The 126,639-nt window shown below is 31.5% G+C and overlaps 9 protein-coding genes and 1 pseudogene across 11 annotated transcripts; 5 read left to right on the top strand and 5 right to left on the bottom strand.

The window, feature by feature from the left end:
• Positions 1–6,619: 6,619 nt before the first annotated feature.
• Positions 6,620–7,573, top strand: LOC132938469 (uncharacterized). Its single transcript, XM_061005325.1, has 4 exons — positions 6,620–6,662; positions 6,875–7,014; positions 7,103–7,305; positions 7,417–7,573. The coding sequence occupies exons 1-4, from the start codon at positions 6,620–6,622 to the stop codon at positions 7,571–7,573; spliced, it is 543 nt and encodes a 180-aa protein (XP_060861308.1).
• Positions 7,574–27,798: 20,225 nt separating this feature from the next.
• Positions 27,799–30,813, bottom strand: LOC132938455 (uncharacterized). The gene has a single exon (XM_061005300.1). The coding sequence runs from the start codon at positions 30,811–30,813 to the stop codon at positions 27,799–27,801; it is 3,015 nt and encodes a 1,004-aa protein (XP_060861283.1).
• A 267-nt stretch (positions 30,814–31,080) lies between these two features.
• Positions 31,081–33,437, bottom strand: LOC132936568 (uncharacterized). Its single transcript, XM_061003311.1, has 2 exons — positions 31,849–33,437; positions 31,081–31,717 (listed from the first exon to the last, which is right to left on the bottom strand). Exons 1-2 carry the CDS (start codon positions 32,326–32,328, stop codon positions 31,193–31,195), a joined length of 1,005 nt encoding a protein of 334 aa, XP_060859294.1. The 5' UTR covers positions 32,329–33,437; the 3' UTR covers positions 31,081–31,192.
• A 373-nt stretch (positions 33,438–33,810) lies between these two features.
• Positions 33,811–35,448, top strand: LOC132938448 (uncharacterized). The gene is made up of 5 exons (XM_061005288.1): positions 33,811–33,849; positions 34,080–34,202; positions 34,297–34,499; positions 34,611–34,761; positions 35,395–35,448. The coding sequence occupies exons 1-5, from the start codon at positions 33,811–33,813 to the stop codon at positions 35,446–35,448; spliced, it is 570 nt and encodes a 189-aa protein (XP_060861271.1).
• A 6,089-nt stretch (positions 35,449–41,537) lies between these two features.
• LOC132936811 (uncharacterized) lies at positions 41,538–46,203 on the top strand (annotated as a pseudogene).
• Positions 46,204–56,755: 10,552 nt separating this feature from the next.
• Positions 56,756–57,665, top strand: LOC132938440 (E3 SUMO-protein ligase ZBED1-like). The gene is made up of 3 exons (XM_061005277.1): positions 56,756–56,912; positions 56,972–57,178; positions 57,307–57,665. The coding sequence occupies exons 1-3, from the start codon at positions 56,756–56,758 to the stop codon at positions 57,663–57,665; spliced, it is 723 nt and encodes a 240-aa protein (XP_060861260.1).
• A 2,881-nt stretch (positions 57,666–60,546) lies between these two features.
• LOC132936682 (uncharacterized) lies at positions 60,547–64,275 on the bottom strand. The gene is made up of 3 exons (XM_061003448.1): positions 61,114–64,275; positions 60,859–61,055; positions 60,547–60,753 (listed from the first exon to the last, which is right to left on the bottom strand). Exons 1-3 carry the CDS (start codon positions 61,252–61,254, stop codon positions 60,705–60,707), a joined length of 387 nt encoding a protein of 128 aa, XP_060859431.1. The 5' UTR covers positions 61,255–64,275; the 3' UTR covers positions 60,547–60,704.
• Positions 64,276–80,530: 16,255 nt separating this feature from the next.
• LOC132934277 (uncharacterized) lies at positions 80,531–87,380 on the bottom strand. The gene is made up of 3 exons (XM_061000599.1): positions 81,098–87,380; positions 80,843–81,039; positions 80,531–80,737 (listed from the first exon to the last, which is right to left on the bottom strand). The coding sequence occupies exons 1-3, from the start codon at positions 81,236–81,238 to the stop codon at positions 80,689–80,691; spliced, it is 387 nt and encodes a 128-aa protein (XP_060856582.1). The 5' UTR covers positions 81,239–87,380; the 3' UTR covers positions 80,531–80,688.
• Positions 87,381–95,840: 8,460 nt separating this feature from the next.
• On the bottom strand, positions 95,841–125,824 carry LOC132934130 (putative inhibitor of apoptosis). Of its 3 annotated transcripts, none has more exons than XM_061000433.1 (4): positions 125,658–125,824; positions 125,066–125,459; positions 124,781–124,926; positions 95,841–97,290 (listed from the first exon to the last, which is right to left on the bottom strand). In XM_061000433.1, the coding sequence occupies exons 2-4, from the start codon at positions 125,071–125,073 to the stop codon at positions 96,932–96,934; spliced, it is 513 nt and encodes a 170-aa protein (XP_060856416.1). In that variant the 5' UTR covers positions 125,074–125,459; positions 125,658–125,824; the 3' UTR covers positions 95,841–96,931. The 3 variants fall into 3 exon arrangements, 1 of the variants encoding a protein (XP_060856416.1); XR_009663001.1 differs by lacking the exon at positions 95,841–97,290 and adding an exon at positions 110,781–113,592 and having other exon boundaries at positions 124,781–124,931; positions 125,658–125,821; XR_009662999.1 differs by lacking the exon at positions 95,841–97,290 and having other exon boundaries at positions 113,599–124,931; positions 125,658–125,821.
• On the top strand, positions 107,558–110,709 carry LOC132934035 (E3 SUMO-protein ligase ZBED1-like). Its single transcript, XM_061000345.1, has one exon. It carries the CDS (start codon positions 109,301–109,303, stop codon positions 110,186–110,188), a length of 888 nt encoding a protein of 295 aa, XP_060856328.1. The 5' UTR covers positions 107,558–109,300; the 3' UTR covers positions 110,189–110,709.
• Positions 125,825–126,639: the final 815 nt, after the last annotated feature.

Below are 126,639 nucleotides of genomic sequence, written 5' to 3'. Positions count from 1 at the left end.
TCAATAAAGTAAATTTAAAAATTAATTATTTTTTTTAATTATTTTACTTATAATATTCTTAATTTTATAGGAAAGATGAACCCGAGGACAAATGGTCAGAGCTTGAAGATGAGGTAGATGATGGAGGACTGAAATGGAACGATGAGGAAAAAGATTTTATGAGATTACTTCTCCATCATATTGTAAATTAATTTTGATTTTAAATGTATATATTTCTAATTTGTTTATACTATGTATATTTGTATAGTTTGGTTGTATATTGTAAATATTATTCTATTAATTGTTATATATTGTAAATACTTGATATAGATTATATATTACATACCTTGTCTGAGTTTGGTAAAGCTTTCTCAGGTTCAATAACTTGCTCATTTTCATAGAACGTAAATAATTGTATACCACTCGATTACCACTACCGCGATAAATAACCGGAGAAGTCGGTATATTGAATTTTTCAATAAGCTCCAACGGTACGTCTTCAGATACCTTTACTACAAAACCGTAACTCATAGGTTTATGCCTATGTATTATTGTCGTATTCTCACCCCTGCGCTCATCGGTCTTTATTAGTAACGCCTCAAAATCTGCATACATTGCGAAAGGGTGACGTTGTGCATTTCCCCACGCTTTAAATTCAAGCGTTGTGTCAACTTCGGGCATAATGGGGAGAATAGGTTTATGTGACCCGCAAATAAGTTTATGCTGTTGGAGAGCTAGCTGTCCGCTTAACTTATATTTTAAATTTTGGTTATCAAATGACGTGAAGCACCGTTTACAATAATATACCGAATGACCGTGTAAGGTAGTTTGTGAACGAATAAGGCGTGAAAAATTTGAAATATATATATAGTGACTTTTTTCATCATCACCGAATAAAATTATATCGAAATGGTTTGTTTTTGCATCATCTACTACTTTTATTGGATATACATGACTACGTTGTAAAGATATTTTTTTAACTCCGTAAATATTTACAGACACCCCCGGGTTATTTTTTTCGAAAATTTTAACTTCACACCACGGTGTTGGGAATGATAACCCTGTGAAATTATATTTGTGCTCATGCTGGTAATAATTTTCGCCTACTCGGTGTTTATTTGGACCTGTCACGTGCTTTGCCAAAATTGCCCATTTAAAACAATATTGATCATTGTTTTGAGGGTTAATTGTAGCCCGTTTATTAATTAAAGAAGGTGGAAGCTTAATGTAGGATGAGCCAGCTACAGCGTAATTATCAGGTTGTTCGTTAAAAGAACTATTATCTTGTGTATTATTATTGTTATCGGAATTATTATTGTTATCGGTATTATTATCGTTATCGGAATTATTATTGTTATCGGTATTATTATTGTTATCGGAATTATTATTGTTATCGGTATTATTTCCGTTGTCAATATTTCTAATCGGGATTTGAATATTTGGAGTATCGCCCATGGGTGTGTATTTGTAAACTGTTAATAAAAGTCCATCGATAGATTCCAAAACATAACCACTACCCTTTGCTACATAAATTTCCTCCTCGTGTAATAATGTAGTGAACGCCTCATCTATTAATACAGTTATATCTGAATCAATAAAGTTTGGCCTAGCCGATGTCTTGAAAGACCTGTTTTGTGAAGAGTTTTCTACATTAGGCTGACTGTACGATGCTTCTAGTTTTAAATTAAATTTAATTGGTGATATGGCAACAATTGATTTTAATAAATCACAAAGTTCTTTTTTTAACGATTGGAAAAAAGAAATATAATTTTCGAAATTGTTTAAATTTCTAGCGTAATACCAAACGATTTTTCGACCGTGTGCGGATTTAACTTCAACAAAGCCTAGTTTATTAGCTATATCCATTCGAGCCTTTTTCGATTTAATGCAGGATGCTGTGTTTTCAACGTGTACACGCTTTCCCCCTACCATAGCCATATAAGAATCTACTTAAAAATAAATAGAAATAAATAGAAATCTAGCGCCAATAATTATAAAATAATCTTACTTCTCGTATTGCATAGTCCAGCACTTTCAGCATTCTCCAACACTTCTACACACATTTCATCATTCCCGTCGTTAAAATCATCGGACGGTATATTATTCACATACTGCCAAGAGGGACCTGCTGGTAAGTTAGGGACATATATTCCAGGAGCTATTTCTTTTTCACCAGGTGTCCGGACGCGAACATTGTCTACATAATTAATAAAACGTAAATTAAATATTGAGGAAAATAAATAAATAAATAAATAAATCTTACTTGTCGTATTGCATAGTCCAGCACTTTCAGCATTCTCCAACACTTCTACACACATTTCATCATTCCCGTCGTTAAAGTCATCGGACGATATATTATTCATATCTTTAGGCTGTAATCCTGATGACTGATCTGTTCTAATCGGGGCGATCTCTACTTCACCTCGTTGTACATCTTGTACTTGTGGAGCAATTACTGTATTATCACGTCGTGCACTGTTGTGAGTGTTTTTCATATGGCGAGCAAGGTTCGACTGGTAACTAAATGATTTAGTACATTGGAAGCATGGAAAGCAGACTTTATCGTGCGTTTTTTCATGTCTCTTCAAATTGTCCTTACGCGTAAACGTAGACACACACTTTATACATTTAAACATAATGAAAAGTAAAAACAAAGACGTTTCGAGAAATAGGTGCACGGCGGTTTAAGGCTGTAGACGTACTGAAAGACTGATATCTCTCAGAGCCAGAAGTCTTAAAATTTTAAAGTCGATGCGAGCGAACGAGAACGATAAATGTGTCGGGGCAGACTAAACCGATTCAGCTACACTCGGTGATATATATAAGCAGAGGTACGCTATGAAGAACTAATGCTTCTTGTGGTAGATACTTGTATTATTAGTGTATATTAAAATATAATTAAGTAATTGATTATTATAATAAATAACTAATGTTTCCTTGTGTATGAATAGAAAAAATATTGAATACGAATAATATCTAATGGCATGAAATATACGACGATAGCGCCATTGTGGCTTAATGTTAAGACGGATGCATACGATAGAGGTGGCTATTAAGAAACTGCGACATCCTGGTGACTAAAGAATATTCTAAAGGTAATTTTACTATCGTTAAAATGGGCATTTAATTGAACCAGGATACCTATTGTCTCTTAATTGATCTATTCCTAATATCGAGACAGCGCCAAAATATACCTACTTAATGTCTCTTATTGTCAATCAATATAAATGGTTTTGCAGTATATTTAATTGAATAAAGATACCTATTGTCCAAAGTGTCTTTTAATATAAATGCCCATTGTGGCTATTAAAAGTGTTCTATATATGTTATTTAAATATTTTAAAGGTATAATGACCGAGTAGACGTCAGTTGTTTTTATTACTAAAATGCATGTCTTAAATGGGTGAAAATAACATCTAGTACTCAAGTGGTCGGGGTGGCCTAGTGGTAATTAATTCGCTTTGGAGCTGGTGGGTCCGGGTTCGAATCCCGGGCGGTTGTTTTGCAGTTTTTTTCACGATAACGGAAAATTAAATGATATCAGTGATAATAATCGTTAACATGTGATAAAATATGATAACGTGTGATAACAATAATATAAGTAACGCACTTACGCAAGCAGCGGGATGAGGATAAGGGTGCGGGCGGTGGGATGAGTGATGAGAGATGAGGGATGAGTGATGAGAGATGAGGGATGAGGGATGAGTGATGAGAGATGAGGGATGAGGTTTTAGAATCGGCTAAAATATACTTATTGATAAAACAACTTATATCTGTAGTGGTGGTAAATGCTGTAGAAGTTGTACGATCTTTATTTTTTTTGTACACACTATTTTTAATTTCTGTTTCGTATTTTATATTTCTTACAATATTTTTGGACGATTCCACAGCTTCTAAAGTTTGCGAACGCTCGTTCAAAAATATAATTAACTCTTTGACCTTTGCGATGGCATTTTTTGGAGCCTTCATCTTCCACTTCGTTAACGTATTCGTGTCTAGTTTCGTGCATATAATATGTATGAGTAGAGGGCCCCAATCTTTTGGACGTTGTTTTAAAGCTTCAAGAGCTGCTATATGACCGCTTAAAGTGTTTGAAAAATTTCGTAAGCTATCTGATGAATTTTCTTTTACTTCGTTTAATTCACATATATCTTTTACATGAGATTGAATTAATAATTTTTCGTTATTATAACGCGCGTTCACCGTTGCCCAAGCATGTTCGTAATTTATAGCTGTGGTTTCGAAATGTTTTATGCAATTCGCTGCATCTCCAGTAAGCGATGACCGTAAGTGAAAAATTTTTTTAATTGGCGTTAATCTATCGTTTGTATGAACACATGCTATGAACATGTCCTTAAATGGTGCCCAATCGGTGAACTTACCATCGAACACCGGTATGTGTAACGGTGCCAGTTTTATGTCCGACGACGTTGAGTTAACGCTCTCTCCACGATCTGAGCTTCGGACTGACGTATCATTCTGGTTCACTCGGATAGAGCTTGTCTTTTGCTCAGCTTCCGCAACTGTCTCAAAAAATAAATTTTCGAAATCGATTCTATATTGCGAGCGATCCGATGTAATATCTACTTCTTCGATCGCAGTTTGAACTAACTCAAAATTTTTCCATGCTTCTTCTACTTTGATCTGACGAGGAGGTATTTGTTTTAAATCGCATTCCGATGACCTTATGAAATTTTGAAATCGCGTTACTATTGCTTTAATTTGACCGCGTCGCGCAATCAACGTATTTATATCGGGATCAACCATTTTAATCTAAACTATGATGGTTACTTTACAGGTATGTATGAAGTGCTATTTAGCTGGCGGGGTGCTCGAGGTTATGTGATAGATAAGTACGATACGGTTATTCTATTGTACCTATACGCTGCTATCGATAATTGCCTTTTCACTGTGACAATTTTATTACCTTTGATACTGTAACTGTACTCTACTCTTTAGCCTGACCGGGAATTACTATATTTATTTTAGTAACTAGACAGGAATACTTTTAAATAATATGGAAAAGGAAAATATGAAAGTGACTCTCTTACCTTGACAGTTGACTTTTCTTCTTTTTTTCGATGGTGAACTGCCTTATTGTATCGTTACGCTTGACTTTAGGACTCAGCAACTGCACTTTACTTTAACAACCGATTTTTCTTTTTTCGATGGTGAATTAGTTTACTGTATCCTCACGCTTGACTTTAGGACATCAGCAACTACACTCTTACGCAGTGATGATACTTGAGACAGGGAACGATATGCCGCTATATCTACTTCAGTATCCGATTGTTAAGACGATCGATGTAACTATATTTCGCATTTAATCGAACGAGCACGCGCGTGGTTATTAATCCGGACGAAAGGACCAAATGTAGCCATGAAGGCCACGATTGTATGGTGACGTTAGTGGACTGTATATTTCGACATTTAAAATATTACGCTCGATTTTATTATCATTTATATTTTATTATAATTAAACACTTTTAATAATTAATATAAACCTTTAAGTTATAATATACATTTTGTGTTTATAAAGCGTAGGGGTATTTAGTTACGACGATCGACTAGCGACGACTGTCGTGCACAAGAAAAAAAAAACAATTACTACGTTCACTCATGTGAACGACGATATCTTATCTTTATACAAATAACATTACTGGACTCAACGGAGCACCATACGCGGTGGGGACACAACAAGGGATATACTTTGAACTGAAAGCGTTTTTACTTTGCAAGCGTATTATATACAAAACCTGATAGATAAAAATGTAAAATAAAAAAAAAAAATGCAAAAAATGTGAACGTATAGCATAGTCGGCTACTGCATGTAGTAGAGGGGAGAATTACATATACTTACCTGTTACCTGAAAACATTTAAATTATTGCTACACGCGCTAACCCACTAGGCTATACGTTCACGAGATATTAAATCAAATATTAACACATATAAGTTGTTTTTTAAAAAATCAGCATTTATTTTCATTTACTATAACATAATATAATAAAAAAACATGATTAAAAAACGGTATCGTATGACCCAGTTTCACAATTACAAATATGTTCGGTTTTAAAATATTTACTTAATATGTTTTGAACATATTGATTACCTTTCATTAATAACACATATAAACACCTTGGGCTGAATCTGCAATGTTCAATCCATGGATCGTCCAGCCTTTCCCAGTTATGAAGAATAAGTCCGCAACAAAAGCATTCTACGACATCATCCACTCCTGAATATTTTAAACCACATTCAGACAATGTATATTTATTTTGAAAAGTATTTTTTGGGAATAATTTGAATGTTTTAAATCTTGATGAAAACGAAGAAAATTCTGGATGAACCACAGTCGGATTAGTTCATATACGATAAAATAATGATTGAAAATCATTTGAGCATTTTTGAAAGTTCATTTTTGAAATAAATAGATAAATTGTAAAACAATTTAATGAAACTTTGAGAAAATAAAGTAAAATGAGACACAACTTGAGTAAACGGTGGATCATTAGTGACTGAATATAAAAAATGATTAGCTTATAACATTACAGTATATAAGGCTAGCGTATTAACAGCAATATTACAGTCAACATTCAGCAACTAGAACTTCTTCATCATCTATAACAATTCAGCTTCAAGATGTCTTACAGAACTTCGATCATCGATTCCGGATCAGAGGTTAGTAATTGAATCACTTTAATAACTAAAGCAAATTGGAGGTCAGTCGTAAAACTACTCAACGCTATGGTTATAATAAATTCGTGGTTGCTTATAACTTTATTTTAAACATAATATTAAAATTAAATAATAATTAGAGTGTGACTGTAACGTTGCTCAATATTGTTTTAGAGATCGGCTGTAAGCCACTCATACATTTATAGTTATTCACCTTAGTTTATGTTTTATTGAACGAATTTGAGTCCCTGGACACAAAAATGAAGCCTTCTACTTCAAAGCAGGTCAAAACATCGTTAAAAAGAGGGGCTGAAAAAACAGTAGACAAAAAAAAACAAAAAAAAAAACAAATGAAAACCGTAAGATAAATGATAATTTATCATATTAATACTTTATCTAATATTCTAAGGTTATGAATTATGGCATGAATTTATTTATTTGTTTTAGAGTTCATCATACAGAGAAATAATTGAGGAAAAATTGCGGGCGGAAGAATTTGATGAAGACATTTTTAATTCTGTCACTTTTCGTCAGGGAGATGGTTTGGCTACCATCAAAAGCCAATTTAATCCTGACGAAAAGCCAACGGAATATTGGACGATAACACATTACAAGTGTGCGAATATACACAACGTCCCAACAAAGGAAAGGTAAAGACTAGACTTTGGTTTATTTTTTAATTAAAAAACTATTGCTAAATGAAAAAAATCATTAGTTTTTATTCACTGCTTAGCTGATTGAATAATTAATTGATGTTGCAGGTGGCGACACTCTGAGGCATCTGTCAAGGTGACGACATCGGACAAGTCGAAAGATCAGACTCTAAATAACAGTTTAAACGAGACCATCCAGGTTATATTTGATGTAATTTTGAAAGACCCTGAACGTCGTACAATTAGAAATAAATTAGCCGCATGAAAAAAAAAATGTAGTATAAAAATATTTTTATTTTATTATTTGGTGTGTACACGGTAAATATTTTTGGGTATTTGGAGAATTCGTGGATAAAAAATGTGAAATCTCCCTGTAAAATGCTATATGGTAAATATTTTTGTGTGAGGGGGAAATAGGTGGACAACGAGTGTGAAATCTCTCCGTGATTTTTATCACGGTAAAATCATTGTGTTCAAGGGGGACATCCTCGCTTGAACGTTGCGAAATTACCTCGGTGAAAAAAAAAAAAGACTGTGAACATAAAAATGTATATTACTTAGTCTCAACAATAGGTAAAGCAAAAATAGATTTAATAATAGATAAAAAAAAGCATTCGAAACAGAATTGTATGTAGTAAACAAAACATTTCCAATAACAGGAGAAGGCATATTAGGACATAAGTTTTTAATGGATAATCATGCGGTTATAGATATTGCTAACAAGTAACAATACGATAACAATAAATGAAAATAAAGTAGAAAACGAAAATAGTGTATGCTTTATTTTAAAACCACGTTCGGAAACAGTAGTCGAAATAGATATCGTAAATAAAGCAATGAATAATAAAAATATATTAATTGATAAACAAGAATTATCACCAGATGTATATTGCGCGAATATTTATAATACGGTCAGAAACGGAAAAATAACGATAAGTGTGTTGAATATATCGGAAGTAACACAAAGTATAAGTGTAGGTCAAGTTCGTAAAATATCATACGAGGATGACATAGTAGCACACATCGATAACGCGGCATATGACAACAAAATTGGCATTGACCGCGCGAGCAAAATAAAAACATTGATTAGGACGGAGCATTTGAATATTGATGAACGAAAATCAATAATAAGAATTTGTGAAAATTACGCAGATATTTTTCATATAGAGGGGGATAATCTTACGTGTACAACGGCAGCAGAACACTTAATAAAAGTACCTAAGGATTTAAAACCAATTTACAAAAAACCGTACCGTTTACTGTTTTCACAACATGACGAAATAGAACGACAAATAGGTCAAATGATGAAATACAAAATTATAGAGAGATCAATGAGTCCTTTTAATGCACCCCTAATACTAGTTAAAAAGAAGGAGGATGCCTCGGGAAAACAAAAGTTCAGAATAGTTATAGACTTTAGAGCACTTAATGACGTAACTTTAATTGAATTTCACCCATTACCCAATATTACGGAAATCTTAGACCAGTTGGGGCAATGCCAACTGTTTAGTCCATTAGATTTAAAGGCAGGTTATTTTCAAGTTCCGTTATCAAAAGATTCGAGGGAGCTTACATTTTTCTCCACGGGACAGGTCATTATCAATTTAAACGTTTAGTTATGGGTTTAAGCTCAGCTCCGGCAACATTTCAAAAAATGATGACGAATGTGTTGGCAGGGTTAATAGGAATTAAATGTCTAGTTTATTTGGATGACATAAAAGTATATGCGAAAAACTTACTAGATCATAATGATAAATTAATTTACGTATTTGAACGATTACGTATTCATAATCTAAAAATAGAACCAGATAAATGTAGCTTTTTTCAGCGGAAATGTTTATTTCTAGGTCATGTTATTACAGATGAGGGTAGAAAACCAGATAAAAAAAAAATCGAAGCTGTTATGAATTTTCCAGTACCTAAGACCGTTAAGCAAATAAAAAGTTTTTTAGGTCTTAGTGGATTGAAAAAATGATTGAATATACCACGAATAATTAGTTATATAGTATAATAATAAATAAATAATAAAACGGTAGAATAATAATAGGAAACAGTATATAGATATAATGTATAAATAATTAAATTTAGTAATAATCGAATTATATAGCAAAATACGGATAATAAAAGTCGACGTGGGATGTGAACTTCGTAGCATATTGAAATGATATCTAGTATATATATATATATATTATGGGTTGTGTGGGTTATGGACCACAGTTCAAGGAGTATCAGATAGTTTCAATGACAATATACCAGAATACGAAGGGATATCAGAAATAAAAATCTATTTTAAGGACAAAATCGGAGTTAAAAGAGGAATGGCGGGTGTATCAAATCAACAAAATGATAGAATAGCTGTACGACAATTTCAGAATGGAGGGTGTAATATTTTTTTTTTTAGTCATATTTGTTTTTATTTGCACAATCTGTATAAAAATAAAATTACAATAAGCACAATGGAGGGGTAATACAATTATAGGGCATTGGTCATGGTTGGCTTGAAGAAGAAGCTATTCATTAATAGCACTTCATAGGGTGTAATATAAAATCATTACAGTATATATGTAATACACCATATCAAAAAACTAATAATATTGGTTATTTGGAAGAATATTCATATCTTTTGGAGAAATCATGTACCATACATATTGTGAAAACTCCCAATTGGAAATTTATGTCTTACGCCGACATTGACAAAGAGTGTAGTACTGCGCCTGCATTGGCTAGCCAATAGTTGGCAGGCCCTTACGGGCACAGTATTGGCCACAGAATTATCCAGTACTACACTAGTGCTGGAAAACTAGTACTGTCAGCCAGTAATGACTCAATACTGGCATATTACGGGTACTGGATGAATTGTGAGTAAAGGCCAGCCAGTGTTTCTTATAGTTATGCCGTGCGTTGGTGGAATAATGGCATACTACGGGCCCAACATAAACTATTAGTAATGGTTAGCCAGTGCTTCCCGCAGTTATGCCAGTAATGACTCAATACTGGCATATTATGGATACTGTATGAATTGTGAGTAAAGGCCAGCCAGTGTATTTTATAGTTGTGCCGAGCGTGAGTGGAATACTAGCATAATATTTTGGGCCCCCTACGGCCAAGACTTTACCGCCGCCGTTTTTAATATTTTGTTATTATACTTTTTAGATTTTAGTATAAAATATATTGTAATAGTATATTTTGTAGGAACAATTTTCAGGGTTGTGCTGTGCGTAAACAATAATTCGGTACTGCCTACGTGTAACACTAACTTAAATGCTCTTTTCACTTTTGAATGACTTAATTAAATGAGTAGTTTAATTTCGAGCAAAATTAAATCTTGATAAAATAAATCATAAGATTAATATTATGTTGCAAGTGTGTAAGGCGAGTCGCAGAGACGACAAAATAATGTTATTTCTTATTTTCGTATTCACTCGCGGTTAAGGTAATTAATTGTTTGCAGAGAATACCAAATTACCGAATATAACGCAATAACAATCAATAATCATCCATGGGCCCGCCGTCCAAGACCGTCACACTCCCCACCATGCGTCGTCATTTATCCATGCGTTATTATGTCTAGCGTCGATGGTCCGTAATTTATTACTTTTGTTTATAACTTAACCGTCTTTTAACCGTATTACAACGAACAACAACGTAACGTGCGATACTGTGACTATCATATTTTTACTATTTCATTATTAATTGTATACAGACTGTTCGTGCCAATATGGCCCTCCTTTTTATATGTGTTTATTATCAATGTTTTGTATCGATCTTATCGCGTGTATTGCGGCGCAGTCGATGATAGCAACAGCTGTCATGGGCTGACCGCTTCGGTGCGCGCGAGGGATCGTTATTTTCCATGATAAGTGTAAAAGTGATAAGTGTCTTCCGTAAAATTTGTTATGTAAATTGTACTTGTGAGTTGTGAATAGTTTAAATCATGCTTTCAGTGTCACAAAGGTTCTTAAAGTTTTGGTTGTGTATTTTGTTGTGGTAACACTGAAAGGTAATCTTGTTGACCGGCTAACGAAGCCTTCGTGTAACGTTTGTCGGCCACCCTTTTTCTCTCTCGTTTAGTTGGTTGGTGTGAAAGCACCTATGTACCTTTTTCTTGTTCCCGCTGCAGCTGTCAAACCACGTTTTCCTTGTGTGTGTTTGTGAATACTTCTTTTTGGTAACTATCGTTAGCGCATTTATTTGCCCATCATTGAATTGTTTTCCCCTAGTTTAGGGCGGTCATTGAATGTTTTAAATCTTGATGAAAACGAAGAAAATTCTGGATGAACCGCAGTCGGATTATTTCGTATATGATAAACTAATGATTGAAAATCATTTAAACATTTTTGAAAGTTCATTTTTGAAAAAAATTTATAAATTGTACAACAATTTAATGAAATTTCAAGAAAATAAAGTAAAATGAGACACAACTTGAGTAAACGGCGGATCATTGACGACTGAATATAAAAAATGATTAGCTACTCAAAAGTATATAAATTAAAAAAAAAAATACAGACATTCATTAATTAGATAAATTACAGTGAAACCAACCTAAATGAAAAAAAAAATGTGAATATATAGTAATATTTAGTAATTATAATTTCAGTTTTATAATAAGGTTTGTTGGGAAAAAATAAAATTTGGTGTGTGCACGGTAAATATTTTTGATTAAGGGGCAAAACCGATTTTTAGTGTGCAAACTCCCTGTAATTTTAAAATACAGTAAATATTTTGTGTAAGGGGAGAATTCTTGGATAAAAAATGTGAAATCTCCCTGTAAAATGCTATACGGTAAATATTTTTGTGTGAGGGGCAAATAGGTGGACAACGACTGTGAAATCTCCCGTGATTTTTATCACGGTAAAATCATTGTGTTCAAGTGGGACATCCTCCCTTGAACGTTGCAAAATTACCGCGGTGAAAAAAAAAAAGACTGTGAACATACAAATGTATACTACTCAGACAGTAAACATTATTGAATATTTTTAATATAATAAAAAAACTTTTTTTATATTAAAACATTTTACGTAAGATAATATTACACGTATAATACAACAATCACATTATCAATAGCAAATATTTATAATCAGTTATAGTATTTGATCATTGATAAAACGAGGTATCATACAACAACTACTAGATAACCGTATCTATAGCCATTACCATGAAAGAGATTGACTATTAAAGATATTTGAGGTTAGGTAATAATTATCAATATTATTGATGGATAATAAGCCCGATGTTCTATCTTATCTGTGTTAAGAACCCCTGATTAGTACATATTTTATTTTTTATATATCTATATTTGTTAACAACATATATAGACAATCATAATGCAGAGTGTGTGTCGTAAGGAGTTCGATTTTATGCTCCGCGCAGGTATTTGCCGTCCATCGGACAGCGCGTGGGCCAGCCCTTTGCTACTTGTCGGCAAGAAAGATGGATCGTTTCGCCCTTGTGGTGACTACCGAAGGCTGAATGCAATCACCAAGGCGGACCGGTACCCTTTACCACACATTCACGATTTCACCAGCAATCTTCACAGTAAGACTATTTTTTCGAAACTCGATCTGGTGCGCGCGTATCATCAGGTCCCCGTCGCACGCGACGACATCGCTAAAACCGCTGTAACAACACCTTTCGGGCTGTATGAATTTCCGGTAATGTGTTTCGGGTTGAAGAACGCCGCCCAAACTTTTCAGCGTTTCGTTAATGACATTCTCCGCGGTTTAGATTTCGTGTTCGCATACATAGACGACGTTTTGATCGCGTCACAGTCCGAGTCCGAACACGAAACGCACTTACGATCTGTACTTGAGCGTTTTCAAAAGTTCGGCGTCGCAATTAACGTCAGCAAATGCGTACTAGGTGTACCACAACTAGTTTTTCTCGGACATGTCGTCAACGGCGATGGTTGTAGCCCGCCACCCGAGCGAATAGATCAGATACGAAACTGGCCACTTCCGGTTTCTAAAAAAGCACTGCAACGTTTCCTTGGTTCTGTCAATTACTACCACAGGTTTATACCAAACGCGGCACAACTGCAGTCTCCGTTATTCGAGCTCGCTTCGTCGGTCAAGCAGAAGGACGGCATATTGTGTTGGTCACCAGAAACGCGACTCGCTTTTGACAAGTCCCGCAACGCTCTTGCGGACACGTTATTCCTTTGTCACCCGAGTATAGACGCTGATCTCCGATTGTGTACAGACGCATCGAATACAGCCATAGGCGCAGTCCTCGAGCAGTTCATCGATGACACCTGGAAACCACTCAGCTTTTTCTCTAGGAAGCTCACGTCCACTCAAGCTCGTTACAGCACCTTCGACCGAGAATTGCTCGCCGCCTATTTAGCTACACGTCATTTTCTTCACCTCATCGAGGGCCGACACGTTGTACTGCTGACCGACCACAAGCCAATAACGCACATGTTTTCCGTAAAAACAGACAAATACAGCGACAGACAATTACGACACATCAGCTTCATCGCACAATTCGTCCAACAAATTGAACATATCCACGGGGACAAGAACGTCGTCCCGGACGCTCTCTCCCGACTCGAAACCGTCACGCTGCACGCGCAGCTCTCGGATTATATAAATCTAATAATTATAGCGATTATTTATAAAACAACACTGAATATACGTATAGGTACATAATACACGCACCTGCTGTTCTACTTCTAGAATTCTGCTTTCAACTACGTTTATTTCTGAGTTCATGATTCTGAAAATTACATAGAATTTCAAAAATAACTGTTAATTGATACGTTTTTTTAAATCTAAACCACTTTTCCTAACATTTTTATTGCATTAGTTTTATTTGAACGATTATCAAACTTATCCAGAATTGATGATATAAAACATTTATTATCCTTCAACAGATATTATATACACAGGAATGATATATTTTATAATTTATTACAATATCATTCAATATATTTTTATAATATAAAATAATAAATAATAACAAAATAATTTATTTGTAAAAACAAATTTTATTTCTTGAAAAACTGAATATTATCAATATTTTTTTTATCAATATTTGTCTAATTGTTGATATAACTCACTAAGACCCTTCTGTATATTACTTTCACAAAGAAACGCTGTATAACTCGAATTTTTATAATCATTTATCATTATTTGTTTTTCTTCTTCTAATTTTGCTCTTGTCGTTTTCAATCTCGCTTTCAGAATCTTTATATTTATACCTCTCAAGTTTTTTCTGAAAGTGACTTTGATTGCATCCATGCCGAGGTTGTTTTCGTTACGTTGTTGTAATATGGAGTTGATTTTTTCCCAGATAAGTGACGACTCCATTTTTTTTTTTTTTTTTTAGACATTATCTAATTTACTATATAACTCATTTAGCCCTTTTTGAATATTTTTCTCACATAAATAACTTATATAGATTAAATGTTTATATTCGTCTATTAAATTCTGTTTTTCTTCGATCAGTCTTTTTCTGGTTTCTTTCAGCACCGCTTTTTGTATTTTTATTTTAATATTTTTAATATTACAATGGAACATTTTTTCATCGATATCTTGAGCATGATAATTTTCTTTCTGCTGTTTCAATATTTGCCTGATTTGTTCGTGAATTAGTGATTTGGCTTCCATTTTTTTTTCTATTTTTTTTTAAAAAAATTCTGGAAAAATTATATAGAATTTGTAAACTATCTACTAGATAAAAAAAAATAATGCATATTAATGACAATAATTTATTTCCAACATATTCCTACTTTTTTATGTTTTTTAACTCTTTTATATTAAAAATTCGTATGTATTAATCATAATTTATTAATACTTAAGAACTACAGTTTTCATTAGGGATATCATTTTCGGTTATCTCTGTTTTTACAACATATTTCCAAGTTAAGACTACTCTTTCAGCTAATTTCCCTACAATTGTTCGTTGTTACAGGCCTCATCAGCTCTTACGATTTTTCTGGCGTAGTGATTAATCACTAAGACTGACCTATATAGATATATATATATATTTATATAAATGTTTCTTTATTAGGTTACTTCACATATAAATGCTTATATTATTTTATGAAACCAAGTATAATATAAGCATTTATATCAAAATAAAAATTAACTATGATGGTAGATCGTGTATAAATTATAGTTTTCAATGATTATAATATTTAGTTTGCAGAAATTAACGAATAATTTAATAATAACGTAAAAGAAAAAAACAATACTATATTATAAACTATAAAAAAAGAAAATTACATTGAATACCTATATACATAAATATAAACTTATAAGATTATTACTAATTATTCATAACAAATTTAAAAAAAAATTTTAACCTGATCTAAATCTTTCGCGCTTAGATTCTGCTGTTGTTATAAAATCTAACCCTTTACCGAAACAGTGTTCTCGCTTACGAAAATTTGTAACATATAAATCACTATATCTTTTAAATATATCCATTTTTTCTTCTCTTAATAAAACTAATTATGCGTTTAAATCTTTTATATAAGAAAAATTTGGGTTAGAGTTTGTTCTACTTAAATAAATAATGAATTTCAGGTTTTTAATTTTTTTTTTGAGATCTTTATATTCATATCTTTCTTTAATCTTATTTTCATCAATCATCTTCGTTAAGGTTACAATCTGTTCTCCATAATATTGAATTTGTTCATTACAAAAATCATATGAATGCCAAAAATTCATTATCTGTAATTTTTGCCTAAATACATTGGTATACAATATAAAATATTATATAAATCTAATTACTAAAGCGATTATTTATAAAACAACGAATGTACGTATATACGTATATATAATAATAACTAATTATATTATTCAAAGCTATTTAAAAAAACTTTAAAAAATAGACAATATAGCATTTATAACATAAAAAAATAAACTTTTAGTTGCTAGTGAAGCTACGTCACACGATAATAGAAAAAACGTGATAGTTTATATGTTAGTTAATTGTAGATAGGGCGATTGTAACTATCGTAGAGTTCGTACGGTAACATTACGTTGTCACGAAAGCAACTACGTGTTTACTATCAACGTGTGACAGCGGCTTTCGAATAATCTTAGCGTAAAAGAAATAAAAAAAACATTATAGAAAAAATAATTTAAATTTATATATGTATATAATATACGTTTTAGGATATATTTTATACAGTCATTAAACATTATTGAATATTTTAATATAATAAAAAAACTTTTTTATATTAAAACATTTTACGTAAGATAATATTACACGTATAATACAACAATCACGTTATCTATAACAAATATTTATAATCAGCTATAGTATTTTAACATTGATAAAAACAAGGTATCGTGCAACAACTAATAGATAACGGCATCTATAGTTATAACCATGAAAGAGATTGACTATTAAAGATTTTTGAGGTTAGGTAATAATTATCAATATTATTGATGGATAATAAGCCCGATGTTCTATCTTATCTGTGTTAAGAACCCCTGATTAGTACATATTTTATTTTTTATATATCTATATATGTTAACAACATATATAGACAATCATAATGCAGAGTGTGTGTCGTAAGACGCTGCTACCGTGGGAACCGCTGAATAAGGGTTTTTTATGTGAGACGGGGCACCGTCACGACAACACACAGGGAGTCAGTCAGTCGTAGAATTACGAGTGTTCGATTAACAGTTTGTAGCTATACTTAAGATTTTTACTACCAATTTTAATAAAAAATACATTAATTATTTTAATCTTAAATTGGTGCGTACGTTTATTTTGTGTTGTGCGTAAAATCCATAACATCTGTGTAAATCTATGATAGTATGGTAGATCAGTTATCTTCTATACTGTGGACGCGGTGTAATTATAACGTATTATTGTAACTTGATCATAACTTAACAAAAAAAGAAAGCAGCTTATATTATAGTAGTGACTAAAAGTGAGAGTTGAGAAACCGTCTTTCAGCTACTTCTATTTTAATGTTTTTATTTTAAATAATTTATGAAAAAAAAATCTTTAAGTCTAAACACTCAATACCCATAGTAATATTATAAAACTGTATTATCATTACAACAATAAATTGTTATTATTCTATTTTATTTTTTTTTAATTTTTTTTTAAAAAAAAAATAAGTATGATAGTAGTATACATTTGTATGTTCACAGTCTTTTTTTTTTTCACCGCGGTAATTTTGCAACGTTCAAGGCAGGATGTCCCCCTTGAACACAATGATTTTACCGTGATAAAAATCACGGGGAGATTTCACACTCGTTGTCCACCTATTTGCCCCTCACACAAAAATATTTACCGTATAGCATTTTACAGAGAGATTTCATATTTTTTGTCCACGAATTCTCCCTTACACAAAATATTTACCGTATTTTAAAATTACAGGGAGTTTGCACACTAAAAATCGGTTTTGCCCCTTACTCAAAAATATTTACCGTGCACACACCAAATTTTATTTTTTCCCAACAAACCTTATTATAAAACTGAATTATAATTTTGTACACAGAACAGAACATAAATTATGTAATTATAAATTTTTTTTATTGTTATAAATTAATTCTTAATATATTTACACAAGTTTTCTTACTTCTCTAGTAAAAGGTACATATTCTACAATACGATCATGAATTAACAAGCAATAAGCAGTTACACCTGCAAGCGAATCTGAAGCTTCAATTTCCAATTGAACATCTACTGCTGAGGCTGTGGCTGAATCGTTCTGTTTTGAAGTGTCGATAACTATAATTGGTGCGTTTGCTAGAAAAGTAGAAGGACTCAATATCGGGTTACGAATACTTTTTTCATAGTACGATTCTTGAAACGATGTATACATATTATATAATATAGTAAAATTATTTTTCGAAAAATCTAAATTCAAATTATCGTATGGGTAAGCTATTGAGTTCAGAAATACTTTGACGTTTGTAAGATTACAATGATCAAATATACTACAATCTTTTGATAACATATTTTTACGTCCTTTTTGTAAACCAATTATGATAAATCGTGGTTTTTCTAATTTTGAAGCAGTTTTCAAATTCCATAAAACTTTTTTAGTGGTTCCGAGTTCAGGGTATTCAAAAGTTTCAAAAGATCTAAAAGGAATAAACAAACTTTTTTCTTTTTCTATAAGTTTCAATAATTTTAACCTTTCTTCATCGTCGACCGTTATATGTGGGACCTTCCAAACTATTTTGTTTATAACGACTTTACCTTCAGAAGCAATTACTCCAGTTTTTAAACTTAAAGCATTTAAATCGCTATGACTTCGAGTTAATATTAATTCCAATCTAGAATTAACTAATATTCTTTTATAGTCTTCAAACAAACCTAACCAATATTTCAATGGTGTGCAAGCACTAAATTCGCCTTTCTCATTTTCTGATTGCGTTGCGTTTTGAAAATTCCAACCAGAATTTTCATAACAATTATAGTTGTCTGGTGTACCAGATAAGTATCCTTTCAACGAGCTAGTAATTCCTAGGACACGTGTGCTATCTACTTCTATCCCATTGATTTCCAATCGTATTTGCTCGAAGAGGTAAGAGTAACCGTTATTAGATAGTTTCACTTTGGTAGCATCAGTAACTATCCCTTCCAAAAAAATAAAGCTTTCATGTAGATATGGATAAACATCCGTTTGCTGGATTGATATACGTATTTCATCATTATTATTAAATGATGTTGTATACGGTGTATATGAATGATATTCAATTTTCGTAATTTTAGAATCCGTTTCGTACTGTGAAGTTATATCTAAAATATCACTTTCAGGCATTCTGATTTAATTGATAACCAAGAGATTGCAAAATTTTTTTATTTTTCACCGTCAATTTTTTTTTTTTATTTGATGTTGCTGCTAGCACATTAGTCTTATGACTAGTTAAACTGATTCGAAGTAGCGGGTTTATATTGAATTTTAATCCCATCTCAAGACCCATAACGTTTAATATGTAACACAATTGTCAATGTCTCACCAAAATTAAATTTGGTGGTGACTGTACTACTATCGATCCTGACCTTTCACTCGGAAAAAACTCATAAATCGAATGACTTTGAAGATGGTTGCTGAATGATCCTTGAGCTATATTGCACATTACTTTTATAGAATTAATTGTGTTTAAATTCACAGCTTTTTCTGATCTATGAAATTCATACTCTGGCTTATATTCTCGTTTTTCAAAACCCAATACAGGTGCTATGCTATGTAAAATTTCAAAGTGAAGTATTCCATAACATTTTATATATGATCTGAAATCGTTTGGATCAACCGAAATGTCAAATGTTAACTTGGCTTTGAATTTCTCATTGTAAATATTTATTTGATCCATAACCCGTTGCTTAATATCTTTAATTTCATAACATCAATGAACAAAGAAAAAGAATTGTTGGAAAATTTAATAACATCAAAAAAAATATTAAACGGAAAATAATGGAAATGAAACGTGGTGTTATAGATTCTGAAAACTATTTCCGTGAAGCATTTAAACCGTTAATTGAACCATTGAGTACACATGGAAAACAAAATACAATATATGACACACAGTCAACTGTACTAAAAAATAAATCAAAAACCTCATGCACTAGTGATGAAGACGATGACAACGAATTAAATTCACCATTTGAAAATTTTCTAAATAACCGTCCTAAATCAACACGTTATGATAAATCCTATGGTATGCATTATGATAAAGATAGTAATTCATATAAAATAGGAAAACATTCTATAACTTTTAGCCACGGTAAATTACTGTTGCTTAATAAATACTATCAATTTACACCAGGACTATGGTCTTTATTATGTGAGAAGGAACCAAAAAATACAACTATAGCAGATATAGAATCTTATTACAATATTTTGAAAACTTCCGGAGTTCATTTAAAAGCAGATGGAAAACCTAAAACCTCGAGGTATCATAAATGGATGACTGTTGTAAAACCATTGTATGATCGAATGAAAATGGAGGAAAAACAGTTTAACGAAGAAATAGCTAAAATTAATGAGATTACAACTCCTCGAATAAATCTAAAATCATTTAACAATACTTTACCTTCTACTCCTTCCGGCTTATTTAATGCTAAACGTAGAAAAATAACGCAAGAAAATGAATCATTTGATTTTAATCAATCAGCAAACAGTTTTTCACCTACAGATCGCATGTCTACAAATTTGATTAATTTTACTTCATCACCTGAACCTAAGATAGGTAGTGGTTTATATAAAGATGTATTACCTCAAACACAATTAGTTTATTATGACGATCCGAATGAGCTGGTAACTAGATTAAATCTTTTGACATCATCACAAAGTGTTGGCAATACTGGTGTTAATAATGAAATTATATCTATTTTAGAAGAATTTCGGGAGATAAATATTATAGTATAATTACAACCTTAGAGAGTATAGCTAATGAGCTACATCGACCAGCGAGAAAAATATTTCCTAGACGCAGTGTGGTAACACGGTTTATTGACGACCTCTGGCAAGCTGATTTAATGGATATGCAATCTCATTCTAAAAAAAATTATGGTTTTAAATTTATATTAGTTGTTATAGATACATATAGCAAATATGTATTTGTGGAACCGCTGAAAAATAAATCAGCAAAAGAATGTACAAAAGGAATGGTTAATATATTGAAAAAAGCTAATCCAAAATTTTTACAGACAGATAATGGTACAGAATTTTATAATACTCAATTTCAAGATTTAATGAAAAAATATAAAATTAAACATTACAGTTCATACAGTGTTATTAAATGTTCAATCGCAGAACGTGTGATACAAACACTTAAAAATAATATATATAAACATTTCACTGCAACAGGTACATGGAATTGGTATAATACAATATCAAAAATTATACATAACTATAATAATACAAAACATAGAACAATCAAATGCACACCAAGTGAAGCTCGAATGGATACAAACAAAAATAAATTAAATACATATAAAAATTCTGAAAAATTGTATAAACCAAAATTTAAAGTTAGCGATAAAGTACGAATATCTAAGTATAAACATATATTTAGTAAAGGATATACCCCGAATTGGACAACGGAAATATTTACAGTTTCAAAAGTTTTACAGACAAATCCAGTAACTTATCAACTAAAGGATGAATCAAACAATATAATCTTAGGTGGTTTTTATGAACAGGAAATTAAATTAACTGATTTTCCAAACACCTTTCTCATTGAACGTATTGTGAAAAAAGTTGGGAATAAAATGTTTGTTAAATGGTTGGGTTTTGATTCAAGTCAAAATTCATGGATAACATCATCAGATATTTTTAAATAATAATTTTTTATGTATAACATGTAATACTTTTATAATAAATGTCAGAAAAATGTTGAAATAATTATTTGTTTTCAGTTTGTAATTTTTTTTAAAAACAAAAAAAAAAAATTTTACTTCACTACTGTTTGATAGCGCTTTCTTTTTATACCGATTGGAGATTTATCAAGTCTTTTTTTCTTTTTTTTCTTTAATTATATAATTTATCTAGTTTGTAGTGACCATAAGCCAAAGTATTTATCCCGTCGTCATTTATATAACGTTTATCGTCATTAGCGCTTAGAACAAGTTTGTTCATTGTTTTCGATTGAACAACATGTTTGTTTGATTGGATAAAATTCATGACCCTGTGAGTTAATTTATCCTTAACAGATAAATGGTTTATAAAAGCGTGTAGTATATCCTTATAATTTTCGAATTGCATATGTTTTTTAATAATATATTTCTTTACACCTTTTGCTTTTTTTTCCTCAGTACCGTCTACAGTTTTGTACGCATATAATTTCGGTCTTAATGAAACGAATTCTTTAAGTATAATTCCTTTCAATTCATCCTTGAAAAAGCCTGGCTGACTTTTATGTAATTCGCTAAAACAATAATGGTCTTTGGAATAGTTAGATGTATCAAAATATGGTAATAAATCATTTTTTAAATCATTGAAAAAATTTGTAGTTTGAATAGCGTATATCAAGGAATCAGTATCCGAATATAAAGAACTAATTTTAGTACCATACCTTTTCTTCATGACATTATAGTGGAAATCGTACATTAATGTTTTCGAAACGTCTAAAATTGCAAATCCTACATAAATTGCCTTATCGAATTTAATAGTTTCCTTATGTTGGTGAATAGCCATGAGGTTCTTAGAGTATATAGTTCTGTCCTTAAAACTAGTTTTTGTCATTAGTTTATTCGCTTTTTTTTCTGATGAAACCAGTTTTATAGAAGTTCTTGCTCGGACATTCTCCATACATTTACCAAAAACGCTATTAATTAACAACTTCCAGAAATTTTTTTCAAACTCATTTTTTGCTTCTGCTCTCATTTTTGTGCAGAACTCAATGTATGATGCCATCCATTTTTTTTGTGAAAAGCGGATAGCTCGATGAATTTTTACTAATTTAAGACTGTGAGAAATCGCTTATTTAAATTTTTGTAATGTACAATATAGTTTTTTTTCGGTGATAGAGTAGTTAACAATTTCTCAACTTTCGAATTTGGTGGGCATTCGTTAAACGGTAAAAACGGAAAATCATTATGGGTTTTATGTAAATGTTTAGGGTACTCGATATCAACTTCTAATATATATCCTACTTCAGAATCTTCAGAAATTTTAGTTACATCTATGTCGAGATCATCAACCCATTCAAAATCATTAAAAGGTAGTTCTGTCAACATAGACTTTCCATATAAATTTACAGAGTCGAGATATGTAATCCAAGTAATCGGTTCATTCGAATTATAGTCCAATCCTTCAATATTTGGTATGTTTGCTTTAGCATATCTTTTAGTTGATTGACAAATACCGCCTCGGATTGATTTTTCGAAGTAGAGTAACATATTATAATCCTTTAACCTCTCTAATTTAACCTTTGTATACTTAAGCATACAATCAAAAGCAAATCCAGGGGCAGTCATATAATGAGCAGGATCTAACATTTTCGAACACGTCAGCTAGTATGGTAACATCAGTTTTTAAATAAAGATCGCTATATTCACCCAAAGTCTTTACGTTAAATGTATTCCATACATTTTTTGCATGTCTATAATCTTCATCACTAATTTGTTCATCTGTTAACGAGTTATAAAATTCAAGCTTTGATGGTAAAAAAGCATTGTCTAATTTACTCCAACTATCAACATATTCGTAAGGGAAGACTCCTTTCCGTGTAACTAAATCTAATGATTTGATTGAAAATACTTTTAGGGTTTCTCTAAACCTCAACTTATCTTCAGATAAATTGGCTGCAAGTTTACTTAGCGACTCACTCATAAAACGGAATGTATCGACAAATTTAATACTAAATCTAGGTGCGATTTCCTTGCTAAAGGATATATATTTTTCTGATGAATTAGGAATAATATGAATATCTTTATCATCGCAACCTAGTTCCCGAATTATGAAGTGACTATCATAAGATAAATTATGAAAGAATATTGGAACAAACGATGGACTAGTTATTTCGAAATTACATTGAAGACAGAGACATTGCCTATATTTGCCAGTAAAATGACAGTCACCTCGAACTTTAACCAAATTATAGTTTTTAAAATGTTTTGAACATTTGTGACAAAACTTGGTTCTTTGAAAACGTTGTTCCTCTTTATCAGTTAATTTGTCCATCGGTGTATTCATTTGATAAATTTTATTAATTTCATTTCCAATATCGATCATATTTTTCATAAATTTTTTTGCAGCCTTCTCACCTCTATAAATAATTACTTTCGTCGGAATTTCAAACTGTTTTACCAGCTCTTTCGATATAATACTATAGTCAACTTTTACATAAAACCCATAACTCATAATTTCATGTAAATGTGTAACATGAGTTTTCTGATTTTTTTGTTTTTTACGTCTATTAATGAATTTATTAGGTTGTTTAGGAGTTAATATACATTCGAAATCTGCAAAAATGACAAATGGAATCCTCTGCGTTTTTTTATAACCTTTGAAATAGATGAAATCATCATCCCCCTCTTCAAACATTATAGGCCTCCCCAATGGATTCTTTCCACAATTGCGTCGATGTTCATTTAATCCTTCTACACCCCAAAGCTTACTTTTGCACGGTTGAGTACTGTAACGAACCCAATAATACACATAATATATTATTGTGATCGTTCCGCCTTCGGCTACATCAGGCAACACAAAGATTAGATAAATATTAGCACATAGAAATTCGACTAAATAAATCAAAGTCATATATCCTATTAGAAAACCTATGGGAATATAACGAGAGGGCAATGTGATCTTGAACCCGCATTTCAATAGGTCCTACAACCTCGCCTGAATCATAAATCATAAATTTATGAATATAATATTTAGATATTGCTTATGAAATATACATATATATATATATATATATATAGTGCACAGTATCTAAATATTGACGGATGGCGTATAACATATATTGCAAACACGATAACAGGACACGATTCTTGTAATAACCAGGCGTGGGAATGTATCAATAATTAATTGAACAACGTCCTGTGAAATCCGCAGATAAGTCGATAGGCTAGGGGGGAAGTAGGAGAGAAAGAGGCCCTATAAAACCAGACCCGAAACGGCCTGTAGATTAGACGTGTTTCACCATAGTACAGACGAGCACCTTCGCGAGAGACAACATAACAACTTGTCAAATTGGACCTAGAATATTTTATGCAGAAGAAATTTAATAAACAACTTAACTTTTCAACAAGTCTAATTATTTAGTCAAACCTACCTGAGAAATCCTTTACCAAAGGGTCTTGCTACCTGCAACTTATGAACTAAGCAGTTAGCTCAATTGTTAGATCATAACAGTACCAACAGTTGTGAAACATCTCTTACAAATAATTAGCTTCGAACAATTTTTTGTTTTCTGACTTCTGATTAATCTTGAAAAATTATGAATATAACAATAATGTGATGTTTCATCATTATTATACAAAAATAGGTCAAAATGATCATTTCTTTCGGTATTACGTACATACAAGGGAAAAATAGTTTTTTTGTCATTCAAACTATAAATGTTTATTGAAATATTGTTTATACGTTCAAATTTAGGTATCTGACTGATTGGTGTTGGAAAATCAATACATTTAAAATTTAAACTACTTTTTAACTCTAACATCTTAAAATATTTTTTATGAAAATTAGTTTTATTAGAGCGATTATCAAACTTGGATAATAATGCATATTTAAAACATTTATTATCACTATTTTTCACATTGATAATCTCTCTTTTATCTTTAATATGCTTAGGTAAATCAATATATGTTCCACCTTTAAGAGGATTCACTATATTGATTCTCAACTGTAATGTTTCGATTAAGCGTCCATCCAGAACCTTTCTGTGTAAAATCTGCCTCTTCCCGCAACAATTTATTGAACATATCGTTTAGTATTTTTTTAAAATTAGATGAATTACATGCAAGAACATTAAAAGTTTTGAATGCAATATCCTGTACTTCTTGTGTAATAATTCTTTCGTAAACACTATCCACGACTAAATTGAATTTTATAGATGTATTTTTACACGATTCTTTTAACTTAAAAATTAATTTCTCTGAAATATAGTTAAAAAAAAGTGTGTAATCTATAAAATCCAATGTATTTTTAATGATAAAAGTTTTCGAGCATTTTTAAATCGTTCAATTTCGAATAATTCCTTATCAGTAGAAATTGTCCGCTGGAATTTTCTCACCGTTTGTCTTTTCATGATGAAACTGTAATAGAATATATAAAAAAAAAAAAAAAAATATAATAATGTAGAAAGATCATTTTATTTAAGATATCATTCAAATAAATTAATACATTTAGAATATATTTACAAGACATAAAAATAAAAAAAGCTGTTTTGAGGTGAAAAAGTAATAAATGAAAACAAGAAAATTATGAATTACTATTAACCATTGTTCATATAATTGTACTGTGCATATACTATAGATAATTCTTTTCGAATATTTTTTTCACGTATCTTATCTGTATGTAGCAAATGTAAATAATCATTTGCAATCTTTTTTTTTTCATTCATTATTTTTTTTTGTTTTAAACCCGCTTTTTTTATTTTTATATCAATAATTTTAATTTTTTTTTTAAATTCTACTGCTGCCTCATCCATTGCTTGATCAATTTTCTCGGCCTTTCGGATAACATCGTTAATTTCATCCATAATAAATGATTTTGATTCCATTATTTTTTTTTTTTTTTTTTTTTTTTTTTATTCTGAAAATTTCATAGTTTTTTTTATACACTAACTGATAGTAATAAAAAAATAAAATAGTGTATATTAATTAGTGAATAATACTTATAATAATAGACTAGCTTATGTATTCACAGATATGTATAAATACTATCAACAAATTAAAATAAATTATACATCATCTATAAACATTAGTTTGTGATTATTATGTCATGTTTACTTCAATTAATAAATAAAACATTTTTTTGTATGGTTGGTATATTTAGCTTATTTACAATTAAATAATTGAATAAGAAAGTGAACAAAAAACTTTTAGTTTAGAATGTTTATTTATTTACATGTGTCTATCATCAAATTATTTTTTAAACATAAACATAATAAATACAATACTTTATATTAAAAAAAATATAATCTTATTTTGTTTTTAACAGATTGTACCCAATTCCTGTAACTGATAATTAAGATTTTGTATCTGCATATTAAAATTATTTATACATTGCTAATAGTCGGTACATCTAGAACGATAAAATATAAGGATCTTTTCTTTCTCTTCTTTTAAAAAAAGCAATTTTTCTTTTAATACACATGTATGTATATAATATTCGTTAATATAAGTTACATCGAGAGAAGGAGAAGGACTTATTTTAGTTAAAAACAATTGATATTTTATATTTTTAATATTTTTTTTATTCTGTTTAAGTCTCCATCTTCTCATGAAATGGTCTTTTTCATCCGTTTCTGTATAACTTTCAATCATTTGTTTATAATAGTCTATTTCGTTTAAAATATCATTGTAAGAATTCATTATCTAAAATGGTTAAAAAAATGTTAGAACTAATATATATAAAGAAATATGTTTAAAAAAAATCTGATAATTAGAAACTGGTTCCTATATCAACTAGCATTGCGTATAATTTAAAGTTAGCTGATAATCAAGTTTTACATCATGTTATTCAATAAATATAATCATTTACATACTGTATACGGAATACAAACTTGTTTTTAAACGTATCCCTACTTTTTAGCATTTTTTAATCATTAAATATACATTATGGTAGTTAAAATGACTATAATATATCAGTCAGCATAGTGAATAATTTAATGTAAGCTAATATGTCTATATTTTATATATTATAACTAGCAGACCCGGCGAACTCCGTTTCGCCACCAGATTCGTTTTATGTAACATTTCGTTTGGTGATTTAAAGATAAAGAAAAAAATTTTTTTTTGTTATATATTTGAAAAGGAAAATATTTATTTCATTTCACAACAGTAATAAATTCATTTCAATTACCTACTAAAATGAAGTGTTATTTAATTGTTTCATTGTAGTGCTTTTTGGTAAACCACATTTTTTGTTTTTTGGTCTGACGTTAACACAAACAAAGCGGATGGTTTCCCAACTCGTGAACACGCAACGTATAACTGTCCATGTGAAAAACAATGATTTTCCAAATTTATCCCGCAAACACTAAGCGATTGGCCTTGCGATTTATTAATTGTCATTGCGAACGCAAGGCGAACTGGGAATTGCAATCGTTTGAAGTCAAACGGAAGATCAGTCGGAATCATTGGTATTCGAGGAATACATACATTTTCACCTGCGTACTTTCCGTTAATAATGGTTGCCTCAATTAAATTCGGCATAAGTCTCTTTACCGAAAGTCGAGTACCGTTGCAAAGTCGCGGTGGATTCAAATTACGCAGTATCAAAATAACTGTACCAACTTTCAGTTGCAAGTTATGTGGTGGAAATCCTGGTATCTCCAGAGAGTTCAAAAACTCCGTTGGATAATTTACTACATCATCGGGATTTGTTATTGAATCAACGGATTTGTATGTCACCAAATCGCCAGCAATTTTTGATTGAATGGTGAAATTCAGTGCGTGGACATCATTATTCTTTGCTGCAAGAATTGCTCGTTGACTTAACCAAGCATAATTCTTATAATTCTCACTAATGTTTGGGAAAACATTTTCAATAAGAACTAATTGAGTGTCTACAAATCGGCAAAAGTCGTTGGTAAGAGTAATTAATCCAGATGTCGCATCAACTGGGACTTTTCCATTTCCAAGATCTAACAATTGTTTGGAAAATTGTGCAGCACTTTGATCATTTTGAAGTTGAACTCTCATATTAGTGGTTAGCGATAATGTTTTTACGTTATTCCATAAAGGTGATGCCTTTAGGCAAGCATTCAATTCATCTGCAGGCGTTCCACGGGGAACTACTGGCAACGTCTGCCTGAAATCGCCTGCCAACAATATCATCAAGCCGCCAAAGATGTTGTTATTTCTCCGAAGATCCTTCAGTGTGAAGTTAAGTGCTTCAAGTGATTTCTTATGTGCCATTGTGCACTCATCCCAAACAATGAGCTTGCATTGCATTAACAATTTTCCCATTGCACTGGATCGGGAAATATTGCACGTTGGAGTATCAATTGTGTTTAAATTGAGTGGCAACTTAAGCGCAGAATGTGCAGTACGACCGCCATCTAGAAGAGTCGCCGCAATTCCAGATGATGCTAACGCCAAAGCTATGTCACATCTTGATCGAATAGTGGCCAAAATCAATGAAATGACAAATGTTTTCCCTGTTCCTCCAGGTGCATCCAGGAAGAATAGACCACCAGTATTATTGTCCACCGCTTGCATTAATGTTTTGTATACTTGTTTTTGCTGTTCATTCAGCAACGGAACATTATTTCTAACGAATTCCTGCAATGTATCAACATTGTATTGCAGCTCTCGATTTAATTCTTGGTTGAATGCATCGTGCATCGATCGATTTGGCGCAATCATTCCTACTTCAATCAGTAGCTTGTTTGCAATAGTCAAGCATTGATCCTCAATCAGAATCAATCCTTCATTGTAGATTTCATCGGTTATTTGGATGTCAGGATTATTCGTTTGAATACGCAAGCGATGCAAGATATCTTCACATATGGCGTCTTTGTATTTGTTCCATAACTGAATTGGTTGTGAAGGAAAACATGTGGTGATGATAATTGCGAACAGCGTTCGTATTTGGTACGCATTTGATGAAACAACTGAATCTGCAAGTGTTAAATCCCAATGAGAATCGTTCTCCAGCAAACCCAATAGTTGACATGCTTCTCGATATGTTTGGCATTGGTGGCCATTCACAGTTTTCAAATGCGCAAATGATTTCGGTCCACGTACATTTACTAACAGCAGTCGCAAATAAAAACATTCATCGTTTCTAGGATGAACAGTGTACATACGACCTAGTGCATCAGTTGAAAACACCTGTGGCCAGTCTGGAACTGGGGTTCCTTGTTTGTGACGTTGGAATTTCTTTGTTGATTGATTCCAAGTGTAATACTTGGGCATTTCAACGTACATCAGCGTCGCTGCGAATGGATCTGCTTCACACATTGCAAAGAAGCTAGTCAATGTTGTCGATGGTGGTCTCTCAACTCGTTGTGCCGCATTAGCCTCAGTGAAGTAAACTCTTTGGCCATTTTCCAAATGCACTGGTAAATGTACAACTGTGGGATATCTTTCATGAATTTGAAATGACAATAATCGCCACAGTGCTTCATTAGTACTGACGTATCTGCCCATTTGGAAGTTGCTGATTTCGTCATTCACATTTTCCGACGCAATACCAAACACAGCCATGTCGCTGCCTTTTGTGACGTACTTGCACAAATATTTGATTGATTTGGCCGAATGACAACTCTCAACGTTTGCATGTGTTTCGAAAATTCGTGATAGCAGCGGGCAATATGGTACAATGAATTCATTTCCGATCTCAATCTCTTGATTTTGAACTTTAACTTTGATAGTTCGACCGTTATCTTCTTTTGAACGCCGACGATAAACTGGATATCCATCGTTCCCTGTGACTGTTTCAGCAACTAACGGTCGCGGATATCGTTTTGTGCACTTTCCATCAGCCATGCAAGGCGATAATGGATTTAATGCACCGCACGGTCCATGCACCATCTGTGTCGTCACAATGTCGTGTAGACGGGGATCAGTGACTGGATCAGGAATTTCAGCTGATATGATGTCATCCACTTCATTTGAATGTAATTTGTTCAGCAACCAAATTAGGATATGAGCATGCGGTAGTCCACGCTTCTGCCATTCCACCGAGTACATATAACAACGTGTGTCACCAAAAACTCGATACTTAGTAAGCACATCCATCATAACCTTGAGTTTTTGCTGAAATACTCTGGCGATTATGTCATGGCGATCTTGCGGTTTTTGACCCGGTTCCAACTCGCGTTCAATTTCCGTCCACTTCGGATTGCATGTGACCGTAATAAATAAATCCGGAGTTCCATAATTTCGCACGTACGTCATAGCGTCTTGAGCGTATTCGTGCATGTGGCGTGGGCTTCCGATATAAGTTGATGGGAACCGTCAGTCGTCCAATATTCTGAACATCACAATCTGAATGAATAGCATCACGCAAGTGTATATAGTCCTCAGATCGTAGCTTTGGCTGATTGAATCTGATGAACGCTAAACGTTCGGTCTCGACTTTGACATACATGTTGACAGCGAATTGCTGGAATAGCCGACCGCACTTCAGAATGACATTCTCCTCATGTGTACGAATCATCATACGATACGCATAGTAATTCATTGCGCTTAGATTTTTATTATTCGTTGATACTCCTGAAAATGCAAAATTAAATGAATTGTTAATGGAAACCAATAAAAGTAATAATGGAAATAATTAGTGTGTGAATATTGTACCTGTAATTGGATCGACCATCTTCAACGTGATGTCGTATCCGTCTTGCCCTTGCCAATAAATGATTGGATATTGTAACGCATCGTACAAACGATGTGTCTCGTTTACAAGATGCATGATATTGCTTCTTCGCTGAACGACAATGTCTCGTGATTTAGTTGGATCGCCAACAATAATTGCAGCAACATCATTAACGGTGGGTGCATTGAATCTTCGCACATGTTCACCTGTTGGAGTACAATCCGCTCTTATGACAAATTTGTGCGTATCCGATGGCATTCGTTCCAATGCTGTTTTGAACATATTAACCACAGCATTATTAGCGTGAAAAAATGCTTGCAACTGTTCAATAATTCGTCTCTTCAACTGTTGTGCTCCCTGTATATTGCACCGCACGTTCAGCTGATCCACCATCGACGAAATGAAATATATTTGCAGAAATTGATGCGGTTCATCTGGTGTGGTTGGCACCATTGAACCATGCAAATGATATATTTGACCTTGTATCTGTAATTGCAAATAATCATTAAAATTTGTTCATGAATACATTGTAAATCGTGTGATGGTGTAGTGTGTGGTGTATATGAAGTTGTTATGTGTTGCAATTATGTGTTGGTTATGTGTGTTGTATCTTTTACCTTGCAAGTCGGCATGAAGCCGCCTTCTCGAATGATATTAGCTCCAAAGGAAGTCATGCGAAAGCAGTTATTGTATTCAAGGATGTGTTGAAGAAAATGGCTGGAATCGGGATCACTTCCATCAAACAATGTTTTCAGTGGCTGTGGTGGTGTAAGTAATGGATCCAGTTTGACTTTTCCACTTGCGCAGCACAATCCAACCGTTTCTCTTTTGAACTTAAACGCATTGCAATATCGGCATATAGTCGTCATTCGTCCAATATCCAAATTTTCATCATCACTGTAGTTCGCAGTGGGATCATATTGGAATGCCAAGCGATTGTATGATGCCAATGATCTTCGTGTGCTCACGCGATGTCTCAATCGGTCATTTTCTCTTATTATATTTTGTCTTTCTTCTCTTAAGTTCCTTGAATAGACTTGTTGCTGGCTTGCATGTCTTGTGCGGCGGCCGATGTTCGCACGTCGTTCTCTAGGCATTTTGGACTATGGACAGAGTGTTGATTTTAACTTCAAATGCACGCTCCACAAAATTTACACTGAGCTTAAATGAAATTAACTGAGCAGAGAATAATGACTATCTGTCAAACACTTTATCACGCACCGTTGCTATTGGTTTGAAGTACATGCTATGTATAATAGATGGCGCTGTATGTGAAAAACGATTTCCCCACTTTTCTGTTGAATTTTTCCTGAATTTTCCAGAATTTTCTTTGCTATAAACCTCACGGAGCCCAAGACCTTTCCAACGAATGCAAAACCGTGGAAATCGGTTCGTGCGTTCTGGAGTTATAGCGTCAGGGAGGAAAACCGGACTTATTTTTATATAATAGATAATCAAGTTTTTATATTATGTTATTCATATAATTATAATCATATACATACTGTATACACTTGTTTTTTTTTTCAACTTATTTCAACTTTCTAACATTTTTTTAACCATTTAATATACAACATGATAAACATAGATATTTTAATTAATCAATCTTTTAAATTTTAAAAAAGACCATTTTTTTTAAAAAAAAAAAATTAATTATAAAAACCTTATACATTTAATATTAAAATTACTGATAAAACTATTGAATATCGGTTCATTATAACCACTTCCCTAAACGCTTATGTTATGTTATGTTTTTTGCTATCGTGTATTATTTTTTCGTTTAAAAACTGGTAAAGATGTGGAGTTTTAGATTCGATAAGATGATTTTTTTTAAAAAAAATATATAAATAATGAAATAAATAGGTACTTACATTAAAGTATTTTCTAATATTTAGAGACGAATGACTGTTGATGATGCCGGTGTTGGACTGGTAAACTGTGTAGGTTTGAAGTATTTTCCAATGTTGAGTGATGAATCCTTATTGATGATGTCGATGCTGGACTGGTAAACTTGGTAGGATTGAAGTATTTTCAATGTTCGATGGTGAATGACTGCCGCTTGTTGTTGCTGGTAGAGAACACAAGCTGGACTGATATCGTTTGACTATCAAATGCTGCGTTATATAGTCGAGAATCATCTCCTACTTTCCTAGTTATCGTTTAAAACTTACATTCTATTCGAAGAAATCGTATGACCTGTTCATGTAATATTAATTTTAAAAACAACTAAGTTATTTTGTAGTAATAGTAATTATAATATATAATGTTTGTATTGGTGTTGACCGTAGTCCGGAATATTCATTTAAAAATAGCTAGGTCAAATTTTGGGGCGTTGTCCGAATAAAAACTAGTATCGATAGGAGGTCGTATAAGACCGTTGGTGGAATAAAACTAATATTAATAAGAGGTCAAATTAAGGGCGTTGGCTGGTTTAATGAACATTGCTATGAATATTCCACATTTCAAAGTTGCTATGGTAGTGGAAACATTACAGTATATAAGGCTAGCGTATTAACAGCAATATTACAGTCAACATTCAACAACTAGAACTTCTTCATCATCTATAACAATTCAGCTTCAAGATGTCTTACAGAACTTCGATCATCGATTCCGGATCAGAGGTTAGTAATTGAATCACTTTAATAACTAAAGCAAATTGGAGGTCAGTCGTAAAACTACTCAACGCTATGGTTATAATAAATTCGTGGTTGATTATAACTTTATTTTAAACATAATATTAAAATTAAATAATAATTAGAGTGTGACTGTAACGTTGCTCAATATTGTTTTAGAGATCGGCTGTAAGCCACTCATACATTTATAGTTATTCACCTTAGTTTATGTTTTATAGAACGAATTTGAGTCCCTGGACACAAAAATGAAGCCTTCTACTTCAAAGCAGGTCAAAACATCGTTAAAAAGAGGGGCTGAAAAAACAGTAGACAAAAAAAACAGAAAAAAACAGATGAAAACAGTAAGATAAATAATAATTTATCATATTAATACTTTATCTAATATTCTAAGGTTATGAATTATGGCATGAATTTATTTATTTGTTTTTTTTTTAGAGTTCATCATACAGAGAAATTCTCGAAGAGAAATTGCGGGCGGAAGAATTTGATGAAGAGATTTTTAATTCTGTCACTTTTCGTCAGGGAGATGGTTTGGCTACCATCAAAAGCCAATTTAATCCTGACGAAAAGCCAACGGATTATTGGACGATAACACATTACAAGTGTGCGAATATACACAACGTCCCAACAAAGGAAAGGTATAGACTAGACTTTGGTTTATTTTTTAAATAAAAAACTATTGCTAAATGAAAAAAATCATTAGTTTTTATTCACTGCTTAACTGATTGAATAATTAATTTATGTTGCAGGTGGCGACACTCTGAGGCATCTGTCAAGGTGACGACATCGGACAAGTCGAAAGATCAAACTCTCAATATCAGTTTAAACGAGACCATGCAGGTTATATTTGATGTAATTTTGAAAGACCCTGAACGTCGAACAATAAGAAATAAATTAGCTGCATGAAAAAAAAAAATGTAGTATAAAAATATTTTTATTTATTTAATAAAAAAAACAATACATAAATATAAATGAATTTGTATTATATCATACTATTAAGTCCTGTAAAATCATGTCAGACATTACATTAAAATGAAATTGTAAAATCTCATACAAAAATGAAGTGTCATCGTTTTGTAGATGAGAATAATAACTAAAATTATAGTTCTGTATATACTGGTTTGTGAATTCGTTTCTCTGGCAACTGATGGGTAAACCACGGACATTGTTTTTAATCAGTTCGTAAGCTGCATCGAATGTTGCTTGAAAACTCGGTAGACGTTTCTGTTTTTCTGCGATATAAAGGTCGACACAATGTTGAAGTTGTTTTAGTCTGCAGAAATCTATATGCGAGAGTGTAATATAATCATCATTTATATGCAAGGTTATTGAACTCTGCTTCACATTAATTGAATATGTGAAGTTCTCAGTAATTCTTACACGTCTACATCTGGTATGTAAGTTGTTAGTAATTGAAATGTAATTAGATTCAGACATGAGCGTACACCATTGCTCTAAATTTAATGTAATAATTTTTTTCGTTAACTTACACTCTAATAACACAATAATTGAAATTTGTTTGCTGATTAATAGTCCAACCGTAACACTTCTCTTACCAAATGGACGTATGTCAAATACCGATTTTGACACAATTACCGGTAGACCCATAACAAATTAAAGTTCTTTTCTTTTTAATAATTAAAAAACCTTTAAACTATAAACGTAATTATTTTTTTTAAAAATTTGATATAATATAACCGATGAGGGATATACTTTGAACTGAAAGCGTTTTTACTTTGCAAGCGTATTATATACTAAACTTGATAGATAAAAAAAAAAAAAAAAATGCAAAAAATGTGAACGTATAGCATAGTCGGCTACTGCATGTAGTAGAGCGGAGAATTACATATACTTACCTGTTACCTGAAAACATTTAAATTATTGCTACACGCGCTAACCCACTAGGCTATACGTTCACGAGATATTAAATCAAATATTAACACATATAAGTTGTTTTTTAAAAAATCAGCATTTATTTTAATTTACTATAACATAATATAATAAAAAAACATGATTAACAAACGGTATCGTATGACCCAGTTTCACAATTACAAATATGTTCGGTTTTACAATATTTACTTAATATGTTTTGAACATATTGATTACCTTTCATTAATAACACATATAAACACCTTGGGCTGAATCTGCAATGTTCAATCCATGGATCGTCCAGCCTTTCCCAGTTATGAAGAATAAGTCCACAACAAAAGCATTCTACGACATCATCCACTCCTGATGGTCTTATAACTCCCCGTCACACAGTGGTTAGTAATGGCTCTTGAAGATATCTAGCGAAACCACAGCCAAGGAGGTGGGGCCTGTGTGTTTCGCTGGGCGTCGCGGGGTTGACGGACCGCGGTGCTTGCCGATGGCAGGGGCGTCCACGTCGCCGGTGGATGGATACTGACTTAGAAAGTTTGCTAACACCGAGCCAATCGTCCCATTTACGGTCGATTACGTGAATCAACCAGTGACACGAGATCCAATCATGGCGTCTCTGACGAACGTCTCGCTGAAGTGCGTGAGATGAGAATCACAGAAGGCCGACGCTAGCTCCTATACGCTTAAGGCGTCGCGTCGGGTGATTACTTCTCCGAACATCCCTCATAAGTACCTTGACCGATAGATGGTTCGCATCAGCTATGAGCAAAGATGCGTCCCTGGCGGGAGAGATCAAACCGAGTGGATGGGAAAGCGCACTGGCGACTCGGTCGGCGGAGGGGCGGTGATTTGGATTCAGTCAATCGTTTACAAATGACCCAGCTCTGGAGGGAGGACTCCGGTGTAGTGCGCCGGAACCAACCTCGATGGCTGGGTGCCACCAGTGGCAAAACCTTGAACGCACCAGCCCGAGGGCCGGCAAACACAGTTTGTCGTCAAAATAAGCACAATTTGTAACCGTAAGACTGAAATCACCGAAGAGTGGGTGGAGTCAGGAACCACATGCCTGACCTACGGGCAGGTAACATCTTAGTAACGTTAGGCGAAAGCGAGGAAGCGGGGGCTAAGGCCCATCGCTGCCGTAAGAACGGCTAAAGAAACTGCGGTGACGACGGCGACGGTGGGCTCGGATCCCCCGCTGCTGAGCGGAAACCGACCGATACAAACAACACGAGGCCACCAGAACTCTGAAGGCGGCAGAGCGAGGGCAGGTCTGGGGGACCGCCGGCTACACCGGGCCGGTGTTCCCGCGCCCCCACGGGTGAAGCGCCCGCTGGTTGGGGAGGGGCTGGCGGGCCCCCTGAGAAGTTTGACCTAGGTTGCTGAAAGTGCATCGAGGTAACCCCGTGAAGACTTACTGGCGCTCACCCACCTGGCAAGGACGGCCCAACCAGGTCACGACGAGCCAGGCGTGTAGACTGACCAGTACAAGTACACACCTGCTACCGGCCGCACCAAGACGAGTCACGTTGAGAAACTGGCTGACTAATCTGGTCCGGGAAAGGGGCAGGCGGGTGTTGTACCCTGTATATACTAGACACCCTGTATGCGATATGTGCGTTCGCTGGATAACGCAATGGCCTACCTGACTGTGGGAAGTGCGTTGGTCAGCGAATTTGCCGTGCAAGGACCCATACGGTTCCCACGGACGGGGCCGTGTCGGCAGTCGGAGTACGGACTCGAGTTAGACAGAACCTCTATAGTGTAGACAGAAAATCTTAGTTATAAGTTAAATCGTGTTTGAGTAGAAATAATAAAATTAGTGAACGTGAAGTAATTTAACTAGTATTTTTATTTATAAATCATTAATTCCTGATTTCAACGATAATACGGCGTTAGCACACATCATTTGGTGGCAGCGGTGGGATGTCCAAAAGAGAAAAACTGTTGTACTTTATTCTACGGCAGTGCAATTTTGGAGATCACTAACGAATCTACGTAAGCTATCGTCGTCGAAATTTAATTTCAATATCAAGGAATCGGAATAAACACTCGTAAGTGTTGTCATAATTGTCACGTAATATAATATTCGTATTATACGCGTCATCGATACGTAGTAGCACAGACGAGGAGAGTTCGGTCGTCTTCGTCGTTGACGTCGTCACCGCCGCCGGGACAACACGTTGCCACATTATTATACGCGTTGTCGCCGCCGCCGATACGTAGTAGCACAGACAAGGAGAGTTCGGTCGTCTTCGTCGTCGACGTCATCACCGCCGCCGGGACAACACTTTACCACATCATTATACGAGACAGCGCTGCGTGCACATTTACAAGGGGAGTTCGGTCGCCGCCGTCATCGTCGTCGTCGTTGCCGCCGCCGTGTGGACAGTGCCACCGCCCAGTTCCTGTACGCGTTGCCGCAAGGGAGTAGGGCAAGGTCAACGCCGCCGCGTCAGTGGGTCAGTATATGAACACCGTGCCATTATCAGCAGCAGCGTTATCAAGTTAAACAACAACAGTCGACATCAATCATAATGCAACAATATTTTTATGTCATCGTTTTGTAAGTTTTAATAAATATTATTATAATAATATTAGTAATATAATATATAGTATAATATTTAGTAATATAGCTTATAGTAATACTATTATTGTTGTACTCTTGTCTCTCATTAATGCATGTCGAATCCGGGGGCAAGCGATAGTGATAATTCAGATTTAATAGATTTATCTAGTCCGGCTAGTGATACCTCTAGTGGGGAATTATACATACCATACAAAGTTTTAAATAGGGAAAGGGACTGTTTAGATCCAACAGGGGAGATTGTAGGTACATCTAGGTATCCATTACGAAGTCAAATTAGTTCAGAACATCTAGCAGGTACAGAGCATCTTTGCAAATCAGAGCATCCAACTAAACCAGAGCATCCAAATAATTCTGAGCATCCATCAACCCATTCACAGAATCCGAATCAACGACAGACTTTAAAAAACATACAACAATCGAACACTATTTTACACGAAGTTCAAGCGACACTAGGTAACGTAGATATTGCAATCGAGCAGTCAACACAAGTACTCCAATCAAATATAAAACCGACGTCAAATCAAGTAGTAAAAATGTCTAAACACATGTCTATAGAACAAGCACTAAAATTAATCCCAATGTTCGACGGGGAAAGTTCAGATTCTAATCATGCGTTCCAAAATTCCTACGATTTTGCACTGCAAAATATTGACCCGAGTGAAAAAGAGAATTTTGTTAAAGGAATTACAACAAGACTTACTGGTAAGGCATATCGTGCAATACGATATAAAGACATTAAGAAATATGAAGACTTGAAAACAATATTAAACTCAATGATTGAAAAAAAATTCACTTTATCACACTTACACACGAAATTATCGATGTTCAGATTAGCATACGGAGAAACGATACAACAATACGCAGATAGATCAGAACCCCGTGAAGACTTACTGGCGCACACCCGCCTGGTAAAGACGGCCCAACCAGGTCACGACGAGCCAGGCGTGTAGACTGACCAGTACAAGTACACACCTGCTACCGGCCGCACCAAGACGAGTCACGTTGAGAAACTGGCTGACTAATCTGGTCCGGGAAAGGGGCAGGCGGGGTACGGTCTTAACGAAGCTAGCCCTAGAGCTTCAATTTAACTGAACTGTAATCACAAGGACTCGGGGCAGGTCAAGCTTGGTGCTAGTAATATGACCAAGGACCTCCGAGTTCCCTGGGTCACCTGTACCTTCCAGGGTGGTAACCCGGTGGTTTAGAACACGCTAAGCCACAAAAGGTTTGAAATGGGTAGGAAGGCGGGGGGCGCTCGAACAAGGCTACACCCTCGAGCGCCCTCACGAAAAGCTCACTCATGATTGTGCAGAATCGTGCGGCGCAAAAAGAGCCGCGGGATTGAGGCCACGGCTGACGATGTCCTGCCCGGGTACAGGACTGGGCGGATGACGAACGGCCGGAAGGCGTCTTCGCACCCCCAGGCCACTTGAGGGCCCCATCCCGATTTCAACGCCAGTGGAGGGCGCATCTCCAAACCGAGCTTCCCGGGGTAATAGGAAGCACCTGGAGGTGGTCTCAGAGACTTACCGGTGGCGACGGGGAAGGGTCATCAATGAAGGAAAAGAGGACTGGCTAGGCAGTTTTCAGCAGACCAGCCATTCCAACAGTATACCCCGGAGATGGGCAGCTTGCCAAATGCAGGTCCTCAAGGATCGCAGAGCATCTGCTTACACATACGACTGCCCGACCGTCAGCTACGAAAAAGCTCCGTGCTCAAGGTGCAAGCGATCGGAGCGGACCGAAACGCAGAGCGCGGACTCACGGGAAAAACCAATAACCGTGTTCCAGGCGTATCAACGCACTGAGGAAGGGAAGACCTGATAGGCACGTCAAAAGACCCCGACGTGGGTCCCCGTATAAGGGCAACCGAGGTGATGGAGGGCACCTTCCTTTTCCGTACGGGAACCATCTACCCAAGTGGGGGAATCATACCACCTGCGACAAACCAGTGGGCATGGGCGGGAAGCGCCAGAGCATGACGAGGAAAGCAGACGCGGACCTCCGTCAGCGCGCTGGTGCTTCTAGCACGAACCTGGCTGAGAGCACACGGGCCCGACCAACTCGTGTGCGAACACGTGCAAGGTGGAAGTCCGGCTGGGGGACACCCACCGCCAATCACTCAAACCCGAGCATTCGGTACGGACACAGCACCCGGCAAAAGAAAACCGTACCACTCAAAAAAGGTCGCATCGTGTCAGCGTAAGAACTGCCCCGGTGTCGATGCTAGTGGGAAAAGAGTCGTTATGAGTACTCTGGATAACGGATCCTTCAATCTCATCCCGTGGGCGACGAGGACAGCCCCACTGAAAACCCGACCTAGCTAACGCCCGAACGGTAACAGTGCCCGTCGAGCTGTGTGGCGTGCGTCCGGCTGACGCGCGCGTGCACCTCGCGTGCTCGCGCTCGCCGGCCGCGCGTTCGCGACATATGTGGATGGCCTCGCGGGGGCTGTCGGGAGTAACGCCTTAGTAGAAGGGGAGGAATTTGCCTGGGTCGAATCCAGCGCTCGCCGACGCGGATCAGCAAGACCCAACGTTCTACCTCGTACGGGAGTAGCCGGCGGGGGACCGTCAGCCTGGCGCCGGGGCGCCCTGAACCGAACCTGTCGGAGGGATGCGACCGCGTCACAAAGGCGTGAAGTAGCCGCCCTCGAGAAATATGGCTAAAGGTGTAACAACCCCCGAGGGTCTTATACTCCCCGTCACACAGTGGTTTACAATGGCTGTTGAAGATATGGTGTAAAAAGGTGTAAAGGTGTAAAAACCCCCGAGGGAATGGTCTTATAACTCCCCGTCACACAGTGGTTAGTAATGGCTGTTGAAGATGTTTGGTAAACTGCTGGCTGGCTGTTGTTTTGACGAAGAAGACTGTTCTGCTGCTGGCTGCTCTTGGAACTGCTGTTGCTTGAACTGATAACGATAAGCTAAGAAATTCTGGGTTTTATACTCGAAAATAACCCTCTCTTCTCTCATTAGAATTTTTTTGTGATGGATTTAAACATTTTAACTTATTTTACATCCTGTTTTAATATTATAATGGCATTGACATTTAGTAAATGTGAAAACATTTAGCTGGGCAGGTTATATTAGCAGCAATTTAGATTCATATAATATAATTAGTTTTTGAGAATGAATGTATACATTCTAATTTATTTTAAATCCTGTTTGTAATAATTTAAATTCATTTAATGTAATTTGCTGTTGTATATGAACATGTTTCAGCACCCATCTAAGGTAAGGTTATTGTAGAAATTTATTCAAGGAGGGTATTGACTATGGTAAAAGGTGAATGTCATAAACATTTGCCTGGGATAGGTTATGTTAGTGTCAATTCAAATTCAAGATTACTGGGAATGTACTTAGTCTGGCGGCGATGTAGAGTGCGCGGACTCTACGACCAGGTAAGTACTACATGTAGGGCTATGGGACTAATTCTAATTCTGCTATGGATGGAGACTCGTATATATACCAAGTCTCCCTTAACGATTAGGTACACTGTATCGACTTAGGAGGTGGATCGGAAGAGCTCCGGCGAAGGAGTAACGAGTACCGACGCAGGTGTGAATGTTGTTGCCAAATCCTTGAGTTGGATAGGTACCGGATTATTTGTGATTCTCAGAATCTGGAGACTTGCAACAACAACCAGGCGTTATACGAGGTTTAATTTATAGTGAAGTGACAAATAGTTGAATAATAAAAATAATAGTAAACTGTCGTCGGTTTACTACACTATCAATTCTGTACTATCAAAATTTAATCTACTTATTTACTGAAAACATGTGATAAGAATAAAACATAAAGTTTGACGCACTGTCGTCGGTTTACTACAATGCTCTCGCCTGCGAAAATTCGTAACATATAAATAACTATATTTTCTACATATATCTATTTTGTTCTTCTCTTAATAAAACTAATTTCACGTTTAACTCTTTTATATAAGAAAAATTTGGGTTGGAGTTTGTTCTACTTAAATAAATAGTGAATTTCAGGTTTCTAATTTTTTTTTTTTTGATATCTTTATATTAATATTTTTCTTTGATTTTATTTTCATCAATCATCTTTGTTAAGGTTACAATCGGTTCTTCATAATATTGAATTTGTTCGCAACAATAATCATATGAATGCCAAAAATTCATTATCTGTAATTTTTACCTAAATACATTAGTATAAAATATAAAATATTATATAAATCTAATAATTATAGCGATTATTTATAAAACAACACTGAATATACGTATAGGTACATAATACACGCACCTGCTGTTCTACTTCTAGAATTCTGCTTTTAACTACGTTTATTTCTGAGTTCATGATTCTGAAAATTACATAGAATTTCAAAACTAACTGTTAATTGATACGTTTTTTTAAATCTAAACCACTTTTCCTAACATTTTTATTGCATTAGTTTTATTTGAACGATTATCAAACTTATCCAGAATTGATGATATAAAACATTTATTATCCTTCAACAGATTTTATTACAATATCATTCGATATATTTTTATAATATAAAATAATAAATAATAACAAAATGATTTATTTGTAAAAACAAATTTTATTTCTTGAAAAACTGAATATTATCAATATTTGTCTAATTGTTCATATAACTCACTAAGACCCTTCTGTATATTACTTTCACAAAGAAACGCTGTATAACTCGAATTTTTATAATCATTTATCATTATTTGTTTTTCTTCTTCTAATTTTGCTCTTGTCGTTTTCAATCTCGCTTTCAGAATCTTTATATTTATATCTCTCAAGTTTTTTCTGAAAGTGACTTTGATTGCATCCATGCCGAGGTTGTTTTCGTTACGTTGTTGTAATATGGAGTTGATTTTTTCCCAGATAAGTGACGACTCCATTTTTTTTTTTTTTTTTTTTAGACATTATCTAATTTACTATATAACTCATTTAGCCCTTTTTGAATATTTTTCTCACATAAATAACTTATATAGATTAAATGTTTATATTCGTCTATTAAATTCTGTTTTTCTGCGATCAGTCTTCTTCTGGTTTCTTTCAGCACCGCTTTTTGTATTTTTATTTTAATATTTTTAATATTACAATGGAACATTTTTTCATCGATATCTTGAGCATGATAATTTTCTTTCTGCTGTTTCAATATTTGCCTGATTTGTTCGTGAATTAGTGATTTGGCTTCCATTTTTTTTTCATTTTTTTTTTTAAAAAATTCTGGAAAAATTATATAGAATTTGTAAACTATCTACTAGATAAAAAAAAATAATGCATATTAATGACAATAATTTATTTCCAACATATTCCTACTTTTTTATGTTTTTTAACTCTTTTATATTAAAAATTTGTATGTATTAATCATAATTTATTAAAACTTAAGTTTTTTCTGAAAGTGACTTTGATTGCATCCATGCCGAGGTTGTTTTCGTTACGTTGTTGTAATATGGAGTTGATTTTTTCCCAGATAAGTGACGACTCCATTTTTTTTTTTTTTTTTTTAGACATTATCTAATTTACTATATAACTCATTTAGCCCTTTTTGAATATTTTTCTCACATAAATAACTTATATAGATTAAATGTTTATATTCGTCTATTAAATTCTGTTTTTCTGCGATCAGTCTTTTTCTGGTTTCTTTCAGCACCGCTTTTTGTATTTTTATTTTAATATTTTTAATATTACAATGGAACATTTTTTCATCGATATCTTGAGCATGATAATTTTCTTTCTGCTGTTTCAATATTTGCCTGATTTGTTCGTGAATTAGTGATTTGGCTTCCATTTTTTTTGCATTTTTTTTTTTAAAAAATTCTGGAAAAATTATATAGAATTTGTAAACTATCTACTAGATAAAAAAAAATAATGCATATTAATGACAATAATTTATTTCCAACATATTCCTACTTTTTTATGTTTTTTAACTCTTTTATATTAAAAATTTGTATGTATTAATCATAATTTATTAATACTTAAGTTTTTTCTGAAAGTGACTTTGATTGCATCCATGCCGAGGTTGTTTTCGTTACGTTGTTGTAATATGGAGTTGATTTTTTCCCAGATAAGTGACGACTCCATTTTTTTTTTTTTTTTTTTTTTTTCTATTCTAGAAAAATTGAATAGAAATAAAATAATGTACAGTAATAATAATAATTTATTATTTTATTTTATATTTAACTCTTTTATATAAGAAAAAACTGTGTTAATCATAATTTACTAACATGTTTAACACTTAAAAGCTATGGTTCTCCTTGGAAAAATAATAATATCTCTGTTTTTACAACATATTTCCAATTAAGGACTACTCTTTCAGCTAATTTCCCTACGACTCCGCCTCTACTTCTTAATTTGTTGACCACTAGACCAATTCCAGTGGCTTCTAAAAGTTCTATAGTCATCGGTAGTTTCGAAAGTTTGTATACGCATTCATATAATTGTTCGTTGTTACAGGCCTCATCAGCTCTTACGATTTTTCTGGCGTAGTGATTAATCACTCTGACTGAATGAATGTATACATTCTAATTTATTTTAAATCCTGTTTGTAATAATTTAAATTCATGTAATGTAATTTGCTGTTGTATATGAACATGTTTCAGCACCCATCTAAGGTAAGGTTATTGTAGAAATTTATTCAAGGAGGGTATTGACTATGGTAAAAGGTGAATGTCATAAACATTTGGCTGAGATAGGTTATGTTAGCGTCAATTTAAATGCATGTAATGCGATTTTGCTGTTGTACCTGTATGTTCATGTTTTAGCAGTTTTCTATAATGTAAGGTTATGGCACCAGGCCATTGCTATGGCCATTTGTATACTTAATTATTGAAGTAGTGGTAAAAATCTGTGTATAAAAGACAGAGGGAATTCTCTAATATTCACCAGTCTTCAAGATTTCATCCCAGGACAAGAAGCTCAGTTCAACAGAAATACTACCAAAATAAAATGTCGTAGCAAATTACCATAGCAAATTGGAGGCCGGTCGTAACACCACTCAACGCTATGGTTATAATTCTTGAAATAATATTAAATGACTGATTATAACATAGTTTTTTTAAAAAAAAAAAAAATAAATATTTAGTAACTAAAGTATATTGGAAGTGCGTCGTAACATTACTCAACGCTTTGGGTATAATTCTTGGGACATAGAAAAAATATATAATGAAAAAAAAACAGTAAAAATAATATACTATGTTTTATGTTTCACAGAATGAACATTTTAGCAAATCAATTGATATGAGACCGTCCTTTTTAAAAACAAAACCTGGAACAAAACGTTCTGCAGAAAAAACAAGTGTTAAAAAACCTATGAAAAAGAAGCAGAATAAAATGGTAATAAAAATAATATTTTTTCCTAATGATAGCATAAATAATTTAATTTTTTTTATAGAATGCATCATACAGAGATAATATCGGCGAACGCTTGAGATCAGAAGATTTTGATGTTGAAGTATTTAATTCGCTAACATTCAGACAAGGAGATGGCGTTGTGACAATAAAGACGCCTTTTGAAGAAAAAGGAAAGGATCTTTGGGTGCTAAGTCATTATAAGGTTACTAACATCGAGAATGTACCAGTAAAGGACAGGTAAATACATTGGTTTAAATTTAAAAAACTATTGCTGAATCTGTTTTTTTTTTACTGATTTTATTTACTTCTTTTGTTTTTAAATAAAATAATTTGTTGTAATAGATGGAAGTTCAGTGAAGCTACTGTTAGATTGTACACGACCGACGAATAAAAAGATCAAACACTTAATACTGGTCTTAATGAGACAATGCAAATTATATTTGATAAATTACTAACCGATCCAAAGCGTCAAACTATTAAAAGCAAGACGGTTGTTTGATTATTATACGGAAAAATGAGTTTCATTTAATAAAACAAAATATTATTATACATGTATGTTTTTATTTGTTCAATACTCAAAGGTCTTGGAAAATATAAACCTATAAACTATATAGTATGCCTGAGAAAAAAATTTCTAATTGAAACATTGCTATCAATTCTGTACTATCAAAATTTAATCTACTTATTTACTGAAAACATGTGATAAGAATAAAACATAAAGTTTGAAACTAAAACGCATTAAAACTATTCTTTATGATTAAAGGCGACATGTAATTTAAAAAAAAAGCAAGTTTATTATTGAATAAAAAAGTTTTTATTTTTTAAATAAATAATTATTAAACATATTTATATATTTTATATTATTAGATCTTGTAAAATCATATCGGACAATGTGTTAAAATGAAATTGTAATATTTCATATAAAAATGATGTGTCATCGTTCTGTAAATGATTATAATAATTAAAATCATAGTTTTGAATATATTGGTTGGTAAATTCGTTCCTTTGGCAAGTGGACGGCAGACCACGGACATCATTTTTAATTAGGTCATATGCAGTGTTGAAAGTAATTTGGTAATTTGCAAAACGTTTTTGCTTGTCTACCACATACAAATCAATCAAATTCTGTAATTGACGAAGCCGGTACAAATCTACGTGTGTCAAGGTAATGTATTCCTCGTTTAGATGTAGGGTAATTGAACTCTGTTTGACATTAATTGAATATGAAAAGGAATCGGTAATCTTTACACGCCTCACCCTGGTATTTAGGTTATTAATAATTGAATTGTAATTAGATTCAGACATCAGCGTAAACCATTCTTCTAAACTTAATGTAATAATTTTCTTTGAAGGTTTACATTCTAATAATAAAATAATTGAAATCTGCTTATTAATTAGTAATCCAACTGTAATACTTTTCTTGTTAAAAGCTCGGATGTCGAATGTAGACTTACAGACAATTATTGGTGGACTCATAATGAAGTTTTTTTTTGCTAAATTTTTTAAAAAAGTACACAATAAAAAGTAGGATATAACTGTTAGGAGTTATACATTGGACTGTTAGTTTTTTCCTTTGCAGTCATATTATATACTAAAAACTCGGATAAAAAAAAAATGCAAAAATGTGAACGTACAGATAGCCAATTAGTGCATACTAGAGAGGGAATTTACATATACTTACTAACCTGTTACCTGAAAAACATTTTAAATTATTATATACGCACTAACCCGCTAGGCTATACGTCCACGAGATATTAAATCGAATAATAAAACATTCAATTTTTTTTATTTTTTTTTTTTTATTGAATACGGCAAATATTATAAACAGTATAATATATAAAAAAACATGATTTAACAAATGGTGTCGTACGAACTGGTTTCACAATTACAAATAAATTCGGTTTTACAATATTTACTTAAGACTTTTTGAACAAACTGATTTCCTTTCATTAACAATACAAATAAACATTTCGATGAAAATCGAGTGTGTTCTATAAAACAACTATCATCGATTTCAAAACTATACAGAATTATTCCACACCAATGGCATTGAACTGCATCATCGAGATTGATATAGTAAAATCCGCATTCCGAGAGTTTGTACTTTTTCTGACCGGTATTGAAACATAGACATTTTATGCGGACAAAATTACACATTGACAAAGTGCGCCTTCATAATAAACCGACAATTTAAAAGTTTCAAGCCATTTAATCTGAAATGTACGTTGATATTTTCCCTAGTATTCTCATATGGGGAATCTAACTTAAAATTGTAATGGTGACCAATGATCACACGTCTTGTATTAAAAATATCAAAATCTTATGTACATTTCAGACGAGATTAAAATAATTATAAATCAATTATTGATAATCTACGAAGCCAATTATAATGATAAATTAGAAGAAGAAAAAACATACGAAGAAAAAATTAGATTTATAAATGAAAAAATTAAAAGACTAAAAGACCAAAAAGAACAACTAAAAAAAGTATTTAAACAATCGCAATATATATCGTATCAATGTGAAATTAATATACGCAATTCCTTAAAATTTAATTGAGCACACAAAAAAGGGTAAGATATCTTTTGTAAATAAGAGCGGAAAGAAGCCAAATTCGCATGCAAATAAATAAAAATACCAAGAAGAAACCAATTATATTACACGTGATACAATTCCCAAGATAAGAATCTCGTACTAAAAACAATAAACAATCTTTCATATCCCAGATCTTAATATTTCGAGAACTTCACATAATTAATTAATGTGAAGCAGAGTTCAATAACCTTACATATAAATTATGATTATATTACATTCTCGCATATAGATTTCTGCAGACTTAGACAACTTCAGCATTGTGTAGACCTCTATATCGCAGAAAAATAGAAACGACTACTGAGTTTTCAAGCAACATTTGATGCAGCTTACGAACTGATTAAAAACGATGTCCGAGGTTTGCCCATCAGTTACTTGAGGAACGAAATCACAAACCAGTATATACAAAACTATGATTTTTATTATTATTCTCATCTACAAAACGATGACACTTCATTTTTGTATGAGATATTACAATTTCATTTTAACGCAATATCTGACATGATTTTATAGGACTTAATAGTATGATATAATACAAATCCATTCATATTTATATATTATTTTTATATTAAATAAAAAATTATTTTTATATTACACTCATCATGCGGCTAATTTATTTCTTATCGTTCGACGTTTAGGATCTTTCAAAATTACATCGAAGATGACCATGCAGGTCTCGTTAAAACTGATGTTTGATGTCTGGTCTTTCGACTTATCTGTCGTCGTCACCGTGACGGATGCCTCAAAATGACGCCACCTGCAACATAAATTAATTATTCAATCAGCTGAGCCGTGAATAGAAACAGATGGTTTTTTTTTTCATTCAGCAATAGTTTTTTAATTAAAAAGTAAACCAAAGTCTATTATTTACCTCTCCTGTGTAGGAACATGGTGAGTGTAATATAAAAACAATATATAAATATAAATTAATAAGAAGTCAGAAAACGAAAAATTGTTCGAAGTTAATTATTTGAAAGAGATGTTTCACAACTTTTGGTACTCAACCATGCAAAAGTAAGTCTAATAAATTCATTGAAAAACGTAAAAACTAAAAAAAAAACAGAAAACTCTTGTTACACATCTGCATGAAATTATGAGCCGTGGGTTTTATTTTACATAAAACGAATACTCACTCAAGAAGTTCGGGACATAGCATTCAAAACTTCTAATACACTTGCATGTAATTCATCTGATTTCAATAAATTACTAAATGGAATGTTCAATAAATTATTATCTGAGCAAAACCAATTTTTAGCGAAAGGATCTGGGTGGTCCTTTAAAACTATAGTTGTATTACAATTGAGAATTAATATAGTGAATCCTCTCAGGGGAGGAACGTATTTAGATCTACCTGAATATATACAAAATAAAACAGCAATAATAAATATAAAAAATAACGATGCTAAATGTTTTAAATATTCAATACGATCTAAGTTTGATAATCGATCGAATAAAACTTATTTAAATAAAAAATATTTTAATATGTTAGAAAAAAAAAGTGGTTTAGATTTTAAATGTATTGACTCTCTACACCAATCAGTCAGATGAAAAAAATTTGGACGTACAAACGATGTATCAATTAACATTTATAGTTTAAATGATAAAAAAACATATATTTCCTTTGTATATTTGTGATACTGAAAGAAAAAACATTTCGATCTATTTTTGTTCAATAATGATGAAACATCATATAACTGTTATATAAAAATTTATCAAGATTCGTTTGAAGTCAGAAAACTAAAAATTGTTCTAAGCTAATTATCTGTAAAAGATGTTTTACTACTTTTGGGAATAAACCGTGAAAGAGCAAACTTTGGGGCATGAAAGGATTGATTGAACATCAATATAATTGTAGAAAGAACCAATTAGGGAGGCCTATAATGTTGGAAGAGGGAGATGATGATTTTATTTATTTTGAAAGTTATAAAAAAATTCAAAGGATACCAATTGTTAATTATGCAGACTTCGAATGTATTTTAACTACTAAAAAACCTAATGAATTAATTCAGAATTGTAAAAAAAAACACTTGTTACACATTTACATGAAAATATGAGCTATGTGATTTATGTAAAAGTCGACTATGATATTATACCAAAAAAGCTAGTAAAACAGTTTAAAATTCTGAGGAAGGTGGTTTATAGAGGTGTGAAGCTTGCACAAAAGTTTATTTAAAATATGATTGATATAATAAATAATATCAATAAAATTTATCAAATTAATACACCAATGAATAAATTAACTGAAAAAGAAGAGAAACATTTTAAAATTTAATAAGGGTTCGAGATAACTGTCATTTTACTGGTAAATATATGCAATGTCTCTGTCTTCAATGTAATTTTGAAATAACTAGTCCATCGTTTATTCCAATATTCTTTCATAAGTTATCGAAGGATAGTCACTTCATAATTCGAGAACTAGGTTGTGATGATAAAGATATTCACATTCTTCCTAATTCATCAGAAAAATATATATCCTTTAGCAAGGATATCGCCCCTAGATTTAGTATAAAATTTGTTGATACATTCCGTTTTATGAGTGAGTCGTTAAGTAAACTTGCAGGCAATTTATTTGAAGATAAGTCAAAGTTTAAAGAAACTCTTAAAATATTTTCAATGAAATCATTAGATCTAGTTACACGGAAAGGAGTCTTCCCTTATGAATATGTTGATAGTTGGAGTAAATTGGATAATGTTTTTTTATTATCAAAGCTTGAATTCTATAACTCCTTAACAGATGAGAAAATGAGTGATAAGGATTATATACATGCAAAAAATATACGGAATACATTTGATATAAAGACTTTGGGTGAATATAGATGGTTGATTGATTAAAATATCTATGTTTATCATAATGTTTATTAAATGGTTAAAAAATGTTAGAAAAATGAAATAAGTTGAAAAAAGAAGTTTTTATTCCGTATATACAGGGTGATTTATTAAGCGAATAACACTCATTATCTCAAAAAGTATTAATGTTTTTGAAAATATTTTTTTACATAGTTTCAAGTTGTTAGATATTTATGAATCAAAATACTTAAAAAATATTCTGCTTTGGAATATGAATTTAAAACTCTATGCTGTCATTCAAAAAAGTAAAAACATACAAAATTATATAGATAAAAATATAATTTTAAATATAATATAAATATAATTTTTTTATAAAAACATATTTTTTTTAACAACTTGAAACTATATAAAAAAATATTTTCAAAAACATTAATACTTTTTGAGATAATGAGTGTTTTACGCTTTATGAACTTTCCAAGTTAGGAATACTCTTTCGGCTAATTTCCCTACGACTCCGTCTCTACTTCTTAATTTGTTGACCACTGGACCAAATCCAGTGGCTCCTAAAAGTTCCAGTCATCAGTAGTTTTGAAAGTTTGTATACACATTCATATATTTGTTCGTTGTCACGGGCCTCAACAGCTCTCACGATTTTTCTGGTGTAGTGATTAATCACTCTGACTGACCTTTATATATAAATGTTTCTTTATTAGGTTAGTTCATACATAAATGCTTATATTATTTTATGAAACCAAATATAATATAAGCATTTATATCAAAATAAAAATTAACTATGATAACAGATCAGGTAAACTATAGTTTTCAATGATTATATTTAATTTGCAGATATTAACGAATAATTTAAAAATAACGTTAAAGAAAAAAAACAATACTATATTAAAAACTATAAAAAAAAAATTACATTGAATACCTATATACATAAATATAAACTTAAAATATATTTAATAATTATTCATAATAAATTAAAAAAAAAAAAAATTTTAACCTGATCTAAACCTTTTGCGCTTAGATTCTGCTGTTGTAATAAAATCTAACCTTTTACCGAAACAATGTTCTCGCCTACGAAAATTCGTAACATATAAATCACTATATTTTCGGCATATATCCATTTTTTTTCTCTTAATAAAACTAATTTCGCATTTAACTCTTTTATATAAGAATAATTCAGCTTAGAGTTTGTTCTACTTAAATAAATAGTAAATTTGAGGTTTCAAATTTTTTTTTTAAGATCCTTATATTCGTATCTCTCTTTAATTTTATTTACATCTATCATCTTCGTTCATGTAACAATCTGTTCTTCATAATATTGAATATGATCACAACAATAATCATATGAATGCCAAAAATTAATTTTCTGTAATTTTACCTGAATACATTAGTATAAAATATATAATATATAAATCTAATAATTAAAACGATTATTTATCAACATTGAATATACATATATATATATATATATAAATATATCACTAATAATATAATAATTACTTATTATATAATTCAAAGCTAAATAAATTCAAAGCTAAGGACATTCACTGAACAATTAAGTAATGTGGACGATAAAGTGTACTCTGCTTTAAATGTAGTAGAAAATACTATTCATAATAACAAATCTCAAATTTTTAGTCAAAGTAAAATAACAAATTATCTATTATAAAGTTGCAACACATATTTTGTTATATTTTTTTAAAACTTTGATTTGGAAAGAAATTAATTCCATTTTAAGGCAACTTTAAGAAAACAACCACGGCATGGACGTAGACAAAGAAACTTTCTCAAAAAAATGAAAGACATCAACATCAAAATGTAGAAAGCGTCTTTGAAAGCTACAAGGAAAAAGTTGAAAGAAGAAAAACAATTATTTAAGTTAATTATATACCACATATCTCTGTGAGAAAAATATTCAGAAAGGACTCAATGTGTTGTACAGTAAAATAATATGGTATATAATATAGTCGTTTACAATATTCTGTTTTTCTAAAATAAAATAATAAATTATTACCATAAATATGCATTATTTTTTATCTAGTAAATAGTTAACGAATTCTATTTGATTTTTCTAGAATTAAGAAAAAAAATGGGGTCATCAAAATCATTAATTATTCAAGAAATTAGATTTTAACACTATACTTAAAGAGCAGGAAGTAATGGCGCTTAAAGGCAGCGGATTTTCGTTAGATAGCATAGACGGTATAATATTATTAAATATAATCCTACACAAGCCTATTGGAGGAGCGTTATATATACCATGACCGGAATTTATTGAAAACAAAAAAGCAACCATTAATGTTCAAAACGACGACAATATATGTTTTAAATACAGGAAGAAGCCCTTAGCCCACAGTCTATCAACATAAAGCAAATAATTAACTTTTTAAAATTAACGGGATTATTTCACTTAATATAACCTAGATATTTCTCAAACATACTGTTCATTATTATGTACTCATTTTTCTATTTATCTTTGTATCTATCTATTGTTATTTTCATATTCTATTGCTCTGTACATATCACTATTAATGTTTCTTTTTGTTAAAAAATATTAATGTTTTAATGCCAATAACCTTTGCTGTTGCGGCTTATGTAAATAAAAAAAAAAAAAAAAAATGTTTTAAACACAGTAGTGATGGACAGAAACGACTATTTGATACTACCGACTATTAGTCGGTTTTCATCACGTACTACCGACTATTATTCGACTAATAATTTGCACGACCAGCTATATACAAATCATAGAAATTAGTCGAATAATTAGTCGACTATTTTTTTCCAACCAACTAATATGAATAAATGAAATTAGTCGACTAATTATTCGACTACTTTTTTCAACCAACTAATATGAATAAATGAAATTAGTCGACTAATTATTCGACTAAAATAACTGATAAATCGGTAATTCTAAGAAATTTAAATTGTAGTCGTAATTCTATTTACAACTAGTCAAAACAATAATACCGGTAATGACACGCACGACGCACGTCGTACGACGCACACACTACAAAGGTTTACATAGGAGACCATTGTTGTGCTAGCCGCTAGGTTTTTACAAATGGGTAATTCTAAGAAATTGTATGGTCTATTGTTCAGTGTTCTGCATTGATTTTATTTAGATAGGTAAATATTTAATACCCAAAGTACCTTAGTAGTTAGTTATCATTCGACAGTCATACGCGGTATAAACTATAGGCTATTGAGTTTAAACTGTTATACATAAACTCGTATAAAATGTTGAGTAAAAAAAATTCATCAAACGTGTGGTGCTATTTCACTAAAAATGTAAATAAACCTGACGAAGCTAAGTGTAATTTATGTCATACTGTGTACAAACATGGTCACGGTACCTACATCAAATCTGCACGAACATTTGCGCCGTAAATATCAGTCAAAACTTGACGCAGATAAGTCTAAATTTGAATTGGACAAAGATTTAGATTTGCGATTTCAACAAGGTAAGTGATAGTATACTTTTTTAATTGATATTTTAATTCAATTTCAATTTTGTATTTTATTTAGGAGAGGCATCAACATCAACATCCAAACGTAGTTTTAGGAAAACAAGTGAAACAACTATAATGACAAACAATTCAATTAATGACGTTCAAGTGCCTGTATTAAAAAAACAAACAAAACAATTACTTCTTTCAAAAAGGTAATTTTATTTGATTTATTTACATATTTTAGTACAAAAAAATAAGCGGGTAAATGGATGTCACTCTGTTGTACATTAGGGGGTGGGATGGACCTCAGTCATAGAGTACCTAGGTGACTAAAATGTGTTTGTTAAATTTGAATACAATGATAGGTAATAGGTATCATTGTATACGAAAAATGATTCTGAACGGAGATGATTTGTCAGTCTAGGATAATATATTATATTTAAATATTGTTATTATTTTATTTTAACGAGTGAATTTTGATTTCGTGAAAATTTAAACACTCGTAAAATTTTTTTAATTGAATAATCATCAATTTTTTTTATAATTATTCTAAGCTAAACTTATGGACAACCTAGTATTAAATTTTCAATTCTTAGCTTTTAATAAAAAATTGTTTATACATTTTTAACTACATAATAATTAGCAAATATTCATGATTTTGACAATTTTCGTCAATATTAGCACTTATAAACGCTTATAAAAAAAAAATTGTATTTTTATAATTTTTGAATGGGAGTTAGAACAACTCATGTGGACCCTTCTATTAAATTTTCAAGTATTTTGTCCCAGCTAAATTTTTTTTATCAAAATTTATAAAAAAAATCAAAAAAAATCGATTATTTCAAATGCCTATAAATAGATTAAAAATTAGTGAAATATTTTGAAAATAAAACTATATAAAGGAAATGTCAATTTAAACAACTGGTAAAATTTTCAAGTTTTTACGACTTATACTTTTTGAATAATAACAAATATCAAAAATCGTTTGAGGCTAAACCGTTATAAACGCGGTTTTGTAAAAATTTAAATTTCAAACACTCCTAAAAATTTTTTTGTCTTAGTCCGGTAGAATTTTTTTTACAGATATTTAAAGAAAAACTTATGGAGAACCTTGTACCAAATTTTAAAAACTTAGTTATAAAAGAAAAAAATTTTACGATTTTCAACCACAAAATTACTTGCAAATTTTCGCAATTTTGACATATTTCGTACCTATAAATTTGAACTTAAAGCACTTATAAAAAAAATTGTAACTAACAATTTTGGATTTTTTTTTATCACTATGTGAACAACTTATAAGAAACCTTGTATTACATTTTTTAATCTTTTTCGTGACATTTATATCTCAGTAATTTGATGAAATAAAAAAATAAAAAAATTCACAAATATCAGTCAAAGATTCTTTATATCTTGCCCATTTTAATTAATATTATTTTTATAGATTTGGTATTCCATCAGAAAAACAAAAGACAGACTTTGTGAGATCGATTGTTGAAATGATAACTGATGATTTGCAACCACTATCGTTTGTTGAAAATAGTGGATTTCAAAACGTTATTCGATTGCTTGATTCAAGGTACTTAGAGCTTTTACCAAGTCGCCGAACACTAACAAGAAGCATCTTACCTGAACTATACTCTACTACCAAAAACAAACTACAAGATATTTTGAACAAATCAAGCTATATTTCCATTACTTCGGATATTTGGACATCATTCAATACAGATTCGTTTATGACTATTACTGTCCACACGTTTGATAGTGCTTTCGTTCTTAAAACATTTGTATTATGCACTTTAAAATTGGAAAATAGTCATACAGGAGAATATCTTAGTCAAACGTTGGAAAATATATTTAATGAATGGGGAATTAGACACAAAATTGTAGCAATTGTAACAGATTCGGGGGCTAATATTAAATCTGCCGTAAACAAATTAAGAATACCACACATACCTTGTACAGCGCACATATTAAATTTAATTGTTACCCAAGCTTTAGTATTTATAAGTCCATATGGTGACAATACTGACAATAATACTTTAGAACCTAATGAATGTCAAAATCTAAATGATTTATTAAAGAAGTATCGTTCCATTGTGACATAATTTAAAAGAAGTGAAGTTGCAAATAGGAAATTAGCCGAAAAATTAACACAGTTAGGAGCTTTAAAATTAAAACTTAAACAAGACGTGTCAACTAGATGGAACAGTAGCCTATTGATGTTGGAAAGACTGGTCGAATTAAAAGAACCATTGACCTATGCTATGCTTACCTTAAAGGATGGACCTGTAATGTTAAATGCGCAAGAATGGGAAGTAATAGAAGATGTTATCCCCATATTAAAATCATTTGAAGTAATGACTACTGAGTTATCAGGAGAGAACTATCCGACATTGGCAATGGTTATTCCATTAGTAAGAAGTAAGTAAGAAATTCAAAAAAAATAAATAAATAATAAATAATTAAACAAATATTTTTAGGTTTACACATTTCTCTAGTATCAAAACAAATGAGAACATACTTAGGTCAGCTACTCAAGCAAAAATTGTTGGGAAATTTAAACAGTCGTTTTAAACCCATTGAAGAGCAAAATCCTAAACCTGAATTTTCAAGAGCGAATCTACTTGACCCTCGTTTTAAAAAATTGGCATTTCAGCATACAATTAATGCTGAAAACGTAGAAAAGAGTATTACAGATAAACTATCTTTACTTATCAGTGAAATTTGAATGGTAAGGAATTAATAATATTAATACATTTTTTTTACATAAAAAATTTTGATTAATTATAAAAATGTATGTTTTTTAACATTACAGAACAAAATTCTAATATTTCTGAAACTCCTGAAATTCAAACCATCTCTAATAATGAAGCCGTCGATTTATGGAGTTTCTTGGATGATAAACTGAATACAGAACGAACTCAAATTACATCAGTAAGCACTGCGGATAACATTTTAAAACAATATTTCAGTCTACCACACTCCAATAGGAAATCAAAGCCAATCGATTTTTGGATCAAACACAAAATACTGTTGGGCGAATTATTCAACTTAGCATTGAAGTATTTAGTGATCCCTGCTACCTCAGTACCTTCAGAGAGAATTTTTTCAAAAGCAGGTGAAATCATGTCAGCAAAAAGAAATAGAACACATCCAAAAAATTTAGATATGTGAATATTTTTAAACAAAAATTTAAAACAGTTGTAAATTTGTATTTATTTTTCCTAGTAATGTTTATGTTTCTTGTTATATAATTATTATTTTTGTTATATTGTTGAATTAAAGTAATTCATGCTAGTTTGCAACCAGTCCAAAAATCAGTTGAATAATAAAAAAAAGTCGAATTGAATAACGATAATAAGTTAAATAATAAAAATCGAATAATAATAATTAGTCGAATAATAAAAATGAGTCGAATAATAATAATAATTAGTCGAATAATAAAAATGTTCGAGTAACTAAATTAGTCATATGGTACTACCGACTAAGTGGTAGTAATTAGTCACTTTTGCCCATCACTAAAATACAGTATATTAGCGAAACATGTAAACCCAGTACATGCTGAAAGAATTGGTCGTAATTATACAGCGGTAGAGCACATCTATGATTTTTCCAATATAAATTTCCCAGAACATTTAATATTAAATGCTTTAAAACAGAAAATCAATTATTCTGGTTTCTTACGTTCGATGCGAAATCTGTTGAAGAATATGAAATTTTCTTATATAAGTGTAATGACGGCCGAACATTTTTAATGGAGAGAAATTACATCGTTGCACTTCGATGTAAATTTCTTCGAGAAATTTGTACGCTGCGCAAGGTAAAAGATGATCGCCCTATCGTTTATATTGACGAAACATGGGTCAACTAAAATCATTCTGGGATATGAAAGATTGTTTATTGTTTTTAGTACGAGATTCTTATCTTGGGAATTGTATCACGTGTAATATAATTGGTTTCTTCTTGGTATTTTTATTTATTTGCATGCGAATTTGGCTTCTTTCCGCTCTTATTTACAAAAGATATCTTACCCTTTTTTGTGTGCTCAATTAAATTTTAAGGAATTGCGTATATTAATTTCACATTGATACGATATATATTGCGATTGTTTAAATACTTTTTTTAGTTGTTCTTTTTGGTCTTTTAGTCTTTTAATTTTTTCATTTATAAATCTAATTTTTTCTTCGTATGTTTTTTCTTCTTCTAATTTATCATTATAATTGGCTTCGTAGATTATCAATAATTGATTTATAATTATTTTAATCTCGTCTGAAATGTACATAAGATTTTGATATTTTTAATACAAGACGTGTGATCATTGGTCACCATTACAATTTTAAGTTAGATTCCCCATATGAGAATACTAGGGAAAATATCAACGTACATTTCAGATTAAATGGCTTGAAACTTTTAAATTGTCGGTTTATTATGAAGGCGCACTTTGTCAATGTGTAATTTTGTCCGCATAAAATGTCTATGTTTCAATACCGGTCAGAAAAAGTACAAACTCTCGGAATGCGGATTTTACTATATCAATCTCGATGATGCAGTTCAATGCCATTGGTGTGGAATAATTCTGTATAGTTTTGAAATCGATGATAGTTGTTTTATAGAACACACTCGATTTTCATCGAAATGTTTATTTGTATTGTTAATGAAAGGAAATCAGTTTGTTCAAAAAGTCTTAAGTAAATATTGTAAAACCGAATTTATTTGTAATTGTGAAACCAGTTCGTACGACACCATTTGTTAAATCATGTTTTTTTATATATTATACTGTTTATAATATTTGCCGTATTCAATAAAAAAAAAAAAATAAAAAAAATTGAATGTTTTATTATTCGATTTAATATCTCGTGGACGTATAGCCTAGCGGGTTAGTGCGTATATAATAATTTAAAATGTTTTTCAGGTAACAGGTTAGTAAGTATATGTAAATTCCCTCTCTAGTATGCACTAATTGGCTATCTGTACGTTCACATTTTTGCATTTTTTTTTTATCCGAGTTTTTAGTATATAATATGACTGCAAAGGAAAAAACTAACAGTCCAATGTATAACTCCTAACAGTTATATCCTACTTTTTATTGTGTACTTTTTTAAAAAATTTAGCAAAAAAAAACTTCATTATGAGTCCACCAATAATTGTCTGTAAGTCTACATTCGACATCCGAGCTTTTAACAAGAAAAGTATTACAGTTGGATTACTAATTAATAAGCAGATTTCAATTATTTTATTATTAGAATGTAAACCTTCAAAGAAAATTATTACATTAAGTTTAGAAGAATGGTTTACGCTGATGTCTGAATCTAATTACAATTCAATTATTAATAACCTAAATACCAGGGTGAGGCGTGTAAAGATTACCGATTCCTTTTCATATTCAATTAATGTCAAACAGAGTTCAATTACCCTACATCTAAACGAGGAATACATTACCTTGACACACGTAGATTTGTACCGGCTTCGTCAATTACAGAATTTGATTGATTTGTATGTGGTAGACAAGCAAAAACGTTTTGCAAATTACCAAATTACTTTCAACACTGCATATGACCTAATTAAAAATGATGTCCGTGGTCTGCCGTCCACTTGCCAAAGGAACGAATTTACCAACCAATATATTCAAAACTATGATTTTAATTATTATAATCATTTACAGAACGATGACACATCATTTTTATATGAAATATTACAATTTCATTTTAACACATTGTCCGATATGATTTTACAAGATCTAATAATATAAAATATATAAATATGTTTAATAATTATTTATTTAAAAAATAAAAACTTTTTTATTCAATAATAAACTTGCTTTTTTTTTAAATTACATGTCGCCTTTAATCATAAAGAATAGTTTTAATGCGTTTTAGTTTCAAACTTTATGTTTTATTCTTATCACATGTTTTCAGTAAATAAGTAGATTAAATTTTGATAGTACAGAATTGATAGCAATGTTTCAATTAGAAATTTTTTTCTCAGGCATACTATATAGTTTATAGGTTTATATTTTCCAAGACCTTTGAGTATTGAACAAATAAAAACATACATGTATAATAATATTTTGTTTTATTAAATGAAACTCATTTTTCCGTATAATAATCAAACAACCGTCTTGCTTTTAATAGTTTGACGCTTTGGATCGGTTAGTAATTTATCAAATATAATTTGCATTGTCTCATTAAGACCAGTATTAAGTGTTTGATCTTTTTATTCGTCGGTCGTGTACAATCTAACAGTAGCTTCACTGAACTTCCATCTATTACAACAAATTATTTTATTTAAAAACAAAAGAAGTAAATAAAATCAGTAAAAAAAAAACAGATTCAGCAATAGTTTTTTAAATTTAAACCAATGTATTTACCTGTCCTTTACTGGTACATTCTCGATGTTAGTAACCTTATAATGACTTAGCACCCAAAGATCCTTTCCTTTTTCTTCAAAAGGCGTCTTTATTGTCACAACGCCATCTCCTTGTCTGAATGTTAGCGAATTAAATACTTCAACATCAAAATCTTCTGATCTCAAGCGTTCGCCGATATTATCTCTGTATGATGCATTCTATAAAAAAAATTAAATTATTTATGCTATCATTAGGAAAAAATATTATTTTTATTACCATTTTATTCTGCTTCTTTTTCATAGGTTTTTTAACACTTGTTTTTTCTGCAGAACGTTTTGTTCCAGGTTTTGTTTTTAAAAAGGACGGTCTCATATCAATTGATTTGCTAAAATGTTCATTCTGTGAAACATAAAACATAGTATATTATTTTTACTGTTTTTTTTTCATTATATATTTTTTCTATGTCCCAAGAATTATACCCAAAGCGTTGAGTAATGTTACGACGCACTTCCAATATACTTTAGTTACTAAATATTTATTTTTTTTTTTTTTAAAAAAACTATGTTATAATCAGTCATTTAATATTATTTCAAGAATTATAACCATAGCGTTGAGTGGTGTTACGACCGGCCTCCAATTTGCTATGGTAATTTGCTACGACATTTTATTTTGGTAGTATTTCTGTTGAACTGAGCTTCTTGTCCTGGGATGAAATCTTGAAGACTGGTGAATATTAGAGAATTCCCTCTGTCTTTTATACACAGATTTTTACCACTACTTCAATAATTAAGTATACAAATGGCCATAGCAATGGCCTGGTGCCATAACCTTACATTATAGAAAACTGCTAAAACATGAACATACAGGTACAACAGCAAAATCGCATTACATGCATTTAAATTGACGCTAACATAACCTATCTCAGCCAAATGTTTATGACATTCACCTTTTACCATAGTCAATACCCTCCTTGAATAAATTTCTACAATAACCTTACCTTAGATGGGTGCTGAAACATGTTCATATACAACAGCAAATTACATTACATGAATTTAAATTATTACAAACAGGATTTAAAATAAATTAGAATGTATACATTCATTCAGTCAGAGTGATTAATCACTACGCCAGAAAAATCGTAAGAGCTGATGAGGCCTGTAACAACGAACAATTATATGAATGCGTATACAAACTTTCGAAACTACCGATGACTATAGAACTTTTAGAAGCCACTGGAATTGGTCTAGTGGTCAACAAATTAAGAAGTAGAGGCGGAGTCGTAGGGAAATTAGCTGAAAGAGTAGTCCTTAATTGGAAATATGTTGTAAAAACAGAGATATTATTATTTTTCCAAGGAGAACCATAGCTTTTAAGTGTTAAACATGTTAGTAAATTATGATTAACACAGTTTTTTCTTATATAAAAGAGTTAAATATAAAATAAAATAATAAATTATTATTATTACTGTACATTATTTTATTTCTATTCAATTTTTCTAGAATAGAAAAAAAAAAAAAAAAAAAAAAAATGGAGTCGTCACTTATCTGGGAAAAAATCAACTCCATATTACAACAACGTAACGAAAACAACCTCGGCATGGATGCAATCAAAGTCACTTTCAGAAAAAACTTAAGTATTAATAAATTATGATTAATACATACAAATTTTTAATATAAAAGAGTTAAAAAACATAAAAAAGTAGGAATATGTTGGAAATAAATTATTGTCATTAATATGCATTATTTTTTTTTATCTAGTAGATAGTTTACAAATTCTATATAATTTTTCCAGAATTTTTTAAAAAAAAAAATGCAAAAAAAATGGAAGCCAAATCACTAATTCACGAACAAATCAGGCAAATATTGAAACAGCAGAAAGAAAATTATCATGCTCAAGATATCGATGAAAAAATGTTCCATTGTAATATTAAAAATATTAAAATAAAAATACAAAAAGCGGTGCTGAAAGAAACCAGAAAAAGACTGATCGCAGAAAAACAGAATTTAATAGACGAATATAAACATTTAATCTATATAAGTTATTTATGTGAGAAAAATATTCAAAAAGGGCTAAATGAGTTATATAGTAAATTAGATAATGTCTAAAAAAAAAAAAAAAAAAATGGAGTCGTCACTTATCTGGGAAAAAATCAACTCCATATTACAACAACGTAACGAAAACAACCTCGGCATGGATGCAATCAAAGTCACTTTCAGAAAAAACTTAAGTATTAATAAATTATGATTAATACATACAAATTTTTAATATAAAAGAGTTAAAAAACATAAAAAAGTAGGAATATGTTGGAAATAAATTATTGTCATTAATATGCATTATTTTTTTTTATCTAGTAGATAGTTTACAAATTCTATATAATTTTTCCAGAATTTTTTAAAAAAAAAAATGCAAAAAAAATGGAAGCCAAATCACTAATTCACGAACAAATCAGGCAAATATTGAAACAGCAGAAAGAAAATTATCATGCTCAAGATATCGATGAAAAAATGTTCCATTGTAATATTAAAAATATTAAAATAAAAATACAAAAAGCGGTGCTGAAAGAAACCAGAAAAAGACTGATCGCAGAAAAACAGAATTTAATAGACGAATATAAACATTTAATCTATATAAGTTATTTATGTGAGAAAAATATTCAAAAAGGGCTAAATGAGTTATATAGTAAATTAGATAATGTCTAAAAAAAAAAAAAAAAAAATGGAGTCGTCACTTATCTGGGAAAAAATCAACTCCATATTACAACAACGTAACGAAAACAACCTCGGCATGGATGCAATCAAAGTCACTTTCAGAAAAAACTTAAGTATTAATAAATTATGATTAATACATACAAATTTTTAATATAAAAGAGTTAAAAAACATAAAAAAGTAGGAATATGTTGGAAATAAATTATTGTCATTAATATGCATTATTTTTTTTTATCTAGTAGATAGTTTACAAATTCTATATAATTTTTCCAGAATTTTTTAAAAAAAAAAATGAAAAAAAAATGGAAGCCAAATCACTAATTCACGAACAAATCAGGCAAATATTGAAACAGCAGAAAGAAAATTATCATGCTCAAGATATCGATGAAAAAATGTTCCATTGTAATATTAAAAATATTAAAATAAAAATACAAAAAGCGGTGCTGAAAGAAACCAGAAAAAGACTGATCGCAGAAAAACAGAATTTAATAGACGAATATAAACATTTAATCTATATAAGTTATTTATGTGAGAAAAATATTCAAAAAGGGCTAAATGAGTTATATAGTAAATTAGATAATGTCTAAAAAAAAAAAAAAAAAAATGGAGTCGTCACTTATCTGGGAAAAAATCAACTCCATATTACAACAACGTAACGAAAACAACCTCGGCATGGATGCAATCAAAGTCACTTTCAGAAAAAACTTGAGAGATATAAATATAAAGATTCTGAAAGCGAGATTGAAAACGACAAGAGCAAAATTAGAAGAAGAAAAACAAATAATGATAAATGATTATAAAAATTCGAGTTATACAGCGTTTCTTTGTGAAAGTAATATACAGAAGGGTCTTAGTGAGTTATATGAACAATTAGACAAATATTGATAATATTCAGTTTTTCAAGAAATAAAATTTGTTTTTACAAATAAATCATTTTGTTATTATTTATTATTTTATATTATAAAAATATATCGAATGATATTGTAATAAAATCTGTTGAAGGATAATAAATGTTTTATATCATCAATTCTGGATAAGTTTGATAATCGTTCAAATAAAACTAATGCAATAAAAATGTTAGGAAAAGTGGTTTAGATTTAAAAAAACGTATCAATTAACAGTTAGTTTTGAAATTCTATGTAATTTTCAGAATCATGAACTCAGAAATAAACGTAGTTAAAAGCAGAATTCTAGAAGTAGAACAGCAGGTGCGTGTATTATGTACCTATACGTATATTCAGTGTTGTTTTATAAATAATCGCTATAATTATTAGATTTATATAATATTTTATATTTTATACTAATGTATTTAGGTAAAAATTACAGATAATGAATTTTTGGCATTCATATGATTATTGTTGCGAACAAATTCAATATTATGAAGAACCGATTGTAACCTTAACAAAGATGATTGATGAAAATAAAATCAAAGAAAAATATTAATATAAAGATATCAAAAAAAAAAAAATTAGAAACCTGAAATTCACTATTTATTTAAGTAGAACAAACTCCAACCCAAATTTTTCTTATATAAAAGAGTTAAACGTGAAATTAGTTTTATTAAGAGAAGAACAAAATAGATATATGTAGAAAATATAGTTATTTATATGTTACGAATTTTCGCAGGCGAGAGCATTGTAGTAAACCGACGACAGTTTACTATTATTTTTATTATTCAACTATTTGTCACTTCACTATAAATTAAACCTCGTATAACGCCTGGTTGTTGTTGCAAGTGTAGTAAACCTGCGTTTCTACGAATATATTAAGTACCTTTCCGCGGTAGGACAACAACAACAAGGAGATTAACTTTCAACTATTCGATTCCAAGAATCGCGTACATGTACGTACCTAGAGTTTTACGACGTTATTAAAACTTCGACATCAAATATCTGCAAAACAAACCTATAATAATTTAAGTGCCAATAAAGAAGAGTGCCAATCGTACATTCGGGTTGTTTTGCAATAACAACGTCCAGCTCCGGTTCCCTTTCAGATATCCACCTCCTGGGCTCTACCGTGTACATTTTTTTATACATATAGATTTTATATAAATATAAGATAGAGTCTATAGCAAATTAGGATTTAGTACAGAGTCTGCACTACGCAGTCACTAACTTCTCGGGCAGATGTTTTTCGCTCTGTCCTCAAATTTATCTAATTTCTTTATAAATGTTTAATTATTATTTTTTTGTCTTAACAATAAAGTACTATAAATAACTTATACAACTTGTCTCTCTCCAACCTTCTCTCCTACATTAACCATCAACGTCGACGAACTCAAAATATAAGCGAGCAGTGAGGGATCACTACACGTCTTTTGGTGTCAGGTGTGGGGTCACCTGAAGGAAGAATTTTGGTATCCAACCCAGAATCGAGTACATCAGCGGACCTCGAGTTCAACTACGTTGCTGAAACCTAGGAAGGAAGGAACGACCGAGCCAAGCCACCAACTACACTCAACATAGCCAAGCGGAGCATCAACGACGAGCCAGCAGAGCCGCCAGCACGCAGAGCAGACAGGACCAGACAAAAATCGCAATGAATTCTACATTGTAAGTTGTTATTTAAGCAGATTATTTAGTATATGTCTGAGAGTCCAAATAGGTGTTGGGAAGTAGTTAAATATAACCCGCGAACCTTACATACTTCCATAATGAGTGTAACATTAGGAATAGACACCGCCTTGCGCGGCATACCTAATTTTAACGGGGGAACTGAGGCAGATTTGTCCTCATATATAACCGAATGTAACTATGTAATGGACAATATCCATGACAATATTAAACCGGTAGTATTCCAAAATATTTTAGCTAAATTAAAGGGAGACGCATATCAGGCTACACGTTACCGCAACTTCACAGACTGGACAGAGCTTAAAAACCACCTTCGTAACGTTTTTGGGGCACCACATTCAATTAATTATTTACAGTCCCAACTTAGTAACATTAGGCAACGTACCGACGAAGACGTACGTAGCTTCGCCGGACGAACCGAAAAATGCTATCACGAATTGGTAGGAGCGTTAACATTAGGACTAGAGCCAGCCTCAGCCGCCGCGGTAGCCGCATCCCATAAAACAGGAGCACTTACTGCGTTCGTTAACGGAGCAAAACCAGCAATCAGGTCATTTTTAAGGGCGCGTGACGTAGATTCTCTCGAAAAAGCAATTACTATCGCGATTGAGGAGGAACAAGACCTCCAACACATTAACCGTCGTTTTAACACAGATAAAAATTATGTAAAAAACAATGCAAACCATAAAAAAAACATTAAATGCAATAAATGTAGTAAATTAGGACATTACGCAAATGAATGCCGCAGTAACACCGGTACTTCGTCCAACACATTTTTTAGAAATCCCATAAATAACCGCGATGACAAAACTAGTATGGTCAAACGCGAATATCAGGGTCAAGTTCGATTTTGCGCGTACTGTAAAAAAACTAACCACAACATTAAAGATTGTAGGAAGCGCATGTATAACGAAAGTAAAAAAACAAGTAGTAAGGACGGTGAAGGTCCTAGCACCAGCCGTACCGTAGCCGAAATTAATCAGAATCACGAACGAGTGGTAACGGACTTTCAAGAGGAACACATAATATGTGGGTCTCACAATTTCGAACCGCATAACATTAAATTATTAATTGACTCCGGGGCAGAAATGAATCTTATTAAGATTTCTGCACTCAACGGGCAGGTAGTCGTAAATGAACACGAAAAACGCACAATTAAAGGTATAAACGAAATACCTATATTTACAATAGGAACTATAGTGACGACGATGCAAATTAACGCAGTAGACGTTCTCATAAAATTCGACGTCGTTTTTGGCGACTTTCCAATAACAGAATCAGGTATTATAGGACGTAACTTCTTGAAACAAAACAAGGTCATTATGGACTATAGTCGAAATTTATTGACCATACCCGAACAAACCAGTTCGAGGGAAATTATATTACCGCCTCGTACCTAACCTAACCTACGAGTGGTCACAGACTTTAAAGAAGAACACATAATGTGCGGATCACATAATTTCAATCCGCATAACATTAAATTATTAATTGACTCCGGGGCAGAAATGAATCTTATTAAAATGTCGGCACTGGACGGACAGGTAGTCATAAAGGAATACGAAAAACGTACCATTAAAGGTATAAATGAAATACCTATATTTACTATAGGAACGGTGGTCACGACTATGCAAATTAACTCAGTCGACGTTCTTATAAAATTCGACGTCGTGTTCAACGACTTTCCAATTACAGAATCAGGAATCATAGGGCGTAATTTTTTAAAACAAAATAAAGTCATTATGGACTATAGCCAAAACTTATTGACCATACCCGAACAAACCTGTTCGAAAGAAATTATATTACCGCCTCGCAGTAACTGTGTATTATTAATCAAAAATGACGAACACATCACGTGTAAAAATATAACTATAAAAAAACAAGACGTGAACGAAAACGTCATTATCGCTAACAGTATTAGCCCTGTTAATAGCAATACAATTATAAGCAGCATAATAAATATTTCCGAGGAACCTTTTGTCATTGACGAGTTAACCACTCAACATATCGAGTGGGAACCATACCTTGAAACAGCTTTAACAGCTTCTTTTGTAGACACGAAAATTAACAATCGCATAACCATATTAACAAACGAAATTAACACGGACAATTTAAATCACGAAGAGCGCGAACGCATTCTAGAATTATGTTGTTGTTACGCGGACTTATTTTATTTACCGGGGGACTATTTGAGTGCCACCGACGTTGTGACACACGAAATTAATACACCGCGTTGCACTAAACCAATTAATATACGACCATATCGTTTACCTTGGGCTTACCAGGAAGAGATTGAAAAACAAATTAAAGAAATGAAACGAAATAATATTATACGCGATTCCAAATCACCTTTTAACTTTCCACTCGTAGTAGTCAAAAAGAAAAATTTAGACGCGACAGGGAAACCGAAATTACGAGTTTGCGTAGATTTCCGTAAACTTAATGAAGTAACGGAAAATGAAGCCTATGGACTTCCAAATATACTTGAAATACTAGAATCCCTAGGGTCATCCAAATACTTTACTACCCTAGATTTAGCAAATGGATATCATCAGTTACATGTGAATCCAGCCGATACCCACAAAACCGCCTTTTCTACAAAATCCGGTCATTACGAATATTTACGTATGCCATTTGGGCTGAGTTCAGCCCCAGCAACATTTACACGCGCTATGAAATCTGTTCTTATGGGTCTTGAGGAAATGTGCACCGCATATTTAGATGATATAGCGGTACACGGTTCCAGTTTAAATGACCATCAGAAAAAACTAGAACAGTTATTCAATAGGTTACGCGTACATAAACTAAAATTACAACCCCAAAAGTGCTCTTTCTTACGGAAAGAGGTCACATATTTGGGACATGTTATTAACGAAAACGGGGTATCACCGGATCCTAGTAAATTAAAATGCATTCGGGAATACCCAAAACCGAAAAACGCAAAAGATATTAAATCATTTCTAGGACTTCTTAATTATTACAGACGTTTTGTCGACAACTTTGCAAAAACGGCGAAACCACTAACTTACTTACTTAAAAAAGACGTACCATTTAACTGGACCGATAACTGTGAACATAGCTTTGAGGAACTTAAAAAAGCTTTAATGAACCCGCCATTACTAGTCTATCCGGATTGGAAAAACGGGGAGTTTAACTTGATGACCGACGCGAGTCAATACGCAATAGGGGCCGTTTTATCACAGGGAGCAGTCCCCAAAGACCAACCTATCGCATACGCAAGTAGGACGTTAAATAAAGCTGAATGTAACTATAGCGTGGTTCAAAAAGAGTTATTAGCCATTGTATGGGCCGTGAAATATTTTAGACCATATTTGTATGGACGTCATTTCAATATTATTACCGATCATCGACCTCTAACATACCTGTTTGGTATAAAGGACGCGTCGTCGCAACTGATGCGCTGGCGTCTGCAACTCGCTGATTACGATTATATTATTACCTATAGGGCGGGACCCGAACATTCGAACGCCGACTGTTTATCGCGTATACGAGTAGTACAAACGGATCCAACTAAGGTCAACGCTGAGTTCAATGAATTCTGTGCCGCAGAAAGTAAACCGATATTCAATTCTAAAATTCTCGAAACTACGGGCGACATTAGCAAGGTTACGGAAAGCGAAAATATTATCGTCACGATTTCCGAAGACAAAATAATTACACAACCGTTAGTGCGCGAAATCATAAAAAACATTGACCTTAGTAAAATTCAATTTTCGGACGATAACCAGTTCTATACGCACGCCGATGGACCGAAATTAATAGTGTTATATGGCATCACCAAAACACATACAACATCGCTCAAGGCGGAAACCATTTATCTAGCGTTACAAAATATACGCGACTATTGTATGACAAATCGAATTAAATCTTTTTCCACGGTCAAAATAGACGGACCTACCTCATTAACAAACTACTTGAGAATTCGAACAATGTTTCGGTACGTGTTTCGATCGACCGAAATCGTGATAAAAATATATACAGGTGAACGTTTTACCGACGAAGAAAAACAACAAATTATTTATGAGCACCACAATTCACCTCTGGGCGGACACTCCGGTATATCGCGCACATTGAAACGATTAAAACTTAATCACGACTGGCGAATATTAAAAAAGACGTTAAACGTTATATTAAAAACTGCGAACTATGTCAGAAAAATAAATCACATGTTAAGACAAAACAACCTATGATGATTACCAGTACAGTAGTCAAACCTTTCGAATGGATTTGTCTTGATATTGTCGGGCCACTACCTAAAACTCTAATGGAAAACATGTATATACTAACACTACAGGACGAGTTATCTCGTTATATACTCGCTATCGCACTCTCTTCAACTGACGCTCCAACCGTGGCACAAGCTTTTGTCGAATGTTTCGTATGTACCTACGGAATTCCAAAATCCATTTTAACCAATTGCGGAACCAATTTTTTATCCGACATTTTTAAAAGCATGTGTAAACTGTTAGACGTTAAAAAGATTCAGACGACTGCATGGCACCCACAAGGAAACGGTTTTTTAGAGCGTTCCCATAAAACATTGAAAGCGTACCTACGTAGTTTTGTGGACAAGGACAGTAATTGGGATAAACTTCTATGTTACGCAACTTTTTGTTATAACACGACAGTGCATACGTCTACAAACTTTACACCATACGAATTAGTATTTGGAAACAAACCTACAATTCCGTCAGCATTTCATAAGGAACCTGAACCACAATATAATTACGATAATTATGTTTTCGACCTTAAATGCCTTATGCAGGAAGCACACAAAATAGCGAGGGATAACCTAATCAAGAAAAAAGAATCTAATAAAACTTACTATGACCGAACTTTAAATGTCGTCAATTTACACGTAGGAGATAAAGTACTCATTAGAGAGCACAATAAGAAAAATGCGCTTAGCTTAAATTGGCAAGGACCTTTTGAGGTACTATTAGTACACGATAACGAAAATATTACAATTCAAAAAGGAAATCGCGAGTATACATAAAAATAACGTAAAACGTTATTACGACGATAACGACAGCGAATAATAAAAAAAAAAAAAAAAATTTATTACGATTTCATTTATTTTCAACTTGCCTACTTACTCATAATGTCATTTCCTACCAAATTCTTTTCTTATTATTTTAGAGACAAAAGACGAAATTTCATGACTACATTTCGTACAACATTAAAATCACAACAACACGATCACACCGTGTTATATCCCGACGAACTTCCGCGATGCATGATAATACATATAGACACAGCAAATAGGAACTTACTTCAACCTTATACGCCGGTGGAGCTGTTGGAACTCACGCGTGCGATTAATCATTTTTCTCATGACCTAACAAAAACGCTGAGACCTCTACGAAAACCACTTTGCTTATATTTAAGAGAATTTTTAGAGACAACAGAAGACCCAACGGATATACTTGACTATATACGACTCTATTAACACGTATTCTATTAACGTTGCAAGTTTGATTTTCTATAACCGCAATAACCATTTTTTCTTTCTAAATTACTCGCACACGCACGTACTATTTTATACACCCTTCATTTTATATAGTCATATACATATATATATATATGATACTAAATATATATATATTGTTTGTTTTTAGTGAAACGCCAATATTCACGATCGTAGATTTTGAGTTCGCTCAATTAGGAAAAGAAAATTTAATTTTAATATCTGGCGCTGTCTGTGGTCGCCACGAACCCATAGTTACAAAACTCGAAGGGCGAGCATTGAAACTCAAAACCCACGAACCGGTAACCACTGGCGAATGGAAAGCTATGGTACGCCACCTCGTGACCATTTTTAAAGGAAAGCCAAAAAAACTAATCCCTATACTCGCCCAAATCTATGACTCCGATCACACGTTGCGACCAAATTTAACACGTCCAGCCATACAGAACATTCTACATAAATATGATGCTCTGATTCTGTGGGAGGGCTCCACGGACGTAAAAATACTGGAGGCTCTACATATCTATTGTAGAATGTTCACCATGCGTGGGTGGGACACTAATAACAACGGAGAGTTCGACCTACAACTAATAGATACGGACACAAAAAAATTAATATGCTCCCTACATTTGGGAATTTTCGGAAAAAAAGGGCGGGCTTTAAAGCTTTAGGAAGCACATGCGCTCGTCTGCGACGGCGATCACGGTTTTCCGGAAGCCCACGACCCTAGAACTGACGTAATATGGACACGTTGTTTATTCAACAAATTAAAATTTCATTACCGTGGTATAATCGAAAACGCGGTTACCGGCTAAATTAAAAAAAACAAATTGTAGGATACATTAAGTCATACAATTATATTCATTTTATTTTGGAGACGGGTTATTATTACATTATAATTATTATTAATATTATTATTGTTATTATATATATATTAATCGGGTTGATTATTCGTATTTTTTTTTATTATTAATGGGGACAAGATTATTATTATTATTATTTATCTTGTATACATAGGAATAGGTTATTTACTATAAAACTATATTTAACTAATAAGCTGAAACGATTTTCAGACTTATGCTTCTGATAATACCATTCACGTCGGGAACTTTTCGATACACCGACGAACAACTAACACGACACTCTGGCCTATACTACGAGAACCGGGGACCTTTGAAACTTATTACGTCTCAATGGGACCTAACTGCATATATTAATCTTGCTAAGTATAAGGAACGGTTTGTTTATATTGACGATATTATGAACCAAACTGAAACACTATGTATAACCATCGCACACAATGTCGATAACAATTGTAAAAACTTAGTGTACACAGCTAATACTATAGTAAGGGAACTACGTAAAAGAAGGGAACTAGTGATAGAATCCATAGAACATAAACTTTCCAAAAGAAGTACAACGTTAGGAACAATAGCAAAGGCAGCCAGATTAATATACGGAATATGTAATCTGGAATGTATAAAAAGATTTACTTTTAATATAGGACAAACACACGACGCGACACAAACAAAATTCGTTAAAGAACAAATAAAAATAGTTAAATTACAAACCAAGTTTGACGAATACGAAAACTATAATACAACTTTTGTATGTAACGAATCTATTAATATATCTAGGGAACAACAAACAAAAAATTACTTGTTAAAACACTTCGTAATTGTAAATTTGTTAATAACAAAACATATGTTAGAAACCAATACATTACTCGAAATAATACAACAAGCATAAATAGGAATAATTCATACCAGTTTAATATCTCCACGCGAACTTTTAGAAAACATTAAAGACATTAAAGTGCCATTACCTGGGGGCACCGATTTACCTACTGATTTAGACATACAAAATATTTACGAATTAGTAAAGCTCTCAGACATTACTATATACTATGCAAATGACAACTTAGTGTTTATACTTACTTTACCTCTAATCTATCAAAATGATTTTATTTTGTATAATTTAATACCTGTGCCAGTGTGCACCGAAAACGATTGTTATTATATAAAACCTAGTAATAAGTATCTAGCTATAAGTAAGACGAAAGAACACTATGCTCTTTATGACGAATTTTATTACACACATTGTAAACACGCTAGAGACTTCCTTTTGTGTCCTGAAGGTAATCCATTACATCCACGTACTAGTAGACCAGCGTGCGAAGTACAATTACTCCAAGATCCTATAAAAGTTCCAACAAGCTGCGAAATCATGCACGTACAAATGGGTACATCCATCTTTCACAAAAAACGATTCAAAAACGAGTGGATCTACGTCACCAACTATGACATAGTATTCATTACCTGCGACGAAGATAAAGAATCCACCAGCCATACACTAAGAGGTGTAGGTATCTTAAGTTTAAACGAAACTTGTAAAGCGTACGCCGCTAGAGACGTACTCATACCAGGGAAAGTCGATTACAAATCTGAATATATGGATTTCAACCCGAAATCAGTTTTAGAACACATAAAGGATATGCCGTTCACCGACAACAACAACTTAATGAAAGATTACCATGTTAAAACAAATAACATGGAGGACCTACATAAAGTGTCAGGGTCAAACAAACAATTAGAAAAACAACGGAAAGTCGACAACAAAATTGACGAGTTAAAGGACGCGCAAGAACGCAACGATTATATATTATATGTAATAACAAGTAGTATTTTTATGACAGTAATCATATTAATAATAAATATGGTTAAAGCAAAAACAGTAACAAATCACACGGAAGTAGCACAGTCACAGGAAGAGACAGAAGAACTAAACGCAAACCAAATGATGTCGTCAAGAGGAATCGACATGGTCGAGTTTCCACTCGCACCAAGAAACAGCCCTACCGGCTACCCAACACTTCGGACATTCTTGAACTAGCGGAAGTCAGGGACTTCCATCTTCGAGGGGAGGAATGTAGTAAACCGACGGTATTACTAATATTCTAAGTACATTCCCACGATAGGACAACAACAACGAGAAGGTTAACTACGTCAACCATAGGACAACAACAACAAGAAGGTTAACTACATCAACGATTCCCGGAACCATGTACAATGTACGTACCTAGAGTTGACAGCGCGATTAAAAAACATTTTGCATTTCCACGAAAATACGAAAACAACCTATGAAAATAATCCGTGAGTGACAGCGCAATTTGAGGATTAAGTAAACGGATTATAAATATCTGCAAAACTTAAATAACGTGGCACCAATAAGTACCAATCATTCGCTCGGGTTGTTTTTGCAATAACAACGTCCAGCCCGGTTCCTTTCAAATATCCACCTCCTGGACTCTACCGTGTACATTTGTATCCGTATAGATTTTATATAAATATAAGATAGAATCTATAGTAAGATTAGATTTAGTCCAGAGTCTGCACTACGCACACGCTGAGTCTCGGGCAGATGCTTTTCGCTCTGTCCTCAAATTTATATATGAAATTAATTACTTTTTAAATAAATTACTTATAACTAACTTGTGCAACTTGTCTCTCTACAACCTTCTCTCCTACATTAAACATCAACGTCAACGAACTCAAAAATATAAGCGAGCAGTGAGGGATCACTACACCATCAACTACATTCAACATTTATACTGCAATCAACAGTTCAACTACATTCAACATTTCACCTTCACTCAACTAGCCAAGCAGAGCATCAGCGACGAGTCAGCAGAACCGTCAGCACGCAACCATTTAGGACCGGACAAAAGAGCAATGAATTTCGCACTGTAAGTTGTTATTTAAGCAATTATATAGTATATGTCTGAGAGTCCAAATAGGTGTTGGTCAGTAGTTAGATATAACCCGCAAACTTTACACACGACAATTATGAGCGTAACATTAGGAATTGACTCCGCCTTGCGCGGCATACCTAACTTTAGCGGGGGCACTGAGGCAGATTTAGCCTCATACATAATCGAATGTGACTATGTAATGAACAATATTCACGAAAATCTTAAAACGGTAGTTTTTAACAATATAGTAGCTAAATTAAAGGGGACCGCTTTCCAGTCTGCCCGATACCGAAATTTTGCACACTGCGCCGAACTTAAAGCCCACCTTCGAGCTGTTTTTGGAACAACGCATTCCATTAGTTATTTACAATCGCAAATGAGCAATATTAAACAACGTTCCGACGAAGACATACGTAGCTTCGGCGGGCGTACGGAAAAATGTTTTCATGAATTAGTAGGAGCACTAACTGTAGGACTAGAGCCAGCATCAGCCACAGCAGTAGCTGCATCTTATAAAACGGGAGCGCTTACCGCATTTGTTAACGGGACGCGACCCGAAATCAGAGCATTATTAAAAGCACGCGACGTATCCTCTTTCGAAAAAGCCGTTTCTATAGCAACCGAAGAAGAACAGGATTTACAACACATTAATCGCCGTTTTAACACTAACAAAAATTACGGGAAAAATAACGCGAATAAAAAGAATATTAAATGCAATAAATGCAGTAAGATGGGCTACTATGCAAACGAGTGCCGTAGTAATACAGGTACTTCATACAGCGCGAATTTTAGGAATCCCATTAACAGTCGCGACGATAAAACCAGTATAGTAAAACACGAGTATCAAGGGCAGGTCAGGTTCTGCGCGTACTGTAAGAAAACAAATCACAATATAAAGGATTGTAGGAAACGCATTTACAATGAAAGTAAAAAAACCACTAGTAAGGAAACCGAAAGTCCTAGCACTAGCCGTACCGTAAACGAAATCAACCAAAATCATGTAAGAGTTGTAGCCAATTTCGAAGAGGAACACATAATGTGTGGATCAAATAATTTCCAACCTAATATTAAATTATTAATCGACTCCGGCGCGGAGATGAATCTCATTAAAATAACCGCGCTAGAAGGACAAGTTGTCATAGACGAATTCGAAAAACGTACGATAAAAGGCATTAACGAAATTCCGATATTTACCGTAAGCACTATGGTAACCACTATGCAAATTAACAACGTCGATGTGCTCATCAAATTCGACGTCGTTTTTGGCGATTTTCCAATAAACGAGTCGGGCATCATCGGTCGTAACTTCTTAAAACAAAACAAGGTTATCATGGACTATAGCCAAAATCTATTAACAATACCAGAAGAAACTGGTTTTAAAAAAATTATATTACCACCGCGTAGCAATTGCGTACTTCTCATAAAAAACGACGAAAACATAGGTCACGAGAATATAACTATAAAAAAACAAGACGTGAACGAAAACGTAATAATCGCGAACAGTATCAGTCCGGTTAACAAAAATAACATTATTAGTAATATAATAAATATTTCAGAAGAACCCTTCGTGATAGACGAGCTTACCACACAACATATCGAGTGGGAGCCATATAATGAAACCGTATTAACAGCATCTTTTATAGATGACAAACAAACCGATCGTATAACACAGATCAAACGCGAAATTAAAATCGACGATTTGAATAAAGAAGAACGGGAAAACATTTTAGAACTCTGTTGTAATTACGCGGACCTGTTTTATTTACCAGGTGACTATCTTAGCGCCACGGAAATCGTAACTCACACAATAAACACACCGCGTTGCACAAAACCAATTAACATACGCCCGTATCGTTTACCTTGGGCATACCAAGAAGAAATCGAAAAACAAATTAAAGAAATGAAACCAGGGGCGGGTTTAAGGGGGTGGCTAAGAGGGCAGTAGCCCCCCCCCCCCCCTTGGGACTAAGCTAACTATTTTGCGAAGCCAAATATTATGATATATTGATTATTGATATAATAATAATTTGTTTTTCGTTCGACGACTGACGTCTGACATGATGTGTAATATTATTATGAAAATATATATGGCTCCACGTGGAGCCCAGTTTAATAATATTACTTATTAGTAATAATTATATATATATAATATATATGTATTATTTATAAAGAATTGGTTATCTTCCTTTATTACGAGAATCGAGCAAATGGTAGAAAAATAGCCAGAATTTTCAAACGACAGTCTGCAGAAGTGCAGATAACGATTACGATTAGTATTATTAGATAGATTGAATTTAAGAAGTTCGTTTAGTGTTTACTGTTTAGTTTTAGTCCGATTTTCGATCGGTAACGACGTGTTTGAGTGTTTCCGATAATCGAAAAAACATCACTATCACAATGAGCAATTCTGATGGAGATCAAACTACAACTGCAAAAAGAAAACAAGTAAATATTTCTAAATTTTTTAACAAAAAACATATTTTATCAGAACCGACAGAACCAATTACTAAAATAGAAAACATAAATATTCCGATTCCATCTACTTCTCAACTATCTGAAAATGAACAGAATACTGATTGCACTATAGAAAATAATATTTTAGAACCTTCAACTTTTATTGACGATATTGGATATTATACAAACTCAATGTCAATAAATCAAAATACAAAATATCGTTTAATTAAAAAAAATTATTTGCCTGAATCTGATTTTATTTATCCGTTTTCAACACATGTTAAAAAAGGCAAAGAAGGCAAACGATTCTTAAATCAATCTCACTTTACAAAATTTCCTTGGTTAGCATATTCATCAATTAAATCTGGGTTATTCTGTAAATTTTGTGTACTTTTTCTTGTTAATAATAAAGGAGGGTTGAGAAATACTGTACCTTTAAAAAAATTAGTCACTGTATCATTAAATACATTTGCTAAACTATTGGGAAAAGATGGAGATTTAGAATCTCACCAAAATAATTTATATCATAAAAATGCAGTTTTACAAGCTGAAGAATTTTTGTCCCGGTATGAGCAGCCTGAAAAAGAAGTTATTAATATGATTGATAGTGAGAGAAAACGCCAAATACTTGAAAATAGAGAAAAAATTCGACCAATTATTGAAACTATTATTTTTTTGGCAAGACAAAACATTCCCCTAAGAGGACATAGAGATGATGGTGATTTATTGACTATGGCTAGTTCAAACACATCTGTTATTAATGAAGGAAACTTTAGAGAACTTTTAAGATTTCGAATAAAATCTGGCGATAAGGTATTAGAAAATCATCTCAAGACAACTCATGCTAAAGCTACTTATATAAGTAATACAATTCAAGAAGAAATAATAGAATGCTGTAAAGAAGAAATTATTTATAAAATATTAACAGATATTAAATCTAATAAGTTTTATAGTATCATATTTGATGAAACCACAGATGTGTCACATTCATCTCAAATGACACTAGTTTTAAGATATATTTTTGGTGGAAAAATAAAAGAAGACTTTGTTTCGTTCATAAACTGCCACACATACTTTTATAATAACCAAAAATCAAACCAAGAGGAACAGATCAATGACAATGAAGAATCTACAGAAAATGATGAAAACACTCTTATTGAACCTAAACTCACTGGTGATATTCTTGGAAAAACAGTTATTAATATTCTAAAAAATTTAAATTTAAACTTAGAACACTGTGTTGGAATTTCTACTGATGCTACATTACTTGCTCGGTAATGACTTCCACTGTTCGTGGCGCTGTTAAATATATTCAATCTAACGCAACTCCAAACGCAGTCTATAGCCCATGTTCTAATCATTGTTTAAATTTATCAATTTCTAAATCATCTAGTGTCATGTCAATTAAAAACTCTGTTGGTATTATTAAAGAAACTGTAAAATTTTTTAATATGTCAGCAAAAAGGAATTTTGTTCTAAAAAAAGTATTTGGTAAAGAAAAACATTTAATGAGTCTATGTGAAACCAGATGGACTGAAAGACATGATAGCATTTTAATATTTAAGAATTCTCTACAATATATTATTAAATCTCTGAACCTTATAACCGAGTGGCAAGATAATGATTCGTCAGTGAAAGCTTACTCTCTTTTAAATTCATTAACTACATGTGAATTTATAATATCATTGTTTACACTATCAGATTTACTTTACTTAACAGCACCTGCAAGTAAACTACTTCAAGGTATTCAAAATGATTTAAATTTTGCTGAAGATTGCTTTAAGGATATTATAAACGTTATGGTAAATAGGCGGTCAAACAGTGATATACATTTCAAAACAATATTTGAAGAAAGTAAAAAACTGATGGAAAAATTAGATGTGGAACTTAAGTTACCACGCATTACTAAGCATCAAATACATAGACCAAATACTTTATCTGTTTCTATTGAAGAATACTTTAGAATTTCTGTTTATAATGTACTGTATGATCATGTACTCGATGATCTAAAAGATAGATATTTAAGTAAAAAAAATTTAACTGTTTATAAATTATTACTTCTTATACCAAAAAGTGTTGTTGATATCAAGTCGGATGATATAAATTATATTGCAGAAATTGTTGATAAAGAATACTCATATTTAGACATAGAAAAACAATATTTAACTTCTGAACTTGAATTATGGATTATTTGGCAATCCATAATTCAACACTGCATATGACCTAATTAAAAATGATGTCCGTGGTCTGCCGTCCACTTGCCAAAGGAACGAATTTACCAACCAATATATTCAAAACTATGATTTTAATTATTATAATCATTTACAGAACGATGACACATCATTTTTATATGAAATATTACAATTTCATTTTAACACATTGTCCGATATGATTTTACAAGATCTAATAATATAAAATATATAAATATGTTTAATAATTATTTATTTAAAAAATAAAAACTTTTTTATTCAATAATAAACTTGCTTTTTTTTTAAATTACATGTCGCCTTTAATCATAAAGAATAGTTTTAATGCGTTTTAGTTTCAAACTTTATGTTTTATTCTTATCACATGTTTTCAGTAAATAAGTAGATTAAATTTTGATAGTACAGAATTGATAGCAATGTTTCAATTAGAAATTTTTTTCTCAGGCATACTATATAGTTTATAGGTTTATATTTTCCAAGACCTTTGAGTATTGAACAAATAAAAACATACATGTATAATAATATTTTGTTTTATTAAATGAAACTCATTTTTCCGTATAATAATCAAACAACCGTCTTGCTTTTAATAGTTTGACGCTTTGGATCGGTTAGTAATTTATCAAATATAATTTGCATTGTCTCATTAAGACCAGTATTAAGTGTTTGATCTTTTTATTCGTCGGTCGTGTACAATCTAACAGTAGCTTCACTGAACTTCCATCTATTACAACAAATTATTTTATTTAAAAACAAAAGAAGTAAATAAAATCAGTAAAAAAAAAACAGATTCAGCAATAGTTTTTTAAATTTAAACCAATGTATTTACCTGTCCTTTACTGGTACATTCTCGATGTTAGTAACCTTATAATGACTTAGCACCCAAAGATCCTTTCCTTTTTCTTCAAAAGGCGTCTTTATTGTCACAACGCCATCTCCTTGTCTGAATGTTAGCGAATTAAATACTTCAACATCAAAATCTTCTGATCTCAAGCGTTCGCCGATATTATCTCTGTATGATGCATTCTATAAAAAAAATTAAATTATTTATGCTATCATTAGGAAAAAATATTATTTTTATTACCATTTTATTCTGCTTCTTTTTCATAGGTTTTTTAACACTTGTTTTTTCTGCAGAACGTTTTGTTCCAGGTTTTGTTTTTAAAAAGGACGGTCTCATATCAATTGATTTGCTAAAATGTTCATTCTGTGAAACATAAAACATAGTATATTATTTTTACTGTTTTTTTTTCATTATATATTTTTTCTATGTCCCAAGAATTATACCCAAAGCGTTGAGTAATGTTACGACGCACTTCCAATATACTTTAGTTACTAAATATTTATTTTTTTTTTTTTTAAAAAAACTATGTTATAATCAGTCATTTAATATTATTTCAAGAATTATAACCATAGCGTTGAGTGGTGTTACGACCGGCCTCCAATTTGCTATGGTAATTTGCTACGACATTTTATTTTGGTAGTATTTCTGTTGAACTGAGCTTCTTGTCCTGGGATGAAATCTTGAAGACTGGTGAATATTAGAGAATTCCCTCTGTCTTTTATACACAGATTTTTACCACTACTTCAATAATTAAGTATACAAATGGCCATAGCAATGGCCTGGTGCCATAACCTTACATTATAGAAAACTGCTAAAACATGAACATACAGGTACAACAGCAAAATCGCATTACATGCATTTAAATTGACGCTAACATAACCTATCTCAGCCAAATGTTTATGACATTCACCTTTTACCATAGTCAATACCCTCCTTGAATAAATTTCTACAATAACCTTACCTTAGATGGGTGCTGAAACATGTTCATATACAACAGCAAATTACATTACATGAATTTAAATTATTACAAACAGGATTTAAAATAAATTAGAATGTATACATTCATTCAGTCAGAGTGATTAATCACTACGCCAGAAAAATCGTAAGAGCTGATGAGGCCTGTAACAACGAACAATTATATGAATGCGTATACAAACTTTCGAAACTACCGATGACTATAGAACTTTTAGAAGCCACTGGAATTGGTCTAGTGGTCAACAAATTAAGAAGTAGAGGCGGAGTCGTAGGGAAATTAGCTGAAAGAGTAGTCCTTAATTGGAAATATGTTGTAAAAACAGAGATATTATTATTTTTCCAAGGAGAACCATAGCTTTTAAGTGTTAAACATGTTAGTAAATTATGATTAACACAGTTTTTTCTTATATAAAAGAGTTAAATATAAAATAAAATAATAAATTATTATTATTACTGTACATTATTTTATTTCTATTCAATTTTTCTAGAATAGAAAAAAAAAAAAAAAAAAAAAAAAATGGAGTCGTCACTTATCTGGGAAAAAATCAACTCCATATTACAACAACGTAACGAAAACAACCTCGGCATGGATGCAATCAAAGTCACTTTCAGAAAAAACTTAAGTATTAATAAATTATGATTAATACATACAAATTTTTAATATAAAAGAGTTAAAAAACATAAAAAAGTAGGAATATGTTGGAAATAAATTATTGTCATTAATATGCATTATTTTTTTTTATCTAGTAGATAGTTTACAAATTCTATATAATTTTTCCAGAATTTTTTAAAAAAAAAAATGCAAAAAAAATGGAAGCCAAATCACTAATTCACGAACAAATCAGGCAAATATTGAAACAGCAGAAAGAAAATTATCATGCTCAAGATATCGATGAAAAAATGTTCCATTGTAATATTAAAAATATTAAAATAAAAATACAAAAAGCGGTGCTGAAAGAAACCAGAAAAAGACTGATCGCAGAAAAACAGAATTTAATAGACGAATATAAACATTTAATCTATATAAGTTATTTATGTGAGAAAAATATTCAAAAAGGGCTAAATGAGTTATATAGTAAATTAGATAATGTCTAAAAAAAAAAAAAAAAAAATGGAGTCGTCACTTATCTGGGAAAAAATCAACTCCATATTACAACAACGTAACGAAAACAACCTCGGCATGGATGCAATCAAAGTCACTTTCAGAAAAAACTTAAGTATTAATAAATTATGATTAATACATACAAATTTTTAATATAAAAGAGTTAAAAAACATAAAAAAGTAGGAATATGTTGGAAATAAATTATTGTCATTAATATGCATTATTTTTTTTTATCTAGTAGATAGTTTACAAATTCTATATAATTTTTCCAGAATTTTTTAAAAAAAAAAATGAAAAAAAAATGGAAGCCAAATCACTAATTCACGAACAAATCAGGCAAATATTGAAACAGCAGAAAGAAAATTATCATGCTCAAGATATCGATGAAAAAATGTTCCATTGTAATATTAAAAATATTAAAATAAAAATACAAAAAGCGGTGCTGAAAGAAACCAGAAAAAGACTGATCGCAGAAAAACAGAATTTAATAGACGAATATAAACATTTAATCTATATAAGTTATTTATGTGAGAAAAATATTCAAAAAGGGCTAAATGAGTTATATAGTAAATTAGATAATGTCTAAAAAAAAAAAAAAAAAAATGGAGTCGTCACTTATCTGGGAAAAAATCAACTCCATATTACAACAACGTAACGAAAACAACCTCGGCATGGATGCAATCAAAGTCACTTTCAGAAAAAACTTGAGAGATATAAATATAAAGATTCTGAAAGCGAGATTGAAAACGACAAGAGCAAAATTAGAAGAAGAAAAACAAATAATGATAAATGATTATAAAAATTCGAGTTATACAGCGTTTCTTTGTGAAAGTAATATACAGAAGGGTCTTAGTGAGTTATATGAACAATTAGACAAATATTGATAATATTCAGTTTTTCAAGAAATAAAATTTGTTTTTACAAATAAATCATTTTGTTATTATTTATTATTTTATATTATAAAAATATATCGAATGATATTGTAATAAAATCTGTTGAAGGATAATAAATGTTTTATATCATCAATTCTGGATAAGTTTGATAATCGTTCAAATAAAACTAATGCAATAAAAATGTTAGGAAAAGTGGTTTAGATTTAAAAAAACGTATCAATTAACAGTTAGTTTTGAAATTCTATGTAATTTTCAGAATCATGAACTCAGAAATAAACGTAGTTAAAAGCAGAATTCTAGAAGTAGAACAGCAGGTGCGTGTATTATGTACCTATACGTATATTCAGTGTTGTTTTATAAATAATCGCTATAATTATTAGATTTATATAATATTTTATATTTTATACTAATGTATTTAGGTAAAAATTACAGATAATGAATTTTTGGCATTCATATGATTATTGTTGCGAACAAATTCAATATTATGAAGAACCGATTGTAACCTTAACAAAGATGATTGATGAAAATAAAATCAAAGAAAAATATTAATATAAAGATATCAAAAAAAAAAAAATTAGAAACCTGAAATTCACTATTTATTTAAGTAGAACAAACTCCAACCCAAATTTTTCTTATATAAAAGAGTTAAACGTGAAATTAGTTTTATTAAGAGAAGAACAAAATAGATATATGTAGAAAATATAGTTATTTATATGTTACGAATTTTCGCAGGCGAGAGCATTGTAGTAAACCGACGACAGTTTACTATTATTTTTATTATTCAACTATTTGTCACTTCACTATAAATTAAACCTCGTATAACGCCTGGTTGTTGTTGCAAGTCTCCAGATTCTGAGAATCACAAATAATCCGGTACCTATCCAACTCAAGGATTTGGCAACAACATTCACACCTGCGTCGGTACTCGTTACTCCTTCGCCGGAGCTCTTCCGATCCACCTCCTAAGTCGATACAGTGTACCTAATCGTTAAGGGAGACTTGGTATATATACGAGTCTCCATCCATAGCAGAATTAGAATTAGTCCCATAGCCCTACATGTAGTACTTACCTGGTCGTAGAGTCCGCGCACTCTACATCGCCGCCAGACTAAGTACATTCCCAGTAATCTTATGTAGCTTTAACTAGTTCTCGGGCAGTAACTTAACGTGCTGTCCACAAATTTTTATAACATTTATTGTAACAAATTACTTTATCTTATTAAATAAACTATTATAACTTATTGTTGAAACCTGTGACTTGAACCTCTGTCAATACAAATCCTACCACATACAGCAACGTCGTCACAACTCAAAAATATAAGCGTTAGTGATGGATCACTACAGCATTGTTTCGGTAAAAGGTAAGATTTTATTACGACAGCCAAATCTAAACGTGAAAGGTTTAGATCAGGTTAAATTTTTTTTTTTAAATTTTATATGAATAATTAGTAATTATATTTAAAGTTTTTATTTATGCATATAGCTATTTAATGTAAATCTTTCTTTTTGGTTTATAATATTTTATTGTTTTTCTTTAACGTTATTATTAAATTATTCGTTAATTTCTGCAAACTAAATATAATCATTGACAACTATTGTTTATACATGGACTGCCACCATGGTTAATTTTTATTTTGATATAAATGCTTATATTATATTGTGCTTACATAAAATAATATAAGCATTTATATATGAACTAACCTCAATAAAGAAACATTTATATAATATATATAGGTCAGTCAGAGTGATTAACCACTACGCTAGAAAAATCGTGAGAGCTGTTGAGGCCGGTGACAACGATCAAATATATGAATGTCTATACAAACTTTCAAAACTACCTATCACTATCGAACATTTAGTAGCCACTGGAATTGGTCTAGTGGTCAACAAATTAAGAAGCAGAGGTGGAGTCGTAGGGAAATTAGCTGAAAGAGTAGTCTTAACTTGGAAATATGTTGTAAAAACAGAGATAACCAAAAATTATATCCCTAAGGAAAACTGTAGTTCTTAAGTATTAATAAATTATGATTAATACATACAAATTTTTAATATAAAAGAGTTAAAAAACATAAAAAAGTAGGAATATGTTGGAAATAAATTATTGTCATTAATATGCATTATTTTTTTTTATCTAGTAGATAGTTTACAAATTCTATATAATTTTTCCAGAATTTTTTAAAAAAAAAAAAGAAAAAAAAATGGAAGCCAAATCACTAATTCACGAACAAATCAGGCAAATATTGAAACAGCAGAAAGAAAATTATCATGCTCAAGATATCGATGAAAAAATGTTCCATTGTAATATTAAAAATATTAAAATAAAAATACAAAAAGCGGTGCTGAAAGAAACCAGAAAAAGACTGATCGCAGAAAAACAGAATTTAATAGACGAATATAAACATTTAATCTATATAAGTTATTTATGTGGGAAAAATATTCAAAAAGGGCTAAATGAGTTATATAGTAAATTAGATAATGTCTAAAAAAAAAAAAAAAAAAATGGAGTCGTCACTTATCTGGGAAAAAATCAACTCCATATTACAACAACGTAACGAAAACAACCTCGGCATGGATGCAATCAAAGTCACTTTCAGAAAAAACTTGAGAGATATAAATATAAAGATTCTGAAAGCGAGATTGAAAACGACAAGAGCAAAATTAGAAGAAGAAAAACAAATAATGATAAATGATTATAAAAATTCGAGTTATACAGCGTTTCTTTGTGAAAGTAATATACAGAAGGGTCTTAGTGAGTTATATGAACAATTAGACAAATATTGATAATATTCAGTTTTTCAAGAAATAAAATTTGTTTTTACAAATAAATCATTTTGTTATTATTTATTATTTTATATTATAAAAATATATCGAATGATATTGTAATAAAATCTGTTGAAGGATAATAAATGTTTTATATCATCAATTCTGGATAAGTTTGATAATCGTTCAAATAAAACTAATGCAATAAAAATGTTAGGAAAAGTGGTTTAGATTTAAAAAAACGTATCAATTAACAGTTAGTTTTGAAATTCTATGTAATTTTCAGAATCATGAACTCAGAAATAAACGTAGTTAAAAGCAGAATTCTAGAAGTAGAACAGCAGGTGCGTGTATTATGTACCTATACGTATATTCAGTGTTGTTTTATAAATAATCGCTATAATTATTAGATTTATATAATATTTTATATTTTATACTAATGTATTTAGGTAAAAATTACAGATAATGAATTTTTGGCATTCATATGATTATTGTTGCGAACAAATTCAATATTATGAAGAACCGATTGTAACCTTAACAAAGATGATTGATGAAAATAAAATCAAAGAAAAATATTAATATAAAGATATCAAAAAAAAAAAAATTAGAAACCTGAAATTCACTATTTATTTAAGTAGAACAAACTCCAACCCAAATTTTTCTTATATAAAAGAGTTAAACGTGAAATTAGTTTTATTAAGAGAAGAACAAAATAGATATATGTAGAAAATATAGTTATTTATATGTTACGAATTTTCGCAGGCGAGAGCATTGTAGTAAACCGACGACAGTTTACTATTATTTTTATTATTCAACTATTTGTCACTTCACTATAAATTAAACCTCGTATAACGCCTGGTTGTTGTTGCAAGTGTAGTAAACCTGCGTTTCTACGAATATATTAAGTACCTTTCCGCGGTAGGACAACAACAACAAGGAGATTAACTTTCAACTATTCGATTCCAAGAATCGCGTACATGTACGTACCTAGAGTTTTACGACGTTATTAAAACTTCGACATCAAATATCTGCAAAACAAACCTATAATAATTTAAGTGCCAATAAAGAAGAGTGCCAATCGTACATTCGGGTTGTTTTGCAATAACAACGTCCAGCTCCGGTTCCCTTTCAGATATCCACCTCCTGGGCTCTACCGTGTACATTTTTTTATACATATAGATTTTATATAAATATAAGATAGAGTCTATAGCAAATTAGGATTTAGTACAGAGTCTGCACTACGCAGTCACTAACTTCTCGGGCAGATGTTTTTCGCTCTGTCCTCAAATTTATCTAATTTCTTTATAAATGTTTAATTATTATTTTTTTGTCTTAACAATAAAGTACTATAAATAACTTATACAACTTGTCTCTCTCCAACCTTCTCTCCTACATTAACCATCAACGTCGACGAACTCAAAATATAAGCGAGCAGTGAGGGATCACTACACGTCTTTTGGTGTCAGGTGTGGGGTCACCTGAAGGAAGAATTTTGGTATCCAACCCAGAATCGAGTACATCAGCGGACCTCGAGTTCAACTACGTTGCTGAAACCTAGGAAGGAAGGAACGACCGAGCCAAGCCACCAACTACACTCAACATAGCCAAGCGGAGCATCAACGACGAGCCAGCAGAGCCGCCAGCACGCAGAGCAGACAAGACCAGACAAAAATCGCAATGAATTCTACATTGTAAGTTGTTATTTAAGCAGATTATTTAGTATATGTCTGAGAGTCCAAATAGGTGTTGGGAAGTAGTTAAATATAACCCGCGAACCTTACATACTTCCATAATGAGTGTAACATTAGGAATAGACACCGCCTTGCGCGGCATACCTAATTTTAACGGGGGAACTGAGGCAGATTTGTCCTCATATATAACCGAATGTAACTATGTAATGGACAATATCCATGACAATATTAAACCGGTAGTATTCCAAAATATTTTAGCTAAATTAAAGGGAGACGCATATCAGGCTACACGTTACCGCAACTTCACAGACTGGACAGAGCTTAAAAACCACCTTCGTAACGTTTTTGGGGCACCACATTCAATTAATTATTTACAGTCCCAACTTAGTAACATTAGGCAACGTACCGACGAAGACGTACGTAGCTTCGCCGGACGAACCGAAAAATGCTATCACGAATTGGTAGGAGCGTTAACATTAGGACTAGAGCCAGCCTCAGCCGCCGCGGTAGCCGCATCCCATAAAACAGGAGCACTTACTGCGTTCGTTAACGGAGCAAAACCAGCAATCAGGTCATTTTTAAGGGCGCGTGACGTAGATTCTCTCGAAAAAGCAATTACTATCGCGATTGAGGAGGAACAAGACCTCCAACACATTAACCGTCGTTTTAACACAGATAAAAATTATGTAAAAAACAATGCAAACCATAAAAAAAACATTAAATGCAATAAATGTAGTAAATTAGGACATTACGCAAATGAATGCCGCAGTAACACCGGTACTTCGTCCAACACATTTTTTAGAAATCCCATAAATAACCGCGATGACAAAACTAGTATGGTCAAACGCGAATATCAGGGTCAAGTTCGATTTTGCGCGTACTGTAAAAAAACTAACCACAACATTAAAGATTGTAGGAAGCGCATGTATAACGAAAGTAAAAAAACAAGTAGTAAGGACGGTGAAGGTCCTAGCACCAGCCGTACCGTAGCCGAAATTAATCAGAATCACGAACGAGTGGTAACGGACTTTCAAGAGGAACACATAATATGTGGGTCTCACAATTTCGAACCGCATAACATTAAATTATTAATTGACTCCGGGGCAGAAATGAATCTTATTAAGATTTCTGCACTCAACGGGCAGGTAGTCGTAAATGAACACGAAAAACGCACAATTAAAGGTATAAACGAAATACCTATATTTACAATAGGAACTATAGTGACGACGATGCAAATTAACGCAGTAGACGTTCTCATAAAATTCGACGTCGTTTTTGGCGACTTTCCAATAACAGAATCAGGTATTATAGGACGTAACTTCTTGAAACAAAACAAGGTCTTTATGGACTATAGCCAAAACTTATTGACCATACCCGAACAAACCTGTTCGAAAGAAATTATATTACCGCCTCGCAGTAACTGTGTATTATTAATCAAAAATGACGAACACATCACGTGTAAAAATATAACTATAAAAAAACAAGACGTGAACGAAAACGTCATTATCGCTAACAGTATTAGCCCTGTTAATAGCAATACAATTATAAGCAGCATAATAAATATTTCCGAGGAACCTTTTGTCATTGACGAGTTAACCACTCAACATATCGAGTGGGAACCATACCTTGAAACAGCTTTAACAGCTTCTTTTGTAGACACGAAAATTAACAATCGCATAACCATATTAACAAACGAAATTAACACGGACAATTTAAATCACGAAGAGCGCGAACGCATTCTAGAATTATGTTGTTGTTACGCGGACTTATTTTATTTACCGGGGGACTATTTGAGTGCCACCGACGTTGTGACACACGAAATTAATACACCGCGTTGCACTAAACCAATTAATATACGACCATATCGTTTACCTTGGGCTTACCAGGAAGAGATTGAAAAACAAATTAAAGAAATGAAACGAAATAATATTATACGCGATTCCAAATCACCTTTTAACTTTCCACTCGTAGTAGTCAAAAAGAAAAATTTAGACGCGACAGGGAAACCGAAATTACGAGTTTGCGTAGATTTCCGTAAACTTAATGAAGTAACGGAAAATGAAGCCTATGGACTTCCAAATATACTTGAAATACTAGAATCCCTAGGGTCATCCAAATACTTTACTACCCTAGATTTAGCAAATGGATATCATCAGTTACATGTGAATCCAGCCGATACCCACAAAACCGCCTTTTCTACAAAATCCGGTCATTACGAATATTTACGTATGCCATTTGGGCTGAGTTCAGCCCCAGCAACATTTACACGCGCTATGAAATCTGTTCTTATGGGTCTTGAGGAAATGTGCACCGCATATTTAGATGATATAGTTCCAGTTTAAATGACCATCAGAAAAAACTAGAACAGTTATTCAATAGGTTACGCGTACATAAACTAAAATTACAACCCCAAAAGTGCTCTTTCTTACGGAAAGAGGTCACATATTTGGGACATGTTATTAACGAAAACGGGGTATCACCGGATCCTAGTAAATTAAAATGCATTCGGGAATACCCAAAACCGAAAAACGCAAAAGATATTAAATCATTTCTAGGACTTCTTAATTATTACAGACGTTTTGTCGACAACTTTGCAAAAACGGCGAAACCACTAACTTACTTACTTAAAAAAGACGTACCATTTAACTGGACCGATAACTGTGAACATAGCTTTGAGGAACTTAAAAAAGCTTTAATGAACCCGCCATTACTAGTCTATCCGGATTGGAAAAACGGGGAGTTTAACTTGATGACCGACGCGAGTCAATACGCAATAGGGGCCGTTTTATCACAGGGAGCAGTCCCCAAAGACCAACCTATCGCATACGCAAGTAGGACGTTAAATAAAGCTGAATGTAACTATAGCGTGGTTCAAAAAGAGTTATTAGCCATTGTATGGGCCGTGAAATATTTTAGACCATATTTGTATGGACGTCATTTCAATATTATTACCGATCATCGACCTCTAACATACCTGTTTGGTATAAAGGACGCGTCGTCGCAACTGATGCGCTGGCGTCTACAACTCGCTGATTACGATTATATTATTACCTATAGGGCGGGACCCGAACATTCGAACGCCGACTGTTTATCGCGTATACGAGTAGTACAAACGGATCCAACTAAGGTCAACGCTGAGTTCAATGAATTCTGTGCCGCAGAAAGTAAACCGATATTCAATTCTAAAATTCTCGAAACTACGGGCGACATTAGCAAGGTTACGGAAAGCGAAAATATTATCGTCACGATTTCCGAAGACAAAATAATTACACAACCGTTAGTGCGCGAAATCATAAAAAACATTGACCTTAGTAAAATTCAATTTTCGGACGATAACCAGTTCTATACGCACGCCGATGGACCGAAATTAATAGTGTTATATGGCATCACCAAAACACATACAACATCGCTCAAGGCGGAAACCATTTATCTAGCGTTACAAAATATACGCGACTATTGTATGACAAATCGAATTAAATCTTTTTCCACGGTCAAAATAGACGGACCTACCTCATTAACAAACTACTTGAGAATTCGAACAATGTTTCGGTACGTGTTTCGATCGACCGAAATCGTGATAAAAATATATACAGGTGAACGTTTTACCGACGAAGAAAAACAACAAATTATTTATGAGCACCACAATTCACCTCTGGGCGGACACTCCGGTATATCGCGCACATTGAAACGATTAAAACTTAATCACGACTGGCGAATATTAAAAAAGACGTTAAACGTTATATTAAAAACTGCGAACTATGTCAGAAAAATAAATCACATGTTAAGACAAAACAACCTATGATGATTACCAGTACAGTAGTCAAACCTTTCGAATGGATTTGTCTTGATATTGTCGGGCCACTACCTAAAACTCTAATGGAAAACATGTATATACTAACACTACAGGACGAGTTATCTCGTTATATACTCGCTATCGCACTCTCTTCAACTGACGCTCCAACCGTAGCACAAGCTTTCGTCGAATGTTTCGTATGCACATACGGAATTCCAAAATCGATTTTAACCGATTGCGGGACCAATTTTTTATCCGACATTTTTAAAAGCATGTGTAAGCTGTTGGACGTTAAAAAGATTCAGACGACTGCATGGCACCCACAAGGAAACGGTTTTTTAGAACGGTCACATAAAACACTAAAAGCGTACTTACGCAGCTTTGTAGACAAGGACAATAATTGGGATAAACTTTTATGTTACGCAACTTTCTGTTATAACACGACGGTTCACACGTCGACTAACTTTACACCATATGAATTAGTATTCGGAACAAAACCCACAGTTCCATCAGCTTTTCATAAAGAACCCGAAGCACAATATAATTACGATAATTACGTTTTCGACCTTAAAAGAATTATACAAGAAACGCATAAAATAGCTCGGGAAAATCTTATTAAAAAGAAAGAAACAAATAAAACATATTACGATAAAACGTCGAACGCCATCAATTTACACGTAGGCGATAAAGTTCTACTTAAAGAACAAAATAAAAAAAATGCTCTTAGTTTCAACTGGTCAGGACCATTCGAGATACTATTAGTACATGATAATGAAAATATAACGATTCAAAAAGGCCGTCGCGAATACCGTATTCATAAAAATAACGTTAAACGCTATTATGACGACGACGATACTGAATAACTATATAACTAGTATCATAAAACTATAATTTTTTTTTTATCTCCGTTAATCACTAACAGTCAATGATCTAAATATCTATTACGTACGTATTTAAATTAACAATATAACTAATACGGTTTCTGTTGTTAAGCATGAAGTTTTTTCTCTTTCCTCTTTATTTATATAATCGATCTGTCTTACAGTAAAATACCCGAGTACGCGACAGTAGATTTCGAATTTTGCAGCTACCACCGAGACCACTTAATACTAATATCGGGCGCCATCATGGGGCAATACCAGCCAGGTATCATTACAAAATTAGAGGGGCGCGCATTACACTTACAGGAAAATCGGGCCGTAACCGATCAAGAGTGGAAACACCTAGTGAAACACTTGCAATATATATTTAAGGACAAACTTAACTTACTATATCCAGTACTTGCCCAACTTTATGATTCAGACCACACTGTTTCACCAAATCTTACGCAACCACGAATTAAGCAACAGCTAGACAAATATGACGCAATATTAACCTGGGAGGGTAGCACAGATAAACAAATCCTCCAGCTGCTTGACATAACCAAACCCATTTTTTCACTACGTGGGTGGGATCTCCATATGGACGGAAATTTTGTTTTACTAATAACCGATTATGGGGACAATCAACCCATAGCTTCCATTCCGATAGGAAAATACAGAAAAAACGGGCGATCGCTTAAACTCAACGAGGCACATACCCTTATGTGTAGCGATCTTTATTTTCACGGGGGGCTTGAAGCTCATGACCCCCGAGCCGATGTCCAATGGACAAGGTGCCTGTTTTTACAACTATATAAAATACATAGGGATATCATTAACGAAGCGGTGTGGGCGAAACAAAAAAAGAAAAAGGATATTCTCCCCGCACCAATATGATTTATAGTATACAATTAGTATTAAGATTTTATTATCAATTTATTTATGAGGGTTGCGGGATTTTTTTGTATTAATTACAATATTATTTTATTATCAATTTTTTTTATTTTTATCATTATAGTAATTCTTATTAGTAGTTTCTAAGAAATGGAGCGGGTATATTAAATACTATTAAGCTGAATTTTATTTTAAAATTATATTTTAACTAATAAGCTGAAACGGTTTTCAGACTTATACTACTTATCATACCATTCACGTCAGGAACTTTTCGATACGCTGACGAACCATTAAAACAACATTCTGGTCTATACTACGAAAACAGGGGACCTTTGAAACTCATAACATCTCAATGGGATCTTACTGCATACATTAATCTTACTAAATATAAAAAAAAAATGGAGTCGTCACTTATCTGGGAAAAAATCAACTCCATATTACAACAACGTAACGAAAACAACCTCGGCATGGATGCAATCAAAGTCACTTTCAGAAAAAACTTGAGAGATATAAATATAAAGATTCTGAAAGCGAGATTGAAAACGACAAGAGCAAAATTAGAAGACGAAAAACAAATAATGATAAATGATTATAAAAATTCGAGTTATACAGCGTTTCTTTGTGAAAGTAATATACAGAAGGGTCTTAGTGAGTTATATGAACAATTAGACAAATATTGATAATATTCAGTTTTTCAAGAAATAAAATTTGTTTTTACAAATAAATTATTTTGTTATTATTTATTATTTTATATTATAAAAATATATCGAATGATATTGTAATAAAATCTGTTGAAGGATAATAAATGTTTTATATCATCAATTCTGGATAAGTTTGATAATCGTTCAAATAAAACTAATGCAATAAAAATGTTAGGAAAAGTGGTTTAGATTTAAAAAAACGTCTACAGTTTTGTACGCATATAATTTCGGTCTTAATGAAACGAATTCTTTAATTATTACTCCTTTTAATTCATCCTTAAAAAAGCCTGGTTGGCTTTTATGTAATTCGTTAAAACAATAATGGACTTTAGGATAATTAGATGTCCTAAACACCTATTGTTATATTTCTGTTTGTAAAATAATAAAGTGTACACTCGTTAGTATGACAAACAAAACCGTGTAGAGTTCTTTCAAAATAAATTACCTACATAATCTAACCTAACCTAACCTACACTATAGTTATAATTCTACGGTAAACCACTCATACATTTATGAAAAAAAACAATCTATCAATATATTAAATTTAATACTATAAGTTTATTTTTATAGAACGACTTTGAAGGATTCGTAGACATGAAAATGAAGCCTTCGACTTCGAAACAAACTAAGACGGCTTACAAAAGAGGAGCTGAAAAAGCGATTGATAAGAAAAATACCAAAAAAAATAAACAGGCAAAAACAGTAAGATAAATAATAAGTTATCATCTTAATACTTTTATCTAATATTCTAAGGTGATCAATTATAGCATGAATTTATTTTTTTATTTTTTTTTTAAGAGTTCATCTTACAGAGAAATCTTAGAAGAGAAATTGCGGGCGGAAGATTATGACGAAGAAATCTTCAACACAATTACTTTCAGACAGGGAGATGGTTTGGCTACCATTAAAAGTTTATTTAATCCGGAAGAGATTGGGACTGACTACTGGACAATAACACACTACAAGTGTAAAAACATTAAAAATGTTCCTCAAAAGGAGAGGTAAATACTATACTTTTGTTTACTTTTTACTTATAATGAAAAAAAAAAAATAATAATCTACTTTTATTCACTGTTCAGCTGATTGAATAATTAATTTATGTTGCAGGTGGCGTCACTCTGAGGCAACTGTCAAGATAACGACTTCTGATAAGTCAAAAGACCAGGCAGTGAATAACAGTTTGAATGAGACCTGCATGGTCATCTTTGACGTAATATTGAAAGACCCTGAACGTCGGACTATAAGAAGTAAATTAGCTGCATGATAATTGGTGTAATATAAAATAATTTTTATCTAAATAAATAAACAATATATAAATATAAAAATAATTTGTATTTAATAAATAAACAATATATAAATATAAATGAATTTGTATTATATCATACTATTAAGTCCTGTAAAATCATGTCAGACATTGCGTTAAAATGAAATTGTAATATTTCATACAAAAATGAAGTGTCATCGTTTTGTAGATGTAAATCATAGTTTTGAATATACTGGTTTGTGAATTCGTTCCTCTGACAGCTGATGGGTAAACCTCGGACATCGTTTTTAATCAGTTCGTAAGCTGCATCGAATGTTGCTTGAAAACTGTGTAAACGTTTCTGTTTTTCTGCGATATAAAGGTCTACACAATGCTGAAGTTGTTTAAGTCTACAGAAATCTATATGCGAGAGTGTAATATAATCATCATTTATATGTAAGGTTATTGAACTCTGCTTCACATTGATTGAATATGTGAAGTTCTCAGTGATTCTTACACGTCTACACCTGGTATGTAAGTTGTTAGTAATTGAAATGTAATTAGATTCAGACATGAGCGTACACCATTGTTCTAAATTTAATGTAATAATTTTTTTCGTTAACTTGCATTCTAATAACACAATAATCGAAATTTGCTTGGTGATTAATAGTCCGACTGTAACACTCTTCTTACCAAATGGACGTATGTCAAATACTGATTTTGACACAATTACCGGTAGACCCATAACGAATTAAAGTTATTTTATGGTTCTTTTCTTTTTAATAATTAAAAAACCTTTCAAACTATAAACGTAATTATTATTTTTTTAAATTTGATATAATATAACCGATGAAGGATATACTTTGAACTGAAAGCATTTTTACTTTGTGAGCGTATTATATACTAAACCTGATAGATAAAAAAAAAAAAAAAAATGCAAAAAATGTGAACGTATAGCATAGTCGACTACTGCATGCAGTGGAGGGAGAATTATATATACTTACCTGTTACCTGAAAACATTTAAATTATCACTACACGCACTAACCCACTAGGCTATACGTTCACGAGATATTACATCAAATAATAACACATATAAGTTGTTTTAAAAAAAAATCAGGATTTATTTTTATTTACTATAACATAATATAATAAAAAAATGGTTAACAAACGGTGTCATATGACCCAGTTTCGCAATTACAAATATGTTCTGTCTTACAATATTTACTTAATATGTTTTGAACATACTGATTACCCTTCATTAGTAACACATATAAACATCTTGGGCTGAATCTACAATGTTCAATCCATGGATCGTCCAGCCTTTCCCAATTATGAAGAATAAGACCGCAACAAAAGCATTCCACGACATCATCCACTCCTGAATATTTTAAGCCACATTCGGACAATGTATATTTATTTTGAGAAGTATTTGACGGGAATAATTTGAATGTTTTAAATCTTGATGAAAACGAAGAAAATTTTGGATGAACCACAGTCGGATTACTTCGTATACGATAAACTAAGGATTCAAAATCATTAGGACATTTTTGAAAATTCATTTTTGAAAAAATTGAATAACTTATAAAACAATTTAATGAAACTTTTAGAAAATAAAGTAAAATGAGACACAACTTGACTAAACGATGGATCATTAATAACTGAATATAAAAAATGATCAACTTATAACTTTAAAGAATATAAATTTTTGAAAAGAACAGACATTTATTAATTATATAAATTACAGTGCAACCAACATAAATAAATAAAAAAAAAAAAAAAAATGCGAATATAGTAATTATTATTTCAGTTTTTTAGAAAAAAACCATTTAGCATGTACACTGTAAATATTTGGACAAAACTGACTTTGAGTGTGCAAACTCTTCATAATTTTTACACGGTAAAATTATTGTGTCCAAGGGGGACATCCTCCCTTGAACGGTGTGAAATTACCGTGTAAAAAGTGTACAAATTCTTCATAATTTTTACACGGTAAAATTATTGTGTCCAAGGGGGACATCCTCGCTTGAACGGTGTGAAATTACCGTAGTGACACAAAAAGTAGACTGTGAACATACAAATGTATACTACTAATATTTTATTGTTTTTCTTTAACGTTATTATTAAATTATTCGTTAATTTATGCAAACTAAATATAATCATTGACAACTATTGTTTATACATGGACTGCCACCATGGTTAATTTTTATTTTGATATAAATGCTTATATTATATTGTGCTCACATAAAATAATATAAGCATTTATATATGAACTAACCTCACTAAAGAAACATTTATATAATATATATAGGTCAGTCAGAGTGATTAACCACTACGCTAGAAAGAGAGCTGTTGAGGCCGGTGACAACGATCAAATATATGAATGTCTATACAAACTTTCAAAACTACCTATCACTATCGAACATTTAGTAGCCACTGGAATTGGTCTAGTGGTCAACAAATTAAGAAGCAGAGGTGGAGTCGTAGGGAAATTAGCTGAAAGAGTAGTCTTAACTTGGAAATATGTTGTAAAAACAGAGATAACCGAAAATTATATCCCTAAGGAAAACTGTAGTTCTTAAGTATTAATAAATTATGATTAATACATACAAATTTTTAATATAAAAGAGTTAAAAAACATAAAAAAGTAGGAATATGTTGGAAATAAATTATTGTCATTAATATGCATTATTTTTTTTTATCTAGTAGATAGTTTACAAATTCTATATAATTTTTCCAGAATTTTTTAAAAAAAAAAAAGAAAAAAAAATGGAAGCCAAATCACTAATTCACGAACAAATCAGGCAAATATTGAAACAGCAGAAAGAAAATTATCATGCTCAAGATATCGATGAAAAAATGTTCCATTGTAATATTAAAAATATTAAAATAAAAATACAAAAAGCGGTGCTGAAAGAAACCAGAAAAAGACTGATCGCAGAAAAACAGAATTTAATAGACGAATATAAACATTTAATCTATATAAGTTATTTATGTGGGAAAAATAATCAAAAAGGGCTAAATGAGTTATATAGTAAATTAGATAATGTCTAAAAAAAAAAAAAAAAAAATGGAGTCGTCACTTATCTGGGAAAAAATCAACTCCATATTACAACAACGTAACGAAAACAACCTCGGCATGGATGCAATCAAAGTCACTTTCAGAAAAAACTTGAGAGATATAAATATAAAGATTCTGAAAGCGAGATTGAAAACGACAAGAGCAAAATTAGAAGACGAAAAACAAATAATGATAAATGATTATAAAAATTCGAGTTATACAGCGTTTCTTTGTGAAAGTAATATACAGAAGGGTCTTAGTGAGTTATATGAACAATTAGACAAATATTGATAATATTCAGTTTTTCAAGAAATAAAATTTGTTTTTACAAATAAATTATTTTGTTATTATTTATTATTTTATATTATAAAAATATATCGAATGATATTGTAATAAATTATAAAATATATCATTCCTGTGTATATAATATCTGTTGAAGGATAATGAAAGACCAGTTTTTAGCGAAAGGATCTGGGTGGTCCCTTAAAACTATTGATGTATTACAATTGAGAATTAATACAGTGAATCCTCTCAGAGGAGGAACGTATCTAGATCTACCTGAATATATAAAAGATAAAAGAGCAATTATAAATGTAAAAAATAACGTTGCTAAATGTTTTAAATATTCAATACTATCTAAGTTTGATAATCGATCGATCAAAACTTATTTGAATAAGAAATATTTTAAAATGTTAGAAAAAGAAAAGTGGTTTAGATTTTAAATGTATTGATTTTCCAACACCAATCAGTCAGATGAAAAAAATTGAACGTACAAACGATGTATTAATTAATATTTATAGTTTAAATGATAAAAAACATATTTTTCCTTTGTATATTTGTAATACTGAAAGGAAAAAACATTTCGATCTTTTTCTGTTCAATAATGATGAAACATCACATTACTGTTATATAAAAAATTTTTCAAGATTCGTTAGAAGTCAGAAAACTAAAAATTGTACTAAGCTAATAATCTGTAAAAGATGTTTTACTACTTTTGGGAACAAACCGTGTAAAAGCAAACTTTGGGGTATGAAAGGATTGATTGAACATCAACATAATTGTAGAAAGAACCAATTAGGGAAACCCATAATGTTTGAAGAGGGAGATGATGATTTTATTTATTTTAAAAGTTATAAAAAAACTCCATGGTTACCAATTGTTATTTATGCGGACTTCGAATGTATTTTAACTCCTAAAAAACCTGATGAATTCATTCAGAGATGTAAAAAAAAACATATATTACACATTTACATGAAATTATGAGTTATGGGTTTTATGTAAGAGTCGACTATGATATTATACCAAAAGAGTTAGTAAAACAGTTGAAGATTCCTAGAAAAGTGGTTATTTATAGAGGTGAAAATGCAGCAAAAAAATTTATGGAAAATATGATTGATATCGGAAATAATATCAAAACAATATACGAAACTGCTACACCAATGGGTAAATTAACTGAAAAAGTAGAAAAACATTTTCAAAGAATTAAAAGATGTGAAAAATGTTCAAAACAATAATATAGACGATTTGATAAATCAGAATATGGCTGGTGGAGTCAACCTCTCAGTCCTTAGTGAAGAGAATGTTCCTATAGATGAAACACCAACTGACCACGTAACATCTGATGTTAGCTCAAGAGATCCTCTTGTACCTATTACTTAGGACGACTCATCAGATAAAGGGAAGAATTTGATTCAGCGAATAAAAGATAAAGTGCTCCCACATCCCTCAAATCAACGAGGGAAAAATTCCAAAGATATCAAGTATCATCACTCTGGAGTGAGACAAATGGAAGTGAAGTATCAGAATCCGACAAAGCCAGGAATCAAATCAGTTAGGTTTGAAACACCTCAATAATCCGAGTCAGGCAAGGATTCTCACAGAACTCGCACTGATGACTTAAGTCATACCCCGGGAAAGGGCCATGATTCAAAAGGCAATTTAGATTTCAAAAAAGTCATATCCGATGCAAAAGAGTTGTTATGTGAGATAGAGTCGTCTGCGACAACACCACACGAACAGCTCAACAAAGAATGCTCTCAGAAACCACATTCATATACATCTAAGACAGGATTAACTGCTATAAGTAAAGATTCCCGAGGAAAGGATGTCAATGTCACAGTGAATTCTGGGAATATTGCACCATCTACTGTATCTCATCCACCTGACTACACTGCGGTTATCAGAGATTTAATGGCAGATAGGGACAGCATGAAGTCGATGTTGAAAGCTATGGCTGGTCAAATACGTGCTCAAGAAGAGGAGATCAGGAGTATGAAGGATATGTTACTAAGCTTACCCCCTACAGAATAACATTATGGAGCTACATATGAAAGATCGTCAAAGCCACTTATAGAGAGCTATGTTGAAACTCGGAGTAGATCAAAGGCAGATAGAAAGTTCTTGTTGCCTAAAAGTACTGCCCGAGAATTACAGACAAGTTCTGCTTTCAGCAGAAGTGCGATGGGTGGTAAAAGACGGGATGTCAATCAGGGAAATGACCTATCACATCTGAGCTTGATGGAGAGCAGAAGTGTGAGGATAAAAGTAGATGACACAACGATTGAGGATTCCATTTCAAGGAGTGAAGCAGAAATGCAGAAGAAAAAGTATCTTGAAAGAATCCGCAAACTGACTAAAGCAGGGTCTGTAAAACAGTCGAAAATAACATCTGTATTCAAGGATACTAAAGTAGCGAATGATCATTATAATGAGGAACTGCAGAGTGAAGGTGATAATGGTAGAAAGTCAAGTAATGATAAATCCTGTGAGGATGACGATGATGATATCTTCAATATTAGGAAAATAAAACAATACAAATAAGGTGGTATGTATGACCAGCTGTCTTCGATGACCAGTAATAATTAACTATATAAATAATATTGTTGTTATCTTGCGGCGGCAACAGAGTAGTTTGTTCACCTAACAAAAAAAAAGCAAGATTTACCATCATCGAGAAAATTGACGATTTCAATAAGAATGCTATTCGTCTAAAAATACATGGATTCTGGTACAGGCATGAAATACCTACGTTAAATAAAGTGTTGGTTGCCATTAACGAAGATTCGAGTCTTCCAACTCTGTTTCATACTGGTTTGTATCGGCTGTTGGGAAATTTAAATTTTGAATTCACTAAAAGACAGCGTAATAGTGCACTAACAGAAAGAGAAGATCTTATAATGAGGCGCAGGAATTTCATTAGAAATATAAGGCTCTATAGAAGTGAAGGTCAAACAATTTATTATCTCGATGAGATGTGGGTCAATGCAGGTGAATGTGCAAACAAAGTGTGGGTCGACAAAACTGTAACATCGAGTCGAGATGATTTTTTGAAAGGACTGACTACGGGACCCAAAAATCCAACAGATAAAGGGAAACTATTGATTGTGGTACACATAGGTTCATCAAACGGTTTCGTCGAGGGTGGTATACTGTGTAAATTCGTTTATTTGTTTATTATTAATTTATAAAAATTTATCTCTATAAAAAAAAAATAATTAAACTTTTTGCGTAATGATAAACATGTTAATGTTAATGATAAACATGTTACCGATAACCAATCAGAATAATTCCACAATTTATAATTTAGTACATATTTTTTTTTTTTTAATTTCTCATTTATACAGTCCAAATATAGTCAATTTCCGATGGTTATAAATAACTCGTATTTAACATATCTTATCGTAATACATATAGACTTAAATTAAAATCTTACGAGTTTTTAATTTATTTATTAGACGTTAGTTGTTGTTCACCATTCACGCGAAATAACGTCGTATCGTTGACCTACACATTAGTGCGTGTTCGGCTTATGTGTTAAGTAGGTGTCATAATAATTTTAAATATTTTTTGATTTTATTGAATTTTAATTTAAATATTAACTATGCGTCGTGCGAAGTTAAGTACAAGTTTTATTGAACTGATGGCTACATTAAGTGATTCAGATTTTGAATGTGAGAGTGGAGATGATTCAGATGCTGATCGTACTTGGAAGCCCAAAACTTCACAAAATGTTGGAGAATCTGATTTTTCAGATTCAGATGGAGATTGTGATCAAAGTATACATAATGGTTATGTACCAATTATTATTCCTAATCAAATTGAAATACCAATTATGTCGCTCCCTGAACATGCAATAGGCGATTCTCTTGTACAAAATGTAGTAGAAGTAAACATTGGTTGGTCACAAAAACCATTTACTGGAACACTGTTGCCAGGATATAATACATATGGACCTCACTTACCAATTAATATTCCCTCACCTCTGGCTTATGTTCAAAAATATCTATCAACGTCCAAAGACAAAGTTTTAGATTTTGAAATATATCAAGGTGCCGAAACAGCGTTTCAAGATAAAACGTTAGGACCTGCGGTTGTCATTCATTTATCTCAAACTATCCCCGAAGGATCAGTTTTATTTTTTGATCGATATTTTACTACAGTGCCGTTAATGGATCGATTGATAAGCAAAAAAGTAATGGCTACAGGTACAATAATGTCAAATCGGCTTAAAAATGTTCATTTTAGTCAGGACAAAAAATTTGAAAGAGGTGCCTGGGAAGAGTTCACTAGAGGTGATAACAAAATTACAGCAGTTAAATGGAAAGATAGCAAATGTGTTACTTTACTATCTACTATAACAGGAGCAGAGCCACATGTTACGGTAAAGAGGTGGAGTAAGACAGAAAGCAAAGAAATTGAAGTTCCTTGTCCAGCTATTGTAAAATCATATAATCAATATATGGGTGGAGTTGACGTAGAAAATGCAAACTATCTCGCTGAAACATAAGACGTTTAAACTTAAATTTAAAACTACTTGGAAGATTTGTATCTTAAGAGTTCCAGAGAAAGAAATATGATTTTGATGAATTTAGTCATTGGAAAGCTACACAGTTCCGTTTTTTTTTGCATTATTGCGGAGTATTTGTGTTTCGTAAAATTTTACCTAGACAAATGTACCAACACTTTCTACTCCTGGTAGTTTCATGTAGAATACTCTGTAGTCCTGAATTATGTGTTGAGTACACTAATTACGCCAGACAATTATTGGTAAAATTTTTTGAACTCCTTCAAAATTTTTATGGTTCAGATTCGCAATGAACAGTCATAACATAATTCACCTAGCCGATGATGTGGAACAAACAAAAACAAACTTGTGTGCTATTTCTGCTTTTCCATTTGAAAACTGTCTGGGGAAAATAAAAAGATTAATTGTTGGAAGAAATAATCCTTTGGCACAGTTAGTCAGAAGAATGTCCGAACAAAATGCATGCACTGAACTGATGAAAAAAAATGCTATACGAAAAAAAACAATCTTGTAATTAACTCTTTACATGCAAATCAAGATGTATTAAAAAATATAATTTTACGTGGAGTTGAGTTAAGTGTCACTACGCCCAATAATATTGTAAAATTGAATAATGGTGAAATTCTCAACATTACAGAAATTAGAAAAGAAGAACAAGGTATATTTTTACATGGTTTTATGTTCAAAGATGTCACTGATGCCTTCACATATCCTTGTGAATCAACCAAAGTTGGAATAATGAAATTAGGACTGTTATCAAGACAGAAAAAAATAATTCCCATTGAAAATTTTAAAAATAAATGTGTTCTTTTTAAAGATGACCGTGATACTTTTGCAGTCACATATCTGCATAGTTCATAAGTTTCATATTATATAATATTGTATATTTGTATTTCCATAACTCTTTGAAATTACTGCATTTTTATTTGCAGTATGAAATTAATATATATTTTATTTTCTATATTTAAGCAAAATTAAGTGCTAGTGATATCTGATTTCTGTTTGTTCTAAATTTTAATTTGTTTTTAATAATTTATTTATTCACTATACATAATATGTACAGTAAAAATAATAATGGAAAGATTAAGTACCTACTCTTTTTGTTATATTTTAGTTATAGTTGTAGCCGTTATAGGAAATGGAACAAGACAAATTTGAAAAGCACACCACTCATGTTGTAGTACAGTTCAATGAAAAATCTGAAGATGGAAAAAAAACAATTGATCTTGTGCCCGTTTCATGGGTATATCAAAATGATAAACACTTATTTTGTAAATATCCCACAAAGAAAAAAGAATATAAAAATTTAAATAAAATGTGCAAGACATCTGCTGCACATGGCCCATTTTGGAAAAGTTTTGAAATTACTATTATTAAACAGGCTGGTAAGTAAAACAATTCACAACTATTAAGATATATGGGTTTTAAAATAATTAGTACTGATCATCAGTATTCTGCACCTCTCTTATATTGTAGCCATAAATATTGTTCATTTTCATGTTTCAGAAAATTATAACCAGGGAATTAGACGAATGGAAAAGGCTTTTTCGAATAAAGTGGTTCAAAGCAGTAATATAGAAGACTATAATAGTTCCGAAGTTGAAGAGGATAATTTAAAATTAAACGCAGATGAAGTTAAACAATATTTAAAAAATATTCCTTCTTTTAATGAAAATAGTGATTTAGATTGTGTAAAATCAAATGGTAATTAATTAATTAATTATTTATAATAATATATATCTATATATTATTAATTCATTGATATTTAATTACTATTTATTCATGTTCAAAGCCGACGACAATGGTAGTATCCATTCCAATGACACTATACAACAAAACTTTGCATCCGATTATAGTACTTCGTCTGGATCATCAACAGCACACTCTTTTATTAAGAAGAAATCATTAAAAAGATCCAGATGTAAGTACATAATTTACTTTAGCTACAACTTAAATTTAATTTATCTTTTATTGTTCCTGAAAAATTAATATTATTTATATTATATTAATAAGGCACATACCAGTGGCATGTCATAGGGTTCACAATATGTTGTGCACAAAAATTTTACCCCTAGATGTACAATCAAAAACTAAACAACATAAAATAACAGTTTGTTTTAAAACATCCACATTCTTTGAATAAACTTCTTTTAAATTTGGTATTAGCCTACCTTCTTTTTCATTTTCACCTTTTTCCAAGAGGAGGTTATGTTAATTTAACTAAGAATATAACATATTTTACTTGATTACATGATGGATATCTATATAATATTAAATTATGATTTTAGACCATGCTACAAGTTCTAGTTCATCAACCACATCATCACCCACATCAAAATTTAAAAGGTTGCCATCAGCAACAACAAAAATTATTAATTTACCAAATGAAAAGATACAGTCTTCCACAAATTTAAAGATTGATGCACTTCAAGGTTATAAAAAAGGTACATACATATTGTGTATTTACATAGATTTAGTAAGTTTTATTATCTTGGTACGTTTCTAAATTAATCTACCACTAAGCTGATTTTTTTTTTTTAACTTAAAATGTTATTTAAATTTTAATAATATTTAACTATTTATTGTTCTTAGCTCAAACTTCTTCAAACGTCAAAAAGATAAATTCATAAAGAACATGTGGTTGTACATGCTCTACAGGTATATTTTTAGTTAAATTCCTAAGGCATTCTTATATAAAAAAAACCATTGAGTATTCTGAATCGAAACAGTTAACAGTTAATAATTGTAACTAAAAGAATATTCTAACACTGTCCTAAAAATACTATATACAATTAACTGATTAACACAGTTAATGTTTTACTTTAAAATAGTTAATTAGATTTAATAGATGTTAGAATCATTATGTACTAGGTTACCTAGTTGCATTCTTTATTAGTATACTTTTTAGTGATTGCCAATAAAAAAATGATTTGATTATGTTAATTACCAATTTTACATACCTAATTTTTTTGTTTTGTTATAGGTACGTCAGCTTCAGAAGCAGTTACTAAAGCTCAATTAGAATCTACTAGACGAAGTATAGAGTACAGAATAACACAAGAGGCCAAAATAACGAGACACTTGTTTGCAGCCCATAATAATGTTGGAGATATTGATAAAATAATGAATGATGAACAAATAAATGACATGCCTAAATTGAATTTGGAAGATTTTCAGGATTTTAATTTGAATTGTGGACATATTTGTTGTATTCTGTGTATGAGTAAATTAGACAAAAATTCTTATTGTCCGTTTTGTATGTCTTCAAAAATAGAATTTTATATAGTTATGGACTACGTTACGAATATTTTTAACACGCCAACCGAAAAATTAAAATGGGTTTTAATAAAAAGAGATGAAACTGATAAAAATGAAATCTTTAAATATTTAAAAACACAAGCCGACATTATATCAAATAATAGTCGGTTACTCCGATTGCTTAAATTATAAACATTTAGTTTGATTGTTAAAAATATTCGTAATTATTTTTATGTGTAAATAGTGTTTAATTCTATATCGCAGACATATATCGTATGTATAATATTATTATAATTAATTAATATTGTATTTTTTTTTTTCTATAAATAACCTAACGTTTGAAATAATCCAAAATTATTTAGTACAAAAAGTAAAACATAAAGATTTAACGAGTATTGTAAATTTCGAAAAAATAGATTTTTTCAAAGAAATTACGAAATCAAATAAGAAAAAAATACCTTCATATAATAAATTAGAAAGTACTTACGGTAAAATAATAACCTAACCGAATTTATTCGTATATTGTGTTTTTATTATAGTTCCTATATCAGTTTAAATTCGTAAACCAAATTAACGATTTTTTTATAAGCGACTTTTTAAATAAAAATACAAATATTTTAGCAGAAACTATTTAGTAAAAAAAGTAAAATATCAGGGTCTCGCGTGTATTGTAAATTTTGAAAAAAAAACACGAAAATACTGTTTTACAAGTATTTGCGGTAAAAACGTTAAATATAGTGAAAATTGTAATATAATCTCAAATAAAGATTTTTCTTTGTTTATTTTATGATTTAAATTTAATATTGTTACTTTTTTTTGTATTTATAGATCTCGTTTTGTTTTACTGTAATATTATATATTACTGTCTATTTTTTTTTAATATATATTTAATGTGATAATTATTTACACAATAAACATAAATTATACCAATAGTAATAATTTTATATTAACATGTATAGTACAATATTTTTATTATTATATATTGACTGAAATAATTGTGTTATATATCGAACCTCCAACGAAAAGGGTCGTATCTCCATTTTTAACGTTTTTGAGTTACGACTAGTGATGTGAAAAAAAAATCGATTTTTCAAAGAATCGATTTTTTCAAATTGAAAAATCGATTTTTTGGACCGATTCTTGGATGGACCGATTCAATTCGATTCGATTCGATTTGATAAGAATCGGAAATTTTTTTTCCCCGTTTATCGTTACTGGTGACTGCTGATTAGGTTAGGTTACATTCCTATATAATTTTGCCAGCCGCCGTGCATATTTGGCCCGAGAAGTAGGCTCCCCTGCATAAGAGAAGTTGGCCCCCCTGCATAATTATCCAACTTCCAGCTACTTGTATCTTACTATCTTGTCTAATGTCTAATCTCTAATCAGTCTAATGTCTATGTCAATTTCCATTCCATTTTCCATTCCATTTTTCGTTCTCGTAAGTCGAAGTTTAGTGTATCTCGTAGAGTCGAAATTCGGTCTGTCGAATTCACTTTTTACCCACGTTAATCTGTTCGAGTTCGATCCGTATTGTGTACTTTATAGTTAATATTTTATATTACTATAATTTTAATTTTTAATTGCGTTCCGCATTCACGTTGTACGCAACCTGTACGTTGCTAAACAGTTGTTTATTTTAATAATTTTTTATAAAATAAAATCTGTTGACCACGTGAACACGTGATATGTCGTCAAAACACTCAAAACAATCAACTCCAAGAAGCTCCATTTGGGGCTACTTCACAAAAACTTCAGATCCCGAGGTCGTGACTTGTAAAATCTGTTATGCTCCCGTGAGACCATGTGGCAACACCACCAACATTCGCAACCACATAAAGCGTAACCACGGTTCAATGAAGATTGCCGAGGATGCAGCAGCTGCTGCCCCAAAGAACAAGGTTCCACGAAAGTCTTTTGCTTCAACTAGTTCAACTAGTTCAACAAAAAACTGTGATGAGTGTGATGATGATGTTGACGACCCAGCAGCATATTTAGGCGATTTAGCTCAAACCATTGTAAATAAGGTAAAATAATAAAATGCATAATTACTAATAATGTGCTTAAAGTTTAAACCAATTTTTTTTTAATATAGGCTCAAGTATCGCAAAGTAAATTAAAATTTGATGCTGTTGAACCTTCAACCAGTTCATCATCATCTGGCATCGTTGATAACGATTCATGGTCATTCCGTAGTAAATCCGTTACATCATCAATTGGATGTGGATCATCCAGTAGTCAGTCGGTGTGCTTAAAGCAACGTACGATGTTTGAGTCGTTTGCAGACATCAAATCATATGACAGTAAGAGTTAATTTTTTAATTCATAACTATAAAAGTATAACAAATGGTCTAAATTGTTTTAGAAGGAGGATCTAAGACACGTTCAATAACCAACGCGCTGGTCTTCATGCTGGCAAAGGACAACATGCCGTTAAATACAACCGAGAAAGAAGGATTTATTCATTTTATGAAAAAAGCGGCACCCATGTACAAAATTCCCTCTAGGACGACAATAACAAATTTAATTAAAACGAAATATGAAGTATTATCAGGGTTAGTGAAAACTAAACTTAGTCAAATTGAATTTTTAACGATTACCACAGATATATGGACAGATACTGTTAATACTAAAAGTTATTTGGGTATGACTGTTCATTTTTTAAATATTTCTAATGTTGCGCTAGATAGTGTGACGATAGGTGTAATGGAGCTTTCCGCCAGCCACACTGCAAATAATATATCCATGTGGTTTGAGCAACTTATTGAGGAGTGGGGTATCAAAAAAAAACAGGTTGTAACTGTTGTCACAGATAATGGGTCCAATATTTTATCTGCAGTTAAAAAAACCTTTTCACAAGAAAAGCATTTGCCGTGTTTTGCCCACACGTTAAACTTAGTGTCTGAGCGGGCATTGGAAAATCTCTCTGATGTACAAGTTCTTATAAATAAAATAAAATCTGTTGTGACTTATTTCAAACATTCGGTAGCTGCTAGTGATGAACTTAAAAAATTATGTAATTATAAGCTGAAGCAGTCTGTCCCCACTCGTTGGAACTCTATCTATTACATGATAGAAAGATTTATCTTATGTTCTAATTATATAGCTTCTGTATTGATTAACATGCGTGGGGGTCCTACAATGGTAACAGCTGATGAAATTGATTTGGCAAGAGAAATGTTATCAGTGTTGAGGCCAATGGAAGTGGCAATAAAAGAGTTGTGTGGCCAGAAATATGTGACTGGTAGCAAAGTAATACCATTAATTAATTGTCTCATTAAAAAAATGAGAGTATAAATTTATCGAATCCAATTGCTTTAACACTAAAGCAGGCCATGTTAGACAATTTATATAAACGTTTTGGTAGGATGGAGGAAATAAGTTTGTTAAGTGTTGCCACTATCCTTGATCCCAGATTTAAAACAATTCATTTAAACAATCCTAACTCTAGTGCAAGGGCTATTAGGTTGATTAAAAATAAAATTACTGAGATCAAAAATAGTTCTGATGATACTAACTCCTCCTCATGCCATGGCTCTAGTGATGATGATGGTGATCGGCATGATAGTTTGTGGTCAGTTCACACAGAGCTGGTTACAAAAAAAGCTGCAGCAAAAACTTCTGAACAGTCTGAAGAGCGTATTCCCACAGACCTTAAGCATTATTTGAGCCAACCCACGATAAACTTAGGTGAAGATATCCTCAAATATTGGGACCAAAATGGTAGTATGTACCCTTACCTAAAAAAAAATTGTACTCCCCTATTTATCTGTTGTTGCAACTTCCGTCCCTTCAGAACGTTTATTTTCGAAGGCTGGCAACATAATGACTGAAAAAAGAAATAGATTGAAAGGAGAGAAATTACAACAACTATTATTTCTGAGCTCCCTTGATTTTAATGACTGGCACTTAGAATAATTAAAAACTTATTTTTATTGTATATATTGTATATTCAATGTAGGCTGTACGGTTTTGTATATTATTTGTAAATATGTATATAAGTATATTGTTATTTTCTGTGTCACCTACAGTTTGTATATTATTTGTAAATATGTATATAAGTATATTGTTATTTTCTGTGTCACCTACAGTTTGTATATTATTTGTAAATATGTATATAAGTATATTGTTATTTTCTGTGTCACCTACAGTTTGTATATTATTTGTAAATATGTATATAAGTATATTTTTATTATTTGTAAATATGTAATCATCTGTATATTTATCTTGTATATTACCTGTAAAAATGTACAAAACATTTAATGAATCAATAGTGAGCCAATGGTCCTTTACACAAGATTTAGTGAACCATTAAATTTTATAAATTGTTTATGCAACCCAGAATTAATCTTGTAAAAGTTTATGTGAAAGTCCCAATGATATAATTAATAAAACCGTTTATGTTACATTATTTACCAATCATTGTTGTGTTATTTTATTTTATTAAATACATAAATCCTAACTCAGTCAACTCAAACTTAAATTTCAACATTATATACATATACTTGTATTGTATTAGATTCTTACTTAATTTTTTTTATTTATATTAACAAAAAAATATAATAGTATACAATATGTGTGAAATATTACTAGAAGTTACTCTACACTGCGGAAAAACCTTGTGCTGAACATAGTGGATGAATAATAAGAATAATAAAAAGTAATGACGGTAAGAAAAAACCAACCTGAGTAAAAATAGTTGAATATAATAAGAAATTTGTTAATGATAAAATGTATGGTAAAAAAAAACACATTTAAGTACTTTATATAATGAAAGATTATTGTAGAATCAATTTTTTAATTTTAATTTAAAACTTATAATTATAAGCATCTAGTATTTCCTCTGGAATTGTATTTAATCCAGTCTGTTATTAATGTAATATTTTATTTTATTTAAAAAAAATTCATATTTTATCTATATTTGTTTATAAAAAATTATTGCGGATCATCCTCCCCCCTGTGACCAGCTATTACCATATGAACACTGTCACTGTCCATTGAAGTGGTGAGTTCCATTGGTTGTAAGTACTAAGTTGTAACAGCAACACTTGTAGCTCAAGCTTCAAGAGGGACTAAGGTAGAGAGTACTCGCATATCAATAATGAGTACGAAAACCTTTATATATAAATCAATATGAACCCGGGCATTACAAGGGAGAGGCAGAAAATGTCAAAAAGCACTATCTAGTTGTTTAAAAATCGTTATTTTAAGAATCGATTTTCCAAAAAATCGATTTTTTGAGCAACGATTTTTTTTTAATCGATTTTTTCCATTCCGATTTTAATCGATTCGAAAATCGATTCACCGACATGAATCGCACATCACTAGTTACGACTGTATTCTGATAGAGTATTTTTTCTTTATCGACCAAGAAAACAGTCGTATCTCTAGCTATTCCAAAGATATTTTAAACTAATATTTTAAACTAATATCTTATTGAATCTCCCCAAATTACGGTTTCCGACGAATAAAGTCGTATCTTGAGTTACGACCTTTTTGAAATATTATTTACCGCCGAAGGAGGTCGTATGTTTAGATAAGAATCTAAAATTAAACCAATGTCTCCGACTATATTATTAATAATTAAAATAAAATGATAATAATGACAATGACAATAATTATTATTGTTAATCATTTTAATATTATAATGTTTATTATTTTTATAAAAGTGTGGTTATGTTGATAACTTGTAAAAAAAACGCCATCCATAATAATTTTGTATTTCTTGAATTTGATTGTTAGCAAGATTTTAATTATAATAATTATCAGTTAATTATAAGAAAATATAAAATATTGACTGTATTAGTACAACAATGGATCAATTTCCGAAAGTAAGTATACTATTATTAATTTAAATATTACAGTCTATCTATATCTGTTTTTAATGTTTTATTATGATATTCAAATGAAGAATTTATACTATTATTGACACCTTTTATAGGATAACATCTTGAGTGATACTTCTAGCACTTATAGTATTTTAGATACATATGAGTATGGATGTATAAGTTCATGTGAATCTAATGCATCTGAGAATGAGGGTGAAAACAACGACATCTTTAAAAATATTACCATTGAAGACAATGACAAATCAACATCAAAAAGTGATTTAGACGTAAGTAAAATGTTGCAATAAAATTTTTTTTTACCCTTTAAAAAGATACAATAAATTGTTTATAAATATACAAGAAATGAGTGAGAATATATTATATGAGAATTTGAGTGATAATTAATAATGAGTTTTGTATAATTGTTGTTGGACCTATTTTAATTAAATACATAATATTCCTTTTTAAATAATAATATACTTTTATATTATTAAATACTTAAATTGATAATTTAAATTACTTCAAGTATTATAATTCTACAGAATTTAATATTTTGAATTATTTATTTAAAGAAAAACAATGAGTAGGTAGATACTTTTTAATATATTTGCATGTTTATAACTTTAGAAATTATTGGTATGTGAAGAAGTTATCGACAGTGATAACAGTTTTAATGGCTATGACAGTGACAGAGATCCTGAGTATAATGCATCTGAGGGTCAACCAGATGCCAGTTATTTTGATCCTGTAGATATTGATGAATCAAACTCAAGTCATGTAAGTAAAATATTGTCGCCGCCGCCACCACATATTTTTCACCAGTTTCAATAACCGACAATGAGATTGCAATAGTTCCTGTCGATGCAAGTCCTCCTTCGAAAAAAAGAAAAATTGAAGAGGCCGAACAACGAATCACTACAAAAATTAGTAACAATTTACATACGGTAACGTACAAGCAACGAAAGATGTTATATTATACCGAAACTTTAAATTCGCTAAATAACAACAAATGTACAAACGAAAAAATATCAAATAATAAGGTTAGGGACACGCGTAATAAAAAAAATATAACTATGCATAGAACTAAAGAAAATTCGCCTAATACGGAAACAGACGACGACGACGACCCCGACACGATACGAAATGCGTTAAATTTATACAAAAAATACAAACTAACCATAATCAAAATAATAATTTTGTAACAAATAAAACAAGTTATAACATACGTAAACGAAAAATTTCTAATAATTCGACAGATCAAAAACCCGCGTACGTAAAAATTATGCCGTCTGTTTCTACAAATTCAATAATAAATGTATCGTCGTCGTCGTCGTCTATAAGTAAACAAAATATTTCTAATAATTCGATAGATCGAAAACCCGCGTACGTAAAAATTATGACGTCTGTTTCTACAAATTCAATAATAAATGTATCGTCATGATCATCATCATCATATTATTATAATGTAATTACTATATATGTAAATTATATATTTAAAAGTAAAAGATAAATTCTGGACCTAAATAGCCCACTGAATTAATCTACTTTTTCAGATTCCAAGTTAGGAATTGTGATGAAAAGGAAATGAAACTCTATTGGAAAATATCATAGAAGACCATCGCATATTAGAATTGTATTCAAACAATACAAAAATAGTTAACTCAATTCTAAATTATTATGAAATCTGATTTTTTATTTGGATCAATAAAAAAATTTAAATAAAATTAATTTTATAAATATTGGATGATATTTTACCAACTGCCATATAATGGATTTAAACACGATACAATGTAGGATTTAGATGGTACAACCTAGCACAAATACGTTGTAAAAATTTATTATTTTTTGTTGATGACAAAACATATTGGGAAAATAAAACCAAACTAACAATCAAATGTTTTTATAAAAAAACTTTATTTTACGCTTGTGATGTTTTTGTAATTGTTTCTCTTTAATTTAAACTCTTCAAAGCGATAAAATATTTTTTTTTTTTTTAATAATAATGGTTCATTATATAATATTAACATTGTAACACGAAAACTATTTTTTTTTATTTATTTTTTTTTTTTTATACAATATTTATCTAGTAGTGTAATTAATATTTATAGATGGTTGTTTACATATTTACTACATCACCAATTAATAACAATAATAATAGCTTAACCTTACATAAAACTTATTTGATCAGTAAATTATTTTATTTTACAGAATAAAAATAAAAGTAACTATACACACTATAATATAACAACTATTTTTTTAAATATTCTTTACTACACATTGCATTATAAACTTGTTCACTGTTAATTTACCGTATTTTTTATAACACCATTGTGTATAGACATATAATATACCTGTTGTGTATAAATACACATACAAGCTTTTACCACATATGCTAATTAGCTAACATGTACAACCAACCATTTATGTTTGAGATTTTGGGTTGTATATTTAACATGTTCATTCAAATATACATTTAAGAGCTTGCGGATTGTTAGACCACGCCAGGGGCTCATACATATGCATTTATTGAATATTACATCAAATCACAGCTAACTTGATCATATATCAGTTGAATTTTCAACTTACAATTATTATGCACAATAATACGTATAACACGTATAAAGCATCTTTTTTATTTTTTATTTGTTTTAACTTAAAACAAATGTATATCAATGTTAATGCAATTATGGTAGATAAGAACAAATAGCTATTATATAAGTATACATAATTAATAATAAAGTTATAATGTAATAATAAAATAAAGATTCAAACATATTGTTTTATTAAAAAATGTTTTAATTGTAGTTTATGTAAAAAACCAAATAAAATCTTTAATTCATAATTCAGATCAAAATTGTATCAAACATTCATTGTTTTCGATTACCTAAATATGTTAATATTATACAGTAAATGTACTTATAAATTAATAATCATCTACAAGCATAAAATTGTTCTTACTTGATATAGTAATTGAAACTGTTCTTAAATAAAATAGAAATTTTCATGACTTAAAAGATACAAATTTGTAATAAAAAAATTAAATTACCACACCAATTTTAGAGGTGAGTAGGTCACCAGTCATTACAACAGGTAAAACTTTATAGTACATTTCAACAATAAAATAATATTTTATAAAACAAATGGCAAGATGCTAGGTTGACCATCGATAAAAATAATAAAGTTGAATGTAGGGGGAAGGTCAGTTGTGAACATGCTAGTAGAAGAGAGAGGATATCTAAGTGCCTGAAATGTGAGCAATGTGTGGTTTGTACATTTATTTTCTCAAATTTCTTCTAATAAAGTTTTTTTCCACGTTTGAAAAAGGTAAACGTTTCTAGCGAAACTGAGAAAGCTAAAAAATAAAGGCAAGATTGCTAATCCACTGGTTGACAATCCACGGCAAACAGATTGGTTTGTTTAACTATAGGCATGATATTGGAGTAACTAACTGCAAGACCTATTATGTCTATTGATCATTCAAAGAAATAAGTTCTTGCTTGAGATGTTAAGAATATATATAAAAGAAATAAAGAAAAAATTAATAATAAATAGTAATATTAGGGAAATAATGTAATTTATATTTTAGTTCTCAGATACATTTCTTCATGGTGTATTTTGAATTCACTATGATTAATAAAACAGAAATAATATTGTACTATTGATGTCTAGCGCAATCTCCAACAACTTGGAAAGGTACCAGTAAAACTGGAGGGGAGCCATCTTATGCTTATACAAGATGAAAAGTTGAGAAGGTTAAGGCCCTATGACTTGGAAAAGATACTGCAGGCAATCAAAAGAATATTTCGCCACAAACAGGACTTGATGAGACCTTTGTTGGGACAATTATACAGCAGTATAACCAAACCATCAGGGGGAGTCAAACTTGTCAACAACTTATCTTCAAAGATACCTGCACACTATAAACAAAGACCCTAAAATAGTACTATGGAACAAATCTACAGATGTAACAATAATTAATTGTTTAAGGATAGGGGAAATTTTAGAGTATTTTAACATAATCACATTTGCGATCTTGATGATTCACGTGATATTTTCCTTTATAGCATTAGGGCTTATTCATGGAGGCGAGAAAATATTATGACTTCACACACTCCACGGAAGCCGCTTTCACAAGTCACAGTCGAGGTATTGATCAACCTTGACGACTCCGGAACACAACAAACATTCAAAGTCAGGCAAGCGGACCACGTTAAACAAAAATATGAACCAAGCAGTAGGAACTGGGATTTTTTAAGTTGGAATCATGTCAAAAATGGGGACAATTAAATTATATAAAATATGCAGAAAACACAGAATGGATAAGAGGAATTAATATAGTAAAAATAACTATCATTCTTCATTGAAGAATTAAAAAGAATTATAAGCACTGAAGTATCTACACATGTATAAACTTAAGAGAGATAACATGAAGACAGTATGTATAAATTGACATATTTTAAAGGCTAACAAAAAATTAAATGAACATTTTTAATTTAAGAAATTAAATAAAATTACTAGGAATATTGAGTTATTAATGAAGGATCACTGTAAGGGAGAATGTAGTTATTAAAAATAATAGAAATAACATGGGACCCTAGCTTCATACTCAATTACCCTAAGTAAATATATATATAACATATCGTCGTTGACACGAAAAAACCTCCTATGTGCCAAATTTTCGATTTTGAGATATTGTTCGGTATCCCTGGATTCAGAAAAAATAGGCGGTCATTTTGATAAAAACTCCTATGTGCTATCTCCATCGTAGAATTAATGAAAAATAATATACAATTCCTCCTATGTGTTACCAACCATAAATCGTTTATGAAATACCTCCTATGTGATTAAAAATTTGGTCAAAATTACATTGGAGATATTGGCATGCAGAGTAGATGTAGTGTCGTGTATGAAATATGCACATGGGAGATTTTTCCATGTTCATAAATGATAATAACAATTTAATATATTAATATTAATATCAATTGATAATGATATTATTACATTAATACATTAAAAATGATGTGAAATTCGTACAATATTTTGAAGTTGGCCTTTCAACATTTTACCAATGAAAAGGTTTGAATATTTTGTAAGTAAACTTTTATAATAATATAATAGAACATTATAATTAAATGAAAAAAGTCTCAAATGAGTAGGAACATTATATTTTGTCATGAGTTTGTGTATTTTATTGTAGGTATTTTACTATGCTTAATTTATGTTGTTGGTTATTAGCAGTACTATATTACAATAAATTGTAATATGCACATTTTTAGATCACTATGAATCCTGGAAAAAAATTAGTTGGAATGGTTAAAAAAAAGTCCAATACCACAACAAAAAATTGTATACTCATCAAGCACAAACAAAATGAAAATGTAGAAAATTGGTCAAGCACAAGAAATGGCATAGAGGTGGGCCTAAACAGGTTAAATGGAGTAGATGATTTACCAGATAGAATACAATACAAAACATCCTATGATCAAAATGATTTTTTTGGAAATTATTGTTTCAAGAAAAACAAGAAAGTCAAAACAAAATAATATTGAATTGGATATAAGTCCTTTGTATCAAACGCCACCTGGTATATCTAAAGAAAAAAAAGAGATCTTGTTAATTTATGTGATGCTAAATTCATACCAGATACATATCATTATTTTTTTAAGCAGTTGAACACAATTTCAAATACATCACCTGTAACTACTGATGATAAAGATTTTAATTAAGTTGTTAAATGTGTTTATTTTGTTACTTGGTATTTTAATTTTTTTTTAAGGAAAAGAATAAGTATTATGTTAAATATATTTTTTCATTACCTATAAAACATAATTTTTATAATTTAGACTTTAAAATTAGGTAACTGTTACCGGATATTTTTTTATTTTTTATTTTATTTTAGTTTATGTTGTACAATTTGAAGTATAAAGAATATTATTGTTATTATTTAAATATAATACATTATTTTAAAAATATAAAATGTAAGATGTTTATTTTAAATAATTTTTTATGATATTATTATAATAATAAACATAACATTATAAGGTTATATTTTGTTGGTTGTATTTTGTGAGCATCTAATTGATTAAATTATTTATTTATTCATTTCAAAAGTAATAAGACAAAAAATTTAGTGTAACTAGGTACCATTTCTATGCATAAAGTTGGAACTCAACATTCTAATATGCAACCTCACCTAATGCAAGACTGACTGAAATCAAAATGTGGCATTATTATGTATCAATGCCACAAAATAAGACTGCCATATTAGTGTTTATGGCTTATACTCATTTAAAAACGTAATGTAATACTGCACTATATCAAAATGTGGCACTATTGTATAATTAAATATAATTTAAAACCGCCATAAAGTTAAATTCTATTAATAGCAATAAGATATTAATATCGTAATCTACACTAGTTCAAAGTACAGATAATAATGTTAAATATAAGGTTTAAATCATTGAAATAACTTAAAAATTACGTTCTCAATTAAAATTAGAAACTTAAAAATGATTTTTCTCAAAACAACAGATCTAAAGAAGAGGCGGTCTTGCTCCAAGGGTGCGATTACTAACAATTATTAATTTCAGCAAATTAATACTATTCTAATACTATTTTCAATCGTTCAGTTATAAATGACTTAAATATTTTCAGACAAATAATTGTTTGTGGGATAAAATCATTTAGTGAATAAACTTCCAAATAAAACACAAGTGTTTTTCAATACAAATTTATTCTTCAAATAGTTATTTAAACCAATTTCAGTTATAAAATATAATGAACATATGTCTGGAATAGATCGCCAAGATCAGATGACTTCGTACTATCCGTTTGAAAGAAAGACTATAAGATGGTACAAAAAAATTGGTATACATTGTATACATTTGTTATTGGTAAATTCTTATTTTTTATACAATAAATATGCAAAGAAGACAATGTTGTATGAGTTTAGACTGTCTGTGATTGAAGCATTATTACCAAACGATCTGGATAATAAGAATGCTCGAATCACGAAAAAAATAAATGAAACACATCTTCCCAAAAAAGTAGAAAAAAATTATAAAAAAAAATACAAATACTAACGATGTCAAATTTGTTCAGGAAAAGGCATTCGTAAAGATACGATATATTACTGTATGGAATGCAATGAAAAACCAGGTTTGTGTCTTGAAAGTTGCTTTGAAGAGTACCATAAAAAAATATAACTACTAATAATTATTAGGTTTTAGAATGTAATTATCTATTTTTTTCTGTTCTAAAGATTTGTTATTTATATTATTTTATTGTTTTTATTTACAAGAGTTACAAAGTTATTTTCTGTTCTGAAGATTTGTTATTTATGTTATTTTTTTGTTTTTTTAATTACAAGAGTTACAAGGTTATTTTCTGTTCTGAAGATTTATTATTTATATTATTTTATTGTTTTTTTATGTACAAGTTATTTTTGTTTATTTTATAAAAATATTTTACATGTGTGATAAGGAGTCATTATGTATTTATTTTATAAAACAATAAATATTAATAACGTATTTCATATGAATCAAAATTAAAAAAATGTCTAGTATGAAACTAAATTTCAGAATATACGACGATCCGTGATCGGCGCCGGCTATTGCCTTCATTGATATAGACAATGGCTGCCGTCGATTACGGATTGGCACACGTAATATGTTGCCAACAGTTACGCGGCGTGTGGCGGTAGACTAGGAATATACGTGCGGAGGTGAACGTGTTAAGTATATAAAAAAAATAAAATTTTCTATAAATTGTAATCGTTTGTATTTTTTAAAAATCCTTAGGAAAACGCGTTTTTTTTTTTATTGTTTATATATATAAGAAAAATAACCTAAATGCCTGGTGGGACTTAAGTCCAGACCGTAAAGGACTGACGGGACTTTTGAGTCCCAGGATAAAATAAGGATCAAGGATCAAAAATTATAGATTTTTTTGTTCATACCTTATCTTAGATATAGGAAAAAAATCGAAAGTCACAAAATTTTTTTTATATTTTTAATGTTTTTAAGCTTTTGTTCAGAAAGGGTTAAGGTTATTGCTAATAGCGAAGAGAAATTTATATCATTTTCGAAATATAAAAGTAGGACGTTTACCATACGGTTCGTAGACACGTGTAGGTTTATGGCGTCGAAGTAGAGTAGTCTCGCTAAAAACCTTTTAACTCAAGATTTTTTGAAATACGTATTAAGATTAAAACGTAGCTGATATCAAAAACAACTATGACAGTAGCAGTAGCTGTGGCAGTAGCAAAAGCAGCGACAGTAGCAGCGCAAACGCCACAGATGGCGATTGTGCCAACGAGAATTTTTTTGATTTTCAAAAAAAGGTATATCTGAGGCCAAGTTAAAAGTTTTAACGTTGGTTTCGGAATTAGAAGAAAAGTATGACAAACCTGAAATTTCTGGATGACATATAATCCAGCTTACTCTCCTCAAGATAAACCATATCCACCATATCCAATTCCGAGGCCAACTTTATTTACTTCATATAATTATGATGCATATAATACCTACTTAAGTTCCAGAATTGTAAAAACAATTTTAGGTAAAACAAAATTGTAAATTAATTGTAAAATGTATAACAAAAATTGTAACTGAATTATAATCAACTATAAAATGTTCAACAAAATTTTAAATTGTAAAACATAATTGTAAACATTTGTGCCTAAAGGAGTCCGAAACCTTTTTTTTTTTGGAGGTGTTGTGAGCAATGGCCTCACAGATTCATATTATATTCATATTATATAATATATTATATAATATTAAGGACAATGGGTTTCACTTATAATCATTCAATTAAATAGACAAAACTATGAATCAACAGATTCATAGAACTGGCAGCGCGCGACTCGCACATAGGACTGCTAGCTTGGCTTTTGGAAGTTGGCAACTATATCAAATTAGCCATTAGAAATTTCCAAGGCCAGGTTGTTGCATCTCTACGACAACAACAACTTGCAACGACCTCACCTAAAAACACCGGCAAATGCACGAGCCAGCCATATCAAAGGAGCTGAAATCATATATAGAGGGGCCAGGACATGGCATATTCAGATGTACCAGAGCAGTTGAGACCTAAGTAACTTCACGACTACTACAACTTATTTCAATCATCATCATTTGGAATCCCTGAAGGGCCGCATTTAACAATGTCAATAATAATAAGTATAAATTTGTATTTTTATTATTCTTATATTTTGTTTTATAAATATTTAGATGGTGCAAATGATAAAAGCATTTGACAATAGATACTATATCTATGTTTGAATTGAAAAAGTATAATCAATAGAAGTATTAACCTTCAGAGTTATAGCTCAAAAACACAAAAATAAAATTATGATAATATAGTAATATTATAGTTACAGTTTAGAATTTCAACAGAAACCTTATTTAACAGACAATTATTTTAAGAAGTCAAATTGTAACCAAACTTTTTGTGTGTATGAACGCAATTTGTTTGCTTGTTTTAAACGTATATTTTCTGAAGAAAGAATAAATATTATTAATCCAAATATACCTAACACAGGTCCTTTGTTTATTTATCTATGTAAAAGACATTAATGTGCATAACAGTAACAAAGTTGGACAAAGGACCAACTAACACTTAAATAAATAAACAATACTTAAGGTACTAGGTATTTTAATATTTATTTTTTATGTTTGTATAATTTTTTCATTTTCTGTTCAACCTAATTATTTTATGTTACATTTTGTAAAATATTAATTATTTGTGTTGTTATGAACATTTACACTAAGATATTGCCTAATTGTATTTATATGATATATAAAATGGTTGCTTATGTACACAACTTATATAATTGTACTCAATCATATGGATAAAATAAGTTTTCAATTTTTAAAGTGAATTAAACAATTTTAAATATTTAATTTACTATTCGACTGCAGAAATAAACGCATAACATAATATGGAAAATTATATTAAATTATTATTATATTTAAATGGCCAAATTAAAAAGTTAACCAAACTTCACCATATTCAAAAGATTTATAGAAAATAATTGTGGTTGACTCAATGTTTAATCTTAGAAAAAAAAGCAGAAGAAAAGTGGCATAATATGGCAATACTATAAAATCTAGATGTCAAAAATATTTTAAAACTTGTTAGGAATTGGCTGTCTACTATAAGTTTGATATGACAATGACAAAATAATTAATTTCATAACTAAAGTACCATGTTTACGGCTGTGTACGTTTAAAGAAAATAAAACAAGTTAATAGCCTCTAAGTCAAAAATGTATTGGTTTCTTGAATATTCCTATAATAATATGATTTTATTTTCATCTAAGGAATTTAAATATTTTCTATCATTCCATTGTTCCATAACCATATTGAATTTCTCGTCAAAATGAAGTTATTTGGTTTTTAATTCCAGCAAATGCATTAAATTAAACATGATGTTGCTCAGGACAAAGCTCAAAGTCTCTTATGTGAAATAAATCAAAAATTTACATTTTAATGTCTCTGAATTCAGAAAATAATCTAGTAATAAATATTTCAATTTGTAATGTTATCACATAAACATTTTAATCCTTCAAAACAATGAACCTCTTATGTGGGCCCCTCTAATGTTTCTCTGATACACTTCTAATGCATAGCGGAGGATTGTCACACTTTGGTTAGTACGTATTTTGTACATGGGAGATAATCAGCTAATGTTGAATATGAAGAAAAATGATAAAACTATTTTTAGTTATCTTTTATATTATCATTATTCATGACATAACAAATATTTAATTTTAGTAACTATGCGTCTGCAAAATTCAAGACCTTTCATTAATCAGTTGATTTTAAATTTAGTTTATCATATTATTTTATATTACATTACAAATGATTGAAATAAAATAATAGAAACTTCTAATGATTTTGATAATTTCAGTTATAGTTAACACAATGTTATGATACATAATATATTAGTATAATTTGTTAATATTAATTATAAGATTCCATTATAAGCATAATATTTGTCATACTTTATAAACATATTACATAAAATAAAAATATTTCGCAATTATTATTTGTGTTAAGGTCAATGATGTAGGTGGTTAACATCCATTCAAATTAGAAACATATTATTCAAACCTAAATTCTACTCTACATCACATTACATCGCCAGAATTCAAATGGCTAAACCCAATCAACTAAACAAAGTTTAAGTTTTAGACCACATAATTTTAAAAATATTACGATGCAATATGTGACATAATTTTTTTAAGTCTAAAGAAACTAACGGGAGATAAAGTAGATATAGGTTTGTGCCAATTTAAATACAGTGCATCATCACAAAATATACATTATAAAACTGCAGTTTGTCCAGAGTGCATGGAAGACTTCCATAGAAGATAAAGATAAAGACTGACTATAATAATGAACTATGTTTTTTTATTTTATACTTTGTTTTCATATTTATTGGGTAACATCTGGTATAGTGTTTACGTTTATTTTGTGCAATTTAGTTATTGGTTCACTATTTTTATTATTATACTATCTTTATAAGACATATAGAGTACTATTTTTATTTTATACAGAGTATGTTAACTAAGTTTTTCATTTATTTTTACTTTGTTGATTTATTTAAACATTTTATTTAAAGGTAAAAATATAAATTTTTATTTAATGCATATATTAATTGTTTCACTATTATTCTTATTATATTTATGTTAACAAGCTATGAAAGATATTATTTTTATTTTATACCAATTGGCATTGTTTTATGTTTGGATTACATTAAATAGATAATAATCTTTATAGTTATTAAAGTTGTAGATAAGTCCTAGACATTCCAGGGGGCATGCCCTCCTCCTATCCAATATATTTACCTTAAGTATATAGTTAATGTATATTTAATAATTTTAACATGCATAATAGTATTATGGAATAATTATAGAATCTTTTCGTAGGTAGTGTCGTGAAATTAATTTCAAACCAACTTAGTAAATATAATAGTCCAATAAAAACATTGAAATTCAACAACTTCCAAGACCTACTCATAACTTATTGAATAATGCGAGTAGAAATCTTAAACTTACAGCATGCAAACCAGTAACAATGTAACAGTTCCAGATATTCTGCACGATGAACAGCCCTTATACTTGACCTGTTATACATGGCTTGCATGGCGAAATTCTTCAGTCGCCGGTACTGAATCAACAAGTTCTCGCCGTCGTAATGAGACCTAACCTAGCATAAACAAAGGTTAAAATAAACAGAAGAAACGCAAACAAGTAGAAATCGACATACCTAGGTGCTGACGGACAATGAGAACGGTAAACGGTAGAATAATAATATAATATCAATCGTAATAATATTATTACCTGTCCATGTTATGCCGGCCCCGATGGCGTACCGAACGGAAAACAATCACCGTCGGCGTTTGGAGGCGACGAGACGAACACAGTGCGCACACAGCAGAGCAGTAGGTACCGACGAAGAAGTGAAGTTTGGAAATAAATGGCCGACTGGTCCGCAGTGCACCGACGCCGTACGACGCTACGCAGTACACGTCCAATTAATGAACGTCGTCAGACGGCATTCCGAGCCAGACGTTGCGCGGAGGGGAGACTGCGGCGGCGGTTGTTGTTGTTGTTGTATACGTGTCGCCGAGCCGGCGGTGAAAGGGGACGTCGTTGCATCCGAACGTTCACAAGGTCCAATTTCCAGTGGTTCTCATTCTGCTGATTGAACCGTGCGACACGTAAACACTAAGCACTATAAAAAAAAAAAATAGTAACAATAAACATTCGTATCGTGATGATCGCGGAGGAGCAGCGGTCGTCGTGATGACGACTCGACCGACGTGTTTTGGGTAACCTATAAAAAAAAAAATACTTTCGACGCGGTTTTGTTATGTACGACTGGCAAAAAATCGTTTATTCTTCGGTTATTGCAAATATAGTTAATACTTACAACACGGTTGTTGTCGCAGAGAGAGGTGATAGTCGGCCGACGATTAACGACGTGATTACGCGATGCCGTACACGACAAAAATGAGAAACGGCGAGTTGAAAAAACTGCGAATTTAACCGACATGAGTCTCACTCAGGCCAGAGCGAAAGACTAACAAACGGCGGAGCTGCGCCCGATGCGGCAGGCAGGCCCGAGGTCGCCGCCGCGTTGTGACGCCCGACCGGCTTCATCAGACCAGTGTGACCAACCGTCCTTACACTACTTACCGACTACGTGGAGAAATTATGGCCCACCGCGGCATGATATTAATATGATAATAATAACAATAATAGGTAATTTAATAAGAGAGGCAGGACTTCGCAAGTCAGTTAAATAAATTATTCGTCTTGGGGCTTGGGTTCACTGAAACATTTTTCATTTAATATTCATCTCGATTCAAAGTACGACATTTATATTGTTCGTGCGATACTGCGATGTCTCTACGGTATGTGCCGCGCCCGGCAGATGTTTTGCTGGCGGTCGGCGACAAAAAAAAAAAAGGACGACAAAGAAAAAATGAACACCTGCCGATCGACGACTGATGATAAAGGCCGAGTTTAAGAAAATCGTAGTGTTATACATTTATACTATGGATTGAACCATAGCCTATATCGACCATGTAAACAATTTTAAGCACATATTAGCGACGAGTCGCTGGTTGAGAAACGATATCTGCGAATGAGCGAGTACCTAGGTACTAGTATAGCTAAACTCGTTAAATATATATATCACTAAGTAACTACATATATAACACTCATGAGTTCCCAGGGAGAATGTAGTTATTAGCATCAATATGCGACAAGTATACACACGCTATCATAATATTATGATCTCGAAAGAAAACCCACTGCTGATATTATGAAATATTTGAGTGAGTAAAACAAACATTTGACGCCACATAAAAAATAATGATAAGTAGGTACATAATAATATCGTAATATGT

The sequence above is a fragment of the Metopolophium dirhodum genome, chromosome 1 (assembly GCF_019925205.1).
Source record: "Metopolophium dirhodum isolate CAU chromosome 1, ASM1992520v1, whole genome shotgun sequence".
NCBI lineage: Eukaryota > Metazoa > Arthropoda > Insecta > Hemiptera > Aphididae > Metopolophium > Metopolophium dirhodum.
This window is presented reverse-complemented; position numbering and strand designations above follow the sequence as displayed.

Coding starts and splice junctions, on each gene's coding strand:
- LOC132938448 (XM_061005288.1), top strand. CDS start 33,811: ATGTCTTACAGAACTTCGATCATCGATTCCGGATCAGAG. Junction 33,850..34,079: donor TCATCGATTCCGGATCAGAG/GTTAGTAATTGA, acceptor TATGTTTTATAG/AACGAATTTGAGTCCCTGGA. Junction 34,762..35,394: donor CAATAAGAAATAAATTAGCT/GCATGAAAAAAA, acceptor GCTGATTAATAG/TCCAACCGTAACACTTCTCT.
- LOC132938440 (XM_061005277.1), top strand. CDS start 56,756: ATGCTTACCTTAAAGGATGGACCTGTAATGTTAAATGCGCAAGAATGG. Junction 56,913..56,971: donor GGTTATTCCATTAGTAAGAA/GTAAGTAAGAAA, acceptor AAATATTTTTAG/GTTTACACATTTCTCTAGTA. Junction 57,179..57,306: donor TGCTGAAAACGTAGAAAAGA/GTATTACAGATA, acceptor TTAACATTACAG/AACAAAATTCTAATATTTCT.
- LOC132934130 (XM_061000433.1), bottom strand. Junction 97,291..124,780: donor TTGTTACTGGTTTGCATGCT/GTAAGTTTAAGA, acceptor TTGAATCCTTAG/TTTATCGTATACGAAGTAAT.
- LOC132934277 (XM_061000599.1), bottom strand. CDS start 81,238: ATGTTTTATGTTTCACAGAATGAACATTTTAGCAAATCAATTGATATG. Junction 81,040..81,097: donor AAAAGAAGCAGAATAAAATG/GTAATAAAAATA, acceptor TTTTTTTTATAG/AATGCATCATACAGAGATAA. Junction 80,738..80,842: donor AATGTACCAGTAAAGGACAG/GTAAATACATTG, acceptor TTGTTGTAATAG/ATGGAAGTTCAGTGAAGCTA.
- LOC132936568 (XM_061003311.1), bottom strand. CDS start 32,328: ATGCCTAGAGAACGACGTGCGAACATCGGCCGCCGCACAAGACATGCA. Junction 31,718..31,848: donor GCTTCATGCCGACTTGCAAG/GTAAAAGATACA, acceptor TTGCAATTACAG/ATACAAGGTCAAATATATCA.
- LOC132938469 (XM_061005325.1), top strand. CDS start 6,620: ATGTCTTACAGAACTTCGATCATCGATTCCGGATCAGAGGTTA. Junction 7,015..7,102: donor AAAAAAAACAAATGAAAACC/GTAAGATAAATG, acceptor TATTTGTTTTAG/AGTTCATCATACAGAGAAAT. Junction 7,306..7,416: donor AACGTCCCAACAAAGGAAAG/GTAAAGACTAGA, acceptor TTGATGTTGCAG/GTGGCGACACTCTGAGGCAT.
- LOC132934035 (XM_061000345.1), top strand. CDS start 109,301: ATGCTGGCAAAGGACAACATGCCGTTAAATACAACCGAGAAAGAAGGA.
- LOC132938455 (XM_061005300.1), bottom strand. CDS start 30,813: ATGACGTACGTGCGAAATTATGGAACTCCGGATTTATTTATTACGGTC.
- LOC132936682 (XM_061003448.1), bottom strand. CDS start 61,254: ATGTTTTATGTTTCACAGAATGAACATTTTAGCAAATCAATTGATATG. Junction 61,056..61,113: donor AAAAGAAGCAGAATAAAATG/GTAATAAAAATA, acceptor TTTTTTTTATAG/AATGCATCATACAGAGATAA. Junction 60,754..60,858: donor AATGTACCAGTAAAGGACAG/GTAAATACATTG, acceptor TTGTTGTAATAG/ATGGAAGTTCAGTGAAGCTA.